Genomic DNA, 144,179 nt, shown 5'->3' with positions numbered 1-144,179 from the left:
GTAAATGCAGAGAAAGAAGATACACTATAGGGTTCCTGGGTGTTTGTTTGTTTTTAACACAAAGTAAATAGAGTGAACAATCTGAAGAATTACACTGAGCTGTGTAGGGAGGCACCGCACATTTGTAACAATACTGATAACAATGCTGGGGAAAGCACCAAAGGCATTTTATCACAATGTTAACAGACATATAGTTAACTATGTAACAGGAATTATACAACCTTTAAAAAGAACAGATATTCTCAGGTTTTTAAATAATAATCCTAGGAAGTAGGTTCATTTTTCTTCTATTTAAAGATGAGAAATTTTACATTTGGAGTAGACAAATAATTTGATTATTTGTGAGAGTACACAGTTACAAACTGACACAGCCAGACTTTTTTTTTAACATCATACTTTCCCCACTAATAGCTAAAGTTGATTGCTATGTTCCTACAAGAGGTATTTGCTTGGATAAAACCATTAAGGTGGGAGTATTTAACAAGGAAAATTTGTCACTGATCAGATCAATGAGAAATCTCATTTCTCAAGTATTATCAGTATTTTTGCTATTGATAAGAGTTTCCAAGTATATAAGTCTGAGCTATATATGAAATGAACTGAACAGCTCTGAGTAATTTATGAGTCAAAAGTCAATTCATCAGTTTTAATTAGTCTGCCATTATGAAAACAATATAAAATACTCAATAGTCAATAATTCTGGAACAAAAGTAGGGTGTTTACCATTTTTCTGAAGTTGCAGTTCAAGCTGATTAAGAATAACCGAAAGTTCTGATTCAAACTGAAATACCTGCATATAAACTGGCATGTTGGTGACTAAGTAGGAACCTCTGGTTCCCTTTGTTTCTGCCCCCAACTTCTGCAAAGTTTTCTCAAGCTTATTAACAAAATTCAGCTTCAGTTAAGTCATGAGTCAATCTCTTTAAAGGTGCTCCATGTCAATAGTACACTAAAGACACTACATTTAAACAAAACAGACCCCTTTTCAGACCCCTCCAAGCTATAGGGAGCTGTTTCAGAAAACTCTGCAGGATTGCCTTTAAAAAGAAAAGAAAGCTTAACAACACAAAGTGTCTGCTTACAAGAGAAAAGAAAAGAAATGTCAATATCACATACACAATTCGAATATTTCTCTCCACAATGTCCTCATTAGGATTCTCAGTGGACTGGATGATCCTGGAAGTAACTCGGGTACACATGCATTTGTTGTCAGCAAGGATGGTCCTCCCATTGTCACCTTGGGTTGGAAAGGTAAAATATATCATGAAAATGGAAAACAAACTTCTATGCTGTCCTGGGTGTTGTAGTGTAGTCCACAACCCCAGTGCTTGGAAAATTCAGGAGAGAGGACAGGAAATTCAAGGCATGCCTGGGCTACCTAGTAAATTCCAAGACAGTCTGCATTACAAAAAGAGATATTGTCTCCCAAAAAAAGTACATGTGTTTTAAGATAAGTTAATTGCTTCTTTTGTCTGAATAAATAAGACACTGTAGCCCAGGCTGTCCTGAAACTCACTTTGCAGCTGTGGGGGGTTATGAACTCTCCATCCCCTGACACCATGTGGCACCATTATCCCTGGATCAAAAACTTTAACTTTTATTAATTTTTATTGTTCATCAGTCCCAGTCTTTCTATTTGTTTTCTTCCCTAATCTAAAAGAGCAAAGGAAATCTAAATACAATCTGAAAGGAATTTTCTTTTTCTTCATTGTAAAAATTAATGAGAAGCTAGGCTGAAGGAACTCTGATGTCTATCTAATGCTTTAATTTTTTAATGATGTCATCTAGTAAAAATCAGTGATAAACACCAATATGAAAGATAAAACAAACATCTACATTATTCCTCAACCAAATGTTGAAAGCAAATACAAAGCATTTATAAATCCAACTGGAAACATTGAATTATTCCAGAATTCTCATTTCTTCCTGTAAAAAATTGTTCCCCTTAAAGTGTATTGGAATAAGCATCTTTTCTCCCAAGACTGTTATTTTGTAAGATTTAATATTATCCACCAAAACTTTCCTAAACTATGTATATTGTTTTTCATAATAATAATCAGTCCCCAAATTCAACCAAAAAAGTAACAAGAGCTGTATTAATATTTCTTAGAAGAGACAGTGTATATCATGTTATCATGTATATTGATGTAAAATACTGTCTGTAAAGTTGTGCTGCAAAAACAATTTAGAAAATATTGACAGGTGTGAGTTCAATTTAATATGCAATATCATTATAGAGAAAATTAATAAATGCTTAGTTATGTATTACAGTTTTAACTCTGAGAGTCAATATTCATTCTCTGATATGTGACTCAAATAGATATGGTAAATGTTGCAAAGAATAAACAAAGAAAAATTCTAATATTTGGTGTTGAATCAACAACAGATCATTTAAGAGCCGGTAACAGTGTTATTTTAATAGTTCTAGTTAAATAATAATGATGCTCAATATTCTTTTTCCTATGGCTTCAGGTAAACAACCTTTAAAATTCCACCCACTGAGTTTCAACTAAAAAAACTTATGAGGAATTAGTACATACAGGCAAACTATAAAGGTTAAAGGGTCAGGACAGACATCATTCTATTTGGAGACCTAATTATTCCTGAAAGTTAGCTCCCAAAGCAGAAAGAACTGAACTGAGATTCAGTCCTAATGCTAATAATGGTTTCAAATGTTTTAAGATCACTGTTATTGCATTTGCAATTGTTTGAAGAACAATATGTTAGTATGCTATTCATAAATTATTAATAAACTATCAGAAAAAATTGTCAGGGGACAATTTCAGATAATGACATAGCACTTATTAATTCTCTAAAAGGGACAAAATAATTCAAACGGTGCTCTTCTCTTCCTCATGTCTGTGTCCATAACTCTTAAATGCTTCCCTTAATGAAATATAAATGAGCACATCATATCTGATCAAATATACACATTGAGTCAAGAAAATTACTTCATTTGGAAGTATTAAACAGAAAACAGTCACACTCTATAAGGCACGTTTATTTCCTTTCCAAAAACATATGACACAATCATTACTATTCATGTTTTTTTAATCATGCAGCTTAATTTATCTATGAGAAAATGTACAAAAAATTCATTTACCAAGACCTAGACTGTAACATTTTCTCTCTGAAATTAAGCACTTTTCCTAACAAATTATTTTATTTAAAAGTATCTGAGACATTGGAGGTGTGCAATAAAGTATTTGATAAATTTTATTGAGTTCAAACAAGTAGAATTACATAGCACTGTCTTGTGGATATAACTTCAATGGGTTCACTAAAAGGAGTTTATGAAGTTATTTTACCTCAATCCCAAGTGTTTCAGAAAAGGGTATTGTGAAAATTAAGTGGAATACTATAGGTAAAGCTATTAGCATAATAACAAAGCACCATAATACATAGTTCAATAAGGTATAGCTGGCCAGGTATGATGGAACATACCTGCAACCCAAGCGCTGGGGAGTAAGAGGCAGAGGAATTTGGACTTTGAAATCATCCTGGTCTACACAGTGAGAGCCTGTCTCAAAAAAAAAAAAAGGAGCTGGAGAATAGCTATTTTATATATAGCTACATCTATTTTATATAGACATGCTTACAGACATATAAACATGTTTGAAAACATTAGTGTTTATATATACATATGCTTTGCTACTAGTATTTTATATTTTAAATATTATTTTTGAAGTGCATTATTCATGTTGTTAATAAAATATAATGTGATTATGCTCAATTACATTTCTATCTTAAAAAAAGATAAGCTTCTCTACTAAGAATATGCCTCTTGATACAGCTGTCTAAAAGATAAAAAAACAAAATATCAGACGTTCACACATCACGAATAACACTAAACATTTTTAAAGTATTATGATGTAAGAAAGTTGTTGAAACTGATTCCATTTCTCTAGGAAGATAAAATCAAAATATATTCTATATCATAATTACCAAGTTATTATTTCACCTCTCTTATGCTATACACTGAAGTAGCTAAACAGATGAAAAAAAGAACAAATAATACAATGAGCATTGTCTGTGTATGTAACACTGCCTAATAAGATTAGAAGGCAAGGCAGCTGTCCAGCAAGCCAACCAAAGCATAAACTTAACTCTTTATACATAAGACCCAAATACTCTTTATTTCCCCTTTTACCTGACTTTATGGTATAGGTACCACCTACCAGTCACAAGGATGACCTTGACAAAAACAGCCAGGGCTCCCCAGAGAAGCAAGTGGGTATTCTTCATCTTGTCTTCACTTTTGAAACACTGAAGCCAGAAACCCAGAGCCAATGTGTGTGCCTATAAGGAGCGTGCAAATGATGCTGCTTCTGCTTTCTTAAAATAACACCCCAGGCAATGGGCGAGCTGCAAACAATCACAACTGTGGTTCAGGTTTGAGCTGTATGCTATCCTGAAAAGAAACATGGGTCCCGCATTTAGGTGTTTCCTTCTAATCTAAAGCTTTCCTGCAAAGCCAGGATTTGATGAATCATTTGTGTTTTGCATTTATGCTACAGTGACATATAAACGCCAAACCTTGTAAGAATGTGGAGTCAGAACTCTTTGACAATGTTTAAATATGAGTTCCCATTTTCATCATCTGAACTCTCTCATATTAGACTTCAAATATCTGACATTTTTCATGGCTAGAACAGTTAAGTGCAAGGGAAGAGAAGAGGAGGAATGCAGGGACAGAAGCAACAAAATCCTCCCAGGTTCCTAAGTGTACACTGCATCAGTTTCTCTGCTAGTCTTGAATTAACCAATTACCATATTTAAACATCCATGGGTTGACTCTTACCACTTCTAGTTTATTTTATAATTTCAGACAGAGAAGTGGAATTTGAAACTGATAGATCCTAACTAATGTTACATTTTACTCTGATAGAATTGAGGCAGACTTTCTGCTTTCCCTCCTAGTAATTCCTTCTAGAACCATACACATTATCTGTGTTGTCTCAACAAAAAACTGAATCACTGCAGTATTTGCCTCAAGTTTTTTCACTTAATTATTGTTGAAATTAAAAATAAAAACAAAACCTGAGTTTCTACTCCCACCTCCAACATCCTAGAACTTCCTGTCTTGGATATAGAGTGGCTACATTCGTATGTCATTATTTTGGCTCTTATCTATAATTCTTGAAGAGTCTCCTAAAATTAAGCAGGCAGCCTAAACACAGGAAGTGACAGAGATATGAAAAACTAACACATAATCACATCCTTCAAAGAATCTGTAGTGAGGAACTGAGGAGATGACTCAACAGTTAAGGGCACTGGCTGCTCTTCCAGAGGACTCGGGTTCAATTCCCAGCACCCACATGGCTGCTCTCAACTGTCTGTAACTCCAGTTCCAGGGGATCCAGCACCATCTTGTGGGCTTCAAAGGTACCAGACATGCATATAGTACATAGATGTACATACAGGCAAAAACCTATACACACAAAATAAAATAAATTTCAAATAGAAGTTTTAGTAAAAGTCTAGTAAATGCAAAGTGCCAGGCATTGTAACAAATGATGCCCCTATACCATCAAAGTATATTCTGATTAGGACTTAAAAATTACTAGGCTCAAGAACAATTGGTTCTCCTGGTTCTGAGTGTGGTAGGACATGCCTGTAACCAAATGTTCAGAAGGCTGAATAAAAGGATCATGAGTTCAAGGCCAGCCTGCCTACGCAGCAAAACACTGACTCCAAAAACACGGAAAAGGTGAGAAGAGAGGGGGTTATGGGGAGGGAGGGCATGACTGGAATCACAGGAACAATTTTATCTATCAGAAAAGCAAACAGATCTAAAAGGAAATTTGTGGTAATTATCGAAATCCAAACTTATTTCACCTACTTTAAGTTCCTATCCACAACTATAGTTTCTAAATGACTGACTTACTCTATAACAGAGAGAGAGAATGTGAGTAATGATGAATTAATGGGTGAATACAGCTGAGCAATCAATCACCTACAATCCTGGCACTTGAGAAGCAGAAGCAAAAAGAGCTCATGAGTTCAAAGCCAACATTGACTACATAGCAAATCTAAGGTCAGTCTGGGCTACATGAGAGCCTGACTCCCTGTTAGCCCCAAGAGTTAAGTGGGTAGTTTATGTCACTATTTTCTTGATAATACACTCAGGTTTCAACTACCTCCCTCCAGCAACTTGGATATATCCCCAGAGACAAAGCAAAGTTTTCTCAAAATCTTCTTTTGTATAAAAGCAATTAATATATTTGGGTGTTTTGTTTGTTTGTTTGTTTTTTGTCTTGTGTTTGTTTGTTTTTCGAGACAGGGTTTCTCTGCATTGCTTTGGAACCTGTCCTAAAACTAGCTCTGCAGACCAGGCTGGACTAACACTTCACTGTGGGGCTCTGTCTAAGCTTCAACTCCAGCCTCAGCCTCAAAAGTGTTGGGATTACAGGCCTGAGTCAGGGCCAGCTTCAGACTGAAATGTCCCTATGTCCCTTTTCACCCACAAAGGAACAATGAGTAATCAGCAACATTCTCAGTCCCTCCTTTAACCTCTGTCCTCAGTACCATTTTTCTTTGTGAAGGCCTCTTCTCAGGAAAAGGGAATTTGGGCAGCAGCCTGGAATTCTGCCACTTAAACACTTTCTGAGGTGATATTTTAATAGCCTCCTTGGCTGTACATTTAAGACAGAGCAGAAATCTCCTGATTTTCTTTTTAATGGATTATGTTCTACACTTTATGTAATGCTGCTTATTTCTCATTTGTCCTAGAACTACAAGTGGGAAAAAAAACAAACAAATTTTAATAATAAATAGAATTTCCTAACCATCCACAGCAAATAGTAAAAACAAAGTACACATTAAATATTGAACTAACTGTCAGTCTACAAATTTCAAATAACCTAACAATCACTTAGATTTAAAAAATAACTTCTAGGGCTAGAGAAATGGCTCAATAGTTAAGAATACTAACTATTCTTGCAGAGGACTTAAGTTCAGTACACAGCATCCACATGGCACCTAACAACCATCTATAACGTTAGGACCAGGGAATTTGACCCCTTTCCTGGCTCCCTTGGGTACCTAGCATGGTACACATGCATGCATGTATACAAACACCTAGGTACATAAAAAATAATAAACACATTTTTTGGGTTTTTCAAGACAAGGTTTCTCTGTAGCTTTGGAGCCTGTCCTGGAACTTGCTCTGTAGACCAGACTGGTCTCAAACTCACAGAGATCAGCCGGACTCTGCCTCCCAAGTGCTGGGATTAAAGGTGTGCGACACCACTGCCCAGCTAATAAATACATTTTAAAAACTAAATTCTTAGTCTTTCCAAATATGCTAGAAAATGTACAATATAATATGAACCACTTAATAAATCTGATGGTTCCTTTGGTATTTTCATAAAGGATACATGAAGTAAAAAAACAACAATCACCCTTCAATTCTCTTATCTTCTTTCCTTTCTTATTAGCATTCTTACAGACTTTAAAACCTACTGGTTTTAAAAAAGAAAAATTAATGATTTTAAAAGATTAACATGTATACTTGAGACACTGTAGAACACATGCAGTCAGTTACACAGGAACTCCATGGCTATGTTTATAACCAAGAACCCCTAACACCAGAAATCCACAATTAACTGACACTCTCACAAGGACAATACATGAGGAAAAAACTGACATGGGAGATTTCTCTCCCCAAGAGACAGCTCATTGTGATCCCAGAAACATAGCATTTACCGTGTCCCCATAGAAACTCTTTCTCTTTTATAATGTTGACACAAAAGGCAAAGCATAAATAATTGTTGGATCAACTCAGAGAAGTAAACTAAGGGAAGACTCTAGAGGGAAAATCTTCAAAACAGAGAGAGGTGTAGTAAGACAAAGCATTCGTAAGTGAAAACTCTTGATGTCCTTATGAAACACTTGACAAGTATTCATTATCAATGCAACACTAAATAATCTAAAACTTCCCAAATGTCCTGGTTGCCACCATCAGTCATCACCTGGATTTTTTTTTTTTTAAAAGTTGGGCATGACAGCTCACTCCTGAAATCTCAGCACTCATGTAGCTGATTGAGGAGGACTGTCGGGAGTTCAAAGCCAGCCTAGGTTACAAAAATGAGATGCTGTCTGAAAAGGAAATGGGTTTTTCCTATTTCAGAACCGAGCTAAAAGCTTATTCTTACTGACAATCTATCCTCTCCACCAATATCCTTGCTGTGTTGTTTTCAATATTCTAAAAGGCACTGTCTTCCCAGCATTATATTCCAATGGGGAAGACAGACAAGAAAAAAAAAAAAAGTTAAATACTGACACATTGTGATAAATGTTCCAAAAACAATATGCATGTGAATAAAATGAGAGCATGTGGAACAGGACTGGGGTCATCAACATCAGGCAGCAAAAGCTGAGGAGTCACACCGAGGCAGAAACATGAATAAGACAAAGCTTATGATGGCATCACAAAAAAAAAAAAAAAAAAAAAAAAAAAAACATACAAAGTGATTTAAAACACCATAACTTTTTATTTCCAGAATTGTGTTACCTCCCTAGATAGAATAGGCATTCCTGGCTTACATTGAAGGCTGCAGGGTCCATCAACCTAAGCTGGGAATTTGGGAGTTTTTGTTATTTTTGTCATGATGGGTATTGAACTGGAGGGCTACGTGTTGGACAGCAGTCTATTACCAATCTACCTTCCTTGCCCCCAGACTCTGATCTCAACACACTGGGAGATAACCCCATTTTCAAGCTTTTTCAAATTGTTGGCAGAATTCAAACCTTGCGTTTGTTAAGACCTGTTCTCCATTTCCTCCCTCACTACTGGGAGCTTCTAGGAGTGAGTGCATGCCCTGACTTCTTTATCATCAAAATCAGCAAGTGAGGTCTGCAGAGGGTATCAGAGCCCCTGTAACTTAGGGATGGCTGTGAACCACCATGAGGATGCTGGGTCCCCTGAAAGGACAAGTAAGTGCCTTTAACCATTAAGTCATCTCTCCTGTGCAAGGCACAGACATTTTGAAGCAGTCATTATTCTGCCTACTGCCAAAACAAACAAAAATCAACACAAAACAAAAATAAAAACACTGCTACAAGAAAGAAAAGCAACAGCAAGTAAATGCCATTTGATGGGGGAAGGCATGGCCTACATAGGACAAGGAGCAAAGAAAAAACCCCACTTGATGCAGCAGAGGAGGAAAATGTAAATAACACAGTATGCTTCATTATAAGACCAATTGTTATGGGATATTTAATAACACTGTGAAAATCTGAGACTGTGTTAACAAAAATTATCTTTGAATCAATCAAAGATCAGCTTTGAACTAAAATCTGCTCAGGACAACTTCAAAGCTGTTAGCTAAGATAGTCCAGTCTTGTAGACTCCTCCAGACAGAACTTCAGATAAGCTCTGCACTTTCCTATCACACAGAGACTGAACAACAAATGATACAGCTAGCTCTCCCAGAATTTGACCATTATCCCAACTTTTTCAGAGTACCCTGATGATGCTGTCACCCCCCCCCCCAGATACCAAGAACTAATTTTAAGAACATAACATCCACATTCCCAAGAGGTGGGTGAGTGGTTTTTGTCATTCAGTGAACTATGTTTGCCATTGTTTAGGGGGGTTGATTCCAAGTAGTTACTGGTCTTGGTCAGGAATGAAATTAAGCAAAGGAAGTTAGATTTGGGGATCTCTTTCTGAAAAGAAAAAAGGGGGTATCAGGTATGATAGGATATAAGGACTGATTATTGAATCTACTTTCAGACTAAAAAGCAATTACTAGTCTCAAATATTTTACATTGGTATGGATTTTCATATATCAATAAAAATTTAAGGTTATTTCTGTTACAACATACTATAAAGTACTATACCTATTCAACTCATTTAAAATTGTAATATAAAGTTCTAGTCCCTGAGAACTACTATTAATAACTGTTTAGGATAATTAAGATAAACAATCAAACTTGTAGTAAGAGTTAGATGTAGAAAGAAATAAGTAATATTTAGCTTTGTGTATTTTAGTCTTCAAACACTTCATAGAACTACAGAATATGGCATTTAAGATGTTTTAAAAGCATAAGACTTTTCGATGTGGATTCCTTCCAGACTAATGTGGTTTGATCATGCCAGACCACCTGAAACAGAGTATAAGGTGATCCTACATTCAAAACAGCTGGACAAAGCAGCCCTACAGACTACAGCCAGGATTTCTGAATCTTCTTCAAATCCCCCATGACAGTGCCCCTTACCAGCAGGAAGTAGTTTGGGAAGAACGACGCCCAAATTCCCAAATATTGTGTATAAATGTTTGTTTTCATTTAATTGGACTTTGTTATATAAAATAAAATAATAAAATAAAAAAAAGCATAAGACTTTTCATGATAGTGAGATATGTCTGCTCCTGGTAACACCAATCTACATCAAAAAAGGATGATGGACATTGAAGAACCTCCATGTGAAATTTGTTTTCAATGTGGTAAAGACAGTCGCTGGGCAAGAAACTGCCCTTGCCTCAACCTCTAACAGTATTCTGTTCAAACTGAACAAGCAGTATACAAAGGAAGGTGCCTGCTGAACTTTGCCAAGACAAGATAGGCCAATCCTTCAAAATTGCTGCTTCACGGAAAAGTTTGTCAGATATTCTATGCCTGTACACTGAAGATGGATGCCCCAACATTGCAGAGGAACCGAGGGTGACTGTCCAGGCAGCCAGCTGTCTCTGTCACTTCTATAGTTTTGGAAGTTGCTTGCTCTGCACTTCCTGTTTATTTGATATTTTATCCTTTTCTCTGATGGGGGTTGAAGACCAGATAGTTATACTGTTTTCTTTCATACCAAATTCAGAAAAAAAAACTCACAAAAGAGATGTAAAGTTTATAAAGTTAAGAGACATAAAAGCTTCAGTTGTTTATCTATGAAAATGTTTTAAGGTCTAAAAAGATATTTTTTGGTAGAAAGTAGTTCAGGTATAAAACTTTATAGACTCACGAAGATGGGATAGATAATAGAATACTTTCTCCAAGTTTGTCATTTACTAATGAACTGGACATTATGAAAGTAATTCTTATCTGATAACTGTTCTTATTGTATATAGTTTTACTGTTAGAGTTAAAACCATTCCTTTTTATTTAGAAAATATTTGATAATTTTTTCTTACAATATATAGTTTTATTATGTTAGATTAAATGGGAGAGAAGCTATAGGATATTTGGTCACACTGTGAAACTCTGAGACTGTGTTAATAAATTAACTTTGGGTCAGGGAATGGAGCCAGTGACTAGATGACAAGAATTAGCCATAGACTGAAGACCTGGGAAGATGGACAAAGAGAGACATACAGGAAGGAGTCTGAAGGGACTTAGAGATTCATGGGCTTTATTTGGTCTGGGACAGTGTGGAGAGCTGTTCTCTTGCTGGGTCTCTAGCCAGACTGGAAGTTCAGCTGGTTCCTTCTCTACTTCTCTGATCTAGCAGGTTTTATTCAAAAATCTGACTCCTGGTAAATAGAACAACTTAGGTAAAAACAAGTAATGTTATTGATCATTTATTTATTTATTATTGTGTATATAATATGTGTATGAGTGAGGCCATGTGTGCCACAGTACATATGTGGAAGTCAGAAGACAGCTTGGGAGTCAGTTCTGTCCTTCCACTGCAAGTTCTGGGGATCAACTCAGAGGTCAGGCTCAGGCCATAAGTTCTTCTACACACTAAGCTAGTTCACTGGCCAAGAAAAACAGTTTTCCCTATTTAAACTGTACAAGTTTTCCTAGGCACAGGGGCACATGCCTGGAGTCCTAGCACCTTTTCTAGGAACATGCCTGTATTCCCTGCACTCTGGCAGATGGAAGCAGGATGACCCAGAGTTTGAGGTAATATTTCAGCTACATAGTAACTTAGGTCACATGAGATCCTATCTCAAAAAAGAAAGAAACAAAACAAAAAGAAAGAAAAGATGATCCATTTTAAGTTTTTGTTAGCTTGCTTCCTTGTTTCCTAGGCTGCCCTAGTGCATGCTATGGAGAAGAGGCTTGATCTGAACTCCTGGTTTTCCTGCCTCCAGCTCCGATGTCCTGAGATCACAGATATATGTCACACACTCTGCTCTAATATATATTTCAGAATCAGCCATGGTAGCCTTAAAAATAAAATAAAAATGGAACCTGCACCTAACTTCCAGTTCATTTTACCTTACAAAATACCAAACTCCTAGACACTCATTTTGTCCACATCTGTATGAAGAAATCTCTTCTAATTGGTATTATTTATCCCTAAATATTTCAGCTTTTGCATGCATAAATTGCAATATTGGCGTTTAGTCAGTATTTAGGTATTTAGGTATCAGAAAATAAAATCTTAAATCTAAAAAGAACTCAAAACATGAGTTATAAATTTTATTATAAAGTGTTTCTAAAAATTAAAACTAAGACAACCAAAAAAAAAAAACCTAAACCTGTTTTCTCCAGAAGCTTTCCACACAGATTAGGGCAGGTTTGTGGTTAAATGTTTATAAGGGAAGACGCACCTGGGCTGTGGTGTGTTTTAAATAAACTTGCACCTGCAGTGGCTTTTCACAGAACTGCTATTAGGATCTGCCTGTCAGTTAGTTGGCATCACCCTATGCTTACCCTCACTCACGGGCTCTAACCTACAAGTGGCCTACTTCCAAACTTCATCTGAAAAAATAAGTTTAGAGTTCACGGTCATTTTTCTGGAGGGTCCCAAGAGAATCCCTCAAACAACAATGCATGGCTTTAGTCCATCAACCCCAGCAGTCTGGTCTAGCTGTGCTTTAAAGGAAATGAATATATCATCCATTTGGGGAGGAGGCTGCTGTTATAGGCAAATATGGCTTCTTTCCTTTCCTGTAATATACAATTTGCTATTTCTTGTTTTAGAATCCTGTTTTACTCTGTCATTTCCTTATCAGAAACTTAACTGTTTCCACACAATCATTATCAAAAATTCTAAATTATTTTAATTTAATCCTAGCAAGTCACTGCTTAATTCAAGCCACCCCTTGACTCTTAAAATACACTGCAATACACTCCACTTGTGTCCCCATATTACCTTTTATGTAAATTAGCACATTACTTTACTTTACTTACTTTACTTACTTTAAGTCATTTTCTTCATATGTATGCAACTTCTCTCATATACTAAATGAATGCTTCCTTGAAGTAGTGTGGCAGAACATATACACATGCACACACACACGCAAACACACACACAAGCCCCCCCACATACACACATATACATACACACGCACACATACACACACACACACACACACACACGAGCTAGAGAGAGAGAGAGAGAGAGAGAGAGAGAGAGAGAGAGAGAGAGAGAGAGAGAGCAGGCTTATCTAAGAAAAGAACCAGACTCTCTTCTACCACTCTGGTAGTCAAGAGACTAAAGCAGGACAACTGCCCAGAGTCTGAAGATTGTCAGGCTACATAGTAAATCCCAGGCCAGCTTCAGTTACAGGGTGAGACTCCAGAGCAGTGGTTCTCAACCTATGGGTCACATTCTCACAAGAAGTTGCATATCAGATATTTGCAGTACAATTTATGACAATAGCATAATATTTTATGGTTGGGGGTCACCATAATGTTAGGAACTGTATTAATGGGTCTCAGCATTAGGAAGATTGAGAACCACTGCCCTAGAAACAGGGAGAAAGAAAAGGTAAGAAAATACATTTTTCTATGTTCTAATTCTTTTATCAAGTTTTGCATTTTTGTTATTACCATACTAAATACATGTTTTAAGAAAAAGGAAATATATATACAGATTCAAGGCTATGGTTGGCTCAGTCAATAAAAGCATTTACCCTGTAAGAGTGAGGACCTAAATTTGATGTCAGTACCTATCTAAAATTTCAGATGTGCTGGCCAGTGCTTATAATCTCAATCCTAAGGACATGGGAACAGCAGAATCTGTGGGTCTCACTGGTCAATCTGGCCTAGTTGGTGTGCTCTGGCCCAGTGAGAGACCATTATCTCAAAGAAGTGAACCACTCTCCTGAGGATGACACCCAGGGCTGTCCCTCCAGCCTCCCCAAACACATGCATGCATGCTATTGCACCACACATTCACCTATCCTGCCCACATAAACATACATATGCATACAACACATAAAACTACCTAACAGATGCAACTGTAAACATCTGTTGAGAAAAAATCTGTTTTCTACTAATCCAAAGCAATAGATCCATAATCAGATATTGTCTGGACTCAATAAGACTTTGGAAAGCTATTTATGATTTCTTTTTCTGGACTGCGGATGTACTGAAAATAGTAGAGTGCTCACCTAACACACACAAAGCCCCAGGTTTGATCTCTAGCACTAAAAGAACAGCTAAAAGAATCTCTTTTCCTAGGTTTTATTTATAACAGAGGAATGACTGAGGCATACATGTTGTTAAAACTGATGATAATAAAGTGCCCAGAACATGGCTGAGTAACAGTACTCAATTTTTAGCATTTTTTTTATTGACATTACTGAAGGACAGCCTTTTTTCTTCACATCAATATAAATGCTAAATACGTCCATGTTTGAGTGTCCTGTCCCTTAAGAATATGTGAATAAGGTACATTACACAGCAGTGAGGCATTTAGGTGACAGCTGGAATTAAGGATGCTAATCAACTGGCCTTCAGATGACTCATCTTGAGTTGTCCCAGTGGGCCCAAGGTCCAACCACAGGATTCTTATTGCTGAGAAGCCACAGGAGAGAGAATAAGAGGCACAAGGATCCTGAATCACGGACTGAAATTAAAGGAAGGAGCCAGGCAAGATAATGTGGCAGCAATGTCTAGAGCAAAGAAAGGAATGGAAACAGACTCTCCCCTAGAGGCTCCAGAAAGAACATAGCCCTCCCGACACCTTTCATCCAAAGAGACCTTATCAGGCCTCTAACCTACTGAAAGTAACAGGAATTAATGACTGATCTTGAGCTTTAGGGTCCCAATGGTCTGCAGTTCTTTCTCAAGCACAAACCTTGACCCACATGTGGCCACATGACTTTGGAAAAGTGAAGGCTCTAAGGCCTGGGTGGAATGTCTTCTGAGGCAACACAAGACCCAAGGGCAGGTAAGTGGCTGAAGTAGGAACTCAGATAAAGAAATCAAAGACACTGTTCAGCTCTGCTTGCAACACTATCTCTTGTAGTTAGCTAAACAATACACAAACAGCAGTGGGGAAGATAAAAGTTATTTGTTCATGAAGTGAACCCAGAGTCCTGTGTCTCTGTCTACAATTGTTTCTTCCCAGGTCCTTGCTTTGTCCACACCGGTTCTGGCTGAAGCACTGAGCCACAAAGTTTGTGGTAATTTTTGTCCTATTTTACATTCTTTTTTTGTTTTGTTTTATAAATTTCATTTAATGGGAGGCTGTCGAGCACTGTCACCTCGCCTGCAAGAACAATGCTCAACAACAGGATTCTTCTGTAGTGTAGCTTTATTGTGCGACTGTTACCGCGAGATGAGGAAGGACCCCGAGGAGGAAAAAGGGCTCTGCTTATATATGCTCAGAGAAGTTGTGACCGTTACTGATTGGTGACAAACACTCCATGACGTGTGTTACGCATGCGCATTGCTGGCTCATAGACAGGAAACCGGCGCCATCTTCGGGAGTGGCACTGGTGGCTCTCTAGGAGGCAGAGACAGGCAGATCTCTGTGAGTTTCGAGGCCATCCTGGTCTACAGAGTGAGTGCCAGGACAAGCTCGAAAGCAATACAGAGAAACCCTGTTTTGAAAAACAAAAAATAAATAAATAAATAAATAAATAAATAAAATTTATTTAAATTGGAAACAATCTTATTTTACATATCAATCCCAGTTCCCTCTCTCTCCCATCCTCCCCATGTCCCCCATTGACATCCCCATCCCATCCCTCATCCACTCCCCAGAGAGGATGAGGCCTTCCTTGAGGGGATCATCAAAGTCTATCAAGTCATTTGGGGCAGGGCGTAGGCCCTCTCATGTATATCTAGACTAAAAGATTATCCCTTCATGAGAAATGGGCTTCTCTGTGCACTAATACTGGGCTGGACTGCCCAGGCCTCCTAGCTGACATGCTTGTGGTATTTTATCATAGCACCAATAAGAGATCAATTCTTCCACCTTTGGGGGCCATAATTTCCTTGTATAATTGGAGCAACTATATATTTTCATTTAAAATAATTTCTCTCTATGGCAAACTAAAGCAAAGTTGCTAGCAGGAAGGCCAAAGCTGCTTTCTTGGTTTTTAAAGCAAATGTTTTTTGGTCAGTCTTTAATTCATTAAATATACATTGGCATTTGCTCCAAATGGCTGGCCTGGCTGCCAGGGAAGTATGACCTTCAAGAAAGGCAATTAAAGCCCAGTGGTTAATTATGGTATTGTCAAGCTGGGGAAGCCACACAGCCTTGTAAGGTGGGGGATAGCCCAGATTATAGAAGGCCTCCCAGAAGAAATGATACTCAGGCTGTAAGGGAAAATTAATAACTAAAAGATACAGGATTCCTGGCAAGAAGAGAAAACCAGAATAAACAAGTGCTTCTGCCATAAATATAGATAACTCCCTGACTGGAGAGTATATTCTCCCTGCCCCCATTATCTTAAGGACAAGGCCACTGAGCCTGCCAGTCCTAGAGAAAGAAAACCCCCTAACCTTGCAGGTGTGCTAAAAACTTTGTACTCAATGCAATCTCTGTAACCTTGGAAACCTTATGGGCTGAGACTAGCAGTCTCAAACCTCCCTTTCCCTTTAAAAATGCTTCACAATTGTAAGCAGGCACCTTACTCTTCTGATAGAGTGAGGTCCCAGCTGGTTCGGTTCTTAGCAATAAAAACCTTTTGCTTTTGCAGTCAGGAGTCACTTCCTTGGTGGTTGAGGATACCCAGTAGGCACAACAAGGCCAAGGTTGGAAAAGAAGTAGAAACCAGACATGTGAGGGATGAATACAGTTGAGTTAAAGAATGGTAATGTCACTGACAAATTGGGAGGTCAAACCTTGACCATTCAAGGAGATAAATTTCACATCAATAGGAGTGACTCTACACTTCACCTTCTTCAATACATATATCCTTGAACATGTAAGATGATTCATAGAAGACTACAAGATTCTACATGGGTATAAATTTGGGTTTTATATGGATATTTATAATATATACTTGGTTACCTAGTTCAATTTATTATCAACATGAAGTACATTTCCAGATACAATATCAGACTAATGTTACAGATTTACTCATATCTGAAAGTAAACACTTAGATAATACATTCATTGTTATTTTAAATGTCTAAAGGGACACTAAGTACACTAGTTATCAATTATAGTAAGAATTCTCTAATATAGCAATCAGGATAGACAAAAGTATTGAAAGAAAATCAGTAAATGGAAAACCTTTTTATTTTTAAAAATAAATTGTTTCTTTCTTTATTCTGTGTGAGTATGTGAGAGGAAAGCCTCCAGGAGTCTGTTCTCGCCTTCCACCATGTGAACCCTGAGGCTTGAACCCAGGTTGACAGCCAGTATCTGCCTGCCAAGCCACCCCAATGGCCTCAAATAGACAATCGTGTCAGGGTGAGGAAACAACTTAGCATAGAGCACTTGCATAGCACATACATGACCGTAGATTCAATCCCAAGCACCACAAAAAACTAACAACAATGAAATAAAAATTTATCTTATCACAGGACAAAAAAAAAAAAAAAAGATAAAACTTCCCAAAATTAACCAGTGAGAGACAACAGACCAATCCCTGAATAATATCCTCAAATGTGGGCAACACAGTGATGCTCACATTTGTTCACGTTTGTCATTGTACTGGGCATAGCTGGTTTTTACAGTACAAACTGCCCTGGGAGTTTGTCACAAATGATAAAATGTAGACTATGAAACAAATTACAATAGATCAGAAATCCAAGGGAAAAATAAGAGGCAAATAAAGGATGGCCCTTTGTGTTAAGCTAAGGATAAGGCGGCTGGTGGGGTATTTGTTTGCTTGCTTGTTTTATTTGCTTGTAAAGAATGAGAAGAGAGATCTGGAGATAGAGCATAATGCTTGCCTGGCATGGATGCAATCCTGGGTTCAGTCCCAGCAACACATAAGACTGAGAATGGTGGCCCAAGCTCTTCTTGGTTATCTTCAGTTGTCTAAAGAATGTGAGGCCCTGTTAGGCTACATATGACCCTATCTCAAAAACAAGCAAACAAACAAACAAAATCAAAACAACTTCTCATTTTGTCATTCAGGCAACCAAACCAAATACTTTTTAAAATATAAGCTTATAAACTTTCAATACTTGTCACACATTGCCATAGAAATTTCATATATCTCACCTCCAACTCACTTCTAGGTTTTTGTAACTTAAAATAGATACACACCCTATTTGCAAAAGGTTTCTATCATTATTAGTCTCAGAATAAGTGGTTTCTAACAGAAAGCAATGGAAACTATACTTCATCTCTTCCATTTTCTTTCTTACACCTAAAAATAATCCTTCTTTCTTTTTTGTACCAAAAATAGTGAACTGTGTAACACTGGTTTTTCTCGGTAAGTTGGCAGCTATTAACCCACCCATACATTTCCTATTATCCTCATGTCAAATTATTATTATTACTATTACTACCTCACTGAAAAGGAAAAAAAAACACACTTTTGACAACTTCAATCACCTGAAACTAGTCTATAATTCTAGGATGTAAGTAAATATTCATTTAACTATTGTCTTAAGTTCATAAAAATCACATCTAATATTTCATCATTCAAATATTAATTACCACAGAAATTTAAAGACCTATATTGCTGGGCACTGGGCATGGCAGTAATACTTTTAATCTCTACACCTAGTAGGTGGAGGCAGAGAGATCACAAATTCAAGGTCAGTCTAAGGCTACATAATGAGATAACCTCGAAAAAAAATATGTTTCAAGCACCTGTAGTCTTAGCACTCAGAAGGTAGGGTCACAAGAGCCAGTAGTACAAAGCTAGTCCAGGATACACAGCAAATCCAAGACCAGTCGGGGCTGATGTATCTCTAAATACATCAGTAAATAAGCAAAGAAAAAAGAGGTGATTGAGAAATGACTCATTGTTTTAGAGTGATTGTTGCTCTTCCAACAGACCAAGGTGCAAAGCTTATCACACACAGGATAACTCCAAACATCTATAATTCCAGTTCCAGACTATCCAACACCTAGTCTGGCCTTCACAGGGCACCAGGCAAACATACAGAGTAAGTTAATGCATCTAAAAGAAGAAAAAAAAAGATATGAGAGAACAGAACCTGGGACATACAATCACTTGTAATGTTATATATCATTAATTATTATTACCTCACTAGTCCAGTAAGAAAGAGTCTGGGAGTGGACAATACTTTCAAACCCAGAACACATTCCTTGAAAGAAGTACCCTAGCATTATCTAGACTCTAGAATGTTCCCTATGCTCTTCAAGAAACACTCTAAATTTCTTATAAAACAAGAGTTATTTGCTAACTCCTGAACCAAATGTCACATGATACAAAAAACATTCAAGGCAATGACAAATTGCAGTTGCCACAAATACAAAAGTGAAAAGTCACATGCCAGAATAGTAGGATGGCTCCATGGGAAAGGCCATGATACATACATACATGCATGCATACATACATACGACACACACACACACACACACACACACACACACACACACACACAAATAACATTTTTTTTTCATTCAACAAAAAAGCCAAGTGTTTTTCAATATTAGGCCATTTTGAACTGTTTTTCTTTTTAGTGGACATAGGCTTATGTTTCCTAACATCACCTAAATAAATCTACATTTTCAGGAATACCAAAAATTTTTGAGATAGGGTCTCACCCTATAGGCCAGGGTGGCCTAGAACTTAAAATAGTGTGAAACAGGATGTCCTTAAAAATCAAAATCCTTGTCGGGTATTCGTGGTACATGCCTTTAATCCCAGAACTCAGGAGGCAGAGGCAGGTGGATCTCTGTGAGTTTGAGGCCAGCCTGGTCTACAGAGCTAGTTCCAGGACAGGCTCCAAAGCCACAGAAAAACCCTGTCTCAGAACCCCCCCCCCAACAAAAAATTCCTTCTGCCTCAGCCTCTCATGGTTACTAAAATCATAGTACATCTGGCAGAAACACAATTTCCTTATAAAAATATTTCCTCAATTAAGTGGTAAGTAATCCTAATATTAGACTTGGAAAATTTTTGTATACTGGAATTACTAGAAGAAATGGCTTATATTATTAAAAGGGTCTTAGGTAATTAGAACATTTATACTGAAACTATTCTAGCCAGGGAGTGGTGTTACACACCTTGAATCCCAGCACTCAGGAGACAGAGGCTGGCTGATCTCTGAATTTGAGGCCAGCCTGGTTTACAGAGCAAGTTCCAGAGCAGCCAAGACTATACAGAGAAACCCTTTCTTGAAAAAACAAAACAAGACAGAAAAGGAAAAACATTGAAACTATTCCACATGGATAGGAAATTTAATGTTTAGAATAAGTTAAATGATATTAGAGTAATCTAGTCATTCCCATTTAAATTATTTGAATTAGTTTTTAACTTATCTATAATATGTTCATTTTAATCAAAGTATGACTAAGTTTTCACATACTTGGAAATAAAGTAAAATGAACATACAAAATAATGTCATGAAATTTTAATACAGCATAATTCAATACAGTATAGTCATAGTTTAGATGCAACAGTGTTCAAAATATTTTCAAAACAAGGAAAAAAAACTTGAAATGATCTCTCAGGCCTTCAATCTCATGATGTTGACTGTCTTGCAAGTCGTGTTTTCTACCTGATGTCACTCCTTGACTGGTCAGTTTGTCTTTGGATCTACAATAGTATAAACTATGTGCCACAGATCATTAGTCGGTAACATTTGCCACCATAAACATAAGCAGTTAATATTGCTATCTACAAAAGCTTACATTCAAGGGCACTACTTTTTTTTCCCCTCACTTTTCCTTAATAATTTATGCTCACTTTGCAAAAAAAGGAAGGGATGGAGGGAAGGAGGGAAGGAGGGAGGGAGGGAGGGAGGGAGAATCCTAGCACTCAGGAGGCAGAAACAAGAGGATCTCTCTAACTTTGAGGCCAGTCTGGTCTACAAATCAAGTTTCAGGACAGCCAGAGCTACACTGGGAAGGAAAGAAAGAAAGGAAAGGGGGGAAGGGAGGGAGGGAGAGAGGGAGAGAAAGAAAAGGAGGAAAAGAAAACTTAAAATTTAAATATGAAGTTTATGCTTATTTTCAGAGCATGGGTTTCCAACCACATCCTATTGGTCAAATTCTATTTTTTAAAATTGTATAAAGGCTTTTAAAGATTCCAGACACCCTTGGACACTTAAAGTATTGTACTTTAAGATATCACTTGTCTGAAAATTATTAATGTTTTATAAGAAAATATTTTTACTACAAAATTTAAAACCATTATTTTATGATACTGTAAGACTTGCATGATGCTCAAATGGATAGCATTCAATGTGGACATCAGCTAGCTCACAAGAGATCAACTGTAATATATGCATGTATCTTCTTAAAAGGGGGCTGATAACAACTCAGTGTGAAGTCCTGGTGTGGGAGTTTATGGCCCCGATTTCTTGAGCAGACTCTCTAGCAGAATTGCTACAAGTCTGTTTCCATATGTGTAAAACTGAAATTGAATGCTGAATCCATTCCAATTCAATTTAGGAATGTTGTATGCATATACATCATTCACTAAGCTTTATATAGCACCTGAGTTATGTACTAAAATACACTTTTTATACATATTTATTAAACAAACATTGAACATTCCTCTATATCAAATGTAGGGGGGAGAGGACTTTTTAAAAGTAAATTAAGCTTTGGCTTTTAATACAGCCCAAATCCCTTATGTTTGGGCCTGAGTACTAAATTCTTTTTGAGAGCTTTGTATTTGTTGTTTTGTTTTGGGGGGTATATTTTCTTGGTTTTTGGAGACAGGGTTTTTCTGTATTGCTTTGGAGCCTGTCCTGGAACTAGCTCTGTAGACCAGACTGGACTCGAACTCAGAGAGATCCGACTGCCTCTGCCTCCCAAGTGCTGGGATTAAAGGCATGCGCATTTTAAAACAGGTCCTAGCAGAAAAATTCAGCGATTTGTATACCATTGACCAAAGAATGACGGTCATCGTCTCCATCTGGGAAGGCTGTCTAACCCAGAGTGTAACACCCTGCCTCAGGGAGATAGATACCAGTGGAGCCTGAGCAGCCTGCTAAGTAAATCAATGCTAGTGATGACTGAGTGAAGTGACAGTAACAGGAGGATCAGTCTGGCATCCTAAAATCTTAATACGATCATGGGTGGGTTTGGTTTGGATAGGGTTGCGTTTGTTGTTACTCTTTTGTTAAGACAAAGCCCCACGTGGTGTGCAAAATCACCTAGGACTGGTATATCTTTTTAAAGTGATGGTTCTCAACCCTCCCTAATAGTCAGATCTCCTCAACATTAGTCCCTTAAGTTGTGGTGAGCCCCAACCATAAATTTCATTGCTACTTCATAACTGTAACTTTGCTACTGTTAAGACTCGTAGTGTAAATACCTGGGTTTTCCAACAGCCTTAGGCGAGCCCTGTGAAAGGGTCCTTTCAGCCCCCAAATAGGTCGGGATCCACGAGTTGAGAACCGCTGTTTTATAGCTTGGCGAAGAAACCGACATGTAAAAAGGTATTTGCAGGTGGCTTAGTCAGAAATGGCATTCCTGACACGAGTTCAATCCCCAAGACCCACATGGTGGAAGGATACTAACACCCCTCTCGTGCTCTAGTTTTCATGACAGATGTAAAACCCGCCTTGGTTTCCAGCACTGAGCCGGCGGACACAGAACTTCTCCCTTTAGACACGTGCTGTTTGGAGCACGCCTGCGCCCCCCTAGACCCCAAGACTCCCCAGCCTCGGGGAAATTATCCATTTTGGCCACTACCCTTGTCTCAGAGCCTAACACGCTGCCCAGCACGTTTGGTTAGCCTAGGTCAACAACGCTGAAGGACACACGCCGAACAGTCATTAAACCCCGAAACCCCATGCTATCCGTAAGGGGCCTGTCCTTTAACCGAGAGCTTCGGCGTTGTCTTTCCCAGGACGTCTAGAAAAGCAGGAGGAACCCCGCCGTCTTTTCCCCTGACCCGCACTCCTCCCCAGCCCTGCCTCCCGCCGCAGCCCTCGGGCCCGCGGTGCAGTCTCCCAGGGTTGGTCCCCGGGAACCCGCGCGGGAGCCCGGACACCGCGTGCAAGGCAGCAACTAACCGCACGGTTAAACAACAACAACAAGAGCAAAGACCCAACAGTGTAGCCCCGGGGAGGCTGAGGCTGGCCTGGGAACCGCGGCGAGGCCCCGCTTCAAACTCAAAAGCCACCTGCCTAACTTCCACATTGCCAAGCGGCGAGGTCAAACCGTGAGCTGGAACACTCTGGAGCGCAGCCCGCTGGGCGCCGGGCCGACAAGCGGTGACGTGGAGGCCCAGCGCCCTCTGCCGGCCCAGGGCGGCCTCGCGGCGCTCACAGGATTCCCGCTCCACGCCGGGGCTCGCGCGAGAGAGAGGCGGCGAGCGAGCGGAAGTCGTCGCCCGAGGCTCGGCAGAACGCAGTGACCTCACCCTGTGGCGTTTCTAGCCGGAAACATTTTAAGTCGCCGGAACCGACTGGCTTTAAGAAGGCACGGTGAGGAGAACTTCCGTGAGGGGGGGGAGAGCGGAAGTTCAGGCTCGCGCGCTGTGCGGAGAGCATTCTGGGAGCGGAAGGGAGCGAGTCTGCCGGCTGCGAGTCCCGTGTTCAAACGACTCGTGCGGCGCGGAGCGTGCGGGTGTTTGTAGTCCCTGGCTGCGGGAATCGCCGTCTCCGCGCGGAGGTCAGAAGTGGCGGGGATCGCGGCGCCGCTGGGACACAGATACACGAGACGGCGTGAGAGCCATGGTGAAGAGATCCCGGCGGCGTGGAGAGGCCCAGTGGGCAGCTGTGCGGGCCAGGGCCGGCCGCACCGCCACGGACGAAAATGAGGACGATGTAGGGTCGCCGCCCTCTCCGGGGGACTCCAGCTACTACCAAGATCAGGTAGATGAGTTCCATGAAGCGCGATCCCGGGCAGCCTTGGCTAAGGGCTGGAACGACATCGACAGTGGGGAGGAGGATGCTGATGAGGAGGAAGAGGTGCTAGCCCTGGATATTGATGATGAGAACGAGGATGATGGAGGGAGCTCGGAGGACGAGGAGGATGGCGAGGACGGAGATGGTGACGACGATGGTGGGAGCTCTGTGCAGAGCGACACTGAGGCCTCTGTGGATCCTAGCTTGTCCTGGGGTCAGAGGAAAAAGCTTTATTATGACACAGACTATGGTTCCAAATCCCGAGGCCGTCAGAGTCAGCAAGAAGTAGAAGAGGAGGAAAGAGAGGAAGAGGAGGAGGCACAGGTAATTCAGCGCCGCCTGGCCCAAGCCCTGCAGGAGGATGACTTTGGAGTCGCTTGGGTGGAGGCCTTTGCAAAACCAGTGCCCCAGGTAAATGAAGCTGAGACTCGGGTCGTGAAGGATTTGGCTAAAGTCTCCGTAAAAGAGAAGCTGAAAATGTTGAGAAAAGAATCACCCGAGCTCTTAGAGCTGATAGAAGACCTCAAAGCCAAGCTGACGGAAGTGAAAGATGAGTTGGAGCCCTTGTTACAGTTGGCGGAGAAAGGAGTCATTCCCCCTGGAAAAGGGAGCCAGTACCTGAGGAATAAGTATAACCTCTACTTGAACTATTGTGCCAACATCAGTTTTTATTTGATCTTAAAAGCCAGGCGAGTCCCTGCACATGGACATCCTGTCATAGAAAGGCTTGTCACCTACAGAAATCTGATCAACAAGCTGTCAGTTGTGGATCAGAAACTGTCCTCCGAAATTCGTCACCTACTCACAACCAAGGATAGTGCTTTAAAGAGAGAACTGAATCCAAAAGTAAGATTAACCAAAACCAAGCCAAAGCCTGTTTCACAGACTTCTGCTGCCGACGCCGATCTGTCTGATGAACCTGATTTTGATGAAGCTGCACTAAGATACTATAAGGAAATGGAAGACCGGCAGAAGTTGAAAAGAAAGAAAGAAGAAAATAGTGCCGAGGAACAGGCTCTCGAGGAGCAAAATGCGAAGAGAGCTATCACCTACCAGATTGCTAAAAATAGGGGACTTACGCCTAGGAGAAAGAAGATTGATAGGAACCCCAGAGTAAAGCATAGGGAAAAGTTCAGAAGAGCCAAAATTCGACGGCGAGGCCAGGTTCGTGAAGTTCGTAGAGAAGAACAGCGGTATAGTGGTGAACTGTCTGGCATTCGGGCTGGAGTTAAAAAGAGCATTAAGCTTAAATGAAGTTGCTCTTTGGCCTAGTTTTGACAATTATTTTAGATCAATAAAAGTATTTTGAACTAAATTGAGTGTTAATAAGTAATGCCTAGTTTAAAATTTGTTGTCAACAGGGAAATGGGGGTGCGGGTGTTTCTTTGGGTTTGTTGGCTGGTCTTATGTACTGGGTTCCACGATTTGAAACTGGAGCCTATGCATAACTAACCAGGCACTCTTAACCAGTGAGCTGCTCCAACCCTGGACTATTGTTTTGTTTGCCCATGAAAGCCCTACTAAGAATTGTGGGAATTATGATTGGAAGGGGAAAAAATACTGTGTTAAAATATATTCCAATATTTTAGCAAATGTTAGCCTAGAAAATAATCCCCAGCTAGTTATGAAATGTTAATGAAGTTTAAAGCACTTTCGTGTAAGTTTTCATAGGGAAAGAATGCACCTTTGACAGTCAGTTTTTGTAAGATAGCCTGTAAAAAGGACCAGACAGATTTCAATTACAATTGCAAATCTTGGGGTAGGATATTTATGTTGGTTTTGTTGGTAAAAATGGATCCCAACTATGGTTAAATTTGACAAAAAGGAAAAGATGCCTTAATTGTACCAGATATAGTTTTTGATAGTCCTTTTTGTGGTAAGGTAAAAATTCCATCTCCCCTCTGCTGATTCTTTTGTGGTTACTATTTGGGGTTATTCTCAGTTTGCTGAAATTTTCTTAAGATTATATTTATGGTATTATCCTTACAGTAACGAAGGTATGGTTGTCTTAATATCACAGATGAAGAAGCTGCAGTTTTTGATTGAAGAGGTTGTTATTCAGTGGGCTAGAGCGCTTGTTCTGCAAGTATTCAGACCTGAGTTTGAATCACCAGCAACAACAACAAACAACTGGCCCCGTAGTCCGTTTTGGGAAATGGAGACCTGTAGATCCGTATAACTGACTAGGCAGCCAACTTAGCCAAAAACAAACTTCCAGCTCAGTAAGGGACCTATCAAGGAAATAAGGCAGAAAAGGATAGAGGAAACACCTAGGTATCCTGCTCTGGCCTGTGCATGACTGGGGCTAAAATTATGTGAGATTAATTTGCTAAGGACACCTGCTTAGTATCTGAACAAACCAACTTTAATATTATCTTAACCTCTGACAGCTATTTCTCAGTGCCAAATTATTTTTCCTTAGAAGTAAAAGGTGGCTTGGAAATAAGACTATTTCCTGAGCATTTTACTAGTGCTTATTTCCATATTCAACAGCTAGGTAGCAAATATTATCTACATAAGTGCATGCCATTTTAGGTGTGCAGCATGTAGGAGACAACTTAGGAGAGTTGGTGCTCTTCCATCATGAGGGTTCTAAGAATTGAGCCAAGACTTGGGGACAAGTGCCACTACCCATTGACCGATTTCACTGGCCCTTCTGTCCACATTTTGAAGATGAGGAAATTTGAGGTGAAGAGAATTAACTTTTCCGAAATCACAAAGCTCTTTATCACAGGCAGGATTTTAACCCAGTCTTGCTGGCTTCAGAGCTTAACTCCATCCTTCCATTTCAGATAAAATAGAAAAGCAAAAATTTTGACGTTTTCTGGGTGACTTGAGTTAGCTGACTTGAGTTTCATTTTCTTCATCTCTTAGATAAACCTGTTTAAGAACAGACTAATTAAGCCACTTGAATTCCAAATCACATTATACTTAGTAGCTATGACTTTAGAGAAAGTACTTCATGTCTCTTGGTTTTGTTTTGTGTGTGTGTGTGTGTGTGTGTGTGTGTGTGTGTATGTGTGTGTAAAACCTGGGGCCTAAAGATACAGTTCATTTAGTGTAATGCTTGCCTAGACTGCAGGGAGGCCTGGGGTTCAATCCTGCACACAGAACCCCAGCACTAGGGATTGAAGTGTCAGAATCAGTTGTTCAAGGCCAGTCTTTTCTCAAAACACCATGGCTAAGAGTATTGCCTACTTTGAAGGGCTATTATGAGAATTAAGTGAATACAAGAAAATATTTAGAACCTTTGTTAACACAGTGTCACCTAATGAATGTAGCAAGTCAATATCCTACATGGAACCCTGTCAAGAAATAGTTCAAGAATAGCTAGGCTGTATGTCTCAAAATGAATTAATTTAGGTGATAGTCAAACACAGTTATGAGTTTGGCCTCAGGTTAGATGAGTTAATAGCCCCCACTTTTAACAGTGAGCCTGTGTCTGGTCTATTTCACCTTTTGCTCACATTGAACAGTAGCTTATTAAAGTAGCCAGATGGCAGCTCATGCATAACATAGTACTGTTTTAAGGGTTTTTAGTCCAAGGGTTGGTGCTTAAGACAGGGTCTTTTGAAGCCCAAGCTGGCCTTGAACTTGTTATGCAGATGACAGTGTAACAACACTCCTGACCAATAAAGTGTCTTAAACTAAAATGCCAGGAGTCCATTAGTAAATTAATGTGTTTTCAGCCAGCTCCTGTGAGCCCCAGGTGTCTCTGGGTCACATGGGCTATGAGATGCTGCAGTACTTTTCTCCCAGCTTGTAACATCAGGCACAGGGACTAACTTAACTACAAGAGTGAGTTAAGAAACTACAAAAATGGATAGTGTCTAGAGGATGTGTTCCAAACAATGGAGTGTTCCCCCTCTAAAATCATAGTATAGAACTAATCACATTTTATAAGTGAATTACATGAAGCCTTAGTGGAGATGGGGTGGATCGGGGAGGAGAGGCTGAGATGGAGCTCAGAGGTAGAATGTTTACACTTAGAAATGCAATCAAGACCTGCATGAGAACACCATAAAACCCGCAGGGATGGACATGGTGGCACTTGGGAAGCTGGAGCAGAAAGATTGCCAAGAGTTCAAGTTCAACACCAGAATTGCCCATGAAGCCAGACCCTGTGTTAAAAGGAAAATTTTAGAGTGTAGTCGTACACAACTTTAATCCCAGCACCCTAGAGGCAGAAGCAGTCAAGTGTAGCTTGGTCTACATAGGGAGTTTCGGGACGGCTAGGGCTACACACAGGAACCCCCAAAAAAAAAGAAAAAGGAAAGAAAACATTAGAAATACTATGGAGCTGGGCAATAGTGGTGCACACCCTTAATCCCAGCACTTGGGAGACAGCGGCAGGCAGAGCTCTGTGAGTTCAAGGCCAGGCTAGACTACAGATCAAGTTCCAAGACAGCCAAGACTACACAGAAGCACTGTTTCAAAAACCAAAAGTAAATAAATATAAGAAATACTATGAAAACACTCCTTTTTTCCTTCGGAATTGTTTCATTTATCCTGGTTTAATAAATACCTAAGATCATTTTGAGACAATTACTCAAACTATTAATAAATGTATTAATATTAGTACTTAGAATTTTCTATATTATCACTTGTAGATAGTTTTATTTCTATTGTGCTGAGTATGCCTTAAAAATGGGAATAAAAGCCAAATTATTCTTTAAACCCTAAGAATTTGATATAATTTTAGAAGGAAAGGAGTCTTAAGAACTACTTATATCTTTTGTGCATTACAAAATGGAAAAATTAATAAAGATGTCAACTTTGGGAGCAATTGTAACTATAATAAAAGTAACCACTTATGAAAGATTTTGTTGGGCCTCAAAAACCTTTCTAGAGGGATGAGCGAAGAGATATAAGCAAAGGTGTGTGTCTGTTAGAGTAAAAAGCTGGCAGAAATTTGGGAGTGATAGGGATAGCAACTTGAGGAATGCCAAGTATGTTGGGCCAAGAGCAAGAATGTGAAGCAAGGTAGGAGGTAAAACTGGAAAGGTAAGGAGCATTGAATCACACATCCACATCTTTACTAGCTGCTTAAGGAGCTTAGGCTATATTTCTCATAGGGAGAAGGCAACCAGTCTCTGGAAAGGTAAGCCAGCCCATGGAACAGGAACTGTAATGTATTGAAGCCGAAGGCAAGGAAACCAGCTATGTGAGTCCTTCAAAACACTGGTAGCATGTCAAGATTTTACTAAAGTACAGAACCAATGAAACCAGAGGGAAATTCAGAGAAGACTGGAGAGAAAGAGAATTAAAACAAGACAGTTACCAACCAACCATACTGCCTCAGCAATGTTAAAATGGGGGTTGGCGTGGAAGGGCTGCCATGAATTCCAGCCTAGCCTAGATTCAAAGAGTAAAATGCTACCACCACCACCCCAAAAGATAATAAACACTACACTCAAAATATGGAAATCTTATATAGGGTAGAGCCCTGAATTCTACAGAATTCTGTTCTTCAATGAAGACAATTTTACTGCTAATAAGATCTTCATAAAGGAAAGATATGGGCCAGGTGGTGGTGATAGTGCATTTTAGCAGAAGCAGAAGGATCTCTTGAGTTCAAGGCCAGCCTTTCCTACAGAATGAGTACCATGACAGCCAGGGCTACACAGAGAAACTGTCTCCAAAAACAGGAAGGAGCATCAAACCTAAAGTAACTATTCGACATGTTTTATCTTTGTTATAAAATTAATATTGACTGGTCATGGGCACATCTACAATTCCAGCATTTAGAGGATAGGGAAGGAAGGTTGCCAGAAGTTTGAGGCCAGCCAGAGCTAAATAGTGAGTTCCAGACCATCCAGGGTTACATAATGAGGCCATTTCTACAAAAGTTTTTAAAAACATTAAAATGTAACAAACCTTTTAAGAACTTTCAGTCTGGTGGTGGTGGCACATATGGCGCATGTCTTTAATCCCAGCACTCCGGAGGCAGAGGCAGGAGGATCTCTGAGTTCAAGTCCAGCCTGGTCTACAGAGCTAATTCTAGGACAGGCTCCAAAACCACAGAGAAACCCTGTCTCGAAAAGCAAACAAACAAAAAGAATTTTAGACTGGCAAATACAGAAAAATAGAAACATACACCCATGTTTCAACCACCCAAAGAACACTACCATTATTATTTTAAGAAAATGTACAATAAACGACAGAAGGCACAAATCTAATATTTTTTGTTAATGTTTTAGAATAGGTTAATGAAAGCCATCAAAATTTTGGAATCCAGAAGTAAAGAACTAGATGTAGTTGTTGTTTTCAAATAGGGCCTCATGTAGTCTCGGCCATTTACAAACTGTCTAAGAAGCCCAGCCAGGAAGCCTTAAGCTAACCTTCCTGTGTCTACCTCCTGAACATCCCAGTAAGAACTGGGTTCTCCACAACTTTCAAATCTGAGGCATATTAACTGACACAATTTTCCACAGGTTTAACATGAAGTCATACTGTTATATTGTTTTCAAGTGAGACATTTTTAAATTACTGCATCATGTCAAACAGATGATTCAAAATATGAGTATTTTAGAATCTCAAGTGCACACATTAATCCCTCAGGAAGCAGAGGCAGGTGGAGCTCTGTGAGTTCAAGACCAACCTGGTCTACATAGCAAGTTCCAAGCCATCCAGGACTACATAATAGAAGGGCCTTGTCCCAAAAAATATATGACAATAATTATATACAACACTATGCAGTTCAGAGATGTAAAATCATAATTTAGACAGTTAGCCCAAAAATGTTACTAACTTGAGGACTTGAATTTGCTGTTTAAAATAAATCTCCTCTTTGATTTTTAAAGCAAAAATGGAATAATTTATGTATTATACTAAAAAGGAATCATCAACTCTTCTCAAGTGCTGGCTTTTCTGGCTCACAGGAGTAAGGAACTTGTACTAAAAATACAAGATCATCCATGGCATTAATCTCCAAAAGGCTTTATCCACTATATTATAAATATCTGTCCTTGAGATCATCAGACTATTTGACACTCAAACACAGATGACTTAAACTGCAGAGAAAATCAAATCAAAAGGCACCTACTGCTTTATTTCACAAGAAAACAGAGCTGAAGTCTTAATTACAGTGACTGTCCTTGTCTCCATTTTTTTAAAAGTGAAGGGAGATGTTCTGTACACTTTCCAGAAGGAGCGTGTTCAAGCTTGTTTTTATAATCTTGGCCTCTGTAATTGTATGTAGCAGCTGAATCAGCCCATTATGTAGATCACTAATGCTAATGCATAGCTGTGATTATATTATTGATCAAAACCCTAAAAGCATATGAAAACTGGGAACTTGGAGTACCCATCCACCTTGGTTTTTATAGACAAAAAAGTTCATAAAGTAGCCTTGTCTATACATTTTAATGGACTCATATTTCGCCTGATTTCTTTTATTCATTATGCTGTCATTTCATTAGTGATAGCAAAACATAAACAGAGTAGCTATTAAAAGCAGAGAAACAAAAAAATAAATAAGCAGAGAATCGCGGCATGTCACTGTAGCTATGACATAATGGCTTAACAAGGAGAAAGCTGGCTTTTAGGTTAGACAGCATTTTTTTTTCTTTCTGGAGGGGGTTAGGGAAAAGAAGGGGCTGTCACCTGCCATTTCCTCACTTAGAAGATGTATTTCATCCTTGAATTTGGTGAGTTTTATGGCTGATTACTGGTCTTAACAATGACTTTTGAAATGTTTGCTCTTCCTCTGCCTCACAGCTTAAATCCCAGGTACATGTTATCATATCTGGACACATGCTCTACTGAAACACTGCCAGGCCCCTTTGAGATGGGATCTAACATGAATATGATACAGTAGTTTCTACATAAAAAAAAAAAGAGGTCCAATTAAAGCACAGACCTGGGTTTTTCCCCTTTAATAGAATTTTACAAAGTCCTAGGAGGCAAAATATCTCTTTTAGCAAGATTTCCACCCTCATCTAAAGGTTCAACTGAGCTGGATTGTATTATTGCATATATTGCATTATAATCCCAACATTCAGAAGGGTCTGGATCAAGGGCATTACACATTTGTGACCAGCCCTATGCTCATTTTCACCTCCACTCAAGGCTTCTTTTTAATAATAATAATAAATAATGATAAAAGCACTTAACAAAGGGCTAGAGAGATGTATGATCAGTTAAAGGTGTTTGCTGTGCCTGGCAGTGGTGGCACATGCCATTAATCCCTTGGGAGGCAGAGGCAAGGGAATCTCTGAGTTCAAGGCCAGCCTAGTCTACAGACAGAGCCAGTGCCAAGCCTGCCAGGGTTATACAGAGACACAAAGGAAGAAACCCTGTCTCAGAAAAGAAATGATGCTTGCTGGTCTTGCCTAGGACCAGAGATCCCAGCACTCATGTTGGAAGCTCACAATGGCCTGTGACTCCAGCTCCAGGGATTCTGTCCTCCTAAGGACACTGATCTACACAAACACAGACACAGGTATGAACATAAATTAAGTAAATAAATAATATACCTTAAAAAAAATCCCAGGATGATAAAAGATGCAATGGAAAATTCGAGCTCTCCCAACTTAACTTGCTTTTATTTGATTTTTTTTTTTTTTTAATTACATGCTGCTGCCAGTGGTGGTCTTTAATCCCAGCACTGGGGAAGCAGAGGCAGGTGGATCTCTGTGAGTTAGATGGATCTCTGTGACTTAGAGGCCAGCCTTGTCTAGGAAGTGGGTTCCATGATAGCCAAGACTACCCAGAGAAACACTATCTCAAAAAACCAAAAGTTATATGTTGTTAGTCAGGCTTGACCCACATATGTAAACTGAGCACTAGAGGTAGGCAGATCTCTGTGAGTTCAAGGTCAGCAGCCAGGGCTGCACTGTCTTAAAAAAAAACAAAACAAAACAAACAACCCCCCCCAAAAAAAACTAGAATGTAAAGGTAACAAGTTTTTTGTCAAAATGATGACACACAGCTAATTAATTATATTAGACCATGTTTGTAAAGGATTTATTTACATTTATTTAACCTTTGCAACATCTCTATGAATAATTTTACAGAAGATGACAAATAACTTAGGCAGAAAGATTATGATCAACGGGCCAAGTAAATACCAGAAACTGAAAGCTACTAGTTAATTTTCCAAGGGTGTTTAGGGTTAGCTTCTTGTAAACATTTCCTTTTTTAATGTTTCTTAAAAAAAACAAAAACAAAAACAAAAAAGCAAAAAAAAAAATCCCAAGTTTGGCATTAGAAGTCTCATATTAATTTCTACTGTTAACTCAAAAGTGACTTACAGAAATAACAAAAAGATTTTCTTTTTGAAAGAACTTCCTCTGCGGGGGGGCGGGAGGGGGCGGCGAGTCCCAGTAGGAGGGAGGGAACACTTAAAGTGAACGAAACTTCCAGACAGTGATTTCTAATTGAACTCATATAAATTCTATGCCGGCATTTTGAGACACAAAGCTAATCAGCAAGCAATTCACGATTAATACGAGTGATAGTACATCATGCCTGTAAACCCCATCCTTTGGAAGTTGAGGCAGGCACTTCAAAGCGAACATAGCCTGGGCTTCAAGTGTGCCCATCCATCCCCTCGATTCAAACAATTTTCCTTTTCTATTTATTTATTGAGGGGGATTTACTTTGGGCACTTACTGATTCAAACATTTGAAATTAAGAAACAGTAGCCAATTTACTATCAAAACAAACACAACGAAAGGGAAAACTCCCACCTTGTTATAGAGGAGTATCCTATAAATTCTGAATTAGCTAGCTGGCTTAATCCACCCATGCATTTGGAGTTCTGGAAAACCGGGGGACAAAATCAAAGCAATCCCACGGTTTCTAAATCACCCTCAGGAAATGGAAAGCCGGTGGGTGGGAAGATTGCCTCCTAGTTTACGGTACATAAAGTTCCTGAATCAAACCTATGTATGAACCAACGGCTGAAGTTCTAGCCTGTGAACAGCAAACTATAGTTTAATACCTGGACCAGGAGGTGTCATTAAAAAAGCGCGTTGGCCTTTGCGGGCCAGACCTCCGTGCCTCTCACTGCCCATCAAGCGCCGCTCGCTGCGAACGCCACATCCGACCTGCAGGGTTGCGCCTCTAAGCGGAAGACCAGGGTCGCACACCCTCGGCCCTGGGGACCGGGAGGGACAGATCGGTGCGCGGGAGAGGAGCCGGAGGGGCGGGGCGGGGCGGAGCGGGGCAGGGCGGCGGCGGACGCTGCCCCCTAGGGGCTCCGAGTCGCGTCTGGGGGCGGCGGGAGGGGCGGAGGCCGGAGGCGGAGCTGGGCAGCCGCGCCGTCGGACGGGGCGGTCCTCAGCTGGCCGGGCCCCGGCGGGCGGGCCGAACGCTGAGCCCGAGCGGTGGCGGAGAACGGCGGCGGCGGCGCGGGCACGACGGGGTGCCGGATCCTCGCGGTGAGCCTCGGGCTCGGGCTCGGGCCTGGCGACAGCGGCGACACCGCGGAGCCCCGAGCGAGATGGCCGAGTCCCCGCCGCCCGGCGCGGCTGCCCAAAGTTGCGGCGAGGACCCGGAGAGGGGCGGGGAGCGGAGACCCCAGGAGCCGGAGGAGCCGCGCGGTGCTGCCGCCCGCGGCACGGACCGGGAGGACGAGGAGGGGCCCGAGGAGCCGGACTCGCCGGTGGCCGCCCCCTTCTTCCTGCTGTACCCGGGCGATGGAGGCGCGGGCTTCGCAGCGCGTCCGCCGCCGCAGCGCGCCTGGAGGACCCCGCCGTCGCCCGGCTCCCCGCTGCCCTTCCTGCTGCTGAGCTACCCGAGCGGCGGCAGCGGCGGCAAGCACCGTGAGTATCGGGGATCGGGACGGGGACCGGCTCGCCAGAGCCCCGCCTCTCGCCAGGCTCAGAAGCCGCGCGGGCCGGGGGTGGGGTCTGCTCGCGGGGGCGGGGGCGGCGACCGTGCCCCTCGGTGGCCGTGCTCCTCCGTGGGATCCGCTTCTCGGTCCGCCCAGGCCGCGGCCCCGCCGGCTCGCTCGCCTGCTCCCCCTTGGCCTCCACGTGCTGGGGATCGAGGCGTCCCCTGGCGCCGGCCGGCGGCGCCGCGCACTGGCGCCCTTCCCGGAGGAACCGCGGAGCTGGCGTCCGGGACCGGCTGACGCGCCCCCACCGGTTCCCAGCCGCGGTGGCCAAGTAGGTGTGGCTGCCGCGCCGCCGCCCTGCGGCTTCAGCTCGGCGGACGAGGGAAATTTCTAGGAGCCAACCTCAAACCCATAAGCGAGAGTCATCACCCCGACCCCCAGCAAGTGAGAAAAGAAATGGTCTCGGGGTGCACGCGAGGAAGGGGAGGGAAAGTGTGGCTTGGGAAGGGCACCTCCCAGTGTTGTGTCTTTTGTCAGGAAGATGCTTCCACGCCTTATAGCAATGGCCACACTCTAGCCCCCTAAATGCGGTGAACCTCCCAATCGATGCTGTTTCAGGCAATAAATGTTTGTTGCTGCTGGCCATGAGCCGGTCCATAAGAATCCATGTGAGGACTGGAGTGTCGAGATGGTTTATAAGGAGAGAAGACCTTTCGAGAAGAAAATATCGTTGACAACTCAAAGGACACTGTAAATGCCAAATACCTTGCTCTAGGTAGGAGTTCTGAAAAGGGAGGGAAAGTTGCCTAGGGTAAGCGAGGTTCCCCTCCCTCGGGTCTTTTTAAAGCTCTCCAGTGCAGATCTTGATTTGACAGTTCTCTGCAGCCAAGAGACTGACTTGGCTTTTTCTCCCTCCCTATCCGACCCTGTGGAAAAGATAAGCATTTGTTGAATGTCTCCTATGTACAAGTACCACAATCGTCATGGCCTATCAAATCTCTGTGAGCTTGGAGTGCCCCCTTTTCATATGAGGAAGCTGAAGATCAGACTAAATGACATTATGTGTCCTCAGTAAACCTAAGAGGAGTGAGCATGACCCAGATTCCTTTTCTTCTATGATGGTGCTCTTTAATCAAATATCAGAGGTCCAGAGCTGGGATGGTGTATGTTAGACTAACAGGGATTCCGCTAGAACAAGTGTTAACCTATTTGCTTGCCTAAAACGTGACTCTAGACTGACTCGAGTCTTAGAAAAACAGCATTTTGTTTGAGGTGTGCATTCTGATCTTCAGCTAGGAAGAGTTCAGATAGGAGTTGAGTCCTTTTGTATGGCAGATGAGGTAAAGATAAGAACATTCTCCATGCTGAGTACTCTGCATTTTCAAAGGAATAGGCTTGCTTTGTACAGCTGTTATGTTCCTTGTGTGTACTCGGCTTGTTATAATCGCATCACTGTAGAATGAAGGCGCTGTTGTCAGCATTTCTGTGCAACAACTGTACTTGGTTTGACATGGATTTTTTTTTTTTTAACCTGTTGGCTAGTGACAATTGTAGGGATTATTCAAATTCCAGTTGATTTGTTTGACTTTTTTCTGCTTAGTAAAGATTGAGTTTTTTGTTAGTTTGTTTTTGTTTTAGGGTTTCTCTGTGTAGCAGCCCTGGCTAGTTTCCTAGAACTAGCTCTGTAGACCAGGCTGGCCTTGAACTCCCAGAGATCCACCTACCTCTACCTCCCAAGTGCTGGAATTAAAGGAATGCACCACCATCGCCACATGGCAAGATTGACTTTAATTATTATTAGAAGATAGGAGCTAAGTATGATCGTGATGGGAATTTAAGTTCCTGTGGTTGAATATTGCACACACCAGGCAAGTACTCTGCCACTAAGGTCATGAGTGATGTTTCAGAGTGACCATACAGTAATAGCAGGTATTGGAGTGATTTATTAGCACATAAACACCATAGAATTAACTTTTTTCTGAAATAGTTCAAGGTATAAAAGCTCAGAATAACGATCCTCCTATGCTTCAAAAACTAGTTATTGACAATGCATTCTAGCAAAAACATCCCAGACAGTTTCACTGTGTAGCTCTAGCTGCCCTGGAACTCTTTATGTAGACCAGGCTAGCCTCAAGCTCATAGAGATCCACCTGCTTTTGCTTCCCAAGTGCTGGGATTGAAAGTGCATCACTGTGCCCTGCTGTATACTCTTGAAAAGACTTGTCTTTAATTACATCTATGTGTGTATAAGTGATTGCCAATGCCCACAGGCATTGGATCTCACTGGAGAGCCAAACTCAAGCCTTCTGGAACTTGAGTACACTCTTAACACTCAACCATCTCTCTAGCCTAGTGCTGAATACTTTATCCAAATTTCAAATTAAAGTACTTCTTTTGAGTTTTGTTTTTACATCCATTGGTACTTTAGGACCCATGCAAATGTCAAAAGAATAAAAGGCCGTCATTCTTACTACCAGGTCAGCACATGAACCCAAACTCAACACCGAGTAACTATACAGTAGCTGAGTTCTATTTAGAACCCTTTCTACTTCCCAACCCCTGACTTTTGAGAGATACAGTTTTGATAGACAGTCCTGACTAGCCTTGAACTTGAAGTTATCTTCTGGCCTTAGCCTTTGAGATGCTAGGATTTATAAGTGTGTGCCACCACACCCTCAAAACCCAATTTTAACTTTCTGATTCATGTACCAAATGTATGTAAAGTATGTTAGCCTTAATCCTGTGTTAAAATGCTATCTTTTTATTTTAGAAATTGTGGCTGTGTCTTAAGCCTATTTTCTTGAGGCAGACTCTCATTCAGCCAGGGGTGACCTCAGCTTTGTTGAGTGACCAGGAATGGTGTTGACCTCCTGATCCGCAGTGGGAGTACAGGTGTTTCCTATCACCTGTGTTATGCTCTCATTCTTAAACTTTTATACTCTTTACCATATTTTTGAAAATTAACTGTGTAATAATTACAAATAGCACATAGATCTGTTGCCTTTGCTTAGATGTTTTATGGCTCAAGTGTTAAACATGCAGAGTACCTTTCTGTTTTATGGCTCCAGTACCACCACCCCCCCATCATGTTGAATGTCAAATGATAGCACACTTTTGAACTAGATGAACTTCTGAGACTTTTTTATAATTCATGTGCGTCTATGTTCTTATTTTATGGTTTCTTTCCCCTGTTGGTATGTGCGACGTGTGGTTTCTGATCAGCTGTTTTGCAATTAACTTTTCATGCCTGCTTTTTTCTGTTCAGCATTACAAGTCTTGTGAGTAGACAGCACAAAGTTGTAAACTTACTTAAACCATGACATGGAGGGGGCACAATGAGTTTTAATTATCAGCCTCACACGATCTAAAATTACCTGGGAAAGGCATCTCAGTGGAGGATTATGTAGATGAGGTTGGTGTGTGGGCATGGATTTGAGGTATTATCTTTATTACATTAGAGAAGCATAAAAGACCTTCTCATTGTGGGGATCACCATTCCCCGGGCAGGGGATCTTGGACTGTTTAAGTATCTCGAGGGTACTGAACAGAAATAACTCTTGTCTGTAGATGTGACTAACTGCTTCAAATTCCTGCTTTGATTTTCCCACAGTAATAGACCCGCCACCTGGAATCCTAAGCCAAATAAGCTTTTTCTCCCTGGAAGTTGCTTTCATTGTGGTATATTACCAAAGCAAGACAATGTGTTTTTGCTGCCTGGGGGACCAGTCACCAGCAGCCTTTGTAGTTGTGTGTGAGTGGGCATACTTGTAGAGATCAGAGGACAATTTCAGGGTATTGGTTCTTTCCTTCCATTGTGGGTTACAAGGACTAAACTCAGATCATCAGGCTTGCATAGTAAATGTTTTTGCCTTCTGGGACATCTTGCTGTTCTAGTTGTTGTTGTTTTAAACTTGGTCACACAGTTCTTCAGCAAAAACTTTGTAGATGGCAAGGTTGTGTAGCCATGTCAGAAGGCTGACACCCCCCCCCTACACACACACACACACACACACACACACACACAACCTCTATTTTGTAGCAATTCTTTTTTTTTTTTTTTTTTTTTTTTTTTCCTCAAATTCAGAGATCTACCTGCCTCTTCCTGTGCTGGGATTAAAGGTGTGTGCAGTCACCCTACCAGTAATTGTTCCCTTCATCCACCTCCCAGAGCTATAGCCAATATTTATGTTTAAAATTATTCCAAAAAGAGCCCATATCTCTTGTCATTTTTCTTCCCATCACAGCAGCATACAAAATATGTCTGGGCTGGGTGGTGGTGGTGGCACACACCTTTAATCCTAGCACTCGGTAGGCAGGGGCCAGCCTGGTCTACAGAGCAAGTTCCAGTACAGTCTCCAAAGCTACAGAGAAACCAAAAAAAAAAAAAAAAAAAAAGACTATGTCTCAGTCACTTTAAGAAGCCACTTTTATCCTGTATTTGTTGTATGCCTGTTTTGAGGTTGAGAAAGAGCTGGAAGAGAAATAAAAGGGGGGGGAGGGTCTCAAAAAAGATGGTGTCACTATGACCATCCATTTCAAAGGATGTCCAACAGTGAGGGCCGTGGTTGACTATGATGGCTCTGATGATGAGGCATGGAGTTGAACTTGGTTCTTATGTGTACACTTGTAGATCTATAATGTGTGCAAGGAACTTATAAATTTACAAATATGCTTGTGTGTGGGGGTATCCTACCTGCGTGTATGACTGTACCATGTGCGTGTGTGGTGTCTAAAGAGTCCAGAAAAGAACATCTGGTACTGGAGTTACAGATGGTTGTGAGCAGTCGTGTGGGTGCTGAGAATCAAGCCTAACCCTAACCCTAACCCTTGCAAGAGCATCCAGTGCTCTGAACTGGTGAGCCATCTCCCCAGCCCCGTTTCTTGTTTTGTCATCACTTTTTTCTTTTTTCTTTTTTTTAGCTGCTCAGAGTCATTTAAAAATATGCCTGATTAGGAGTTGAGTACGTATTAGCTATAATTCCAATCTGCAGTATACTTTTCTACATTTTGAAAAGATAAACACTTTGTTTGGTAAATACAGAATCATCTACCTAAAGTAAGGGTTTTAGAGGAACAGTCCAGTCATCAGTGCATGCCCCTTTCTGCTCATTTTCTTTTGAAACAGAATGATTTGTGACTTGTTTGGTTTTGTTGAATTTTTTAGACAGGGTCTCTTGTAGCCCAGCTGGCTTGAACTTGACCCATTCCTGCCTACACCTCTTAAGTGCTGAGGTTGGCTACAGGCATGTGACTCTTTAAAGAATGGCCTCTTCAGGGTTCACTGTAGATTAGTGTCCTGGTTGCAGTGAATCGTTAGTCCATTAGTTTTCAACTGTGTTAACAAAGCAAGAACATTTTCTGGTCCATTAAATGCCATTTGGTCACATGGCAGATAAATGCACCCATACCAAAGAGGGAGTTGAGTCTACTAGAGAACCAGAGTTTATACCTTAGGAGAGTCAGAATGCCAGCACCCCTTTCCATACACAACTGAAATGGCTTGGGGTAGAGGTGCAGGTAGCTAAATCAAGCCCGTTTCCTTCCTTGCCACTAGACTGCTGCTTGCCCTCTGGGTGCTGCTTGTGATTCACAGTAAGTTGTGGCTGTCAGTACTCCCAGACAGCCCCTCCCCCTCTTTTCTACATCCCTCCTCTTCCCCTGCTCTTTCTTATTGCATGTCAGTATGCAATTGTCAAATGAGACTTGTAATTGACAGCAACAGTTTCAGAATATTTCATTTTGTCCTTAAGTCATGGCTTTCTTTTATTGCTTCTCTGTGTGTAACTACAAGTTTGGTTTATGCTTTTTTTTAAATTTATTTTTATTATGTGTATAAAAGTTTTTGTTGTTTGTTTTGTTTTTCAAGACAGGGTTTATTGGCTGTCCTGGAACTCACACTGTGGACCAGGCTGGCCTCAAACTCAGAGACCCGCCTACCCCTGCTGGGATTAAAGGCATGAGCCAGTACAACCAGTTTTAAAGTATCATTTTAGTGAATTTTCCAGTTTGTTACAAGTAATATTCTGTTCCCCAAACATTATTACTATTGAAACTTCTCCCAGTAATGCTCAGTAGCTCACATGCAGTGTTTAAAATTTGTTTTGGGAGTTGGTATACCATAAGCATTCAAGACTTGGTTTGAGTTGTAATGGCCTGGGTTAGAATTCAGGAGTAGAGCGCAAGCTCTACCCCTGAACAAAAGGAAGTATCTGAAAGGAAGTATTTTCAGAATTACAAAGCACTGGCACTTAGAGGCTATTAATATGGTTGTGACCTGTTCATATTTCCTCTGTGTTTGTAAGACAGGAGCTTTCAGTGTTCCATGGCTAGCCTCAAACTCTTAATTCCTTTACCCCATTCTTCTCAGTGCGGGGGTTACAGGTGTGCACCACTATACCCCGTTTTCTACAGCTGTTTTTGTAAATAATTGTGGAAAGATCCATCAGCCTTCTAAAACTCCCCAGGGCTCCTGGCCAGGATGGCATTCCTCTTGGTAAAGTCTATTTGGCAACTCCCTGGCTCTGATCTTGTTTGGCACCAAGTGGACTGGATACTCAACCTGTGTTGGAAGGATTGGGGATGGGGCAGAGGAGGGATAGTTTGAGAGAATAGCATGTGGTCCTGTCAAGTGCACAAGAAGAGAGGAGATTGGCCAGACGAGAGGCTTGCAAAGCAAAAGTAGTGTTGAGTGCAATTCTTGTAACTTTAGAATCTCCACAGATGTTTCTCTACTTCTGCTGTCTCTTTTACAACGTTAATACTTGACAGGATTCTGACCCATTACACTTCCTTCCTCACAACTTGAAAATTATTGAAGTAGACCCTTTCATCACATCTCCATTTAGCTTTCTTCCGAGTCGCTGTCATGAACATCTGTCCTTACAAATTCACATGAAGAGAATTGTTTAGTGTTTCGAGCACTCTCAAAAACAGAAGCACTCACTATAATGACAGTGGCTGACGTTGCTTATTGCTTGCTCATGCCAAGTGCCATGCTAGCACTTTATATTTGAGTTGCTTTATTCAATTCTGAAACAGCTAACATTGTTTCCCATTTGTTAGTTAAGAAATGGACAAAGGCAGAGGCAGGTGGATCTCTGGATTCTGGGCCAACCTGGACTATGTAGGGAATTCCAGGCTAGCCAGGGCTGCATAGTGAGACCCTGTCTCAAGAAAGAGAGGGAAAAGGGCAGATGAACAACAGATGAGTTAGTTGGTCAAGTTGCTCAGTTCTTTTGTGGTAGACATAGTACTCCTTGGGGACTTTCTGCTCCTAGAGGTGCCATACTCTACCAAGAACATCTTCCCTTCATCTGGAATCACGGCCTACATTAGGCCTGTCTTTTCAGGCAATAGCTCTTTAGAGTTTGTTCTTTTCTCACTAAAACCATATCTGCTATGAATGAATGAGCTTCTTGGACATCTGTGTTGTTTCTTGTATAAGTCCTTGTTATTTCTTCAGTATTTCCAGTAGTTAACACACTGTGCTTGCCCTGTACGTGTTAAATGCTGGAATCTTATATACACTGGAAAAGGTACTTTGGGAAGCTGTGGTAAGAGAATCATAACAGGAGGCCAGCCTGGGCTACATAACAAGTCCCATCAAAAAGGAAGGGAGGGAGGGAAAGCCTCGTAGAATCTTGTTTTGTAGAGCATACATTTAATTTGACTTTTGTAGAACTGGAAGAATCTCCAGATTGAAGTTTTTTTTTTTTTTTTTTTTTTTTTTAAAGTGGGAAAATACCATTTCATGTGCAGAGAGTGTTTTAACATTACATTGCTATACCAGTAAGCATCTACTGAGACTGGTATTTAGTAGGCACTATTTTGAGCAACATCTATAAATAATATGCAAAACAGGTGAATTTCTCCTTGTGGGGATGTACTCTTTGCAAAGCTGGTAATTTGGTTTATTTTACAGCTGAGCAAATTGAGGGGAGGATAAATTTCCCAAAGACATTTAGTAGTAGCTGTCCTTAGCTCTGCATGTATAAGCCAATGCTTGCTGCCACTGAGCGTGAAGTCAGCTCTACATCCCAAGGTGGGAGTTATTTCTGGTTTTATGCTGGTTAATTTTATTAAGTAAAGATGAGACGTTGCAGTCCTCTGCTGGTATTTGCTTCTGACAAAATAATAACTCAGCTTCCTGGGCATAATCATTTTATAATTGCTTATTGTCATCTTTGGTTAATATCTACAGATGGATAATGAGTCTACCAAGTACATAAACCTCAGATTGAAGAAATGTGACAATTCAGTGTAAACCTGGTAGATTTTTGGCCATGAAAAGAAAGATGTTGGGAGGAAGGAGTGGACCATGTAAAATAACCATGATCTTGGCCCTTCTACCAGTGTTAACATGATGATAACTAGTTACAGTTTTCCTGTTTCTGAATGAGGTATACTGCTGTAATAACCACGTCATGCCAACAGTCAATAGTGGAATAAGAAAATATTTTTGAGTTGTGAAACCATAAACCCAGAAAGAAGTATTAGGAAACAGAATTTAAGCATCTGCAAATTGATTTAGTTACACAAATTGACAATTTTTGTTGTTGTTGTTTTGGTTTTGGTTTCTGAGACAGTTTCTCTGTGTAGTTTTGGAGCTCCTGGAACTCACAGAGATCAGCCTCTCTCTGCCTCCCGATTACTAGAATTAAAGGGGTGAGCCACCATCAGCCAACTTAAATTGACAAATTTTAAACCATTATGTACAGATTAGGAACTAAAGAAAAATAGGAGACAGCAAACTTAAGGAGGACTGAGTTCAAGACCACCTTGAAATACTTGAGACCCTGTCTCTAAAACATGGAGAGATGGGAGCCTGGGGATACAGTTCAAGTGGTGAAGCGTTTGTCACTCAAGATTGAAGAACCAATTTTGATCCGAAGAATACATGTAAAACATCTGGGTGTGGTAACACATTCTGTAAACACTGTAGAAAGAGACAGATGGATCCCTAGGGCTTCTGTCTAGCCAGCCTAGCCTGTTTGGTGAGCTTCAGAACAAATGAGAGACCCGGACTCAAACAACATGAATGGCACCTTAGGAACAACACCTGAGGATCACCTTGGGCCTGCATATACACACACAGTGATGTTGTTGGAGATGAATCAGTAAAGTACGTACCTTACAAGTACAGGGACCTATCAATCCTCAGGACCTATGTACAATAGCTGGGCCTGCAGGAAGACTGAGACAGGGGAATCATGGAACTGCTGGCCACAGCATAGCTTAACTGTTATGCTGCAGGCCAATGAGAGACCCTGTCCAAATGAATGGGCATACCACACACATACTGAGAGTGTTCACACATTCACACATACTCAGCTGTACACACGTACACACCGTAAAAATGCAATGTTGAGCGAAAGGCATAGAAACTGTATTATGAAACTATTAGAAACAAACTAAATACATTGCTTAGTCATTCATATATCCTGTTGTGATCCTGTTTTTAAAGTAAAGCAGTAATTTCTTTCTTTAAAAATAAATAAATAAAGCCTCATATAGCTCAGACTGGCCTCTAGTTCACTCTGTAAATTTTGGTCTTCCTACTTGGGACAACATGTATGTGCCACCACAGCTGGCTCTAAGATAATATTACACGATATTCTGAATAGGGTGGAAAGCAAGAACTGGAGATATGGCTCAGCTGATAAGAGCACTGTTGCTCTTGCACAGGTCCTGGGTTTGGTCCCCAGCACCCACATGACAGCTTATAACCATCTGTAACTCCAGTTCCTGGCATCTGATGCTTTTGCCTGGCCTCCTCAGAAACCAGAAACTAATGTGGTGCACATAACTTAATGAATGCAAGCAAAACACTTGGACTCATCAAACAAAGATAACTATTTGAAAAGCAAAGGTTGAGAACTGCTACTATTGCAGTTATTTTTGAAAAGCAAAGGCAGTTTTTCTACTTGAGCAATGGTTTCATAGATCCTAGTTAAATCTTTGCAGAATTAAAATTGTACAGTGGTGTGGTTCTTTAAAAGTCTGCAATGGTTCGCTTTAGATTCTAGAAAGGCAGTGGTGACACAAGTCTGTAATCCCAGTACTGGGGAGGCAGAGGCAGAGGCAGATGAATCTCTGTGAGTTCAAAGCCAGCCTGGTCTACAGATCGAGTTCCAGGACAGGCTCCAAAACAATATAGAGAAACCCTGTCTTGGAAAACAAAACAAAACAAACAAACAAACAAACAAAAAAACAGATGATGATTCTCCATTTATGTTTTTCCTGGATTTGGATGTATCATACATGCTCATCAAAAACCTTCTTTTTCTCTTTTCTTTTTTTATTTTGCTTTTTCTGTGTAGCCCTTGCTGTCATTTTGTAAACCAAGCTGGCTTCAAACTCACAGAGATCTACTTGCCTCTGCCTCCCAAGTGTTGAGACTAAAGGTGAACTTCTGGCAGTATCACATGCTCTTAACTAGCTGTCCACTTGAGTAAAGAGTACACAGCGAGATAGCTTCCAGCTCTCTCCTCAGAGTGATAGCAGAGGGAACCAAGTGATGCATCCACCATAGGGTGTGGGGGTGGGGAGGGAAGATTTGGGTTAGCCCTTGCCACCACATAACAGGAAAAATGTGCCCAGGGTCCTCTCTTTCTCAAAAGCATTCCCTTTATGAAGTGTTTCTGAGTTAAGTGTGTAAGTCTAGAGGAAGGGGTAGCCAGGCAGAAGAAATGCTTTGTAAGACTTTAGGGTATAAAATGAAAAGGCTGAGTTTTTTCAAAGTCCTTTCAGTTAAGAGACTGGAAGCTCCTGTTTAGGATCTTTTGAAGGGCCCCTGCCTGAAGTTGCAGAAATGTTTGGGGTGGGGGATCACCTAGACAGATCAGTGTGAAGTAACAGCAGATGAACCACCTGGTCATGGTGTGATCCTGGGCCAGTTCCTTGTGTGTATAAGGAGATAGAAGCGTGTGCTTAGCAATGTGCTTAGGGCAGTTCCCAGTAGCATTTGGTAAGCACCTAACAGAAAACAGAAATTCAATGAAGGAAGTTATTACATCGAGTAATGTTTCCACATACTGCACAACAAGGGCCTTGAACCTAACAAGTCAGTCTTTGTCTTGTCATAGCCACATCTGAGTATGAGAAATGTAACTTCCAACTGAGATGTGCATCTTGTTTGCTTTAAGTCATTCAGTGTGGAAAATCCAAGCCTTATAAATAGGTAGAACAGAGTCCATAGTGTTGTGGGATCCACCCCTTTCGCCCTCCTCATGGCCACCTTACAAATATATGCAGTTATTGACAAATAACAAGAAAAGTAGTTCAATGTAGCTCATAATTAGTGTATACATGAGAAAGGGGTAATATTTATTTATTTATCTATGTATTTGTTTTTTGATGCTGAGGACTACATTTAGTACCTTGTGAATGCTAGGGTTATCACTCTACCATTGCTAAACCATTCAAAAGTGAGGATTATATGTCTTACCGATGGCTTGACATGTTCTTCCCATGTGAAGCTAATGTATTTATGTATTAGTAGAGACCCATATATAAAATAGCACTTTGAAATATTTAGGAGTATTTTTGTTTACTTCCGTAAGTTGTGCTGTTTTATAATAATTTCTTTGCTTATGAACAATAAGCAATTGTGATGACTCAGTGGCCTTTATCTGATGGGCAGGTGTAACTCACGATGAAGGCAAGGGTGCTCTTACCAGTTCTTGTTTTCTAAATCACTCCAGCCCTGCCACAGTCTGGACAGATAAGACAAACTCACGGGCACTGGGTTTTTCTCTCCTAGCCAAAAGCTGTAGTAGCATTGGGCTCCCTCTCTGTGTCCTCTAGCTAAGTGGGATGGGATTGGGTGGGGCCAGGAATATTAGCTTGCTCAATAGCCTAAGCACCCCTGCTGTGCAGGTGCGTTCTCCATTTCCTAATCCCTTTGGTGATTAGTAAAGGCTGCCTGGTTGGTGAAAAGATAACATGTCATATAGTTTGTTACCGGTCCTAACTGGTTGTCCCTTAGCCACGATTTCTCTTTTGAGGTCCACTTTCTGCAGCTGAACGGTAGTCTGAAAACACTCAGATGAAAATTCTAAAACTAAGCAATTCTTTACTTTTAAATTTTACACCATTCTAAGTAGTATTATGAGATTTTACCTTTTTTCTGCTCCTGAGCTCAAAACATGGGTTTCTTTGTCTAGTGTATCTACATTGTAGGTGCTACCTTCCCGTTAACAAGTCAGCTGCCCTGTGTTAAGTTCTCATTATTTTGTCATCTAATATTATGTCATAATGCCTCCATAATCCACCTCAGCGGGCACTTGGACCATCTCCTGTCATTGCAAGAAGACCTGTGAGTTCAGAGAAATAAGGTGTGTATGTATGTTCATACACACTAGTGTGTGGAGGCCACAGGAAGATGTTCCACAGGAGCGTTCCACTTTGGTTTTTGAAACATTCTCTCATTGGCCTGGAGTTCAACAGTTATGCTAGACCAACTGCCCAGCAAGCCCCAAGAATTCACCTGTCTCAGTCTCCCTGGAGCTGTGCCACCAGGCCCAGTTTCTTTACATACCACCCCCGCTGTGTGTGGGGGAAGGATTGAGTTCAGGTCCTTGTCCTCAAAAGACAAGCTCTTTCTTGACTGACTCATCTCCACAGCACAGGAAGATGCTTTGAGGGTCTGGAAATGTAGTTCAGTTCCTAGAATGCTTTCCTCTCATTGCACAAAGGTCTGGACTTATCTCCAGAACGATATAAACCAGGTGTAGCCTCAAAACCTGTAATTTTAGCACTTGGGAGGTGTGGGCAAGAGGGTCCACTAAGGTCATCCTCCCCTGTATAGCGAGATCAAGGCCAAATCCCTGTCTCAAAGAAAAGAGGGCAAAAAGTTATTTTTCAACAGACTACAGTTCATTTAACCTTTGTTATGTATGATATTTAATGATTCTATTCTATAATTAGTTATAGATCTCTTCGTTTCTCTGTATAGCCCCTGCTGTCCTGGAATTCTCTCTGTGAATGAGATTGGCCTTGAACTTGGGATGCACCTGTCTCTGCCTCCTCTGAGTGCTATGATTAAAGAAAGGCATGTGTGACCAGCAGTTATTGATCTCTTACTTTACCTAATTTATAAATTAAGCTTTCATATGTATGTACAGTATAAGAAAACAGCTATCATTGGTTTCAGACATCTGCTGAAAACATGAAATGTATTCCTTGCAGATAGTGGGAGAGACTACATTGGGCCCTAGACAAACACAGAGCATCCGAATTTATTTATGTATTTGTTGTTCTATGTTTTCAACTATATCACTAACCTCTGCCCTCCTTGTTACCCATCACTTTTTTGAGGTAGAGTCTCATGTAGCCTAGGATGGGCTGATGTTGTCAAACTTGCTACAAAGCTGAAGATGCCTTAAATTTATTATATGAGTGCTAGAATTACAGGCATGCGCCACTCACCATGCCTGGCTGGATTAGGTTGCTTTGTGAGACAGGGCCTCTCTCTCCTTAGCCCTGTCTATCTGGGTTTCTTTCTTTTCTTTTAAATAATTTATTTGTGTACATTTATAATGTTCATTGGTATTTTGTCTGCATGTATGCCTATGTGAGGGTGTCAGATCTTGGAGTTAAGTTGTGAGCTACCATGTAGGCACTGGAATTGAACCCAGGTCCTCTTGAAGAGCAGCCAGTGCTCTTAACTGCTGAGCTGTCTTATCTCTCCAGCCCTGTCTTAGATTTCTTGAAGTTGTGTAATTTCTCCTTCAAATTGAAACTCTTAAATGGGAGAGGGGGTGTTCTTTCGATTACTAAAATGTTTTAAAAATAGTGTTCTTCTTGCCACTTAGGTAGCTCAGAAACCTACTTCCTGGCTTTGTGTGCTTAGGGTATAAACATTAACACAAACTGGATTGTACAATGCACATATGTGCACACATGTTGGCTGATTTGTGAACTTAATGATGTGTCCAGTACATTCCAGGACAGGAAGATTTGAGACAGGGTTTCTCTGTATTGCTTTGGGGCCTATCCTGGAACTCACTCTGTAGACCAAGCTGTCCTCGAACTCACAGAGATCCACCTGCCTCTGCCTCCCCAGTGCTGGGATTAAAGGCCTGCGCCACCAACGCCCGGCAGGAAATTTTATTTTAATATAACATGGTTTTTATTTCTCTTTAGAAATACACTTCATGTTTATAAGCAGAAACTTGGTTAATATAGCAGTATCAAAAGGAAAAGGACTTGCCATTGATCAGGAAGGCTTTTACTTGTTAGCTTTAAGATTTTTGTTTCTGGCCAGGCAGGTGTGGTGAAGCACACCTTTAGTCTCAGTTCTAGGGTTGGGGGGTCAGGAGGATCTCTGTGAGTTTTAGACCAGCCTGGACTACCAGATAGAGTTCTGTGAGTCAGTAAGTGGCGCATGCTTTTAACCCCAGCACTCAGGAGACAGAGGCAGGCATATCTCTGTGAGTTCAAGGCCAGACTGGTGTACTGAGTTCCAGGACAGCCAGGGCTATACAGAGAAATCCTGCGCTGAAGGGGTGGGGGAAGTCACCTTTTTATGTAGTAAGGAATTTCAGTAACTGAACTGCAAGGGTAGAAATGGATTGTATGCATAGCAAAGTATTCTAATTTTTATCACAGAGCATTATTATCTAATGTTGTACCATTTTTCTGCCTTCTGTCCAAGAGTGTAGAGAATTGATGAGGATCTGTGCATTGTGTTAGGTCTGATCATAGTTTGACTAGCACAGTCTGGAAGTGGGCTGTGCAGGCTGAGAGAAGCAGCCTAATTGCTCTTCCTGCATCAGCAGCATCTATACAGCATCCTGGGAATTGCTCGCTCGCCCGGTGCTCGGAGCAGCTGATCACATGAGCCTGAATTTTCAGTTCAGTTCATTAGTCAGCCATTTTGGTCAACACCCTGCTTACTGCGCACAGCCAATCCTGTTAGAACTCCGCATCCCGGCTCGTCTGAGCAGGTCCTGTAGTGATTTCTGATGCTCAAAATATTTTAAGATAAATTGAAAATATAGGCTGATTTTTTTTATTTTTATTTTGTGTTTTTTTTTTCTGCACAAAGAAGGAGGATTTTTTTTTTTCCGCTTATTCATGCAAAGACCGGTTTTTTTTTGAAAGCCAGCCTTATAAGACAGCATTGGGTGTGTGGGATTTAAGCCTATAGATAGCCTTGCTGGAATAAAGGGAAAGGAAGATAAAAGGAGAGAACTCTGGGAGAAGACAGACACCATCTAATTTTGCTGATAGGAATTGCCAGTAAGAAAAGATAGTGTAGAGTTTATTGTTTATTTTGAGCAGTTTGTTCCACAAGGTATTTTTCTTCTCTTTCCTCTTTTTTTTTTTTTTTTTTTTTTTTTTTTTTTAAGCTTTGTTTAAGAGCTTGAGATTTTTGGGGAGTACAGAGTTCTTATTTGTGTGTGTGTCTGTGTGTGCGTGTCTGTGTGTGTGTGTTGTGGTCCCAGCTGAGTCATCATGTCTGCCCTGACGCCTCCGACTGATATGCCAACCCCCACCACTGACAAGATCACACAGGCTGCCATGGAGACCATCTACCTTTGCAAATTCCGAGTGTCTATGGATGGAGAATGGCTCTGCCTTCGAGAGCTGGATGACATCTCCCTGACACCTGACCCAGAGCCTACCCATGAAGGTATGGTCAGCCCCCAGCTGCTAGCCCCTGGCCTCAGCGGCACCCCCTTTGTCACAGGGGCTGGGAGGGGTCAGAGGAGATGAGAAGCCCCTCTTGGCTTTTATTATTGTCTAGGGTTCAGCTTCCCTGCACCCCCGCCCCTCTGGTGAAAGGATTTTTTCCCTACCCCCTGAGGTCTCCTTTCTCTACAAGCTTGTGTTCTGTTACAGTTCTTTGTCTGAAAGCCCTTCAAAGGGAACACTTGAGGTCATTCAAACATCAGTGGCAAACAGACAAGGAAAGAGCTATCAATTGTGTTGGTTTGACTTTAAATTCGAAATTAGTGATTCCTAAGAGTAAATTAAGAAAACACAATTGCAATCACAGGATGTAACAAATCCCGTGGAAAAGCTAGAGGAGTGGTCCCGCCAACTAGATAAAACAGCAATAGCACCCAGAAGATACCTGGAAAAGTTACTCTTTTTAAATAGTATTAGGTGGGAAAGCAAATTTAAATTCAGTTGTTAAGGAATATGGACTCATAACAAAAGTGTACCTTGAAGAGGCTAAGCATTATTAGTGTAGTCATTCCTGTGCGAGCAATCTATGAGCCATTGTGTTTGTACATTTATAAGTATATAGATGTGCATACTTATGTTTACAGTTGCAACTAATCTTTGTGGTCTTTCTTTTGACTTTTTCTAAGAACAAGTTGTAAGGTGTTTTTAGTTTATACTCCTCAATTCCCCTGATGCCAAGTTGTAAATATAAAGGCGTCTTGGCTATGTTTTTTTCTCCTTCAGAAAACAAAGATTAAAAACATTACCATGCAACAAGAAATCCTTTATGAACGCCAGCCTGGTACTTAGGCATATCTGCAGGACAGGTGAATTGCCCATAGCAGGTTGGAGTTAGGAAAAGTGATTCCAACCCATGACCCTGTGTTGCAGTTATGTCATGACTCAGATTGACTCAACTATGTCCGATAAGGATTTCTTCTTCCCAGTCAGTTAGCTTGGAAAATGTTTTAGAGTTAAGCTCACAAAACAAAAGCAGTCCTTTTGTGCATTTCTTCCTAACAATGTTTTAGAAGTTTTAAAACTGCTTGGCATCTGTTACATTGATTCTGTCAGTTGAGCAGCTTCCTTCAGCTATGTTTCAGAATGCACACAAGGGTTGGAGGCCATCAGCTGAAATTGTATACAATGCCAGTACTGTTTAAACAACCTCCACATGTTAGTAGTCTGTAGGGACGAAAATTGCAGTTTGAAAAGAGCTACCAAGAAGTCCTTTAGCTAGTGCTGTTGACATATTTTGTTTGAAAGAGAATCCCCATTCCTTTTGAAAGTTATGCTATGAAATATTACCTAAATTATAAAATATAGCTTCTCAGTTTCCTAAGGATACTGTTAGGTATATGTTTGCCTCCTGTGTGAGAGTTCCATGGTGACTGCAAGCTTGCCATTTGATTCGTTTAAACATTGGTAATAGTACTGCTGCTTGAGTTCTTCATTGAGAAATGTATTGCTGCTACAGAAGCATTAGTAGTAAGGGAAAATAGTGTGAGAGGTGCAGACTCTTAGTGGCACACCCTTTGATCTCGGAGGTCGGGCCCTTAGTCACTTATAAAGAATGTGGAACTTAGTATGACCCTAACAAAATATTGGGGCATTTTGCCTTCAATTAGGTAAAAGAAACTTTTAAAAGTATGAGGCCAAGGAAACATAAGAGTTTATAATATTCTAGAAAACCAGGAGGTACTCCATGGGAGCTTTGTTTTCTTGTGCTACTTACTGTGTCTAAATAGCCATTCGGACCCAAGAAATGTCTGTTTTACTTCTAAATCCTTGACAACTATTAGATTTAAGATTTAACTGTGTGATCAGTGATTATATGAGTAACTGACAAACTGGAACCCCTAATGCCTAGACTGCCTCCTGGGTAGTTTATACAGAAAAGGTCTGACCACTCGAATCCTAAAGACCCTTCTACTTCACAAAAGAAAATGGGCAAAATTGTTCTTCCTTGAGATGATGTGGACTCCAAGTCTTATTTTCTGAAACAGTTCCTATCCTTCACTGTGAGGCCACCATGTCGAAAGGCCCCTCTGCCCACTGCAGTGCTTAGAGAAGCACTTTGGCTACTATGTCTGTGCTTGTTGGCATTGGAAGTAATCCCTTGTTCTTATGTGTCCTCTCCTAAAAACCAAAAGCTAATCTCCTGGTCAGAGTGAGGGATTGGGTCTGCTGGAAAGGAGAGGGAAGGGCCAGGAAGCTTCAGGATAAGGCTTGAGCTAGACCCTGAGACATAACTAGACAGACAATCACCACATGGTGTGGGCAGGGCTTCTCAGTATGTTCTGAGCCGTCCCTGCCAAGGAAGAGCAGTTGGTCAGGAGCCTGCAGTGCTGTGCGTGGCACCACAGGGTGTGAGGTTGGGAAGATAACACTCTGGCAGGGGGCACCTGGACTTGACTCTGCTGCTGGGCCTTTATAGCTAGGGACAACAGCATCCAAGGTCCTTAATACAGAGTGAGTGCTCTTGCAGCAACATTGTGGGTGGGTTGGGAAGATAAATGCCCTCCAGGGACCTTTGCCATGACTATTGAACTGGTCCAGGTGAGAGATAACAATTCCAGTCTAAAGTAGTGAAAAGTGAACACAGAGGGGAGGAGGGAATAGCCACCTGAGAAGTGGAAGTTATTTGATGACTAAGTAGCTGGTGGGGCTGGAGATGAGAATGTCACAATGCCTGGGGTGGCTGCCAGGCTTTTATCTTCAAGTCGGTGAGTCCCTTTCACCAGTAAAGAATGCAAGAGTAAAACAAGGTTTGCTCTCTGTGCTAATAGAGCATGGCTAACAAAGGAAGCATTATCATCGTATCATCAGTTTAACCTTCCAGCCAACCCTACAGAAACATAGCTCTAGTTGACTCTTGGCTAGTTATTATCCTGTCATATGAACAACATACAGCGCCCTTTAAGAGCTGAACTCGGCAATTTCGGATATGATTTGTGCTTTCTTTGTCAGCACTAGAAGAGCAGTCTCATTTGTGTAAAATTGAGTTTCTTTTGCTGTTATGTTGTTTTGTTTTTGAGACATGCACATACATAGAAGTTTAGAGGTTGGGTAGGATAGCACACATCTGAAATGTCAGCTACTTGGGAGTCTGAGGCAAGATGATAAAACCTAGATTAATCCTTACTGCATTCCAGTTCCCTAGCTCAAAAGTAGATAAATGGTAGGAAAGTAAACTTGTTAGCAGGAAATGTCCAGGTCTCTATTAACCCTCTCAGAGATAGGGAACCAGCATTGAGAAGAGATGCATAGGCGATCAGGTAACTGTATTAAACAAACATGCAAAAGCATTTTTTAACTCTTAAGTTTGAACACTCTTCTCAAATACAGATAGCAAAAAACAAGCAAATAAAACCATGAAGGGATTGTTTATTCGTTTATTTATTTACTTATTTATTTTGAGCAGGACCTCACTGTGGAGCCCTGGTTGGCTTGGGAGGAATTCCATGTTTTAGGGCATTTGAGAAATGACACTCTCTCCTTTGACTTAGGGTTGCTGTACAGAACTGTGTGTGATAACAGAACATGTAGAGGTTGACACTGCAGAACCAGGGATCCCTCCAGCAGGTGCGTTGGCCCTGTGGGACAGATGTGCAGCATCTGTACTAGGAAGAGGAGAGGGGCTTGTAGGAAATACCAGTGAGCATAGGAGTGTGTTTCAGACCAGGAACATGTGTTTTTGTCCGTTAGTTTGTTATTAGTATTATTCATCCCTCAAGGCAAAGTTTAGTCCTTGGGGATGAATATTGCCTTGCTCTCCAAGACCTCATAATCACAGCGAAAGCTACAATGAACTGGAGTTATAGGTGGTGTGAGCCATCATACTGGTGCTAGAAACCAAACCTTGGTCCTCTGCAATAACAGTTGGTGCTTATAACCACTAGCCTTCCCTTTAGCTCTACTGATCTTATGGGAAAAGATTACTAAAATACCTTTCCTCTGTTTGTTTCTGTTGTTTAAAATCTATTTAAAATTCATGTTCACTTTACCCTAGTGGAATATGGTTTAATATAAAGTTGTCACTGCTTGTGAATAATCACATTCAGTACTGATGGAAATACAGGAAGAAGATGTGGGCTCTGCCAGAATGTTTTGGAACAGCCTTTTTATTTGCTATTATTTGGATTACTTGTTATTATTGTGTATGTGTGCACGCGCACGCACACACACACATGTTCATGATGGAGGGTATGGTGTTCATGCCATAGCACACATGTGGAAGTCAGTAGACAACTGTGGAGTCAAGTTTTCTCCTTCCACCTTTTGTGGGTTTTGGTATTCACCCGGAGTGTCAGATCTCCAGGCTTACTAAGCAGATGCCTTTACCTACTGAGCCTTCTGCCAGTCCAGGAAAAGCCCTTTTGGAAATTACTTTATCAATGTAAATTGAAAGCCTTGAGAAAATAGTTTCAATAACTGTAGCAAACACTTACCTCAAGAAAATAACAATACAGGCAAAGAATATTTTTAAAATTTATTTATGTATTTATGTGTATATATGTGATCCCAAGTGACATCCTGTACTATGTGTGTGCAGGAACCCACCGAGGGCAAAAGAGAGTGTCAGATCTCTGGAACTTGAGTCACAGGCAGCTGTGATAGGCAGTAAGTGCATGTAACTGATTGGTTAGCCATCTTTCCAGCCTCCAGGCAAAAATTTTTCATCATATGTATGATACAATATTCTGCTTGTGTTAGCAGAACCTCAGAAGGCACATATTATAGCCTAAGAGAAAAACAATGTCAATGTGTGTCCCATCTACATAACAAGCACTAAATACTGTCATGGAATAATATTTAGTAGGATAATGCTCAGAATATAATTTCTACCTTCACGCTTGTTAATAATACATCACAATTATCCTATTATAGCATAGTATATATTCTAGTGTATTATTGTAATTCTCCTGTTACTATGCGTAGTTTATAAATTAAACTTTGTTGTGATTGTGTATGCATACAAAAGTGCAGATTATTTAGAAAGGAAAACATAATACTCAGAGAGTGTTGGCTGCAGATTTGAGCATCCACTGGGGCATGGGAATGAAGAAGGACCACTGGTCGTAAAGCATTCTCCCTCCCAAATGTCAGAATGCATATGATTTCGAAAACTTTAAGGAACATTCTGGAGAGTAGACCCTATTCTAGGCCTTAACACAAATTATGTTCATTTCCTGCATATACTCTTAACAAACCATAACAGAGGTGATGCCCTAAAGCAACAGAACTTTGTTCTGTCACAGTTATGGATGCCAGGTGTCAGAAACCTTTGTTTTAAGCTAAGACTAAAGTTGCTTTTTCCAAGAGGCTTGGGAGAACCTGTTCCTTGCTACGTCCAATACCTGGTGGCTAGCAGTATCCCTTGGCTTATGGGTTCATCACTTGAATCTCTCCCTTCATGTTCACAATGTTTCTTTTCCCTCTTTATGCCTTCTGTTACAAGGACAGATATGATTGCATTTTCCAAGCTAATCACATTTAATTTAATTTAATTTAAGTCCTTCATTTAATTACATCTATAGAAGCTACTTCCAAATAAAACAGCATTAATAAGTTCTAGGAGCTGGGACATGAATATCTTTTGGGGTCCTTTTGTTTTAACTTATCACAAAGTTATCAGTGAACATTAAATCTTAAAATAATACAAAGTATGTTCTATTTTTGATAAAATGCTTAAATTCATAATCACCAGATAAATGTGAAAATCACACATTTGGAACCTAAAATCCAGGCTTGTAAGTATTCATAAATCAAGTCACAGAGGTGCATCCAGCACAGTGTTCCTTTATTCCCTAGTTTTTTTTTTTTTTTTTTTTTTTTTTGAGGTGGCATCTCATGTAGCTCAGGCCAGCCTCAAAGTTGCTGTGTAGCAGGCAGAAGTCTTTGCTCTCTTGGTCCCCTGCCCGCATCTCTTCATCCCAAATGCTAGGAAAGAGCTCTCTGTATGGGATGTACTGCTTTCTTGTGTGTTCAGAACATAAACCCTGGGAGCGGGGAGATGACTGTGGATGAGGTGCTTGTGTACTTGTGTTGTGAGCCAGAGGACCTGAGTTCATGCTTGCAGAGCTCATGTTCAGTCTGGACACAGTGGTGCAATAGTAGGCATCTAACCCCAGTGTTGGCAGAGTAAGGACAGGAAGATGGATACCTGAGCTCACTGGCAGTCATTCTAGAGAAACGGAACTCTGGTGCTCAATAAGAGTCAGTGTCTCAAAAAAAAAAAAAAAAAAAAAAAAAAAAGAGGGTAGAAAGCAATAGAGGACATCGCCCTGCATCTTACACACCTACACACACACAACACACAATACACACACATACGCACATGCACGCACAGGCAGGCATGCGCACGCACACACCCGTTTTGCAATCAGCCGTTGGCGAGACTTTTGGCACATTTGTTGCCAGTGGCAGTTAGTCTTAGATTTATATTGTCAGGTTTTCAGAGTTGTGATTATGTGTGCACAAGGCAGTCTTTGTGAACTCCATGCAAGGCCAGGGGCAAAGTACTCTGGACAAGGTTCGTGTTTTCCTGTTGCTCTGTCGGGAGAGCGGATTGTCAGGCCACCCTCCTAGGTAAGCTTTACCTTCCTAACCTCTGGATTCTGTAAATTGCTAAATCTGGGTGAGAAATATCAGTAGATTTGACTTGTCACTGTCTGGGGTTGCTGTAGGAGGGCTGGAGGCCTCTGTAACAGAGCTCCTGTGGGGGAAGAGTAGTGTTGGCCCTCTCTTCCTGGCTTCCTGTTCTTTCCAGCGGGTTCTCCTGCACTGCTGTCTGCCTCTGAAGCTCTTTGCAGAGCCTTACAGTTTTACTCTCCAGTAGACATCTGTGTTAATCTTTAATTTAGGCCTTTAAAAAAAAAAAAACTGTTTGGGTTGTTTGTTTTTGTTTAGTTGGTTGTTTTGTTTTGTGACAGTGTCTGGCGATGTGCCCCCAGGCTGGTCTTGTCCTCCTGCCTCCACCCACCAAGTACCAGGGATTATAAGTGTGTTCGTGTACCATGATGCCTACTTCTCCTGTGCCATATATTTGTGTGTGGAGTGTGTGTAATGTGTCTGGGCATGCACAGAAGACAGGACTGAACATCAGTTTCTTTAGAGAGGGAATTAGAGACATTGGGAGGCACCAGTCTTGTTACATGGATGTTGGGATTTGAGCTCTGTTCTTCCTTGCTCTTAACCATGGAGCCATCTCACTCACCCCCATCCCCCACCCTTTGTGCCCTTTGTAATGCATGGAAGAGCTCACATGAACTCTTTGCATTATCAGCTTCAGCGTCACAAATAAATTCGTTCTAATCTCTGACATAGAAATCAGTTTCAGATTTTCTAGCAGTGACAGTGTGAAAATGAAATTTAGTTTTATCTGAATTGCCAGAGCCCAGAGCCTGGGTGTCAAGCTCTGCCTGGGAAAGGAACACATGCTGTATGTGTCCGCTGTGCTCTCCGCCTTGCAGCCTTGCAGTTTCATTTCATTTCTTCTTTTTTGACAGGGTGGAGTTGTTTTGTGTTTTTGAGGTACTGAGTAATCAAACCAAGGGTACCCAGCACACATCAGCAGGCTCTCGACCACTGAGCTGCATCTCTAGCAGAGAGCTTTTCTCTTGTGGTTTCTTTAGCCCCTGCCAGTTGCTGTGACTATTGGGAAGTATTGGGGAATCTCTTTGTTGCTGAGAGGTAACGTTGAGTTTGGCATTGTTCTGTCTCAGTAGCTTTTAGGGGAGTAATCCTTTATATTTTCTGCATGAGCGCTCGTGTGTGTGTGTGTGTGTGTGTGTGTGTGTGTGTGTGTGTGTGTGTGAAGTGTATGTTTATGCACAGTATGTGTAGAAGTGTGTGTATGTTTGTGTGAATGTGTGTGTGCAAAGTATGTTTCTACATAGTATGAGGAGGCGTGTATGTATGTAGAGTATATGTTTGTATATAGTATGTGTAGGGGTGTGTTTGTGTGTGTGTGAAGTGCATGTTTTTACACAGTATGTGTGTGTATAGAGTGTATATATGTACAAGTATGTGTAGGTTTGTGTGTGTGTGTGTAGAGTGTATGTTTGTACACAGTATGTGTAAGGTGTGTAGAATGTATGTTTGTACACAGTATTATAGGGGTGTATGTTTGCAGTGTGTCTGTGTGTATAAGTGTATGTTTTTACACAGTATGTACACAGTATATATAGGTATGTGTGGACACACAAAGAGGACAGAGGTTGAGCTCAGGTGTCTTCTACTCTTTTTTCCACTTTACTGTCTGAGAGACAAGTGCTCTCACTGAATCAGACACTCACTGATTGGCTGGACTAGCTGACAGCAGGCTCCACCCCATAACTGGGGTTACAGATATGGGTAACCATGGGTCTTGGGGAGCTACACTGAGATCCTCACACTTGCACATCAGGAAATTTGCTCAGTGAACCATCTCCTCACCCTCCAGTTTTTGTTGATTACTGTTATAGAGAACAGCTAGAAACTGTTCCTAAGCAATTGTTTACTTTTCACCATACTTAAATACCACAAAAAAAAAAAAAAAAAAAAAAAACAAGTTTCTGTGTCAGTATGTTCAAAGTAATGGCATTTTTAAGAATGAAATGCTTAGTGTTGTTATATATATATATATATATATATATATATATATAGATATATGTACATTTTCATTGAAACTACTTTATTTTGCTAAAGTCACAATATGAAAAAAATGGTAATACATTTTACTTAGAGTTCTATCTAGACACTCTTTTTGAACATGCATGCCCAGTGTTCAAGTACACATACGCAGTGCTATACATCTATGGACATAGCCTGCATCACCTGTATGTTTTCCCTGCAGTATCTTAGACCTGTAATTGCAGCTGCTCAGAAGGCTGAAGCAGGAGGGTCAAAGGCTCAGGGCCTATGTAAGCTACAGAGTTTGAGACTAGCCTTGGCAATTTAATGAGCTCCTGCCTAGCATGTGCAGGGGCCCCAGGCTTCGTCCCCAGGATGGTTAATGATAAATGACAACCTGTAGTGAGATAGTTCTGTGGCACTGACCACGCCCATTGGGGGTGGAGCCATGGGCGGAGTGACCTGTGGAAGGAGGTCGGAGGGAGAGCCCGAGATCGGGTTGAATTTCCTGGTGTTCATCTGTCTAGGTTGTAAGTTATTTCTCCCTGAATAAACATCTATTCGGCCTATTTGTTTATCCTAATCCTTTTTTAACCGCGTTAACAACCACTCCTTTAGTGTCTTTAGTATATGTGACATAGTTCCTTTGGTCATTGCTACATTGCAGTCAGTTGAGTTCCCAGTTTCCTAACACAGTTTGGGTGTCTGTTAGTATACCTTGAATATTTTGCCAGTTTTCATTTTAGAATTAAAATATCTGAGACAGCCAGTAATGCTTGAATCTTTAAATATATATTATCAGGGTGCTTTAAACATTAAAACTTTATTTTGAACTAAACATGGTGGTATATTCCTTGTAATCCCAACACTGGGGAGTCTGAGGCAGGAGGATGACAAGTTATAGGCAAGAAAGGAAGGAAGGAAGGAAGGGAGGGAGGGAGGGAGGAAGGGAGGGAGGGAGGGAGGGAGGGAAGAAGGAAGGAAGGAAGGAAGGAAGGAAGGAAGGAAGGAATCAAAGAGGAAAAAAGAAATCTAAGTAGCCCAGGATCAAATTCACTGTGTATGAGGCATGTCTTTGCATCATACATACATACACAATAATAAATAATAACTGATTTTTAAACAATCTAGGTGTTGGGAAGAGTAGTGGTCATGTGTTTGATTTCAGTCATGCAGCACTGCATAATTCCATGAGAACATTGGGTTTCCTTCTGGGTCAGTCTTAGAGATGAGAAAGCTGTTTGAGCAAAGCTGTTTCAGAAGCTTCCTGGCCATGCTTTAACACTTCAATAATATCTGGTATAGTTATGAATCTGTAGCAGTTTGATTGATTTTTTTTTTTTTTTAAAGTCGGGAACTAGATCTCCCTGCCTCTGCCTCCCGAGTGCTGGGATTAAAGGAGTGTGCCACCACACCTGGCCTATAGCAAATTCTTGAGCCAAACCTGTCTATGGTGTTAACTAGCATGTCATTTTAAATTGCTTTCTGTTGCTGTAAAAAAAAAAAAAAAAGTGGTGGCACACAGCTTTAATCCCAGCACTCCAGGGAGGCTGAGGCAATTGGATTTCTGAGTACAAGGCCATCCTGATCTACAGAGTAAGCTCCAGTACAGCCAGGGATATACAGAGAAACCCTGTCCTAAAAGAAAACGAAAAGGAGAGAGAGAAACACCAGTCAGAACCAACTTTGGGTATGAAAAAGGTCTATTTCATCATACATAATGGAAGGATGTCCAGACAATGTGTACTGCTCAAGCCAGAACCTAGAGAAAGTTGCTGGAGGTTCCCTCTTTCCAGGTTACTCTAGCTCAATGGTTCTTAACCTATAGGTCATGACACCTTTGTAGGTTGAATGACTTTTCATAGGCACCACATGTCAGGTGTCCTGCACAGCAGACATTTATATTATGACTCATAACAGCAGGAAAATTACAGTTAGGTAGTAGCAAAAACAGTAATTTTTGTGATTGCGATCAGCACAACCTGAGGAACTGTGTACAGGGTCCCAGCACTAGGAAGATTGAGAACCTGCTTTAGTTTGTGGCAAGTTGGCATGACAAGCCAACAGGCATTGAGATTGCTATTCTTCTAGTTTGTAAATCTTCATTTTCTTGCTACATGTTGTTAATATAGTTGCCTGGGATGGCCTACAGAGTGTGGTCCTGTGGGGGATGGGGAGGGGGTGGAATCAGTAGCTGTGCTCTACATAGGACACACAGAAGGAGACATCAGAGAGACCCCTGGTGGACACTACACGTTCCTACCTAGAAATGTACTCTCCATATCTCTGCCCAAGTTGTGGAGAGGATCTTTGTTTTTGTCTTACTAAGGAGGGATTTTTTTTTTTTTTTTAATTAGGTGACAAGTAAAGGTTTTGTGAATAAAAGGTAAAATGGCATCTCCATAGTGAATGGCAAGATACCATCGTGAATCTGTAGAACCGTAACTGAATGGGTGGTTGAAAGCACATTTGCATGAACAGACCTTCTGTGTGCGATTGCAACACATAACATAGTTCAAGGATTATAACTAGAACAACATCTTCTACCATTTCTACACATAAGATGAGTACCAGCTATGACTGTGAAGTCATAGGAGCATACTTTTTCCTGTGTGGATGCTTTCTGAGGGATATTTCCATATACAAAGCCACAGTTTTAAAGTCTCTGGGAACTGGAGAGGTGGCTCAGGGGTGAAGAGTACTTGCTGCTCTTCCAGAGGACCTGAGTTTGGTTCCCACATCTGGCCACTTGAGTTATGACCACTTGTAACTCCGGCTCTAGGAACTCTGGAACCCTCTTCAGGCTTCTGTGCACACTATTACATGTACAATATATACACACACAGAGAGAAGCACACAGATTCACATTTTTAAAAAGTCTTTAGGAGAAGAAAGAAAGGAAACAAACTCCTAGAAGCCTGAAATATTTTTCATGAGTGTTCTTGAACTCATTGGTAAAAAGCACATGCTTTGCATTTGCTTGAGGCTGTTTAGACTTCATTATTTAATCCAAATATCCATTCATGTCCTTCAGAAACATTAATACTTGTGGTTGTGGGGTGCTGCCCACACCTTCCCAGTACTGCACTATGAAGGTCACCTGAATTTAATGATGTTTAGGTGGTTTATTCCATCTGAAGAGAAATCAGAATATACTTAGGTGGTTTATATGTCCTCAGAATAGCATCTTTTTGTGTTTGTTCTGAGGGCATGAGTTAGAAATTATGCTTAGGTTTTATTAGTTTAAGGAAAGTCAATCATTTTCATCATGAGATTTGTCCTGAGTCTAAAAAAAAATTCCCTACACTTCCAGCTTTACTGAAGTGATAAAGATAAATGCTGAATGGTGTGACTGTGGCATAAATTTAGATTTCAGAGGCTAATGTGGTTTTCAATAGAAGAAAATGTGTTGCTTGTTTGTGAAGTAAGCGTGCTTGTTTCTATTGGAAACCTTGAAGTAACTAATCTTAGCTTTGAAATATTGAGTAATAACAATAATACCTCTGCCTCCTTAGTTGTAGTCCCAGCCCGGTTCACTGCTAATCTCTGTGTTAAATGACAGAATCCCAGGCCTCCTCCCTCTCAGTTACTTTACCCCTTGGGAAATCTTATTTTTAATAGCACCTTCTTTTCTTGGCTTGCATGACATTTTTTTCTTTCTTTTCCTTTCTTTTGCCGTTTGCAAAGACTCTTGGGAGGATTTGACAGATTTGGTGGAGCAAGTGCGTGATGATACAGAAGGTGCGTGCCACACCAGCATCCCTCAGCTTTTTCTTTTATTTCCTTTCTTTCTTTCTTTTTTTAATTTTCTAACCACCTCTTAATTGTCTTCCATAAGGAGTGTCAGAGTTGGGTTTTATGTACCATGGCAATGACCGAGACGTCCCTGTCTTTGCTTGCAAGTAGTACAGCGTTCTGTATTTACAGTGCTCCATAGGATATTTGTCAAAACATGTAAAAGGGACATTATTTAAAATAAATAAATAAGAGGGATAATTTTACAAGATGACATTAAACTTTTCTTTGACTTATTTTTAAATTTGAGTTTATATTTGTGAATTTCACAGCTGTCAAAATTAACAGCAATTCTGAAAAGTATTAAAAGTCCAGCCCACTTTTCAGAATATTGAATTTCTGGTATCTTTGTTTCAGTGATCTGCATCAGGATGATACAAATACATCATTGCCTCTTGAATCTCTTTAGTTTTTTCCTAGTGTCAGCTTTATTGAGATGTAATTCTCACACCAGGTAGAGACCACCATTTTAAGTATACAAAGTGATTGTTTGTGCATTCACTATGTTGTGTGCTTCCAACACCACCATCCATCCAGGTCCATAATGTTTGTTTCATCTTTCTAAATAGGAACCCATGCACCCTTTATCAGCCATTCCCTGTTTCATCTGCCTCCCCTGTCCATGCCAATCCCCAGTCTTCTTTGCATCTTTGTAGATTGCCTGTTCTGGACATTCCATGTACGCACTGTCATGAAACACGTCTGTTCATGGCTTCTCTCACTTTGCATGTTTTCAAGGTTCATCAATGTCATGGCCAGAGAACATTCTCTTATATGGGTACATATTTTGTCTCACCATTATGTTGGTAGATATTTGACATGTTTGGGGCTAACTGTAAGAAATGTTTGCGTGAAAACACACAAGGGGTTCATAAATGTTTCATACTGAGAAAATATCGAAGTAGAATTCTAGATAAAATGGTAATTCAACAATTTTTAATTTATTTTTTTACTTATGTGTATGGGTGTTTTACCTAGATAAATGTCCAGAAGAGGGAGGGCATTGTGAGATAGTTAGTTGTGAGCCACCATATGAGTGCTAGGACTCTAACCCAGGTCCTCCAGAAGAGCAGTCAGGGCTCTTAACCAATGAGCCATGTCTCCAGCCCAGACCCTAACCCTTTTGAGAAATGTCAGACAGTTTAAAGTACCTGCACCATTTTATTTGCTGCCAGCAGCACACAAGGTTGTAGTTTCTTTAGACCCTTAATTAGTACTGGCTAGTCTCATTTTTTTTCTTTTTTTAAACGTATTATTAGTTTATGTGTATGATATGTATATATATATGGTGCATGCGTATGAGTGTGTGTGTATGTGCGTGCGTGCGTGTGTGTGTGTGTGTGTGTGTGTGTGTGTGTGTGTGTGTGAGCGTGTGCGCGCGCACACACACACATTGCTCAAGGAAGCCAGAAGAGGTCATCAGAGCCCCTGCAACTGGAGTTACAGATGGTTGTAAGCTGTTGCTATATGGGTACTAATATCTAAACTGCCTCTCCAACCTTCTTTCTTCCATCTTCTTTGTTTTATTTGTTTGTTTGTTAAAGATGTATTTATTATGTATACAGTGTTCTGCATGCATGTACACCTGCACACCAGAAAAAGAGCATCAGATCTCCTTACAGATGGTTGTGAGCCACCATGTGGTTGCTGAGAATTGAACTCAGGACCTCTGGAAAAGCAGGAAGTGCTCTTAACCTCTAATCTCCCCAACCCTTTGTGTTCTATTTTTAAGACAGGGTTTTACTGTATATTTTGGTTGGCCTGGAGCTAAATAAACCAGGCTGGCATTGAATTTCAAAAGATCTGACTGGCTGTCTCCTGAGTGCTGGAATAAAGGTGTGCATCTTTTACTTTCTTGATTGTGTTCTTTGAAGTACAAATGGTTTTTTTTTAATTATGTTGAAATATAACTCTTCTCACATATCTAAGAAAACATTGCTATCCCAAGTTTACAAAAATTTGGATCTGTTTCCTATGATGAGTTTTATAGTTATAGCTCTTGAATTTTGGTCTCTGGTCCTTTGTAGTTAAATTTTTAAGGGTGTGTATGTGTGTGTGTGTGTATCTCTCTCTCTCTCTCTCTCTCTCTCTCTCTCTGTGTGTGTGTGTGTGTGTGTGTGTGTGAGACTGACTGTATCTATTTATGTGTGTCTGTGTGTATGTGGTGTGTACACACGTGAGTGCACATGCCAGCAGAGCCCAGAGGTATCATATTCCCTGGAGCTAGAGTCGCAGGTGGCTATGGGGTGTTTCTGTTCTGGGAATCAAACTTGGGTCCTCTGCAAGAGTGCTGTGCACTCTTAACCACTGAGACATTTCTCCTGCTCATTTCTTTTTCAGGATTATTTTGATTCCTCTGGATCCTTTGCATTCCTATAGGTAGTATTTTAAGATAAACTTGCCAATTTCTGTAAATGACACAGCTAGGATTTTGGTTGGGATTGCTTTGAATCTGTATTAAGTGGAGGAATATTGCCATCTTAGCATAGTTAAGTCTTGAAATTCATTGACATTGCATTTCTGTTTATTTTGATGCTTTACATTTTCATTTCCACATTTTGTTTTCAGTGCACAAAATTTTCACATCTCTTGTCAAATTTTTGTAAGTATTTTCTTTTTGGTACTATATAAGTGGCTTCACCAAACATTCAGTTTGCTGTTAAGCAGGATGAGAGATTAACATTAGCTAATAAGAGATAACAATATAGTTTAGTAAGGTTGATTGGACATGACCTCAGATGCAGCATATCTTTTCCTTTCTTATAAAGCTGAGAATGTTCATTTTTCTCACAGAACGAAAACACAGTACAACAAAATGTCTCTTTGGCATATATAATTTCCAGCGTCATTACTCTTAAATTTTCAGACCATTATTAAATAATGGCCATTAGTAAATAATAGACACACTGTGATGCTATAAAAGGCAGTTTCTGAGTGACTGACAGGCATATAGGTTATATGAGAGCTGCCCTGACAAAGGGGTGATTCATTTTCCATTGTGGGAAAGAAAGGAATACATTTCCATTACACTGCATAGAAAAGCATGCAATTTAAAACTTATTAGTTATTTATTTCTGCAACTTTCCATTTAATTTTTTCAGATCACTGTGACTTGCAGAAAGCAATACATCAGAGAAGAGACTGCTGTACAATTAAGTCTTGTATTGAGCTTGTGTCCTGCAGCCTTGCCAAGTGCACTTATGAGCTAATACTTTGTTTGTGTGTGTGTTTTTTAAATCTGTAATATCATATTCTCTGAAAATATGATTTTACTGTTTCCTTCTAATCTAGATGTCTTTTGTTTCTGTTCTTCCTAATTTGACTAAACTCTCTTCCACGGTGCTTAGAAATGGTGAGAGTGATCGTGTCTGTCCTGTTGCTGACCTCTAGTTACATCTTCTACCCGTAGATATTGTATTAGACAGTTTTCCTAATTACATTCTACCAGGTTAAAGAAACTCCCTTCCTAGCTGGCCAGTGGTGGCACAATGGGGAGGCAGAAGAGGCAGGTGGATCTCTGTGAGTCTACAAAACAAGTTCCCAGACAGCCAGAGCTGTTACACAGAGAAACTCTGTATTGAAAAACCAAAAATAAAAGGAAGAAGAAGAAATTCCTTTCTTTTCTCAGTTTGTTACATATAAATGTTTTGTTTTATTTTTGATATGTCAGCCATTTTGTCTGCATTGATTGAAATCACAGTATCTACTCCCTTGGTATATTGCATTGCTTGACTTACGTATGTGGAACAGACTTTGCATTCTGGCATCAGTCCTACTTGATTATGTTAATGATCTGTGTGTGTTGCCAGTTTTGTTGAGGCCTTTTGAATCTGCATTTGTAAGGAATATTACAGTGCAGGTCCCTCTTTTTCTGTCCCAAGGAAATATTGGTATGGTAGAAAAAGTTGGGATTTCTATCTTCTGTTTGGAATAGTTTGCAAAAGATTGATACTAATTCTAAATGGTTGATTAACTTTAACAGTGAGGTCATTTGTTTCTGGTCGTCTCTCTGTGGGATTTAGTTTTTCTTTATTACTAATTCAGTATCTTTGCTTGTTATATCTTGTGTTTTCTGTTTCTTATTAGTTTTATTTGGTTTGTATTTTTCTAGGAAATCACCTACATACGTTTTTCTTTTACAGTTTTGCTTGTTGATAGGCAGTAGTGGTGCACACCTCTAATCCCAGCACTTGGGAGGAAGAAGCAGGTGGATCTCTGTGAGTTAAAGGCCAGCCTGATCTACAGAGCAAGTTCTAGAACAGCCAAGGACACAGAGAAACCCTTTCTCAAAAACCAATTCAAAAATTCTTTTCACTTGTTTCTGTAAGGACAGTGAGCCCAGTGTCTCATCTTTCCTTTCTTTGGTTCAGTCCTTCTACTCTTGCTTGTGTTGGTCCACAGATAAATGTTCCCTAATGCTTTCTTCTTACTGTTGTTGTAGGGTAAGAAGGCATTATTTGGAATTGCAGTATAAGAAGGGATAAACTCATCAGGACAGGGAAGCTGTGGTTGCTAGTATGAGGCGGTTGTCATACTGCATCTGGAGTAATGATGCCTATTGTTTTTGAGTCAGGGCATTGTCAGGTAGGCCAGGCTGAGTTCAGGTCATGGTCCTCTTGCTTTATCTCCTGGGTACTGGGATTATAGACATGGGTCAGTATTCCTAACTTTAGTATTGTTTAATATTGTTGATTCACCTTGGAGTTTCATTGATTTTTTTTTTTTTCCTTAAGTTTGGTGTTTTGTTAATGTGTTTTTCCCCCACTATTTAGTTTTTCTTCATTTAATTTCATTCATTCTGCTTTTGGTGATATATATATATATATATATATATACACACACACACACACACACACACACACACACACACACTATATGATTATGTTATTTTCCATTGTGGAGTCATGTAGTTTTGACATACTAGAGACAAGAGTCTTGTGAGTCAGTGTCTGAATAAACAGACACTTTAATGTATAAGCAGATTCCTCAGTTTCACTTCCTGGTGAAAATACGGAACATGATTCTCAGCCCCACTGGGCCTGAGCACTAAACCCCAACAGCTTTTCTGAGATCTGATGCTGATACACCAGGACCACAGAGTTCATGATACTTGGTGTCAGAGTAACTTTGGGGGTTTTCTGAATGGGAGGCATGGCTGTTTCTCTACATTCCATGGGATCTTTCTGGGCTACTGTGTAAAGCGCAGTGTCCCAGCGTGACATGAGGATGACCAATATGAGCGTGTGCTGTTTTCACAGGGTAAACGAGTCACAGAACTAGTCCAGCTCTCTCACTGTTACTTCACTGCAGGGGACCTTAGTCTCAAAGTGACAAGATTCCTTGCATAAGGTCAGATGTTAATTTACAAAAGCACATAGTTGATACCAAAGACTAAGAGTGGTTATAAACTTTCTAAAAGAGCCAGATTGCAGCAAAGCCCATTTTGGGTTGTACCCTTAACAAGAAAAGATAGCAATAACAGTGAATGAATTCATGGTTAGCTGTTCTTGACCAGCCACGTTAACGGGTGTACCTCAGAAGAGGTACTCACTTCTGCTGAGTAGAAATACATGTGATATCTGACATGGCATTATGGAGAGTGCAGACAGGACTACACATAATCAGATTAGCAATTAGACCAGCACAGAGTTCTCAAACAAGTGTCTTCACAATCGTTAGGTGCTACTTTTTTTTTTTTTTTTTTTTTTTTTTTTTTGAGCATTTCTTTCACTATCAGGAATAACTCACAAGCCAAGCAGTGGGAGGCAGAGCTCTGTGTGAGTTCAAGGCCAGCCTGGTCTACATAGTTAGTTCTAGGACAGCCAGAGCTACATAGTGAGACCCTGTTTAGGAGTGGGGGTGATGGGTAATGCTTTTATTTTTTTCTAAGTACTGGGAATTAAACCTAGGTTCTCACAGATGCTAGACAAGGATTGTAGCACCAAGCTACATCCCCAGCCCTTTTTTAATTTTTAAAGTTGTTTTTATTTTGACACAAGGTCTTGACAAGTTACCCAGGTGGCCTTGGACCTACTCAGTAGCCCAGGCAGACCTTGAATTTATGACCCTTTTTAGCCTCCTGAGAATCAGGCATTACAGGCCAGCATGCCAGCTCACCAAGATAAAGCTTCCAATCTCCCAAATTATAGGGAAATCTTGAGTAGTAACTACTGTCAAAAACAATTTCAGCTTTACTAGGAATTAGGTTTATATTAACGTACTACATAGTAATATAACATTAAGTATCTCTTATATTTCCTATAAGCATCCATAACCATTTCAAGGTTTTGTTGTATAGACATGTTACTACTCTCTAAGGGTCACATGAGTTCCTGGCCAGGTGTTTTGTCCTCCTGGGTTGAAGTCACAAGTCTAGTCTTCTGAGAGCTCATAGACACCTGCCCTTGAGTGGAACAGAGTAGGAGTGGCTAACTCCCAAATTGGTTTGAAGCACAGCAGTTGTGATCCAATCTGTCCCCTGCCATCTATTGAAATGGTGCAATCTGGAGTCCAGTAGCTTCTCTAAAATACTATCCCCACACCACCCAGTGATTACAATAGGTTAGACACATTGGACGACACATCCTGCTCCTAAGAAAATTAGTATTTTATGTTGCATTTTTCCACTGTGAGAGGCTGATTTTTTTGTATAATTCACTGTTCCTGTTTGACCCTCCCCACACCAGGACTGAAGTTCTAACCCAGGACCTCATATAGATATTAATTATGACATTTTCATGAATATACACCATTTTGATCATCTATAAACACACCTAACACTGACATTCTTACTTCCCCTTCTTCTCTGAGCTAACCTAAGCTGTGCAGAGGGTAATATAGATGTCTCATTGCTAAATCCAACAGCACTTCCTTTCAGCACTCTGACCACTCATGAGTCTCTGCAGTTAAGTACTGGCTATTACAAAGAGAAGCTTCTCTGACTGGAGCGTGCTCCACCTATCTGTGACATGAATATATGTATAAGGCAACACACATTGTGTCTGCTCAGCAGAACAGCAGCAGCCTCCCCCTAAGCCTATGACCTCTCCAGCTGTGGCCTGTGACTAGGTTTACAATCCCAGATGTGAATTCCTACCTATGGAATGGGCTGAAAATACAATTAGCAAGTGGTTTGTTGCCCTTGTAATAAATTACACTGTTGCATAAGACAGCACACCTTGCCTGGTGGTTGGTACTGTTGTATTTCTCCGTGTTCTACAACCATGACGTATAGCATCTTTGGTAATGGAATCTTATTGTCTAGTTCTGGTGGACATTCAAGGACAATGGCAATTGTTGGTATTGGTGAGGGGTGGGTGGCTTGAAAATTTTAAACATGTATACAATGAAGTATGATTATTCCCCTTTTTCTCTTTCCCTATATACCCTCCAAAACATTGCACCCTCAACTTTTTAGGTTTTTTGAATCAGTGTTTCTTTGTGAGCCCTGGCAGTCCTGGAACTTTCTCTGTAAACCAGGCTGGCCTATGAACTCAGAGATCCACCTGCCTCTGCCTCCCGAATGCTGGGATTACAAATGTTCAACACCATGCCCCACTCAAATTTTTTTTTTCCAGACAGGGTCTCACTGTGCAGTCTTGACTGGTCTACTATTTGCTATGTAGACGAGAGTGGCCTTAGACTCAGAGATTGCCTGCCTGTGCCTCCAGAGTACTAAGATTAAAGGTGTGTGCCACACCACACCTAGCCTGTTTTTGTCATTCTTTTATTATCTTTATAACCTTCAAAGAACAGTTAATGCTGCCCATAAATGTAGGGCATACTTGTGGGATCATCCACTGGAAAGGGGATTCCTACCAGTGGCCACATCTTCAGAAAAGAATGACTTCCCTTCATCCCCAGAGCAATTATCAACTGCCAGTAGCACGTCAGTAAGGGGTGGGAAGATAACCTACCCCATCTATACCATAATTTCTTCTGACTTGATCTTGTTGAGGTCTTGTGCAGATAGTGAGGTGCTGTGAGTTTACTTCGCTCCTCTGTGCTCTGCTGCTCAGTGTTTCCACTTCCTCTTCCCAGACGGTCCCGAGCCTTGGGGGTGGTGTGTGGTAGTGTTCATTTGCTTTTTTACTAGTTTATCAAGTATTAGAGTTTCTTACAGTTTTTTATACATCATTGGTTTTGGTTTAACCTCTCCCACTCCTTCCTGCCGTTAGCTCCCTGCACTCTCCCCACTTAGACCTTTCCACTTCCAATATTTATTTATTCCCGTCCCACTCATATCACAAACATTCTACTGCCCTCCCCATCTGAAGTAATCTCCCCTTTTTGATATTATAATCCCCCTTCTAGTTTCCAGATACGTTCTCACTCCCACATAAATGCACATACATAGAATTTTTTTTTTTTTTTCCGAGGCAGAGTTTCTCAGTATTGCTTTGGAACCTGTCCTGGAACTTGCTTTGTAGACCAGGCTGTCCTCAAACTCACAGAAATCCGCCTCCTGAGAGCTGGGATTGCAGGCATGCACCACCAATGCCTGGCTAAGGTCTACATTTAAAAGAGAACGTGTGTTTGTCTTTCTGAGCCTGAGCTCTTCCCTTAATACAGTATTTTGTAGTTCCATCCCTTTCCCTGCACATTTAATAACCTTAGTTTTCTTTATGTCTGCATAAAATTACATTGTGTCCATGTACTGCATTTTTATTATCCTTCGGGAGCTGGTGGACATCTAGACTGGTTCTATTTCCTTGCCCTTGTGACTAGAGCAGCAGTGAACATAGACCTGCAGGTGTCTGCCCTTGACAGATTGATCTATAATGAACAAAGAGCTACATCTGGGTCTCGAGAGATGATGGCTGAGTCGTAAACAGCACTGACTGCTCTTCCAGAGGACCCAGGTTCAATTCCCAGAACATGGCAGCTCACAAATCATCTGTAACTCCAGTGCTAGGGAATGCCATGTCCTCTTGTGGGCTCTCTGGGCACCAGGACACATGTGATGCACAAACATATATGCATGCAGAACAGCCCTGTACATAAAGGAGAGAGAGCTGTGTGAAGGTACTGTTACCCTGTAGCCAGTTTGGTTTTCCCTGTAGCCAGTCTGGACCCATCACCATGTCAGCCACAAATAACACACTCAGAGATGCTGTATTTGATATAATGGTGTTGGCCAGTTAATAGTTTCTTATCGGCTAGCTCTGTCTTAAATATTAACCCATTTTTGTTAATCTAAGTATTTCCACGTGGTCTCATTTTACTGGTGAGTGGGACCGGCCTCTGCTCTCTCCTGTCTCTACATGCTGACTCCTCCCTACTACTTCCTCTCTACTCCTAGTCTCCTAGTTCCACCTATCTTGCTTTCCTATTGGCCAACAGTGCTTTATTCATTAACCAATAAGAGAAACATATTTACAGAATGACATCTCCCATTAAGGTACCTTTAAATATGTCAGTGTGCAAGAACTAAGTAATGGTAATGTAGACCAATTTGACCAATTTCACGTGAAGGGTTTCACGAGATGTGACCTAAGCGGGGTGCAAAGTGTTCATCCTTTATCTTGGCTACTTGGGAAGCTGAGGCATAAAGACTGAATTCAAGACTGGCTTGGACTATAGAATGAGACACTTCCTCCAAAAGTTAGTCAGTTGAGTAATTATCAATAATACCTACAGGAACACTACAACAAACCAGGGTTTTTTATAGTTAGGGCTGCAAGTCTATTAATCTCAAAAGGTAATGTAAATTAATTTAGGACTTGCTCATCTTTGCTTTATTGTCTTAAATATGAAAGCAGATGTAAATGGAAATATTGTGTGACAAGATAGCCTGTTTTGTTTATTAGCAGGACTTTGTTTAGCAGCTCTTAGTTTATTATAAGAACTTGATATGCTGATGCTTAGCAACACAGTGTATTCCTATGTAATTTCAATGTATATACATGCACATAATTTTCATGGCAAATCTAAGTCCTTGATGGCTTCCTTGATGGATTGTGGAACCCCAGACTGCCCCACCATTGTGTCCCTTGCTCTGTCACCTAAACAGAAGAGGAAGCACTTCTGCTCTCGGAGGACCTGGATTCTGTCCCCAGGGTTTTCATGGTGGCTCACAAGAACTACAGTTCCAGGTGATCTGTCATGCTCTCCTGGCCTCCACAGGCACTGCACGAATGTGGTGTGCTCATTATGCAAGCAAAGCACTTATTTGCGTAATCATGAATAGATCTTAAAGAGAAGGGAAAATACTTCAGCAGTAATGAGATGGTGGGTACACAAGATAATAATCAAGTTAGGACTGGAGGACCAACAGCATCTCTTCCCATCAGTTTGTCTGTAAGTAGATGGTGGCGTGGGAAGAACATACGCATTGTGGTTGGAGTTGAGCAAAGCCATGGACTCTGGTTCTGTCATTGATCACTCTATGGACCAGCTGCATAGCTCGTTACAAGAAGCAATTAAGGCCACAATGTGGTGATACATGGATATAGCCTAGCACTATGGAGGGTCAGGGTCAGGAGGCTAAGGATTGTCATTGGTTCTAGTGAAACCTGTCGTGTGTGTGTGTGTGTGTGTGTGTGTGTGTGTGTGTGTGTGTGTGTGTGTGTGTGTGTGTGTCTCGGGGGATCATAATTCTAAGACGCAAACAGTAGTACCTGAATCTTTGTGCTCTGTAAATACAATAAGGCCCTGATGTAAGGAGTAAGGTTTTTCCTCCGCTACTTCCCTCAAATAATTTATCTCTGGGTCTGACAGCCAAACACTGTAGGCTGAGTGTTGAAAATGTGGGAGTTAATTTCTTGTACGACATTGTACCAATAGTTCATAATAGTTAATGAACTAAGATTTAATGAACTAACTTAATAACTACTGTCTTACTGTCTTGGAGTTAATATTGCTGTTGATGAAACATCATTGTCAAAAAGCAGATTGAGGAGGAACACGTTGATTGACAGGAGCTGTGCAGAGGCCATGGAGGAGTATTGGTTGCTGGCTTGCTTCCCATAGGTTTCTCAGCCTGCTTTCCTACAGCTTCTAAGACCTCCAGCCCAGGAGTGACACTACCCACAATGGGCTGGGCACCTCCCAATCAACCACTAAGAAAATGCCCTACTGGATTACCTACAGCCTGATCTTTTGTTGGCATTTTCTCAATAGAGGTTCCCTGAGTTGACTCCAGCTTGTGTCAGGTAGACATAGAAACTAGCAAGTAAGCCAGGCATGGTGGCACATGCCTTTAATTCTGGGAGTACTTGGTGTCAATGCCAAGAAAGTAACTAGTAACTTGGAGCAGCTTGTGCAGGCACCCTTTACACACCTTGGTCCTCTTTAAGCACTCCATATTGTGTGTTGTCAGAGTAATGAGAAGGGCCGTTGAGCCACATCAGTTAGAAAAGTAGTAAGTATGCAGTGCCCAGACGTAGGTACCAGAGGAGGACCTAAGACGTAAGGGTCAGTAAAATAATTCAGTTTTGCTTTTAAAATGATTCAGCAAGGAAAGGTACATCTTTTCCTACAGCATGTACATGGCCAGGAAGAATACAACCAAAAATAATAGTTTGGTGCCAGTTCCTTGGCTCACAACAAATCACCAGCAGTCTTACCCACCATTGCTTTTATGCCATCAGTGTAGACATTGGTGTGGTGAAATGACACTGTTTCATGTAGTACTCTCCCACTAAGTAAGTTCATGCCCTTCCCGCAGATCCTAATTATCTCATGGCTAACGAACGAATGAACCTGATGAACATGGCAAAGCTGAGCATCAAGGGCCTCATCGAATCGGCCCTGAACCTGGGGCGGACCCTGGACTCTGACTACGCACCCCTCCAGCAGTTCTTTGTGGTGATGGAGCACTGTCTGAAACACGGCTTAAAAGGTGGGTCCTGGCCTCAAGGTGCAAATTTGCAACCAGCCCTTAGCAGTGCCTAGCTGGAAAGAGAGAAGCCAGAAATAACAATCGTGGATGAATAGTATTAACGGGCTTGGCATGGTGGCTCACACAGTTACTTCCCAGCACTTATGAGGAAAAGGTAAGCAGATTTCTGTGGGTTCAGGTCTAGACCGTCTATAGAGCAAGTTTTGTGCTAGCCAGATCTACATAGTAAGAGACCCTGTCTTTAAAAAAAAAAAAAAAAAAAAAAGTGGAATATAACCTATATAGGAGCAGAATTGTAATTGATTAAAGGACTGGTGGTGCATAAAAGTACACTGTCTTTTGATGTTAGAGTTGAAAGGGCCTTTGTAAATAAGCAAATCAAGATGGCTGCTCCATCTGATTGACAGGGAAATAGACTGCCCGGTCACAAGTTGGGGCAGAGCACTCAGGAGGCAGAGGCAGGCGGATCTCTGTGGATTTGAGATCAGCCTGGTCTACAAGAGCTAGTTCCAGGACAGGCTCCAAAGCCACAGAGAAACTCTGTCTCAAAAAACAACAACAACAACAACAAAAACCAAGTTGGGGCAGAAGGGGTGCTGTAGTCAGGTTTCCTGATCTTCTCACTTAACCAGTTTTGGGGTAGCCCTGGCCTGTCTCCTTAGTTTCCTTCTGTTCTCCTTTTTCAGGGTCTAGTTTTCCATTGGGCTATGTTTTTCACCAATACTATGTGGTTTTAAGTACTAAACCATTAAATATTATTAAAGCTAGATCACACATTCTTTTTCAAGTTAATTTTATTTTTATGTATACAAGTATTCTGTCTGCATGTGCGCCTGTGCACCATGCTTATGGCTGGTACCCACAGAAGCCAGAAGTTGGCATCCAATCCCCTGGGACTGTAGTTACAGACAGTTGTGAAGTGCTGTGTGGGTGCTGGGAGTTGTATACAGGTCTCCTACAAGAATAGCCAATACTTTAATTGCTGAGCCATCTCTCCAGCCCTAATAACAAATTCTTCTTTAAAAAAAAAGAAGAAGAAGAAGAACTGAGTCTTGGAAGTACAGAATTTTATTTTATTTTTTTTAATCTATTATGAAATCATGATTTCTACATGTGTTTCTGTGTATGTGGTATGTATATATCTGGGTGCACATACGTATGCGCACTTGTGTGTGTGAAGGCCAGAGATTGATGGTATCTTTTTTCTAGTCTCCATTTTATTTACCAGCAAAGGGTCTTTGGCAGTCTGGAGCTCACAGACTCGGCCAGTGAAGCTAGTCAGTCTGCCCAAGGATTCCCTGTCTCAGTGCTCTGCGTGCTAGGATTACAGGCCAGCCACCATGCCCACCTGGCTCTTACACGGGCTTCAGAGATCCAGCTCTGGTCCCACTTGTGTGTCAGACACTATCCACTGAGCCATCTCTACGACCTGCATGAATAATTTTTAAACTAATATCCTAGGATTGGATACCTAGACAGAATGATGAGAGAAGGAAGGAGGGAGTGTGGATACATGTGCAAGCACATATGCACAAGCACCTTCGTGAGTATGTAGTATATTTATGTTGTAAAGATTATTAAAATACTGTTTTGTTTTGTTTCCCTAGCCAAGAAAACTTTCCTTGGACAAAACAAATCCTTCTGGGGGCCACTAGAGCTGGTGGAAAAGCTCGTTCCAGAAGCTGCAGAGATAACAGCAAGTGTTAAAGATCTCCCAGGACTTAAGTAAGTCTTGGGCTGAGTTTTCTTTCTCTCCTGGAAGAAGGGGGCTAACAATAATGTGCACATTTTTAGGACAATCCACATTTGTAATATTGTTACCACTAGAAGCTGTTAAGGTTGCCTTCATGTTAAAATACCAGATAATCACTGTGTTATTACAAAACACAGTTGTAAATCAAAAATCTTAAGAAATTTGACTAAGGAGATGTTATGACTGACTTGATTTCAGAAAACAACTGTATGCCATGGGTTTTAGAGCCAAGATTAAGTGAACTTCAGGGCCTGCCTTCTAACTTGGGAAAAAAAAAATACAGATTCATCTTCCACAGGAAACTGGTCTAATGTTAGTTGAATGAAAGCACACATTGCCTGTGTCCCTCTGAGTATCCAGCTTCTTACAGAACCCACTCTAAACCTAGGCTTCATCAAATAAACTGATGATACAATTCCAGGTGGCTGAAGAGTGTTCTGGTCTTCAGCACATTTACGTACTAATGCAATGCAAGATCATTTGTTCCAAACACCCAAGACTCACGATCCCATTTGAAATTACATGTGCAAGAACAGGTGTGTTGCTGCTGTAAGACCATTGGCAGGAGCACGTCTGTCCCACACTAGACCCATCCTGCTGTCTTTCCTTGTCTTCTTAGTCACTTGGCTTCTGTGCTCTTGTAGGACACCAGTTGGCAGAGGAAGAGCCTGGCTTCGTTTGGCATTGATGCAGAAGAAGCTTTCCGAGTATATGAAAGCCTTGATCAACAAGAAAGAACTTCTCAGGTATGAACATGAGTCACACTTCCTTCTTGGCATGTTCTGCCAATATCATACAAAGTCCATTCATAGAAACTTGCTGACTGTATAGGACAGAAATGCTCGATATGTAACACTTTTCATTAGTTTTCTTTACCACACCTCACACACTCACTATAGTCCCAAAGGGATGTTTTGTATATTGTGTGTTCTCTGTGACTGTGGCTATATGTGGTCCTTTGTTGGGCAGTTCAGAACTCTTCACCACCAAAAAACAAGGGAAGCTTATGACTCTGTTGTTTGTGGGGCTGCAGTCGGAACCAGCCAAGCGGACCCAAGTCTGTACCTGAGTGAGGGTGGGTGAATGAGGGAAAGGCTAGCTAGAGATGATAAAGAAAAGACAGAGACACAGAATAAAAATCAGGAGGACAGATCAGTCAGTACTGAAATGTCACGAGTTTATTTTTCATCACTCTTATATACCTTAACCAAAAAGGGGAACACGGTATCATGTATATGAAACAAACAGACTTTTCTTCTCACTTATTCTGTGAGTTCAGTAACCATACCTCAGATTCAACTTCTCGTTCCCTAGCCTTGAGGGTCAGGAATAGTCATACCTCAGATTCAACTTCTCATTTCCCTAGCCTTGAGGGTCAGGAGTAGCCACACGTCAGATCAGGGCTGTTATTTAGAATAAGACAACCAAACACCCTACTTTAGCCACACCTTTGACCTTTAGGTCTTATGACTTGCTGAGGACACTTTTGAACTCTCTGTCCTTGTGCCAGGATTGAGTGCAGCCATCTTTATGGGCACCAACAATGCCCTTCCCACATAATGACCCTGTAGCCTGTGCATGGACCCAATAGGACAAAAAGTTGACATTCATTTCATATGTACCATTAAAAAAATTCACATAGATCATGAGTTGCCTTGGTTACATAGCAAATCACCATCCACAAAACAGATACAGCCATAATGTTAAAAATAAAAGGCATCCTACAGAGTGAAGGAGATGTTTGTAATAATTGTTAAATAAATATATACATGTTTAATGCCTTTAACGCTAACACTTGGGAGGCAGAGGCAGGAGGATCTCTGTGAGTTCAAGGCCAGCCTGGTCTAGAACATAAGCTCTAGAACAGCCAGGACAACATAGAAAGACTGTCTCAATAATAATAATAATAATAGTAATAACAATAATTCTACTAAGTAAAAAAATACAAACATATAAAGACAGAAAATTTAAACTTCAAAAAGGAAAAGTTAGCTGGACCGTGGTGGTATAGCCCTTTAATCCCAGCACTTGAGAGGCAAAGGCAGGTGGATATCAGAGTTCCAGGACAGTCAGTGCTACACTGAGAAACCCTGTCTCAAAAAAACAAAAACAAAAAAAGCAAAAGATGTGTGACCTCACCAGCCATCATAAGATAAAGAATTTTTTTTTTTTTTTTTTTTTTTGGAGACAGGGTTTCTCGGTGGCTTTGGAACCTGTCTTGTAACTCACTCTGTAGACCAGGCTGGCCTCAAACTCACAGAGATCCGCCTGCCTCTGCTTCCTGAGTGCTGGAATTAAAGGTATGCACCACCAACACCCAGCCAGAAAAAGAATTCTTATCTCCTGTGCCCTGCATGTGCAGGTGCTCATGCACACACATACGCACACATACACACACATACACACACACACACACACACACACACACACACACATGCATACACATACACATGCACACACACAGGCGTATCTTGGTCTTTCAAAGTTTTCAATTTGCTTTAAGGCTCATTCTTGTGCTGTATATTCTGGTATTTCTGAAAGTGTGTCATTGCTCTACCTACATAGGCCGCTCTCATTCCACTCAACTCCTCATCATTTTCCTGTCTCCTTGGTTTTGCCTTTACCAAAATATCAGCTAGTTAGATTCATAAATATATACCCATTTCTCTTAGTAATATACACTTAAAGTGTTCCATGATTTTTCATGGCTTAGGAAATCACTTTTAGTGCTAAATATTATTTCATTTCTCATATGTATTTTTATTCATCTTAGTTGCTTCTAAGTTTTAAATAACACTGCTGTCAGCACTCCTGTGCAGGTTTTTGTGTGAATGTAGGCTTCCATCGTCTTTGAGTGAATGCTAAGAAATATAGTTGTTAGATCATACAGTGAGTTTTTGGATAATAGAAGTGTGTTTAATCATCTGTGGGTTTTGAAGACTCTCTGCCAATTCATAATTTTCTAGATACTTGAGGTGTTTGCTTTGCTTCCTTTGTTTCTGGGTTCTGTGGTGGCGAAAAGTCTAGGCAGCCTGTTCCAGCGAGGAGCTGGCTAAAGAAAGGGAGTTTGCTAAATAATTACATAATACAGCAGGATACTATAGAACCAATGTAGGGCTGGAGAGATGGCTCAGAGGTTAGGCGCACTGGTTGTTCTTCCAGAGGTTCTGAGTTCAGTTCCCAGCAACTACATGGTAGCTCACAGCCACCTATAATGAGATCTGGTTCCCTCTTCTGGCCTGCAGTGCAGGCATACATGCATGTAGAACACCCTCTGCATAATAAATAAATAATTAATAAATAAAAAACAATGTTAACAAAATTATAGGAAATTAATTTTGAAATGGCTATTTTTAAGTCACAAACTATTTTCAATTTAATTATAATGGTATAATTGCTCTTTTGTTAATTATGACATAATTGTATATGTGATATGATATACATATTACAAATGTATATGTATTTCATAAGTTATCAAACTTCTTAAGTCATTAGTAGATGGAATTAAAAAGCTTCATATGTGTTTCTTTTACTTTCTTTTTTTGTAATAAGAATTAATTTTACCTAAGTCCTAAAGGAAATTATTCTTTAAAACTTAGAGATCACTTTTAGGCTATTTATAGTACATGTTATTTGGTTGGCAACTGTATTGCTGGGATGGGGCTTGCTGGCAGATGGCTTGTATAACATTCAGAAAGATCGGGGACCAATCACTAGCAGAGCCTCATTTTCTAGCCGTATGTGTGTTTGTGTGTATGTGATATTTTGCATTTTATAGTATTTTTTCACTCATGAAAGAAGTACTTAAAGTATAATTGAAGAAAATAATCTTTTAAAGTAAAGAATGTTTCAGCTGGGCAATTAGTGGCACATGCCTTTAATCCCAATGCTCGGGAGACAGAGGAAGGAGGGTCTCTGTGAGTTTGAGGCCAGCCTTGTCTACAGAGTGAGTGTCAGGACAGGTGCCAAAGCAATACAGAGAAACCCTGTCTCAAAAAACCAAAAAGAAAAGGATGTTTTAAAGAGGTGCATGGACCCCTGCAGCATTGTCTCATGGTGCACCATGACCACAGACCAGTCAATGGAGTCTGTATATTTGCCTCAAGCACAGTAGCTCCCAGTGGCTTCTGGCCCAGCTCTCTAGTATCTCCAGGGTTTACTCTCATGCCTGTTACCAGTCTACTTCTAAAAGCATTCCCAGAGATGCCATGTTCATCTATAGGATGGCAGGTTTTCTCCTTGCCTCCTGTCTCATTGGAGTGCTGAGGTCTCGCTGTGACAGTGCTCTGTGGGTTTCTGTTGCAGTGAGTTCTATGAAGCCAATGCCCTCATGATGGAAGAAGAAGGAGCTATTATTGCTGGTCTTCTGGTGGGCCTGAATGTCATCGATGCCAACTTCTGCATGAAAGGAGAAGACCTGGACTCTCAGGTATGGGAAACTCTCTTATAACCAATGGTGCCTCTGCATCCTGTCTCCTCAGGTCCTGGACTGATTAGGTCACACCAACCAAGTTGGAAGACATTTTGAGCATCAGAAACAGGATTTCCTGTCATAGTGAGAAACCACTCTGCACTCAGAGAGATTAAGAAAAGGAAAGCTCTGTTGTGTGTGATTCGTTCTAGTTAAGCACAAAGGAACCAGCCTGGAATAGAAAAATTTCCCAGTTTGTATGTATGGGTCCCAGGCTTATGCAAGTTACACATATTGTCATCCTTGCATATCCTTCGGGTCTCAGCCCAGGTTACACCATGAACAGGTTCAACAGAGCTCAGAACCTGGAAGTCTGACCACTTGGGCAGATGGGAGATTCACACTGCACAGATAATGCCTGATCTCCTAAGTATACCAGTATTGTTCTTTCCCAACAGTGGGTACCCAGGTTCGTCTTACCCATGCGTCAGAATTATAGTTTTCTATCTAGAGCACAGAAGGGTTCATGGCAGACCAGGATTTAATGACAGTTGTGACTCTCTGACGGCCCTGGAGGCCCTTAGAGGCCTTAGGTTCTATGTTGTGGGATGGTCCTAGTGGATGGCAGTAAGTCAGCATTGTCTCCATTGTGGAAATGCAGCCTCACTGGAGGTCAGTCTTGGTGAACAGGCATCAGCAGACACTCTCTCAGCAACCCCAAACTTCAGTTATGGTACAAAATTTTTTTCTCTCAGTTTCTAACAAGCCTGGTCAGTACATACATTACTGTCTTCCAGTTATATTGGAGGCAGCATCCACTTAGATGAATTCACTTTCAATAACTTAGTGGTTCCCCAGCAAGTTCTTTAGTAAATCCTTCATAGCGGCAGTTGTCCTGCCCTTCATTTCAGTGTGAGTATAAAAAAATTAGATGTTTGTCTTTTTCTTTTTTTTAAATTTATTTTATATAACAAAGTCCATTTAAATGAAAACAAACATTTATAGACAATATTTGGGAATTTGGGCTTTCTTTCCAAACTACTTCCTGCTGGTAAGGGGCGCTGTCATGGGGGATTCAAAGAAGATTCAGAAATCCTGGCTGTAGTCTGTAAGGCTGCTTTGGCCAGCTGTTTTGAATGTAGGATCACCTGGTACTCTGTTTCAAGTGATCTGGCTTGATCAAACCACATTAGTCTGGAAGGAATCCACATCTTTTCATTTTCTGTGGAAACAAAAATAGAAATCCTTTTCCCCAGTAACTTGTCCTTCAACTTAAATTTTGGAGTCAAAGCATTTTTTTTTAAATTTAATTTATTATTTTACATGTCGATCCCAGATCCCCCTCCCTCCCTCCCTCCTTCCTCCCTTTTACCCTCTCTGCCCTCTCACATGCACTCTAACCACCCTCCCCCCCTTCCCTCCACCCCAATTCCATATGTAAGGGAATGCCATCCAGTTAGGGTCATGTAGATCTGACAGGTCCTGTGAAGTAGGGACTAGGGCTTCTCTCCTGTCTCTAGATTAAGGCAGTTATCCCTCCATGGGGGATGTGTTCGCAAGGTCCTTTTGTGCACCAGGGATACATCCTGGCTCCACTGTCTGAGGTTCCTTAGACTGCTCAGTCCTTCTGGCTGAGACCCATATTCAGAGGGGTCTGAGTCAATCTCATGCTGGCTTCCCAGCTATCAGTCTAGTGGCCGTTAGCTCCTCCTTGTTCAGGTAAGCTGTTCTGCCGCCTGGTCTTGTCCTCTCCATTTGCATCTGAGTTCTGAATGAGGTAACCCAGTCACAAAAAGAGGAACACAGTATGTACTCACTCATATATGGATTTTAGACCTAGATCAAAGGATCACCAGCCTATAATTCACAACACCAGAGGAACTAGGATACAAGGTGTATTCTAAGAGATTCATATAAAAAGTCCCTCACAGAACTGGGAAGGGACAAGTCCCCCAGAGCTCAGGGGAAGTGGGGGGGGGGCATCGAATGGAGAGAGAAGTAGGAGAAAACGAGGGGGAGGAAAGGAAAACATGTGCGACCGGGAAGATTGAGTCTGGTTAGGAATAGAAGACAGGAAAGAGAGAGAGAGACAGAGACAGAGAGAGCATAAAAGAGGGAGCCAATATTGGTTTGAAGATAAAATTAAACACAAAGAAAGGTCTAGAGAACTACAAGACTGCTGCCAACTAACAATTTGAGCTTCTGTGGAAAGGCTACCATAAATGCCCTTCCCGGAGAGTGAGATCAACAACTAACTTATCCATGGAGCCCTCAACTAATGCCTGTTGAAAATAGGAGCGAACACCCATACATAAACACTGAGATGTTTGTCTTTTTCAAACTCTTGCCCTGGCTGTGCTCCCTTTGCTGTAAGGGTATATATTACAGCCAGGGTAACAAAGGAATTCAGTGAACCATCTGAAGCCCAGCCATTTAGTTCCAAAGTCTGTCTTATTTCCTAGCTGAATATATCTTGTAGTGGTTTTCCAGTGCTTTCCTTTGCTTGATATGTACAGATTAAAAAAGAGTAATTAATGGGGTTACTGTGTGCAATAAAGTAATTTGTAAATACAGTTCACTTTGATCAGGGCTGTGCTTGAGTTAATTGCCCAATAATAAAGATGTTTTCACTGAGATTATTTCTCATAATGTGATGAGTTTGTTCCATTTTACTCAGGGAAAACAGGAAAGGTTATGTTGTGTGATTTGGACTTTTAAAAGAAATGAGATGTGTTATAAAGTGGAAGATTTGAGAAATGAAGAAGCCCTCAGTTAAAAGTTGAAAGAGACACCAGAGTGTTAGCAGTGGTCATTTGGAGCAGTGTATGTGGGTATTTTAAATGGCTTTTGTTTTTCTGATCCTGTGAAACATAAACAAGGGAATAGGTGTTGTTTTTGAATTATAACTACAATGTTTTTATTATTTTTTGACATCATACTGTAATGACATCACTTCTTTCTTCCCTTTCCTCCTTCTAGATCCTCTAATAACTCCTTCCTCCTCGGTCTCTTGAAGTTTAATCCCCCCTTTTTAATTGTTATTACATGCATATATATGTATGTATATATGTGTATACATTTATATATCCCTAAATATCATGTTTTCAGGGCCGACCATTTGGTATTGGATAAGCAGTTGGTGTGCTGTTCCCTGGAGGAGACTTATCCCTCCTGCTGTCGGCATTCCTTAGTGACTGTAGTTCTTTGTGTGGGCGTGGGGACTGCCCATCTGTCCCTGTCCACTTTGACATGTCTTTTGTGCTGTCCTTGTTCACCTCAGGTTTAGGAAATAATGTTGGTGGGACTCTGACTATACATTTTTAAACTATAAGACTAAGTAGAGACCACAGTGGGGAACGTGACATGCTGACAAAGATGGGGGAAGGTCAGAAGGCCACATGTGACATGAGAGTGCAAAGTAAGCCACAGGGGTGAAAGGGCACAAGGGACAAGGGACAAGTATAATGAAACCCACTTCTTTGCAAGGTCGAAGAAATTAAGTTAAGAAAATGACTTAAAATCACTTTTATAAATAACCTTTTAAAAGTTTTTTCCTAGAATAAAATAAAAAGTCAGCAGAATACCTGAGAAAGAGAAAGAAAATTTAAACCTTATTCTTCATGCTCAGGTTTCTGTTGACTGCTGTGAATTGTCTTCTCTTTTCTTTTGTTGTGTGTGTGTGTGTGTGTGTGTGTGTGTGTGTGTGTGTGTGTGTGTGTGTGTGTGCGCGCGCGCGCGCGCATGCGTGTGCGTGCACACAAGTATGTTGCTGGACATGGAAGTGAGAGTTTGTCACTGGTGGGGCCCACTGTGCTATGGAGCCACACCCTCGGCCCCTGTGACTTACTTTGGCTCTTCTAATTTCTTACTTTACCATTGTGTTCATAGTAAAATGTTAAACGTTCATCATTTAACATTTATGTTACTTTTGAATGCCTAAAAAGTAGCATTGTTTTATGTCTTGGGAATAGTATCAATTTTCTATTAACATCTGAAAATTCTCTCTGTAGGTTGGAGTTATAGATTTTTCAATGTATCTCAAAGATGGAAACAGCAGTAAAGGTAGTGAAGGGTATGTATGAAGAAAGCGTGTTTCTATTTTCTCGGATGTAGCTTATTTTGCAACAATATTGTGTTAGCAGATTTAATAGAAGAATTTTGATTATATAGTTTTAATAAAGTCTTGATAAAAAATATCTGATTACAGGGCCTATGATTAAAAAGATTTTTAGGTGAATAATTTTCCTGCTAGGTATTTCAGGGGCAGACATAATGAAGATATATAAGGTCAATACAATTCTTTATATTGTTTTGTTTTTGTTTCTTCTGATAGTCTCATACTATAGGCCAGATTGGCCTAGGGCTCCCTATATAGATTAGGCTGGCCTTGAACTCAAGGCTTCCCTGCTGCCTCTGCTTCTCAGCATAGTATTCAAACGTGTGAAATCACCATGCCCAGACAGTTCCCCACAGCCTGAAGTAGGGCTTGAAAATTTAGACAAGCTTCAAGCTTGGCATTGCTGCGCCCTTCCTTTGGAGACTGAGTCTGGATAACCAGAAACTCAAAAAAAAAAAAAAAAAAAAAAAAAAAAAAAGAGAGAGAGAGAGAAAAGAGAAAGAAGGAAAGAAAGGATAAAGAAACAAGCTAGGTATGATGACACATGCCTTTAACCCCAACACTTAAGAGGCAGAAACAGGCAGCTCTCTGCTCTCTGTGCATTCCATGACAACCAGAGCTTCATAGAGAGACCCTGTATTTAAAAAAAAAAAAAAAAAAAAAAAAAAAAAAGGCTGTGGCTGGTGAGATGGTTCAGTAGATAAGAGCATTGACTGCTCTTCCAGAGGACCCAGGATCCATCCCAAGCCCCTATATAGTGGCTGACAGCCATCTGCAACTCTAGTTCCAGGGGACCCAAGAGTACTACACTCACATAGTGCAGACATACACAAAGGCAAAAGATGCATTTATACAAAATAACTTTTAAAATATCTTGACCCTTATGAAAGCCTTATTAATGTAGGCTGTTTTTAAACCACTGACTCTTTTTGTTGATATGTCAAAATAATGATGTATCAGGTGTGACTTGTGGTTCAGTGTGTTTGTGCCCAGCAGTCTCATCGTTAGGAAAAGCTGGGATGAAAGATGTATCTTGGTATTTCTGTCACTCATCTTACTTCTGTTTCCATTATTTTTCCCTCCAGAGATGGTCAGATTACTGCAATTCTAGACCAGAAGAACTATGTAGAAGAACTCAACAGACATCTGAAGTAAAGGATGAATTTGATTCTTTTATTGGGGGTTTATTGAGAGAAAAAGGAATCATAAAAAAGGATCAGTGAAGACCATTCAGTCAGTGTTCAGTAAATGCACAGAAAATTCCATTTGCCAATCACAGAGCTAAGTACTGGATAAGTTAGGTAACTTTTAGTGGAAGGCAGTAACAAGTTATCATGAGATTGTAACTCTAGAGGTTAAGTCAGTATATTCAATTAAGAATTATAAAATGTGATACATATGCTTGATACTGGCCTTGGATACAGCCACCTACTGTAGTACTGATCTTTGGTAAACCATCTCTCTTGTCCCATGCATTTCTCACTTACACACTAAATTGGTATATTAACTTCCCTCTCTTTGCTTTCATTACCACTATTTTATCAAGCACTCATCAGATATTTCAAACTCCAGAATCACTTTACTATTCTTATGTTAAAATTGGCTTAATAATTTTAGAAGAATAATCAGCATTAACATAGCCATTAGTTACTATCTTTTTTGTAGCTTATAGAGCCTTTGTAAGATCTGTTATAAAAGCCACTCCTCCACTCCACACTCTATTTTTTTTTTTTAAATGTGGAAAGTTTATTGGGGGAAGGTAGGTGAGGAAGAGACAGAGAGAGGGAGGGAGCAAACGAGCAAGCGAGCTACCTCCTCAGAGAAATGGCAGGAAGAGATCCACTCTTTCTTGAGACAGTCTGAGCTGGCCTGGAAATTGCTATGTAGACCAGGCTGGCAGCTGGCTTTGAACTCATGGAGATCACCTGCCCCTGGCCTCAAGTGCTGGGATTAAAGGTGTGTGCCAGCAAGCCTAGCATAAAAGCCATTCTTAATTCACTTATAATGTAGATATAAGTTTCTATAGGCACAGAGGTAAACTCCCTTTACAGGTCTCTGCTCTCATTGTGGAATAATTTTAAAGTGGACTGGGAATGGAGACATCCCATGCTCTAACTGTCCTTCCAGAGGATCCAGGTTCAATTCCCAGCACCCACATGAGGACTCAAAACTATCTGTAACCCGAGTACTTCTACAGGAATAGTACTTTCTACACATGGTATACAACATACATACAGCAAAACACCCATACACGTTAGGTAAAAATTAAAAAGGACTCAAAAGGGAACTCAGGGACAATTTATTGGAATTCAAGAGAAAGCCACAGGCAGGCAAGCTGAGCTGAAGAAGGGGGAAGTTACATCTGTAACAGTATACAAGTAAAGGCCACGTTGCACACTCTAGGAAGAATGAAAAAGATCTAGGTCCTAACACAGTTCCTTGTCATTTTATTGAAGGGTGCAATCTTGCCCTTCTTCCAGAGAATTCAAGCATGGGTACTAAAGTAATGTTCTGCCCTGTAGGGCCAAACAAGGAAGAAATGTTTACTCTGGTTGTTTTATTTAGCCTCATGGTCTACTAAGTGTTGCTCTGGGTAGCCTAGCTGTGAGTGTGTGTCTCAGATGGAAGGGCAATAGCTAACAGCATTTACTGCCAGTTATGTTCTTCTGTCCTTAGGTCGGAGCCAGGGAGGAACAGCCAAGAGCTGATGTTTCTGTCTATTTACCTTGGACTTCTCATTTTGGGCTAGTTTAAAGCCAGAGCACATACCATTGGTTTATCTTTAACCTTGCAGTTTGTTTCAACTTTTAGATCTGTGTGAACTGCCTGGAAGTCCAGTCACAGTGGTTTATTCTTAATCTAGCTGGGAAGGCTAGCACTTGAGAATGAGTTATGAGCAGCTTGGGAATTTTCCACAGTACTGCTTGGTGTGTATGTGTGTATGTGTGATTTAGTTTTGGTTCTCTACCGTGATATTGTGACTGTTATTTGTCTCAGAGAAACCTGGCATAGTGATATTTATATTTCAGATGGTACTTAAGGAAATAATAGTAACAAAGACCCTTTCATTTCCTTCCTTCACGCCTAGAATCCTCTATCAGTGTCTGTCTAAATTTTGAGTCGTCTTGGTTCTAGCTAAGAAATTCAGAACCAATGTATATTTTCTCTGGGGATTAAGAAGTAAGCATGAACAATCTACAGCCACACCAGCCAAGCACAGATGTGCTTATATTTGATGCCCAAATATAAACTCAATTCTTCCTTACCCTTTCTGTGCCTCGTTTTCTCTATCTGTAGTTAGAGACACCTAACAAAAGCTATTGAAAGAAGTAAATGACTGAGAACAGGGACACAATTACAAGAGTAGTTGGTGTATGTCATATAGAGACATAATGCCATGTACACATGGTATTTCAGTGTACCATGTTTCATTTACTCATCTCACTCAAATACTGAACACTACCTTCGTGCTGAGGACACAGCAGTTAAGGGCTCTTTGTATGCTGCTTCAGAGCAACAAGTCTGTCAGAAACTGCACTAAAGAACGTATTGGGATATAGGTATTATTCAAACATGTTGTATGCATGTGTGAAAAATCAAAAACCCATTCTGCATAATTAAAGTTAGACTTGTAAAGAGTTAATATAGATAGATAAGTATAATGGGGCTTAGGAAGGCAAGTGCAGTTTTTATCCTGTTTTTCAAAAAAAAAAAAAAATTATTTTTCTTTTTCTTGTCTTTATAGTGCTACTGTAAACAACCTTCAGGCAAAAGTAGATGCATTAGAAAAATCCAACACTAAACTGACAGAAGAGGTAAGTGTTTTGGACATTATTTGACCTTTAAATGTAATTATAAATCAGTGAAACCAGTCATTCCTACTACTTTGGACATGAAGGATTTGACTTTTCAGATAAGAACTGCTGTAGGAAATAACTTCTTGTCCTGGCTACTTAGACACTCATTTCCCAGTGGTAGACTACAGTGTGACTCAGAATTCAGTCAACTTTTTGGCCACTATTGATGTGGTCCAGCCAGACAAAGACAACCCCCCATCTCTTTTAGACAGATTTCTCTGGAACATTGATGTGTGTTCCAAGCTGGGAGCTCCTTGACCACCCCCCCATCCTATCTGCTCTTGAGCATGCTGACACAAGCAGTGGCGCTGGAGGGAATGCCACTGGTCTCTGACACTTCTTACTGTCATGTGCTCCTGACTAAGTTGGTCACTTGATCTCTGAAAAAGTCCCATTTCCCCACTGCCAAATGGGGGTGCTTATACTTCCTCTTGCAACTCCACAGCGACTCTGGAGATTAGGCAAGACTATAAACTGGAAAGCTCTTAGAAGAGCCCTTAGAATAAGAAGAAATTAACCATGTGGTTGACATCCGATTCCTAGACTAAATCTGTAGCTCAGCCTTTGTTTAATGGGAGTAGATGTTTATTTGCATCAAGATCTTAAGTAAGCAAGCCAGAATGCAAGCTCATTTTCTCTTTCTGCTCACCGTGTTATGTAGTGAGATAAACTTGGTTTAAAGGAATTCAGTGCACTAATAACTGCTAATTAGTTTTTCTTAAGAGAATAGTTTGTGTCTTTTTTGAAACACACTCTCACCTGCCTTAGCCTCCTAAGTGGAATTACCTATACAGGTCTTTTGGAGAGTACACAGCATGACTCCCATGACAGAAAGTTAATTCTTTATTCAACCTTTGTTTAGACAGTGTTTCACTATCTTCTCTCTTCGCTTGTTGTTGCAATGGAACCTACTCTGTGAGCATTTTAGAAGCATTCGTACTGAGTGTGTTTAGAAGGCAAATCCTGGGCCTCACTGGCCAACCATTGTAAGCCAAAACCTGAGCATCAGGTTCAGTAAGAGACTTTGTCTCAAACAGTAAGGGAGAGAACACTAAAGGAGACTCCCAGCACGAATCTGTGACCTGCACGTTAACACACACACTCAGACATGTGTACCCATGCACACACATCAAAATAAAAGAAGCCACATCAGGTGATTTTTATTTTTCTCTTACCTACTTGAAAGATAATTCCTCGTTAGAACATTTATTTTTCTGAGACTGGATCTCCCTTTGTAGTTGAAGCTAAAGAGAATTTACTAGCCCCAGCACCAAAATGGTAGGTTTACAGCATGCACCGCATATCTGACTGTTGAGGACAATTTTAGTGGATGATAGATGGCTTTCTGTAGCTATAGATTCCTAAGAATATTCAAAACTGAAAATTATACCTGAGCAGATAATAAGTTATTCTCTCGAATAAAAGGTTTTTGTTTTTAATTTTGGTCAACAGCTTGCTGTCGCCAACAACAGAATCATTACCTTACAAGAAGAAATGGAACGAGTAAAAGAAGAAAGCTCCTATCTACTGGAATCCAGTCGGAAGGTAAGTCCTAAGTGGGTTCTAAGACCTTCATGGAGAGGACATTGTGCACTGTGCAAGCCACAGGGTGGCTACTGGTCTAGGGCACTGGAACATATCAAACATACTCTTTCCCTGGAGTCTGTGTACAGCTCTTAGAGGCCCGAGCCTCTGCTATGCCACAGCTCATCATTGCTTACATTTGTTTAGAGACTTTTATTTGCTAATAATTTGTACTGTGTTTAGTGATTACGGTCTTGATAATGGAGCTGGAGAGATGGCTCAGCAGTTAAGAAAGTTATTGCTCTTCCAGAGGATCTGGATTTAATTCTCAGCTCCCACATGGCAGCTCACAGCTGTCTGTAACTCCAGTTCTAGATGACCCAATCCCTCTTCTGCCCTCTGGGATCACCAGGCAGGGACATACATGTAGGCAAAACATTAATATCATAAAGTAATTTATTTCATGTGATAACAAATACACCATTACTTTTACACTGTGCTACTCTTTTAAAGTAAGGGCCTTATCTGTTGCCACTGGGAAAGGTTAGTATGCGCATGAGTTTTCTACATAACAGTACTTTCTAGGACCAAGATTTTGTTTGTTGGAGGGGTGTAACATGTTTGTTTGTTTGAGACAAGGCTGTCCTGGAACTCACTCTGTAGACCAGGCTGGCCTCAAACTCAGAGATCTGCCTGCCTTTGCCTCCCCAGTGGTGGGCTTGCAAGTGTTCAGCCTCCTTAGAGAGTGCAATGTGATTCTCTCCACCCTGATGGTGGCATGGTACCATAATTGTCCTAAATTATGTCAGTATTGCTTAAGGAGGATATTCTAATTAGTAGATCTTTCAACTGTGAGTATAGGGTTGCTTGTTTGTTTGTTCTGTGACTTCACTGACATCTTTCCTTGCCACTGCTAGTGTTTCTAGAGGTCTGATGGGATAAAAAAGCTGTTTCTTGTGTATATCAGTATTTGACTTTCATGCATGGACATCATTAAAACAACTATAAATGCTGAGTAGAATCTCTCTAATGGCCTACTTCCTTTTAGCCATGATCTTTGGACAGCTATTTGTGAAATCTCTGGGAAAAGAGTATAGTATCACCCAAAATTCTGAACCAACTCATTTTGCGATGAATCAGGGTATCGGGGTTTTGTGGGTTTTTTTGTTTTTGTTTTTGATCCATGGTCCCATGTACCGCAAGCTGACCTAGAACTTGGCATATAACTAAGGATGTCTTTGAACTCCTTCATAATCCTCCTGCTTCCACCTCCCAAGTGCCAGGGTTAAAGATCTGAGCCATCATTCCCATTTTATGAGGTGCTAGAGACTTCATGAAGGCCAAGCAATCATTCTACCACCTGCACTATACAGGTGGTTTTGGTTTTTTGTTTTGTCTTTCTCATGGGGGGGTGGTTTTGTTTTGTTTTTTAGACTGTTTTAGTCTGTATTCCAGGCTGGCTTCAGACTCTTAGCAGTCTTCTCGCCAGGCCTCCAAGTACTCAGACTACAAGAACTGGCAACTATACACAGCTGTGATACTATTTTCCAAGACTGATTTGAGGAGTCTCCATCACCAGTTGTGGTAACTCACTTTAGGGTTTTAAGTGAAGAGACAGTAAACTTCAAACTCAACATAACCTTTTAAAATACACTCAACTTGAAATTCTTTATTGTAACTGCTAATTTGGTGTAGAGTCTTTCATTAAGTCCTTAAATCTGCACTGTTATTTACCTTCTCAAGGGTCCTAAGCAAGACAGAACTGCAGAAGGGCAAGCACTGAGTGAAGCAAGAAAGCATCTAAAGGAGGAGACACAGTTACGATTGGTAAACTTCCTTAAGTTCTAGTAGCTAGAATACATGGAAAGGTTGGGCTCTGGAGACGTTTCAGGTGACCCAGCAAGGTCCCAACACTCAGTAATGCACCCCTATAAAACTCTTTCTCACCTCTGCCCACTCTAAATATGTGAAGCTGAAAGTTTTAAAGTGAGGGGTGGTTAAAGTTGTACTGATAAGTTACTTCAAGTTAAGACTACATGGCAGAGGGGGCTGGAGAGATAGATAAGCGGTTAAGAGCACTGGCTGCTTGCTCTTCCAGAGGTCCTGAGTTCAATTCCCAGCAACCACATAGTGGCTCACAACCACCTATACTGGGATATGATGTCCTCTTTTGGCAAAACGTTGTACATTGCAGACAAAGTACTCATCCATAAAATAAATAAATCTTAAAAAAAAAAAAAAAAAAAAGTACCATAGCAGAAATTCAGGTTTTCTGAAAATACAGCCTTCTTTCTCAGTATGCTTTAAAGAACTATGCATGTTTGTATTAAAATATTTTTCATAAGAAGTATTTTAGAAATAATGTCAGCATGTGCTAGCATGATGCATTTTTATCATAACTACTTAAAGAGGGAACACATGATACAAACCTGAACGTTGTCATATGCTTGCATCATATTAAAAAACATGCAGCTCAGTAAAACGGCCCATGGTGTGCCCTGGGCACATCCTGAATTCCGAGGAACTCCAGTCGCTATCTCTGCTCTGCTAGATTATGCTGCTGTGTCTATGATAGAAACCAAAAAATTTCATATTAGGTGAGAACACCTCACTTAGCCTCTAGCCTCATTGACCATTCCCAGTAGCTTAAGTGTTACTTCAGGGTGTCTCAGCGATACCAAGAACATCTCAACAAATAATCTTAATCCTACTCCCTCCCAAGTGCTGGGATTAAATGTGTGTGCCTCCTCTGCCTGACTCCTAATAGTTGCTATTAATGTCTCTTATTAATTATTGTTAGTTATTAATATCTCCTAAAATAAATATCTTCTGCCAAAACACTGAGCACTCAGGGTTCGTCTACCTGTTCTTGTCAAATGTTATGGCATTTACTCAGTTGAGGAAAGAGTCTAAGCAGTTGATTTGCTTTGCCGCAGGATGTTGAGAAAGAACTGGAGCTCCAGATCAGCATGAGGCAGGAGATGGAACTGGCTATGAAGATGCTGGAGAAGGATGTCTGTGAGAAGCAGGGCGCCCTGGTGTCTCTGCGGCAGCAACTGGATGACCTCAGGGCTCTCAAGCATGAGCTTGCCTTTAAGCTGCAGGTAGGGGAAGACCAGGGGCGAGTCCTGGGGCTGCCCTGCAGCCCTCTTACAGGGGAGTCACATCTCCTTGACCAGCTACCCATAAATTAATAGAATACTCAGACTGTCATGAAATTCTCTGCTGCTGTTCTTAAAAACCAGTGTCAACTTTCATATGGTGAAGGGAGATTCATCCATTCATTTTCTCTCTTTCTCTCTCCCTCTCTCTTTCTCCCTCCCTCCCTCTTTCTTGCTCACTCACTCTCCCTCTCCTTCCTCTTTCCCTCCCTCCCTTCTGTGCTGGCTAGTTTTATGTCAACTTGACACAAGCTCGTGTCATTCCAGAAGAGGGAACCTCAATTGAGAAAATGCCCTCACCAGATTGACCTATGGGCAACCTGTGGTACATTTTCTTGACTGATGATTGATGTGGGAGGGCCCAGATCACTGTGGGTGATGCCACCCTAGGCTGAAAGAAAGCAGGCTGAGGAAGACTGGAGGAACAAGCCAGTAAGCAGCACCCTCCATTGCCTCTGCTTCGGTTCCTACCTCCAGGTTCCTGTCCTGACTTCTCTTGATGATGGGCTGAGATCTGCGAGGTGAAATAAACCCTTTTTTCTTCCCCAACTTGCTTTTGGCCATGGTGGTTATCACAGGAATAGAAACCTTAACTCAGCATCAAAATATGAGTTTCTCTTCTTTTGAAGGTTTACTTTACTTTTATGCCTGTATGTCTGTGTACATTAGTTTAGATGTTCACAAAGGCTGTCCCCCTAGACCTGGAACTACAGGGGTTTATGAGCTGCTAACCTGTGTGCTGCTCTTCACTGAGCCATATCACCGCTCAAAATAAGAGTTTCTTTTTTCTTTTTCTTTTTTTAAATACTTAATTCTTTCTATTTTCTGTATGTGGTTGCTCTGCCTACATGTATATCTGTGCATACACCACATGGGTGCCTGCCTGGTGCTAACAGAGGTCAGAAGGTGCCAAATCTCACTGGAACTGGAGTTACAGGTGGTTGTTAGGTACCATATGGGTGCTGGGAATTGAACCCAGGTCCTGTATAAGAGTAGCAAGTAGTCTTAACTCTCTAGCCGAAAATAGGAGTTTCTTAATGATATTTTTGTGCATATATTTATCATTAAACTTCATTTGTATTTATCCTCACATCCCTTGCTTGTCTCACTCCCTCTACTTACTGTTCCTTTCCCTTATATATTAGACAGACAGTGTGTATTAATATAGGTTCCACATGAGAGGATGTGATGTTTGTCTTTTTCTTCCTTCGCATTGTCCTCTTTCTCCTTGTTCCCACCTTCCCCATAGATTCCTCCTTTCCCCGCCTCGTTCTCTTTCTACCTTTACATTGTGTTTTCCTTCATGTAATATTTAAATATATTTTAACTTATTTAATATAAACATTCATGAGTGTGTGGGCAATACAAATTAGACTTGGTGTGTTTTTGTGGGGGAGGCAGTAAGGTGAAAGGACTTGGGAAGAATGAGAAGTGAGTGTGATCAGGGTGCATTGTGTGAAATTCCCAAGTAATCTATAAAATATTATGTTGGAAAAAAGTTACAAAGATAAAAAATAATATAGATATTTGTATCCTATAATTTCAAGTCTGCAGTTGAGCGTGTCAGCTGAACTGTGAATTGCATTAGACCTTTAATGGGTGGATAAATCAATGAGCCTCCTGATTCTGTGATAAGCTTCACATAATAGTACTTATTTTAACAAAAATGCTTCTTGGCTTTCTTTTCCTACTTAGAAATTAGTTAACCGATATGCAAATTAAAGCAGTTCCATTCACTTCCTGTTTGCCATTGTGATGGAAACAGACATGTACTGTATATTTTTATAATTTTTTTCTACCAGAGCTCAGACCTAGGAGTCAAACAAAAAAGTGAATTAAACAGTCGCTTAGAAGAGAAGACTAATCAGATGGCCGCCACCATTAAACAATTGGAGCAAAGGTAAAAGTGCTGTTTCTGTAACGACTCTTTCTGTATGGGAAATGCTGGGAATAGAAACATAGCAAATGGAAAATACAGGAAATATATGCAACCTGAATCAGATATGTTGGCAAAAGTTTATCTGTGTGTGTTCCATGATGTTCCTGAAACATTGTTAACAGTGGTGTATAAATTGACAGGCTAACACGGAATGAATCTCACATCCACGCACCACTAGACAGAGGTACAGGTACCTAGCAACAGCTGAGAAAGGGAGAGACAGTCATCCCCAGAGATGAACCTCCTAACTGGGTATCCCAAGTGGTCAGTTCTGAAATCATGTGCGTACAAGCAGCACAGAATGGATTCAGCAGGCTTGGTGTGTGTGTGTGTGTGTGTGTGTACACACGCACGTGCACGTGTGTGCATGCATGTAATAAGAAAAAGAGACCATGAGTTTGAGAGGGGAGTAGGAAGGACACAGGAGAGGCTGATGGAAGAAGGCAACAGATTATATAATTATATTTTAATTAAATGTTTTAAGTATATAATGAGTTCCAGGCTAGACAGGGTTGAAGCATGAGACCCTATCTAAATAGCTAGTGTTTGTAATTGTATAGTTTTGTTTGTCATTAAAGCCTAGTATGAAAATATACTAGGTGAGGCAGATGTCCTTCATGGCTTTCTCTCTCATCTTGAACTCCTTTCTCTGTTCTGTCTCACCTCCTCTCTGTCTTTCTCCTGAATAGTTGTATGGCTTTCACTAATATCTACAGTATGTCCCTCTGATCTCCTCCTGTCTCAAGGCGGGTTTTCATCTTCTCTTCTTCCTGTGATGTCCTCTCTCCTTTGGTCTGGAATCACCCCCTTCCCCGTAACCCTGTAGCAATAGACTTCACACCGAATGCATTGTAGCACCCAAGACCACCTGCCATTTCTACCTCTTGCACCCGCTCATCACCCTTCTTACACTGCAGCAAAACTAAACCGTGTTGCCCATGCTTTCCACTTTTCCATCCCTCATTGTTCTTGATAGTTGTACCAGTTATGAATGTTCCCTTCCTACTTCCCTCTTCAAATCCATTTTTACATGAAGACTCAAATGCCACCATCTGACAGTGGCTTCCTCTGAGACCTCTCTCCAGCCAAAAATGGCACTTTCTGTCCACTGCTCCCCATACTGCCTGATGTCTCACGGTCCACCTCACCTTGTAGTCTATACCAGTGTCTTGTCTTCTGAGTGTGAGCTCCTTGCAGTTAGTTAACTAAGTGTTTGAGTTCTGTCACAGTTCTTGAATGTACATGGCATAAGTTGAATGAATGAGTGAGAGAGAGAGAGAGATGGGTGACTTCTGTCAGATGATTCTTCACCAAGGAGAGTGTCCTGAACAGAAGAGCATGTTAATGTTAATTCTAAAGCTAATTGCAAACTTATAAATGGTATTTAAACCTTAGCCATGATTGATACTGTTATGATTGATAGTAAGACATAAATCTATTTCTATAGCAGATTATTTAAGTACTTGTTCAGAAACAAGGACATGTGTATGATTTAATAAACTGATGTTCATAAGTTGTACTTTGTAATGTTTGAAACTATTCCTCAGTGATTTTGACTTGGCATTTAAGGCCAATAGAATTAAAATAATGACTCATCTGACTTACTTTCTTACTATCTTTGTTTCCTATTATCCATTTTCTCATCACCCTTCCAACTCATTTTTTATTTTTATTTTATTAAGTGAAAAAGATTTGGTGAAACAGGCAAAGACCTTAAATAGTGCAGCAAATAAACTGATCCCAAAACATCATTAGACATTTTACAGTTGGTCACCTCACAAGTCTGATGCTCCAAAATAACTAAGAGGATGAAGTCAGAAATTCCTACATTTAAGCTCTGATTCTATATAAAATGTCCCAAAAGTTGACCTTGAATTTGTTGGACTTAAAAAAATAGTTGGATATATAGGTTGGGTTTTGTTGTTGTTGTTGCTGCTGCTGTTATTTTCTCCCCCAGAGTTAGAAATTTTGCTATGGGTTCCTCATTAAACGCCAAATAAACTTTGAGAAATATTTCTGAGTTGAACAATAAATCAAAAGACCATTTTCAGGAAACCTGGGGAATGGAAGCATTGTCCATGTGTCTTTGATAGTAGTCAGACTCTGTAGGTGGCCGATGGCCACAGTCTATTCTCTGCAATGTAATGCGAACAGGTGTCACCTGGGCGACCTTGGACCTAAAGTAGCTCTGTCTCTTAGACTATGACCCCTCTTTTCTTGCCTGTGTAGGTATAATCCCCAGCCCAAGGAAAGTACTTAGTATTTCATTACAGTTCTATTCTCAGTAACCAAGATTGCTTGCAATTCATTTTTCCCTTAGTGATTTTAGACAAAAAAAAAGAAAAAGAAAAAAGAAAGAAAGAAAAGAAAAAAAGAAAGAAAAACAGCATCCTTGCATTTCTTTAAAGTACTTAGAAACAAAGTAGTAATTAGGTAGCTTTTAACATCACAGTGTGGAAGCTGAAAAACCCCTCTCAACATGTGTCACCTTCTACCTCTGCCCTTCTCTGTCATTCTACTTACTGCTTAGGTAGCTCAGAGAGAACACTTTCATACAAATACGGTTTTCAAATCTATCCTGCTTTTCCTACTGGGATAGAGAGGCCTCAGTGCGGTCACCACTTCTGGCCTGCCATCCTCACCCGGAACACTTGCCCAAGAGCTCCTATCACTTTTTCTGTGATGGGAATTTGCTAAGGGTTCTGGAAAAAATAATCTAGTTACTTAAAAAAAAAAAAAATTCAAATGAGAAATAAGTAATGTGCTGGCATTTATTGCTTAGTAGGTCAAGATAAAGATCCTCAATAGATAGCCACAGCAATACTAGCAGGGTTTCTTTTTCTAAGTGACTACAGCTCTAACCCTTTCTTGGCTCTACATTGTAAATAATCCTATAAATATTTTGATTTAAAAAAAACAAACCTATTTTTGATTTGGAGAGGCAGGCTTTTATATACGTGAGCCTTTACTCCATCTAGTGGTTTTGGCACAATGCCTGGGGTTTTGTTCCATGTCTTCTGTCTCTCTGGCATGCTACATAGCATTGCCCCTGCTAAAGAGAGGCAAAGATAATTCCTTTGCTTCAAATTTTTTACCTTCTTGGCAAACCAGAATTATGAGTACAACAAAGTTCATGTGCTTTTATAGGTCCTCAAGGGCCTGTGTTAGAGCCAACTTAAAAGAGGATCCTTGAACTCATCTAATTCTATAATCTTGCACCTGTATAAATAAAGCTCCTACTGCATTCTGCTGGCCATCCATCTTTAATGGTGGTGAGGCGCCTTTTACATGAGCATCAAAAAGAATAGTCAAACAATACAAGTTACACTACATGCAGCATGCCTCTAAATTCTCCTATAGAAAGCCTCAAAGATCTCACCTTGTAAAGATTCTTTATAGGTGCAATGTTATAAGACATTTAGAAGAAAGCATCCTTAAAAATATTCCAGGGAATGTGGTCAGGAGTTCACGAACCCCATTGCTGAGTTCTTTGTCTGCTGGGTCACATACCACCTGGTAGGAATGGAAAGGACAGACACAGCCAGACTTTCAGAGAGGCTTTCCCTGTGGACTGTGTGAAGCCTGGATGAGGGTTGCTAGAGGATGCCCGCCAGCTTCCTGTGGTTCAGGGAAGGGTCAGGAAATCGTGATAACCCCACATGAGAAGGCAGCACGTTCAGCTGTATGTGGAAGGCAGAAGGATAAAGTATCTACCTGTTAGGAAAGAAAGACAGTGGCTTCAACATAAATGCTTGTGTACTTGAGGGTGGTTCTGGATATGGATTTCCAAAAGTGATGTCTTGTTGTTGATCATCTAATGGCTGTAAACTGTAGTACTGGAATAAAAAAAAAAAAAAAAAAAAAAAAATAGAAAATCAGCTTTCCCTCTGCCTGGTTCACCTTCATCTTATTTTTCTTTAGAATTTGTTTCTTCTCCATCTTTTTCCCCATCATAATTTCTTCCTGTGTCCTGCATTTTTTTCTCCCTCTCTCTCTCTCTCTCACCATACTTTCTCCCTTGGGCTGTTTTATTTTGTGTTTGTGAATTTGGTCTTCCTCCCCACCATGGCTTTTGTTTTTTATCACAAGTTCATATGGCTCACATCCAGATTGCGCCAGGCTGAGCAGGGCCGCCAGTCTGCTGAGTTGGACAACCGGCTCTTCAAACAGGACTTTGGAGACAAGATCAACAGTCTGCAGCTAGAAGTGGAGGCGCTCACCAGGCAACGGTGAACAGGGGCAACTTGACCAGCAAGGGTGGTGGTGGATACTGCGGAAGGCTAAAGAGCAAGCATGGAGTCAGTTCTTGAGTGGCCTCGGCTTGATCTTTCCAGTGTCTTTACAAATTGTACTGTTGAGACCGTGGGTGAACAGTTCCAAACTCCATTCAACATCCTTGAAATCAAATAGTGTGGGACTAGCTGCTGGTCATGGTAGCACAGGCCCGAAATCTCAGCCCAGGCCAGAGCCCAAAGCCAGCTTGGGCTGCACATAGTGACATCCTGTCTTCAAAAAATAAAATAAAAAGAGATTTAGAGATGAAGTTCCCAAATATATAGTAACTGATACCTAATCCTATTTGAGTGATAACAGTTATCATCTCATGATTTCCTCCAGTGTGTTGTATATGTTTTAGAACCCTTCACACACTGGTGTTCCTACTGTCTGAATATCAGTTCTTTCAATAGGTGATATTATTTCCCCTACTTTAAGATGGGTGACAGCTTAGAGGGTTTCAGTGTGTCCCAAGTTCACACTGTTAAGCTATTAAGTGGCTAGCTACACTATCCCTTTATTTAAAAACCTGTTTTGAATGTTCTTTGGTGCTGAAGCCACTGACTGCAAATAAAAAAGTGAGGTGGCGGCTGTAAAGCACGAAGCTACTGAGGATGCTGAGTGGCTTGGGGATGGGGTGTATGGGAACCAAATAGAGACCAGCCAAATAATATGAAATCAAAATATGGTGCCTCTCCTTTTGTGGTGTATCTTCCTAAAAACTTGGACATGCCCTCATTCATCCATATAGCTGCAACTCTTCATTGAGCATTGGTGTAAAATAACTGACCTACTGGAACTGGGCACTCTGAATTGCCAGGGAAAGAGTAAACATGTTTTACATGTCATTGCATTACTCATTTTACTGTGCCCTAATATTTTAGAGCCTGGTTGTCCCTGTATTTCTGGTAACTTTATCAGGCATTAAAACGTAATTGCTAAAGGCCAGGCGTTGGTGGCGCAGCCTTTAATCCCAGCACTCGGGAGGCAGAGGCAGGTGGATCTCTGTGAGTTTGAGGCCAGCCTGGTCTACAGAGCTGGTTCCAGGACAGGCTCCAAAGCTACACAGAAAAACACTGTCTTGGGGGTGGGGCGTAATTGGCTTGGTGTTTAAGAGCACTGGCTGCTCTTTCAGAGAACTGGTTCAATTCCCAGCACCCACATGGTAGCTCACAATTGTTAATAACTCCAGTTCCAGTGGAATCTGAGAACTTCACACCAGAGCACATAAAATAAAGTTTTTTGTTTTTAAACAAAAGCCATTAAAAAAACAAAAGTGTAATGGCTGAACTTTTTAAGGTCTGGAATTCCTTAGAATTCATGAATATATATGAATACAGATTTCACAAGTCTCATCCTTTTCTTCTCTCATCTGACCAGGACTCAGCTTGAGTTGGAATTGAAGCAAGAAAAGGAGAGAAGGTCACAAAACAGGGGCACCATAGGGAAAGGGACCCAGAAGCTGGAACCCCGCATGGTAGGTAACGCATGTTCTTCATTCACTTGCTTATTCCACCTGTGTTACAAGCAGTTTCCCTCCAGCCTGGTCCTAAAGCTGTGTCAGCCCCAAATAACACTGTATTAGACATATCCAGACACTGCATTAGATGTAAAGCTGTTGGCCTATTACTGGTGTTTCTTATTGACTAGCTCTGTCTTAACATTTCTATCAGTCTGTTTCCACATGGTCTTGGCTTACTGGAGAGAGGGTCCAGACTTCTTCCTCTCAAGTTCCTACATCTTGAATCTCCTACATCTCCCAGAATCCTCCTTGTCTCCTACTCCCGCCTATCTTGTCTTCCTATTGGCCATCAGTGCTTTATTCATTAACCAATAAGAGAAACATTTACAGAATGACATTTCCCATCACACCTGCATGTTATGGTCCAGCAGGTCTTTCACAGCCCACATGCTTAGTTCCTGTGGTCTACAGTATGCAGACAGAAAAGCAAGTATCTCAGAATGTAGCAAACTGTGGTCCTGAGCTGGCCTCAAAGATGACCTTGGACTTGCTCCACTAGAAAAGAAAAAAACTTTTCCTTTGAATTGTTTATCGTAATAAGCATGTGTTTCTCGGAGTCCTAACTAATACTGTGTAATATGGTGTAACAGTCCCTCCTAACCCCAAGTTCCCCTTCAACAGGACTTCCCCAGCTGTGGGCTTGCTTCTTGGGGCCTTTTACTTCCCGTGGATTTCAGTGTGAATATATGCAAGGAACTTCGTAGGAGAAGGAACTAGAATTACAGAAGGGAATGTCCTATACAGAGTGAAAGGAGGGAGGGAGGGAGACAAAGGAAAAAGGAAGGAAGGAAGAAAGGAAGGAAGGAAGGGAAAGATAAGGAAAGGAAAGGAAAATGGAAGAAAGCTACTCTTTGTACCCAAACTGAGACATTACAAAAGAAACCCAAGATACCATCACCATTTAGCGGTCTGAATAATGCTTTTTTCTTTTGTCAGGATGGGAAGCACAGAACTCAAGAGGAAAACATTAAACTACAGAAGCCGCTGGAAGAAAGCCACAGGTGTCTGTAATGCACACTAATGCTCTAAAGTCATTTTGGGGTGGAGGGAAGGGGGCTCCTGATAGAAGGGCACTGACATCAACACAGGCCAGACACAGGCTTGTAAAGTAGAAAGACAGTTAAGGGAAAGCTAGTACATAATAAAGCGGATAACATATTCGCCAGATGACGATTATAAAGAGGATTACCTGGTCGGTCTGTCCTCTGATTCTTCCTCAAATTACCATTTAAAAAGATTATTTCGCAACCCAGTGTAATTCCTCACACTTGTAGTCCCATCCTTAGATAAGTATACAGGATAGGATTCAGTGCCAACATGGGTTACACTGTTAAACCCTGTCCAAAAGGGGGAAAAAAATCATCTTTATTGAATCAGGACCTCAAGAAAATGGAGCACTGGTAATTCTTAGGTTTGTAAATGAACGTTAGCATGACTTGTTTCCACTCACCTGCCAAGTTTGACATCCTCATTCCCTTCTCATCCCCGTATGTTAATGTTTTGTTTGTTTGTTTGTTTGTTTGTTTGAGACAGGGTTTCTCTGTGTACCCCTGGCCAGGAACTCACTTAGTAGACCAGGCTGACCTCAACTCATAGAGATTCACCTGCCTCTGCTTCCTGAGTGCTGGGCTTAAAGGTGTGCACCACCACTCCCAGCTCCTGTCTGTTTTTTTAAATTAATTTATCTCTGTGACATTCTGGCAACTTCTAGGATTTATCTCAGCCAGAACTGCAACCACTGAACACAGGAAATTTAACAGGGGACATGTAGAGGCTTGGTCACCATAGGTGTTGGTTGTTCATCTACCCTCTGCCTCTCAACTGAAGGTTACAGCAACCATGTGGCTGTGTTGCATTTTACTGGATAATGAGTGGGCTCTTTGGTAGGCTTCTAAAGAAAGAGTTCAACCTGTGTGATATGGATTTTTATATGCAGTCTCATGACAGTCTGATTCATTTATTTCCTTGATTAGTTTCCTAAAATTTCCAACTTAAAAGAGTTTTTTGGGGAAGGTAGACAAATACATGGTAGAGTCCCATAATGTCAGATACAATAATAGAACTTCAAAAAATGGTTAATGAACCATTGGAATTTTACATAAAATAAATGTTATTTTCTAGGTACTAAAAAGGAAAGATAAAATAAAACTCCGTATATATATTTGTAAATCAGAACTGTGATGTATAGCAGGGATCATATGGAGCATAGTAAAAGATTTAACCAAACTGTCCAGATTGTGGAGGTCAAGATTAACAATTACTTTGTCCTGGCAGTGTAAAGGAAGGGCAGCATTGCTTGCCTAACGAGTATTATCCTGAGCATTTCTTGAGGTGCTATAATGGAAATTCAGTAAGTTGATGATGTTTGTTACCCTTTTTATTTCTTCTATAGGCTGCTGACTCACTCTGCAAATGAACTGGTAAGAATCCTGTTTTAAATGTCTTACACACAATGAACAGTCACTGAGTCATGACTACCCAGTAAACAACTTAATATGGGAGGAAGATAAATAGACATAGTCCTCAGTGTAGCATCTTCTTAATAATCTTTTTAAATTTTATTTATTATTTATGATTGGTTCTTTAGAGACAGGGTTTCTCTGTGTAATTGGCTATCCTGGAACTAGCTCTGTAGACCAGACTGGCCTCTGCCTCCCTATTGCTGGGATTAAAGGCGTACGCCATCACTGCTCAGCTATATACTTAATAACCTAATATGCACCCCACATGTTGGAAAACAGATGTGTCTGGTGTGTTGGAAAACAAAAATGCAAACCGAAACCAGTTTGTAAGTGGGAGTCATCATGTGACTGAGGGGTCTGTGGCATAGCTCAGAGCGCTTGGCTCAGCAGCAATTTCATTTCCTACTTGGTATCACCTCTATTGAGCCATCTCCTAAGCACCCTCCCTGCACCTCTCATTTTCCCTTAGGTAAAATGGAGAGGAAAAAGATGTTTTAGTCACTTTACAAAATGTCTTCCTTCACCTGTATGTGTGTGTGTTCGCGACATGCATCCTGGTGCCCGTGGAAGCTAGAAGAGGGTGTCAGATCCCCTAGAACTGGAGTTAAAAGACAGTTGTAAGCTGCCATGTGGATGCTGGGAATCGAACCTAGGTATTCTGGAAGCACATTCAGTGATCTTTAACAGCTCAGCGTTCTCTCTAGCACCTTTCTGATCACTTTTGAACATTTTTAAAAATTGTTTTATTGGTTCTCTTATGTTACATCCCAACCATACTTTCCCCTCCCTCCAAGCCTCCACCCCATCCATTTCTCCTGTTTCCCTTCAGAAAAAAGCAGGCCTCCCGGGGATATCTCAGCCAAACTTGGAATATCAATTTGCTGTGAAACAAGGCACCTCCCCTCATAAGGCAACCCAGTAGAAAGGTCCCAAAAGCCAGCAAAAGAGTCAGACAGCCCTTGTTTCCACTGTTAGGAATCCCACAAGAAGACCAAGCTACACAACTGTAACATATGCAGAGGGCCTAGGTTAGTCCCATGCAGGCTCCCTGGTTGGTGGTTCAGCATCTGTGAGCCCCTGAGCCCAGATTGGTTGATTTTGTGGGTTTTCTTGTAGTGTCCTTGACCCCTCTTCCTTTTTAGCAGGATTCCCTAAGGCCTGCTTAGTGTTTGGCTGTGGATCTCTGCATCTGCTGGATGAAGCCTCTCTGATGACATTTATGCTAGGCTCCTGTCTACAAGTATAGCAGAATATCATTAGGAATTGTTTTGTTGACTTTGTTTGGTTCTATTCTGGGTCTCTGGGCTGTCCATCCTCTGGGTTCAGGCGTCCAGGCAGTGTCAGGGGTGGCCTCCCTCTCGTGGCAAGGATCTCATCAGGCTGGACCAGTCATTGGTTGACCATTCCCACAGTTTCTGTGCCACTTTTATCCCAGCACATCTGGCAGGCAGGACAAATTGGTCCAGGGTTTTGTGGCTGGGTTGGAATCCCAGTCCCTCCACTGGAAGTCTTGCCTGGTTACAGGAGATGGCGGTTTAAGCAATTATAAAACAGTACAGCAACATGAGAAAGACTGTACTACCATGTGCCTCACCTCATCACCTTACAAGATTTTCATGCTCAGTAGAGTAATGAACAAGGGTGAAGCCATGAATTGTATGAATGCTTCAGTTTTCTCATCATAAATAAAATTCAGTTACGGTGATAGAATATGTAACTTGTTTCTTCACCTTCAATCTGGTTTTAGTAGCTAAACACATTACAGAGTTCCTTGTGCTCGGGGGTTAACTGTTTTACTGTGTCTTAGGGTCAGCCCGAACTCTCTGAAAAGCCACAAGTGTGTCAGCTATGCCAGAGAGATGACAGCCTGACAAAGGTGAGTGGGTCCTCATGGGGATGGTGTGCAGCTCTGGCTCCTTACCAGGAGTAAGCAGGGCTTTGCTGTGTAGAACATGGTGGGTCTCTCATGGTGCAGCAGTGGGCTAGAAAGCCACAGGGTGAAGAACTTGCTCTTTAAAAGAAATACAATAAGTACATACATAATTTGAAACAAATAAGGAAGTACTAATTCATGAAGTACAGTCTATGTTAAGCACGAAGTTTTGTTACTTTTTATTTATTATAACTGGATGAGCGAGGAAAAGAGTGGGGAGGGAGGGATGTTATTCATATGCCATGGTGCACATGTGACACTCAGAGGATAACTTTGATGGGTCTTTTCCTTCTGCAACCATAGGGCCTCGGTTTTTCCTTTTATTGAGCCAGGGTCTCCTGTGTGGTCCAGATACCCTGGGGCTGGATGTATTGTGTAGACCATCACCAAACTTGTACTCTTTCTGCCTATGCAGCTTCCCTCCAGTGCTGAAGTTGCAGTGTACACCATATGCCTGCCCTAAGTCTGTGTTTCGTTGTTTTCTGTTGATGGGATCCAGCCCCTGGTGTACACTAGGCGAGTGCCAACACCAGAGCTTCTGCACTCAAATCCTGGTCTTGGCTCTTGTTCCTTCCAGGCTGCTCAGAAGGGCAGACACGCTCTCCCCATTGGGTCCTTTCCCATGGGCTTTTGCTAGTTTGCCATCATAGAGCAGGTAATGTCAAAATCTAGATTAGAAAGAACCAACAGCCTCAATGGTTGGGCCTAGAACTAGCTAACCACAGGATCCCTCAACATTAATATGATACCTGGAGAAGCTCAAGAGGTATTATGTTACAAATGAGTGCTTGAAGAATTTTAAGAAATGTGTTCAAATTCTAGATTACATCATGCTGAATAACAAAATTACAATATGATCTAACCTTAGATCAGCAAAACAGTATAGCAAATGAACTGCCTTTATACAGTTGGAAATTCATAAATATTCCAACACAGAACAAATTGCTAACTTAATTCCACCTTTCCATTTCCTAGCTCTGCTAACAAACTCTCAGTAAAAATGCAAACTTATGCCAGCTATCCTAGCACTTAAGAGACCAAGGCAGGAGAGTTAGTTCAAGACCCTGTCTTAAGAACAAAATGGCATCCCCATCCCATGTACTCTTGAGTTGATGAAGTATCTCTTGGGAGGAATTACTTTGAAGCTCTTTTATGAAGAGCTGCCTGTGACCCTGTTGTGTTGTCCTGGTGGCACTGCTGTGGCAGCACACTGCTTGGCTGCCGAAGGATGTTTACAGAGACTAGCTTCCCTAGAAACAAGATGCAGGTAGCCGGGTAGCAATTGCACTTGTGGGGCATCAGAGGGAAGCAAACATTGAGCTTATCAGTGCTCTGGGAACTTTGACGTGGTATGAGTTGGGGTATGTAAACCCCAACTTCTCCAAACCATTGCTAGTTTACTACCTTATTTAGAGTTTCAGTGTGCTTAAATATTTGCCAGAATGTAGAATAAATCTGCCCAAGAGTTACTGTAGGGATCAAAAGTACAGTGTGTACTCCAGAGACCAAATACTCTGTTATCCTTTCTCTTGATTTTGTGACACCCATGCTGCTTCATTTAGATTTAATAGCTGACCTCATGCCCCTTCTGAACATGCCTGGTCAGTACCATTTGGCACACACCAGCCATGCTTGCTGTGCATTAGGTAATTCTGTATTTGACTCTTTCTGTCCTTAGCTTGTTCTTGTAACACCCTACCCCACCCCAATCTTGCAGAGCAAGTGTACAAACTGCAGAGGAACCTTCTGTGAAGCCTGCACTACAAATGAACTGCCTCTTCCTTCAAGCATCAAGCCTGAACGAGTGTGTAACCCTTGTCACAAGCAACTGATGAAGCAGTACTCCACCAGCCCATCCTAAAACTGGAAGCCAAGACCCAGGCCAGAGTGTTAATGCTGAGCCTCTCCCTTCACCTGTTAGATACAAGATCCCCTGGGAGCCCGTCAGCAGAAGCAACCATAGCTGGTAGGACAGATAGAAGTTAAGCCAGGTCTGTGGGGGAGGCAGTGATTGGGCCTTTGCTCATCTCCTCTAATGAGTGTACAAATAAAAGCTGCTGAGCCTTTCTCTTCCACACCTAAACAAGCCCACTCTGGAGGGTTTCAATGCACATCTCTGGGCTTTCGTATTTGCATGAAGTAATAAAGCTGGGCTGCAGCTGCATACCTAGCACTGCCTAGCAAGGGTGAGGCCCCAACCGCAGCATCACTGCCACAAAGGATGGAAAGAAACAATACATTTCCATTCTGAAGGGGTAACATGGATGTTAACAGAGATGAAAGTAACAAGTGTTGCCCAGGTGCTGCTGGACACACAGTACTTGACTCTTGCCTCCCACTACCTACCTCTTCAATCTACTGAACTGTGAACCCAATCTCAGGGAAAGAAATTAAGAATAATATAAATCCTGAATGTATTGGTAACAATATTGTAATGCATTAATTTCAGGACCAGAATTTTTGTGGGGGTGGTCTTCTATAAGGGTTTTCTTTGTATGACAAGGATATCTGTTTTTTCCACCTAATGGCTCCAGAAGTCTCTGCTCTTTTTAGAGTCCTGACCACAGCAAGCCGTCTCTTACCCAATCCCTCCTACTTACAAGTATAAGATAAGTAAAACTTAGCCAGGTACACATACCATCAACTCTTAAGTTTGTTAATGGCTGAAGACAGCAGCTCAACATGTATTAAACTGTTTATTTGATAAGGCCTTATTCTGCTACAGGGGTGGGGGGTTGGCACACGCCTTTAGTCCCAACACTTGGGAGGCAGAGGCAGACGGATCTGTGTGTGCTTGAGGCCAGCCTGGTCTACAGAGCAAGTTCCAGGACAGGATCCAAAGATACAGAAAAACCCTGTCTCAAAAAGAAGTCCTGATTCTGAACTACAGACCAGAAACGACAATATTCAAATGTCTCTTCATAATAAACCCTCTGTAGAAAAGTGGGGGGCACACTGAGCAAGCAATGGACATAAAGAAATGGTTTAATTACTATGATGATGTTGCATGTCTGTAATGTTTGATCCCATTAAGACTCAGGAAAACACGATTCTCTGCACACTTGGAATTCTGGTAATGATGAATGGTGACAGGTTCGTTCTGTCTCCTGGAAAAGGTTAAAGCCTGGGAAAGTCATTATTTCAGAAGTCTGACCTGCTGGTGAAGCTGAAATATTGAGAGTATTTATTAGAGGGAAATAAAATTAGTAATTCTAACCTATTGTGTTGGTTGCCTTTTCTCTTTAAAAGAAAATTTTTAATGTTTTTGTGTGAATGAGTATTCTGCCTCAGCGTATGTGTGTCTAAGAGGGCATCAGTTCCCCTTGAATCAGAATTAAAGGCAGCTGGGAGCTACCCTGTGGGTGCTGAGAACTGAACCCCGGGCCTGAAAGAGCAGCCAGTGCTCTTAACCACCTCCCAACTTTTTTTCTGCAAAATAATTTAGGGGGGGGGTGATTTTGAGACAGGGTTTCTCTGTGTGGTTCTGGCTGTCCTAGAACTTGCTTTATAGACCAGAGATCTGTCTGCCTCTGCCTCCGAGTACTAGGATTAAAGGTGTGTAAGGAACTGTGAGGGCAGAAGTTCTAATGAGCACTAAGTTAGGAGGCAGCTGCATAGCATGGAGTATAAGAAAGTAGACAATAGGAACCGCAATCCCCAAACACTGTGGCTGTTAATTTGTACCACCATCCCAAAAGCAAGGGATCAAGTCATGGATGCTCAAATATAATCATTCCTAAGGAATCCTCCTTTAAAATTTCTCCCTAACATTAACAACAGCATCAACCAAAGCAAAGTAAGGCAAGAACTCCACAATAAAAACTACAGAACATTCCATGTGAAATGAAATGACACTGTTCACAGATCAGGAATCTAGCTAGCACTTAAAGCCCCAGGCAAAGGGAATCACAAATTCAGGTCCTGGCTTACATGGGAAGATACCCAAAAAAAAAAAAAAAAAAAAAAAAAAAACATAAAATCCAATCTTCTGCAGAAATGGAGGGAGGAGCTTCTCTAAATTTTTAGTTAACTCTATAAAATATGAATTCAGGGATCATATAATTGATTTCAACACTTAAAACTAGAGTAACCAAGTCAAAATGATACTGGCATAAAGCATAGGCAGCCTAGAAATAAACTTGTAAGTATAAAGTCAGATTATCTCTTGACAGGTGCCAAGATCACTCACCACAACAAAGTATTGGGAAAACTGGATAGCCATGTGCACAGAAATGAAGTTGGACTCTTATGTCACACAGAAGCTGAAGATAGCCTAAGACAGTTCATTAACATACAAATAAAGCTGGGGAGTAGTTGAGAACAGCTTTAATCCCAGCACTCTAGAAGCAGAGGCAAGTAGATCACTGTGAGCTCAAGGCCAGTTATGCAGATAAACCCTGTTTTGAAAAAAAAAAATTATATAGGTCCACGCACACACCCAAATCAGAAACCAGGTACCCAACAAGCAATTTCTATACATAAAGACACAAATCCTGACATGATATCTTGAAATGTAAAACCAATTTAAAATGAGAACCAGTAAACAGTTGTAAGCATTGCTAAGGATATTGGAGCCTTTGGATTAATAAGAAAAAGGTGAAGAAATAAGTTGGGCTTCCAGTAGGTAAGTGGAATAAAGCCGTAGAGCCATATCACTTGGGGTGTTGCTTCCTGGCATGAATGCATCTATCAAATTTTCAGTCACAATTAAATTTTGCTCACTAAAAATAATCACCACACGCCACTTCATGCTTTAAAAAAAAAAAAAAATTGTAGATGTATCGCTGGTGCACAAAAAGACTTTGGGAGCACATTCCCCATGGAGGGATACTCCCTTAACCTAGAGGCAGGAAGGAGGGCCTAGTCCCTACTCCAAATGACTTCACAGATTTTGTTGACTCCTCCTGGAAGGCACCACCCTCCCTGTACAGTGGGTGGAGGGAGATGTGGGGCGGGATGGGAGGGTGTCAAGTGGGGGGGGGCATGAGAGGAGTAGAAGGGAGAGGGAACTGGGATCCATATGTAAAATAAGAAAAAAAAAATAAAAAGAAAAAAATTTAAACTAATTTATATTTCAAGATAATATCCTGCTAGAATGTGTGTCTTTTATTCTGTGTAGAAATGTCACCCTTGTAAATGAGAGCAGGTGGAACAGTGCCATCATGAAGATACCATGTGTTCTCTTTCTTGAGGGATGAACAGACTGCAGCCAACCCATTAGGACTTATTACCACCCACCTCAGTCGCTAGTGCTTGATGTTTGTGTTCACATTCTGCCACTTCTCATCAGACTATGCATTAGGATCACAAGCTTTTTATATATTTTTGAAATTTGCATGTAGGCTTCAGATTATGGTTGCTGTCCCCACCTACCTGGTTTGCTGGGAATGGCCCAATACCTTTTAGGCAAAATCTCTTATAACCTCTTAAAGGCTATCTTTAGTGATTCTCTGACCTTGACTCCAACCATATTAGTTTACCTTGTCACACACTTCATGCTCCACCAAGTGTCTTTGTAGTCACTTCATTTAGACATCCAGACAGATCCTGATATAAAACCCAGAAACTATAAAGGGGACAATAGAAGGATTAAACCATTGGCCCCATGTGCTGGCACATACCTGAAATTATAATCCTCAGAGGCAGAACAACAAATCCAAGGCCAGCTCAGTAAGATCCTGTCTTCAAAACTAACCAGAAACATTCACCACAAAAATACATTCTGCTGACTATCAGAGAATAGAGCATAGATATTATTAGTAAAGACCAAACTTGAGGAAACTCACCAGTAAACATCAAAAATAATCCAGTACTCAGAAAATTCAAATAGAATGTACAGATGATTAACTTGTCTTCAACAAAGAAAAATCAGCAGTTGAGTGTCCTAAAATGTCCTAACTGTGGCAGGGTTGGGGTAGCAGATGTGCAACAACTTACTGGGGAAGATAAACTGTGAAATGTACCTGGCTCGTGAACTCACCAAAGGCTATACTAACATGTTCCTCCTGCCTGTAATTCAAGAAAACCAGTTAAAACTTAAGTGCTGAGCTCAGGAATCAGTTGTCTGCAACACACTGGCCTTGGAAAAGGATTGATGGATGGCGAATGTCTTAACCTCAGCACTGAGGAGGGGGCACAGGCAGATCTCTGTAAGTTTGAGGCTAGCCAGGTCTACGGAACAAGTTCCAGGACAGGGCTATTATACAAAGAATCCCCCTTTCTAAAACAATGGCAGCAAAAGGATTGATGGACAGGCATGACAAAATGTAGCAAGGTGTTACTTGTAGCATTTGAGTAATGAGTACTAAGCATACTGGAAATTCAAATGTTAAGTATGCTTTAAACTTTCATTGGGGGGGGGGGAGTTGCAGAGCAAAACAGGCAGAGTGCCCACTACAGTAACGACTGTTTGGTCTTGACTCAAAGCTTCCTTTGACATTTCAGAAAATGGAATTTTTTAGGAATTAACTTTTTAAAAAAGTTTTCTTTAAATGAAATGCTCACTGATTCATGTAAATGGATTGTTATCTAGGGTTTCAATTTGGGGTGGGGGGAATCACATGAAGTGGAATGGACCTACAGTCCCAGCTTGTCAGGAGTCTGACACTGGAGAATTACTCTAGCTCAGGAATTTGGAAGGAGCCTGGACAATAGATTCTTAATTGGTTTCTACCAAGACAGTCTCAGTGTACAGATCAGGCTGGCCACACACTCATGATCCTGCCTCAGCCTTCTGAGAGCTGCAATTAGAGACATGTGCCACCAACCCTGACAGCCCTATCTCTTAAATAAAAAAATAAAAAAAAAAATTGAAAAAATTAATGGATAGGAGCTGTATATAAAACAATGTTAACCATAAACTGGTAACTTGTGGCCATATAGAGTGACAATCCATAGTGAAGAGGCTCCTAAGACTTTAACTGGAGGAAAGCTATCAGGTAACAGCTTGTTTCGAACTTTAGACTTGCTGTGATTGAAGCCTGTAGGCAAGGCTGTGGGGAAAGGGTTCTTGCAGGTCTGCTATGTTCCACTGGAACTTGAGATTGTAGTTTACACATACACACACACACACACACACACCTACACCTTTAGGTCAGTTAGGGGGGGGCAGAGAACTGTGTATACTTTATCTTTTAAATTTATAATTTAAAAACATCATGTGTCTAGTATTAGCTTATAAATAGAAAAATCAGTGCACCTAAGAAGCTGGTAATGGGGAAGCCTGACAACTAAGTGGCTAGTATAAGAATGGAAAGTCGACTGCCCAATGTATACCCTTTACTGCTATTTTCTTAAAAAAACAAGCAAACAAAAACACTATTCTTCTCATATCAAAACTTTAGATTGAATCTTCATGTCTCCTAATACTCAGTAAAAATAAATTCTAAAATTGGGTAAAAGTCCTAGGCAGAGACATATGGTCTTCAGATGTCTGTACATATATAAAAAGATATGTAATAGCATTATTGAACTGGAATTCAAACAAAAACACTACACCCTATTAGAAAAATTAAAACCCAAAACAATGCACTGAACACCAAAGGCACCGAGTTGCAAGATGCTTGTTCACCAGGGTGGACTACAAGAGTGGAGCCAGGTTTCTTTAAGAGCCTTCCGCATACAGCCCAGCCAACAGTACTTTGCCCAAGCTGAAAACATGTCCACACAAACCTGCACGTTAGAGTTTACAGACACTATTCCTCACCTAGAAGCTTAAGAAAATACTTTTCATCTAGTAAAAATCGGGCAGAAGTACTTACACATTAGGAAAGTCCTATTTGTCAAAACGTCTGAACTTGAACCTGCCTATACTTCACACTACTGACACCAATTGAATATGAACCCCTTCCCATTCTCAGAATGTCTGAAATGTTGTGTCTCAAAGTATATGGTGGCTACTGTAAGTCGTCTCCAGGTGAAACCTACTGAGGACTGCTGAGAGCAGGGTCATGGCATGTCACCTTTGTTAAGCCAAAGAGACCAGATACCTGCTAACCTACTCCTACTGTTTCATGCTTTTTTTTTTTTTTTTTTTTTTTTTTTAAATGGAAGTTTGGGGAACAAGGTTTCACTATGTAGCTCACTCAGGCTTAAACTCTACCTTGTGATCTCCGGCCTCAGCTCTCTGAGTACTTGGATTATAAACATGACCACCATGCCTAACTCCACTACTCTTTAAGACAGCTTTACACAAATTTAAGAAATTCCAAACTAATGAGGGGAAGCCACCATGGATGCTGTGCAAAGCAAATCAAATCTTAAAAATTAGAAACTGGTATGCCTTGACTTGGTAGAAATAAAACTACAAAGTAAATAAACCTTCACTCAATTATGTGATTCTTTCCAAGTAACTACACTTAACTCTATCACCCATCACTGACTCAGTGGCCAAAGTTGTGAGAAATCCTCAAATGAGAATGTGAGCTCCTAACTTCCCAGTGTTAACTTGCTCTATATAGAGTTCAGCCTCCAGAGTAAGATATATCCCACCAAGCTCTCTCTACACATAGCACTTAATGTTTCTGCTTTCACTCTCTTTCCTGAAATGGACAAATGAAACTTATTAGCTGAAAATGAATTGCAAGTGAATCAATTCTTCAACAACCCCAATCCCAAGGGATTCTACCAACTTTCTCACAGCAAATTAGAGACCAGCCATGAAAGATCACACCTTAACAGTTCTCATGGTCTGGTCAACTACTTACAAATACAACTCTATCTGAGCTGTATACTGTTCAATTGGTTAAGCCATTGTAGTTGGATTTTTCTTTGGGCCCAGCTCACAAATAACAACAGAGACTTATATGTAAGTTCAGCCTTAGCTTTGGCTTGTCCCACTAGGGCCTATAACTTAAATTAACCCATTTATTTGAATCTACATTGAGTAGCTGGTTACCACATCTCTCTGTACTACTACTCATGATGCTTCCTCAATATCTGCCTAACAACTCTGCCCTTCTTCCTCCTAGAGTCCTCTCTGTCCCTAGAAGTCCTGCCTAACATCTTTGGAGCTATTGGCCATCAGCTTTTTATTACAGCAATCACAGGGTACAAATATATCACAAGCCATGGTATGATTTGTTTGATTTTTGAGACAGGGTCTGTCTCACTATGTAGCCCTGGTTGGCCTCAAACTTACAGAAATGTGCTTGCTTCTGCTCTAGTGTGCATAGCTTGGTTTTTGAGACAAGGTCTGACTATGTAGCCCTAATTGGCCAGGAATTCAACATTTATACTCTGGCCTCAAACAAAAATGTGCCTACCTCTGCCTCTGCCTCCACTGTGCTGGGATTAAAAGCTTATATGTTACACTGTTACCACCAAGACCCTAAGCCACTTTGGGGTTTTTTTTTTGTTTGTTTGTTTGTTTGTTTTAAACACACCTGAAAAATATCTATTCTTATATTATTATATTAATGCACCAGGATTTGATATAATGAAAAACTAAATGTAGTAGACTTATACATTCCAGTAACAAACACTTACGTCATCTCTCACCTGAAACAAACCTCCCTTACTGTCTACAGGAAAGTGATCTGACCCTTAGCGGTAGTCACAAATGGGTTATGTACTAAGTGATACACATTTCTTCCCGGTTATCACTCGGAAAATTCAGTCTCAAGAATGAGCGGTGGTGGTGCATGCCTTTAATCCCAGCATTCAGGAGGCAGGAACAGGTGGATCTTTGTGAATGGGCCAGTCTGGTCTACAAAGTAAGTTACAACACAGTCAGAGCTACACAAAGAAATGTAGTCTTGAAAAACAAAACAAGAATGAATGAAAATGGTGGCAGCTATCACCACGAAAACAGGAACAAGGTAAAGAAAATGTACAGGACTTTATTCTTCTACACAGATATACATAAAGTTAATTTTATTAATGACTATTTTTGAAGCCAGCCATTTTGACCAATATTTAAATAACAAGCTATTTAGTATTAAAGCAGAAGGTACTGTCACAATGTGACAGAAATACAGCTCTATCCATAAATCCTTCACACAATTATATATTAAATGCTAGTTTTATTTAAGCAAAGCACCCCTACTTGTTCTAAAACATGGGTGGCTACCCCACTGGAAAAGCAAATGAGGAGACTCAGGTTGGTTTTTTCCTATCTAGAGCTGGTTTAATTCAAGTGAAGCTATTAATGTCCTCACCAGTCTGGACTTTGATGTGTCACTTTATGATTTCAAACCTAACAGCCTTAAGATAACATTTGTCTTAAATGAGAGAGAGAAAGAGAGACTCTGAAGTTTTAAGTTAGCCTAGACTTCCCGTAACAAAAATAAGCACCCACGTTAAAAGCCTTTTTAGGTCAAGGTTTAGGGAGGCAAAGTGTTTGTTTCTAAAGACAAAACTGCAAAGTGACCACTTATGCTCAATAACCTGTGGTTTGTGGTTTTTTGGTTTTTTTTTTTTTTTTTTTTTTTTATTTCTAGCCCTAAGCAATTAAATACAGACAAAATTAAACATTACTTGACCAAATCAGACTGGCTTATTAAAGTTCTGAAACCTTCCCTTGCTTTGGTGTTTGGCAAAAAATACACCTTATTTTATTCCATGAGAAGTTTTACGTCAGAGCTCTCAATCATAGGCAGAAAAACAGGCAGAAATAAGGTTCTATAAAGAGCAGCATTGAATGGAACATCACTTACAACTGTAATATATCCTCTATAACAGGAAACTAAGTTACATAAACCAGACTTTCTCAATCAGATTCAGGACTGTTTAAATGGAACTTTAAATTTGTAGCTTATTCATAATCCCAAACTGAATCTTTCTCGATCTAAACACTCTGCCATGAAACTATTGTTGGATGCCTAGATCCTTTCTCCAGCGGTTGCTGCCAGTCATCTGGATCTTTACATCCCATGTTCAAGAGAGATGTGCAAATGAGGCGCTCCCTGCTTCACCCTGAAAATAAACAAAAGTGCTGCATTTTTATTCACAATGAAAGAAACTTATGACATTGCTCAAAATTATAAATTCAACCCCCCAATTTAGTGCCAATTATCTGATTAATCAATATAGGTAAGGAAAATTAGGCATTAGTGTATGTACACAGTCTGGAATAAATCCAGAAGTGAACACAAAATACATTTTGCAGAGAACTAAGCTAATATATGTGTTTTAACAGTTAGAAAATATTAGAGCTTTATGTCCAAAAATATATTGCCTGTGTTTTTAAAACACAGCTCAATTCCTTAAAGAATCCATCATTACATTCAGAAAACAAATATAATGCAATTATTGAAATACATGAAAAATAAGTAAGAAAACAGGCACTTCACATTTATGAGAAGCATCAAGATGTATTTAGCAAACTGGTGCAGGTAAGTTAACCTATAACATCATATACTTAAGATGCAAACTATGTTACAGCCGGGTGCAGTATATAATACAATAAACCCACACGCTCAAGATGCTAAGAGGATTAAAAGTTCAAGGGTAGTGTGGGCTATACTACACAAACCATTTCTCAAAAAGCCAAAACAAACAACCACCATCAACACAGAGAGAGAGGGGGCAAGAGAGAGAGTATGTGTGTGTTGAGAAAAACCAACCAGTTGCCAATGAACTCTGAATCAATGTAAGACCACATTAAGTATAGCAGCACTCACCCCTCATCACAGAAGCATTTTGCAGGAGAAACTATTTATAGGGACCAAAGACTGGCAAAATGCAAATCAATGACTATGGGAAGCCAGCCCTACACCTAAGGCTCGGAGCATCTCATAAGAGGAGGTGGGAAAAGGATAACAGGCAGACACCCAGTGTGCCTGCTGCAGCAGTGTCTTCTAGACATGAGAGTAAACAATGCATGATGAAATCTCAATAATATGATTTCATAGCACCAGTAGACATGTCAGCATGGATGGGGGAAATGTCACAAAGTTCTACTCTAGATAAAAAGCTATAGGCTATCAGTCAGGCAGTGGTGGAACACACCTTTAATCCCAGCACTCAGGAGGCAGAGGCAGGCTGATCTCTGTACGTTCAAGGACAGCCAGGACTGTTATACTGTCATACTGAAAAATCTTGCAGGGGGACGGGGTGGTTATAGGCAATCAATGGCCTAGGGATGTGGCCTCAGATAGGACATTCAATCCCAAGCGTTCAACTCAAAATATACACAGGCAACACTAAGTAGGGTGTGTATGCAAAAAATAATCAACCAAGTAGTTATTCATTTGAGAGGAGGGAGCATGGGAAGAATTGAAAGGGAGAGGAAGGGTAGAAAAGATATAAATATAGCACTGAAGTACGAAATTCAATAAAGAAATTTCTGTGTGTGTGTGTGTGTGTGTGAATACCTACTTCAGTTTTAAAGGGATGAAATGCTAATGTAAAACATATTTTCTGTGTTATGATTACAGCTATTAAAATAGCTATAAAATTAGTTTAGACATATAGCATGTGAAGAATTATTGATGCTTCAAATTTTATTGTATTTATTATATTGACCTTTACTGAAAAGAACGGTGTCTGTCATATTATCAATTAGTAATCTGATTATTAATTGCTGCAAATTTTTCCACAGTTGTAGCTTAATTACCTTATCATCTGGGGATCTGCTGAAGTCTTATTTTCCTTTAGGACATGAATTTAGGAACAGCTCAATATACCTATGTTCTGAATATTAAAGAAAAAAAGTTAGTTTTGCCAAGACTAAAAAAAGACTTAAAGCCCCTTTTATCATACTTTAGAGAGCAACACATATCCTTTACCCTTTCCCTAATTAAATAAAAACAAAACTAAGTGTGGTGGCCACACCTCTGTCACCAGCTACTTGGAGGCTGAAGTGAAGGACCACTTGAGCCCCTTGAGATTGAGATCAGTCTGAATAACATGATGAAACCCCATCTCAAAATGATAATAACTGGGCATGTTGCCCTACATTTATAACCCTGGTACACAGGAACCCTAGGAAAGAGAATCCTGAGTGTGATGCTGCTCTAGGCTACAAAGTGAGACCCTGTCTCAAGCTAAATACATATATGAAATTAAATAAAAAAAAAAAACAAAAAAAAAAAAAACAGGTAGACATCAAGAAAAACTAACTCTAGCTGGGCGGTCCAAACACTTGGGAGGCAGAGACAAGACAGGTTTCTGTGAGTTCTACTGTAAAGAGTGATTCACTAAAGCAAGCTACAAAGAAACTCTGTCTCAAAAAACAAACATAAATATTTTTTAAAAAAAGGAAAAACTAACTCTAGACAGAAATATGCAAAATAATCAAACTAATTTTGATCCTTTGCATTTAATTTAGTAGTACTAAAGGAATGTGATTTGCCAAAGGAAAAATTCTGGGCCAATTCCCAAATAAATGCATAAACAAAGCTGTGTGACAGAAAAACCATGAGTCATACTCACGAACATGGGACCGATCCTTGAGCATAGCTGCAACGGCGTCCTCATGGGTATCAAAGTGCACATCAGCTTCTCCAGTGGCCTTCCCACTAGAGCTGTACTCCATGGTGATTCTCACAGGCTTCAGCGGAGCAAAGAACTACACACAGGCAATCAAAACAAACAACTTTGCTATGCACTGAAAATTGTTGTCACCTTTTCCCTGGTTAGCAATACACAGTGATACACTAAGTCAGGACACTGTGAAAATGGCCAGTGAGATGACTCAGCAAGTAAAGGCACTTACCCACCAAGCCCCATATCCCTGGACCCACATGGTGGAAAGAAAAATTCCACTCCCACTAGGTGACTTCTGACATCCATATATAGACTATGTCTCCTGCCCCCACCCCAAATTCCACACAGTAGTTTTTAAAAGATGTCAACAAGTGGCAGAATTCCAGTCAACCATGAGAACACAATCATTACTCCACAGAAGAAGCTAGGTTCAGGAGGTTAGTTGTATGAAGTGCACTTCCAACTTGTGATGGGAGTATCAGGACACAACCCACTGAACATCAAGGAACATGCCAACATTTGCTGAATCTATGGGCCTAAACTAAAAGTAAATAGATTGAATCAACTTATTCAAGAAACCAAACTTCCTTACTGATTATTAAACCTACACCTTATTTGTCTCTATAAAATCCTGATGTTTTTCACCTTAAATTATAATATACTTATCTGAAGTGATAGGGTCTAACTACACTGGCCGCCGAGCTGGCCCCAAACTCCTGGGATCATGTCCTGTGTCAGCCACACACTGCAGCTACATAAGAGGGAGCAAGCCTCTGCTGAGATGGAGATGCTAGCTAACAAAGGACACTGCACACGAATGGAGAGAGAAATAGGAGAAAACGAGGAGGAGGAAAGAAAAACACGTGCAACCAGGAAGATTGGTCCCGGTTAGGAATAGAAGACAGGAAAGAGAGAGAGAGCATAAAAGAGGGAGCCAATATTGGTTTGAAGATAAAATTGAACACAAAGAAAGGTATAGAGAACTACAAGACTGCTGCCAACTAACAATTTGAGCTTCCATGGAAAGGCTATCATAAATGCCCTTCCTGGAGAGTGAGATCAACAACTAACTTATCCATGGAGCCCTCAACTAATATCTGTTGGAAACAGGAGCAAACACCCATACATAAACACTGAGTCGAAATAGAACCCAGATGCAGATGGAGAAGACAAGACCAGGCGGCAGAAACACATAGAGACAGCTTACCTGAACAAGGAGAAGCTAATGGGCCCCCAGACTGATAGCTGGGAAGCCAGCATGGGACTGACTCAGGCCCCCCTGAATATGGGTCTCATCCAGAAGGACTGAGCAGTCTAAGAGACCTCAGACAATGGAGCCAGGATGAATCCCTGGTGCACAAAAGGACCTTGAGAACACATCCCCCATGGAGGAATAACTGTCTTAATCTAGAGACAGGAGAGAAGCCCTAGTCCCTACTTCACATGACCTGTCAGATCTACATGACCCCAACTGGATGGCATTCCCCTACATACGGAATTGAGGTGGGGGGATGGGAGGGGAGGGTGGTTAGAGTGCATGTGAGAGGGCAGAGAGGGTAAAAGGGAGGGAAGGAGGGAGGGAGGGGGAATTGGGATCAACATGAAAAATAATAAATTAAGTTAAAAAATGCTTTGACTCCCAAAAAAAAGGACACTGCACATATAGTGTTTTTCCCCCCAAACTTCTTCAAATGCCATACAAGTCCAATCTAGATGGCTCAGGCCTGAGTCTTACTGGCACTCACATTTATAATGTCCTGGGCATTGGCTTGGAAAGGCAATCCTCTCATATGGACAAAGTGGAGTGAAGGCGTAGATCCAAAATCAACAGTCTCTGGGAGTTTTTCTGACATCTCCTTAGGCAGTTCTGAGGAGGAAGGACGACAAAAAAAAAAGTCAAGGACACAAGCTTCCAGAGCTATTAGCAAATTATAATTAGATATGACCTTTTTAAGTTGAAATCCTCAATTCATCTTGACCCAGAGCACAAGAGCTTTAAAAGGCAAAAACCTGCAATTTCTGCTACTTTAACAGGCCTCACCTAAACAACCATTAAAAGCACTTAGGAACTCAAACCATTCCCAAATGAAGACTTGACCTCATACGACAATAAGATAAAATGACCACAAATCTCATTAAACTAAAATAAAAGAACTGTCTCAGTTGCAGGTACAGAAAACAAAAAGATAGCAAACATAGTGACAGAATAATCCCCGGGTATTGAATCTATAAGCATTTCCAAATTTCAAAGATACCAAATGTTGCTCTGGAGTTACAGATGAGAGAGAATTAAATCCAGAGGCAGACAAAAAAAAGTTTTTAGTCATCATCCCTGTTCTCTATCCCAGTAATCTCCCACTTTAGCAAAAATGTTACCATTTTACTGTGGTCTGCTACATTTGCACAGTCTGGCTTTTGAAGCAGTCCACAAGATGATCAGGGTAAAAAAAAAAAAGGTATTGCTTGAGTAATAGCTCTGTGGTCAAGAACACTGGTGGCTGTTCTATTAATAGCACCCACATGGTGGCTCACAACCACCTGTAACTCCCTTTGTCCCAGGGATCTGATAGCCTCTTCTGGCATCTGAAGGTACCATATGATATACAGATAGCCAGCCACACACAATAAATAAATAAATAAATAAATAAATAAAATGATAAAAACTAATAGAGGACTAGAAAGATGGCTCTCCAGGGGTTAGCATGTCCTACAGCAGAGGACCCAAGTTCAGTTTTCAGAACCTGTATCAGGCAGCTCACCCTTGCTTGTAACTCCAGCTCTAGGAATGCCCTGTGGGCTCTCTCTCTCCGTGGGCACTACTAGCAAATGTACACAGACACACATACACTAATCTAAAAGTTAAAAATAATTTTAAAAAGTAATAGTAGCTGTCAGTCAAGATTGCCAACCCTGACAACCTAAATTCTATTCCTGGGTCACCTGGTAGAGAGAACCAACTCGCAAAGTTAATTCTCTGACCTCCACACATGCAAGGTCACATGGATTCATATACACATACAAAATACGTGCAATTTCAAAAATATATATATATAATTAAACTTTGGTGTATCTAGAAAAAGTACATTCTATGACACATTCTGTAAGGAGTAAGGTTTTTTCCGCCCGCCGACGAGTCTTGTCCCGCCGCCGTGCCAGCCCCAAATAACACACAGAGACTCTGTATATGATATAATTTTGTTGGCCAGTTACTAGTTTCTTATCGGCTAGCTCTGTGTTAATTATTAACCGATTTCTATGTATTTCCACGTGGTCTTACCAGTGAGAGGCGGCTGGTGGTTCTAGTCTCTCCAGACTCTCCATGTTGACCCCCCTTCCTCCTTCCTATTTTCCTTCTTGTCTCCTAGTCCCTCCTATCTTCCTTTCCTATTGGCCAACAGTGCTTTATTCATTAACCAGTATGAGAAACATATATACATAATGACATCTCCCATCTGTAGTGGGATATTCACTCGCATTTCCTGTCTACTCTAGTATTGTTAATTTCCTTCTCAGGTCTTGATGAGGTTGAAGATTAAACTATCACAACTCTCTTCCTAGTTAGATATATTAGGTACTAGACTTACGTTTTCCAGCTTAGGACAACTCTATTGTAAACTCCATTATGCCCTCACCCTAGGACTAGATATGTAGGTCATTTTGTTCTCGATTTTCCTTTTCTTGGGGCACACTTGTTATTCACTGTTTTGTATATAGTTTTGTATTAAGCCTAAATCTTTTCTTTAGACTAAAAGGGGAATTGTAGTGGGATATTCACTTTGTCTCCTTCTGTGGCACTGACCACACCCATTGGGGGGTGGAGCCATGGGCGGAAGTGACCTGTGGAAGGAGGTCGGAGGGGGCCAGGAAAGGCTCTCTGGCGTGACTCGGACAGGAGAGGATCGGGTTGAATTTCCTGGTGTTCATCTGTCTAGGTTGTAAGTTATTTCTCCCTGAATAAACATCTATTCGGCCTATTTGTTTATCCTGATCCTTATTTACCGCAATACCCATCATCTCCTCTTTTTTTGTCTAAATAAAAAGGAGGGTTTTAACCTTAACATAGCAAAACAATTATCAAATAAGAATCACAGTTAACAATATTTAGTTCATTAACATTTAGCAAGATTACATATATACATAATGACATCTCCCATCAACATTCAATCTTTAACTTTACCCCCCTGTTCTGGATCTCATAATTTCATATAAGCTGACATGAAAACAGTTCAACAAAACCTAAACAAACAAGGCAATCATGAGAGGCAGGCCCTTACCTATCTCTTTATCATTTTCAAAAGCTGTCATAGGCCGAATATCCTCATTTACTTCATGTTCCTCAAATACCACTTCTGGCTCAGTTATATATTTAGCAGTAGGAGAAGATACCATTTTCTTTGCCTTATGAGATCCAACATGTGTTCGAACTTCATTCCTTCTGCTTGGAAATATCTCTATGTATCTGTACGTAACAAAATGAAAAGGCACAAATGGTGTAGAGTAACTTTACAATAAACTTAAGAGAATTAATTAGGTATGTGTGGCTACAGGAATGGCTTAGCAGTTAAGTGCACTTGCTGCTCTTCCCCCAGAGCCCACCTGGGGCAGCTCAACCATCTGTAACCCAGCACAAGGGAATCTGACTTCCTCTCTGGGCATCTTGGGGCACTCGCACACATGTGTACACACACAACATACTACTTTTTTTAAAAGGCCAAAGTAACCAGTTATGTGTTATATTTGCACAGCTTATAAAACATGGACATCCAAAGGTAACAGCAAGAATAAAAAGTCCACCAACACATTAGTTTATGACAAAGTGCTTTCAAAAGAATAGGTCAACATGCCAATTTTAATAAAATTTTTGCCCCAAAATATCAGGCTCATTTACATATGTTTATGTATTATATGGCACTTTTTATTTAGGTAGTTTTTAAGTATGTGTTTATTGAAAGAACTGTTTATTATCACTATTGTTATTATTATTGGGTTTTTTCCAGGACAAGTTTTTTTTTGTTGTTTTTTTTTTTAATGTGTAATAATAGTCCTGGCTATCCTGGAACTCTCTGTAGACCAAGCTGGCCTCAAACTCAAAGAGATCCGAGTACCTCTGCCTCCCAAGTGCTGGAATTAAAGGTATGTGCCACCTCTGCCCAGCTGTTGAGTTTATTAAATACAACCTTTTGAAAGTTTAATTCTCACAGTATTTAAGTGATTTTTGTGCAAACATTCTACAACTGTGAGCTCCCTGCTTCCCCCTTTCAAATGAAAAACTTATACACTAACATCACATCCTACCTACTTAACTATTCTAAACAGTATTTTGCTTCATGAGAAGTATACTAAAATGTGTACATGAAAAATCATCTGGAAGCTGGGCATGGCAGCACATAGATTCTTTAAGAGGATCCTGAAACACACTACCTTTGAAAAGTTTCTTTTGCTTTTGATTTCAAAAGGAGCTAAGTAAAAAGCAATGAAATAGACTAGAGATGGCTCAGCAGTTAAGAGCTTGTTCTGTGCACCCAGATGGTGGCTCACAACCATGCTAATTCCCGTTCCAGGGGATGACGCCCTCTTTCAATATTCCTGGGTACTAGGCATGCATGCAGTGCACTGATAATCATGTGAGCAAAACATAAGTAAACCTAAAATATAATGTTTTAAAGAACATAGCAAAATAGTGATTTAAAAGTATGCATTTTCACTAGCTCTCCAAAAGAGAAGTTAAAACACACATTTCCTACCTCATTATATACATTCTAACTAATTCAATATGAACATGAAACACCCACCATACAAGACAACTGACATCTTCAAAACACTGATCATCTGATCATCATGTCTTTAAAAGGAGAGGGACTGGGTTAGGGAGAAGGCTCAGATGGTTAAGTGCTAATTGCACTTGAACAGAGATCTGAGTTCAGACTCCCAGTACCCACGGAAAAAGCTAGGTATGGTAACATATCTTTACCCTCAGAGCTGGAGGGAAGGAGGGCAGAGGCAGGTGGATCCCAGGGGCCTACTGGCCATCAGTCTACCTAATAAAACTCCAGGTTCACTGAGACCCATCTCAAATAAGTGGAAAGAGCTTGAGGAAGATACAATGTTAACAGCTGGCCTCCAGCATCCACAGGTGCAAGCATGGGCCGGCAAGCACACCTACCACACGCACACACATAAAAAGGAGAGGGACTCCCTTCTGTGGTGGCTCATGCCTTTAATCCCAGAAGGAAGAGCTCTTTCTGTGAGTTCAAGGCCAACCCAGTTTATAGAGTGAGTTCCAGGACAGCCAGAACTACACAGAGAAACCCTGTCTCCAAAAAAAAAAAAAAAAAAAAAAAAAAAAAGACAGGGACTCCTTATTAATGTGGATGTTCTCTAGCTTCATAAAATTAGTGATCTATCAAATGGCCTATATGAACTGCTCAGGTTCTGGTCACAAATCAATTATAAAGATTTTTGTTACAAATGGAAAAAATGTGATTGTGGACAGCTATTAAATAATCAAATAGTGCTTATTGTGTTAAATATTGTGATTATGAAAGAAAACTTCATTAAAGACACATACTAAAACATAAACACCAGAAAGCAGAAACAACGAAGTTTTGCCTGGTAGTGGTGGTGCATGCCTTTAATCCCAGCACTTGGGAGACAGAGGCAGGTGGATCTCTGTGAGCTTAAGACCAGGCTGTTCTACAAAGCTAGTTCTAGGACAACCAAGACTACACAAAGAAGCCCTGTCGAAAAACAAAACCAGGTTCTGGAGAGATGGATCATTGGTTAAGAGCACTGCCTGCTTTTCCAGAAGACCCTGGTTCAATTCCCAGGCACCCACATGGTAGCTCACAGTTGCTCACAGTTGTCTGTAACTCCAGTTCCAGGGGATCCCATACCCTCATACAGATATATGTGCAGTTAAAAAAATCAGTGCACATAAAATAAAAATAAATCATTAAAACAAACAAACAAAAAAAAAATACTATAGCTATAATCGGATTTTAAAGGACTTTTATTTTCACTTAGACCTCCAACTCAACATTTTCAAAAGTTGTTGATTTGAGTGATGCGCATTTAGGGACTCATCATGGTACCCTAGTTTTCCATGTTTGGATAATCTGACAGTCACAGTACAATGCACTTGTAAAAATGACTTGACACCTCCGCTAACAGCTGCTTCACTCACCTGTTACCAATTTCTTCCCTGTGCTTTAAAAGCGCTTGGTTGGCCATTTCTGGTTCTTCAAACTGTACATAGGCTTCCCCTGTTTTTCTTCTTCCTCTATAGTCCATCACAAAAGTAATGTCTACTATGTTCAATCCTAGAATATAAAAGAAATACAAATCAGTGCTGCCAACAAGAGCTTTCTTCATTAGAGTTAACAAGTTTACTCATGCACTAATAAAATCTAGATACTATTTGCCAACTTCAAAGTTGTACAAACTCAAGCACAATCTTTATGTAACCCAAACCCCAGAACCTGTCAGGTAAAGACAGGAAGATACAAAAGCAAGGTCAGCCTTGGCTAGAATGTTACAAATATATACAGGTGAATACTGGTTATATTTTAGGAAACAGTATTTAAACAAGCAAAGTTACTGACAGGCATATTTTGTAGCTAGAAGCTAGACACTTCGTTTTCTTCCTCCTCCTGGTGTTGGGATTATAGGTGTGCACCCCCACACCCTTCTTATGTGGTACTAGGATCTAATATGGGGATTTGTGAACGCTAGGCAAGCATTCTACCAACTGACCTACATCCCTAGCCCAGATGCTTTTAAGTCATGTAAATTATTATTGTCTTGGACAAGTATGACCACTATTTTAAGAAAATAGTTTCTCCATAGTTGAAGAATGTCATGGAACTGCTCTGGAAGTTGACATGACCCAAAGATCTGCCTGAAGGGCAGAAACACCTCAAAGGTACAAAGGGAAGAATCACGATGGGAAGAGAATGTGAGTGGAAACAGGCCACGGTGGCCAAGCACCTGCAAAGAAGTCAACAATATCTTTCTCATTGCAGCTGTAAGGAAGTCCTCTCAAGCGGACCACGCCGTCATTTACCACAGGTGAAGACTTGACATGCAGGCTCTTCATTAAGGCATCCACATCTTCATTATTTATCTCATATACTACGAGAAAAGAAAGCACAAAAATGGATTCAAAACTTATATGACAAAGGAAACCTAACTTTAAAAAAAAACAAATCAAATTATACCTTATTATCCCTTATGCATTTCTGTCAAGAATTTAACAAGGAACATTTATTGAATATTTTACTATTTTCCAGTTATAACCTATTTAGTCCTCACAACCTTAAGATGAAGTTGGGCAATACTTTAGACTTAAAATTGAGACTGAGCCAAGGAGACAGTTTGTTCAGCAGTTCCAAGTGCACTGGAACCCACAACGGAAGGAAAGAATCAACTTCCTGGAGCTGTTCTGTGGTATCCCCATGTGGACCCTACCACACATACATATACACACATATAATCAGAAAAACTATCTATAAAAGAAAGAAAAGAAGACTGGGTGATGGTGGTGCACGACTTTAATCGCAGCACTCAAGAGGCAGAAAGAGGCAGGTGGATCTCTGTGAGTTCAAGGCCAGCCTGGTCTCTGTAGAGTTCCAGGACAGGCTCCAAAGCTACACAGAGAAACCCTGTCCGAAAAACTAAAAACAAAAGCAAAGCAAAACAAAACAAAAAGTTAAAGTCTAAAGATCCCCAAAAGTCGGAACCTGAGCTCACACACCTTCCACATAGCGCTGTCCCATGTACATCCGGTGCTTTTCTAAGGCCTTCTGCACATCCTGCTCCGACTCCATCTCAATTAAGGCATCACCCCTTCGTTTCCCATCTCTATTTAAGAGGAAATGGATTCCATTCTCACTGTTGCGGATTCTGCAGTCTAAGAATACACAATTAATGTCTCAATTTTACATGTCACTACAATGCAATTTTCAACAATACAGGAACTAAAAATGCCTACTAAATTCTTTCAATTTTTTTCATGGACAATATACTTTTATCATAATTTCCCCTCCTCCAAATACTCCACTCCCAGATTCTTTACCTAAACCCATCACTGAAACCATTCAAATGCTAATGAAGATGGTGGCAGAGTCTGAAAATATCCCAAGGAGAAAAGGTAAGTGGCACGCACACACCTTTAATCCCAGCACTTGGCAGGCAGAGGCAGGTAGATCTGAGTCTGAGGCCAGCCTGTTCTACAGAAGAAGTTTCAAGACAGGGCTACACTAGGAGACCGGGAGGGGCAGGGGGGGGCAAACCAATCGCAATCACAGAAGCTCATTATTGCCCACAACTATTAGATGGCAACTCAAGTATATTCCTAATCATCTTCCTTTAAAAACATATCCATAAACTTCCTTTTACAAAAATAACCACTACAATAATCTAACTTCCCCCCTTTTCCTTACACTAAAAGACACCTTTATACGGCCTATTTCTTATCATGCAAACCCAAGGCTTAAGAAATGAGTGGCTTATAGAATGTCTGATTCACAAGACACCATCGACTTTACAGGAGTTGATTTAAAATCAGAGAGGTAATAAAAACTAACCACACACTGGGAAATCTCCCAAACGTATTAATAATACAACTCAGTGCAACTGATCCTCTAAATGTATGGCATGAAGAACTACTCCTCTATAAATGCCCATGAACATAGTCATGCATATAGCAAAACTTGAGTGTTAACTGATTTCACTCTGCAATTTTAACATTACTTACTTCTGTTATAATCAGTCTTTAAATCTATCTGCACTATGGACACCCACAGTGGCAGAAGGTACAAACGGGCAACCAGCCAGAGTAGAGGCCATTCCTCACCCTCAGAGCTGCCTCCAGAGCATCTAGACTTGGATTTTGTAGGACTACCTTCCACTCAGACCAAACTGCTTACTTACAACACATGTAAGATATACCTGAGAAAAAGTTAAGGACATCTTCCACAGTGCAGGACCAAGGTAGTCCCTGAGCTCGAATGAGATACACATCGTCCACCTCCTGTCCTAATTTGGACGGGCTCAACTCGTACTCAGGTAGGGGCGGGAGGTCTTCCAGGTAGGTCGTTTTGGACTCCTTTCAAGAAAAAAGAATTGTAAAGACATCTCTTGTACAACCTACCTAGAAATGCTTACACCTACAAACAGTTGCACATGATGTTATTTCAGATGAAAAGCACTTGAATCCATCCTCTGGTTTTGTTTCTTCATATGGCCCAGGCTGCCCCAACCTCACCATAATCCTCCTACCTCAGCCTCCAGAGTGCTGGCTACAGGCTTACTATACCAATGTGGCTTTGTTCTGGGCTAGTATTTTAAGAAAATGTACAAGTACACGCACTAAAGGCAAGTCTGCCTTCCAAACACTAGCAGTAAGAGTGTGTCCACTAAAATCAGTACAATGGTCCCTTCAATTGACAATACCTAAGGGCCTCATACACACAAAACACATCAGGCCATCATCTCAAAGCACTGACTACCTAGAACAAAGCAAGATAAAGAACAAGATGTGTTGTGTTATAATTAAAATATAAAATATTGGAAAAAAATTTAAAAACAGGAAAAAAAAAGAATAAAGATATGAGATAGCCTTACGAGAAAAGATAGGACGTTCCGATTTGAGAGGCCTGGGGAAAGCAACGTTTGAAAAAATGTCAGTTCCATCTGTCTAAATTGGACGGTAAAAATAAGGGCCAAAGACGAGCTGGCAAAAGGAACTCAGTACACATAGTAGGGGATGCCCTTGCGTTATTGGACCTAATGAAGGAAATTTCACTTGGTAGGCAAAGGAAGCCAATAAAAAGACTTTGGGACGTGGGTAAAAGAGCAATGTCAGAACAAGTGGATACGGGAAAGAACGTAAAAGGCAAAGGAGGCAGTAGGCTGAGACACTGCTCCTTTGCGTGTTTTCCCAGAATTCCATAAACATCTCATGCTTTTTGCAGAAAAGGGCAGCGAAAAGTATTGGGCCAGGATTCAAATCAATTATTTCAGTTACTGGCAGACATCAGCCATGCAGATCAACCTCCCAGATATCATTAATTCAAGCAGAAGCAAAACTGAATTAAGATAAACATGGCCTGTGGCATCAGGGAGTAGGTAGACCAAAAGCATACGGACACTTCCCGGATGCCACGTAGGACAGACACTTCACACACAGAGGACAAAATATTTGCGATATGAATTTTTGAAGTGTCTTTCTTCAAAGACGGTTAAGTATAAGGAAAAAGGGAGTAGGTTCACAAGCGAAGCGCCAGAATCCTCACCCACCGTCACCCCCGCCCATCACACGCTCTCCCAATTTCCCACGGTCTCCGCAGAGCTCCCCGCGTCCGCGGAGACCCACGGCACGAAAGGCCCTTCCGTCACCGCAAGTGGACTTGCAGAGGTGACCTTCAGACGGGTGGCCGGTCGCCTCTTACCGCCGACGCGGGAGAGGGGCGCGCGGGGCCGTTCCCAGGCTAGCCCACGCTCCCGTGCGCAGGACTGCGCGTCGGTGGCCGGCGGAGGAGGCCTGAGCCGCCCGGCCCTACCGCAGCCACCGCACGGCCGGCCCCGAGCCTCGGCGGGCTCCGGCCTCTCAGCTTCAACCTCCAGCGGACAGAAGGCTAGGGGGACGCGGGATGGGGGGCGTCGGCGGGCCCCCCAAAACCTACCATGGGCCCGTCGGGAAACAAGGCCTCAACATTCACCCCAGCCACACTTACACTGCCCAACCGCCCAGACTCGGAGGGAACAAAACAAGGAGAAAAGCCGGGGCCGGGAGAGCGTCCCTTGTCCCCGTGCCCAATAGGAGGACGGAGCGGGAGGGAGGCGGGGGTGCGGCGCGTGCCGCGGATCCCCGGGCGCGCACGCGAGGCGCACGCGGACGGACGCGGGCACACGGAGGGCGCGCGGCCGCCGAGGGTCCCCCCACCCCACCCCGCGCGCTCGGTGACACCTACCTGGCCGTAAGCCCGCGCCGGGCCCGAGGCGGCCGCCAGCGATCGCGGGAGCAGCGGGGTGCGCAGGGCTGAGTAGGACGCGGCGGCGGCCGCGGCGGCGGAGGGCCGGGCAGGGACGGGACCCGCCAGTCTCCCGGCGGCCGCGGGCCCGAGCTGCAGGCCGCGCGTCTGCGAGGCGGCGGCCGCGGCGGCCCCGAGGAGCAGCAGCAGACGGCGGCGGCCCGAGACGCCCGACGGGAAGGTGCCGGCGGCCGAGTAGAAGGGCAGGCAGGCGGCGCCGGTGCGCCGGCAGCTGCTGCAGTTGCAGCCGCAGCCCCGGAGCAACGCCCCTAGCACCCAGCGCGTCCCGGCCATGGGCTCCCGAGGCGACGAAGGGACCGGAGGTGGCCGCTGTGGCGCGAGCCGAGGGGAAGTGGAATCCAGGGCGGGGGAGGGGACACCGCGCACATGCGCTGCGCGCACCGGGAGCTGACACCGACTCCCGGAGGTGGAAGAGAACCACCGACTCCGCCTGGGCTCCGCCCTGTGGGCGGGGCTGCCTGGCCGGTAGGGGTAGGGACTGGGTGACCTGAGAAGTGGCATCAGGTCCAGCCAGGCTCTCCTGCTCAGGGTAGAATGGAGATGTTTCTGGAAGGAATATGCCACCTAACTCTTAAAAAAAAACGTTTTGGAACGATGCTGAGGGGTCGCTGGGATACCCTCAACCTTGAGATAGGTACAGAAGGCCAACTCTGATTTGAACTGAAGCACTGATTTTTTAATTATGTGTGTATAATTTATATGTTATTTATAATAGATACATGTTATGAAACCTTAATAAGACAGAATAGTCACAAGTTGACGTGCAGAGATTTGCAAATAAATAATGAGTGGTTGTGCAGTTTTCTTCCTGTGGCCAGGACCTGTCAAAGGCAAAAAAGATGAAGACAAATGGGAGTTCTTGGGTTTAAAAACGGAGAGGCTGGTAGTATGGGAGAAATCTCTGTGCGTGCGGTGTAGCTTGGTGGCAGGGTAATAACCTAGATTGCCCCAACTTCTGCATAGGCATGAGAATACACACACACACACACACACACACACACACACACAAAGTGTCCCTTCTGTAGACCAGGCTGGCCTTAAACTCACAGAGATCTACCTGCCTCTGTCTCCCAAGTGCTGGGATTAAAGGCATGTGCCATCACAACCAGCTTTTAATCAGGAATAAAACCAAGGACTCAAATAGAAAACTCCTTTTTACTTAGAGGAAGTTGGGAGGAATATAAAGGAAAAAAAGACTCTGGAAGATTATTTGTTTGTCTAACAAATATGCACTAAATTCTCTTTCTGTTCCATGAACAATGAGTGCTATATGTGCCTTATACACTCAGAGATGTCACAGGCTTACAGGTGAACTATAAAGTGATGTTTACATGGTAAATTTTGTAAATTGAAACTAATAACAATTTGGAACATTGTAGCACTCGTGGTCATGATGGCACCTAGGAGGCAGAAGCAGATCTCTGTGGGTTGGAGGCCCACCAGGATTACAGAGCAAATTGTGGGTCAACCAGGGCTGTCACGGAACAATGCTATCTCAAAAACAAAGAAACGTATAGAAGTCCACTATGAGTGGCCCGGGTGTGTGTGTGGGGGGGGAGGTCTGCAGCAAGCACTCTTTAATCCCCTGGCGCAGCTCTCCAGCCTATGTTATTCTTTTTCAGATCAGAACAAAGCAGAGGTGAAGAAATAAAAATAAAAGCCCAAAAAGGTGATTTGTAGGTGAAGAAAGGGTTAAGGCAATCCAGGAAGTATAGGTCAAAAAGTTGAGTTCTGTTTGGATTTAATTTGATGCTATCAGAATGATGTTGGGAAGGGCTTAGTTGATAAGGGCTAAGTAGCCTAGAGAAGCCAAATGGGCTTGATATATGATGAGTTCCAAGGAAGGTGAAAACCCAGGCTCAAAGGTCAGGTACAGAGATCACTGCCATTTTCTCTGTAAGTTAATCATAAAACACTGTTTTCTGGTTTTGTTGTAGCAGCCTCTTAGCCATAGCATTTTACAGGTAAAGCTAGTCTACATTGTTGGAATCACTAGTTATGGGAGAGTAAGGAGAAAAGCAATCAAGCCCTCGAAGCTCTACAGAACACATTACAATGGGATGGGGGAGGGCGATAGAAGGAGATAATTGCTCTGGTTGCTAATAAAGGAAGCGTTCATTTTATTGTCTGTGCCCCTCCATCCTGAGAGGTGAGCCTGCTCTTCCTCTGATGTGTAATGAAGCCGAATTTATCTCAAAGGACCCCCCCATACACAACCCTCTTTGCATTTGAAAGGAGCTGAAAATCTTGAGCTACTCAAGCCCCATAAAGAAGTGGTGCCCATTTGTGTAACCTTGGGTTGAGGCACTAGTCAACATCTGAGATTAAAGGATGTTTATTAGGTTTAATGGATGCAGCAGAGCTTTAAGAATTGAGGCTACCAGTTATTTCCAAGAAGAGACAAAGAAATAACCTTTGTCACCACCATCACTCCCCTCCCAATCCTTTTATCTGAGAGAAACCCTGGTCCTTGAGAGTCACCTACTAGGACTCATCCGTGGTGCAGGGACATGTGTCTTAGTTCAGCTTTGTCAGTTGGCCTATATTTGCTATGAACATATCTATACGAAACAGTTTTTGTCTCTCACGTAGATTCCTTTTGTGATGGAGTAAAATATACTTATTAATGATTGACAGCTCACAAACTAGTACATTTCCAATTGCTGCCACATCTCCTCTGGTTAAAACTGAACCAGCCCTCTGGGAAAGACATCAGTCAATTACCTATTTGAATGAAATTTCCTGTCAAGAAAGAATAATTTCAATAAAAAGTGAAACGGATGTTTTGTGTTTTTTTTTTAATTCCAGTTATTAATTTTGCATGGTTGGGGCTGGAGCATGTAGAGGTCAGAGGACAACTTGCCAGATGTGGGTCTCTTTCTCCACTGGGGCTCAGGAATCAGGTTGTCTGACTTGGCAGCCTGCCCCGTAGTTTTTCTTCTTGAGACTGAGATACCTGTGAGTATCTGTGTTGTGCAGTCACAAAACTGAGATACCTGTGAGTGCTGAGTCAGCACTACTATGAGAAGTGCAGTCTGGGGATACTTAGAAAATGGAATGATTGAGCATGGCATCTTCTAGCCACATTCATGGAGGCAGGGTGGAAGAGGTGTTTGCTGTTCAACTGCTGAGCAGTATGTCTCATATTTCTCCTAGAATGGTAAACACTAGTTTATAAACATCGAGCCCCAGACACAAAATGGGGAGGACCTATGAACTCTTTCTTCCTCAATAGGCACCACTCTCAATGACCATCACTTCTATATAGATAAGACATAAACAGGATAAAAAGAACCGGGGAGACAGTAAGAATGTGTCTGCACCCATACAAGTGTGTATTCATGCTGCCTCTACCCTCTGCTTACGCTAGTGCAAGAGTGTGTCTGCACATATTCAAGTGTGCATGCACACGGATTGCTTCTACCCTCTGCCTACTCCAGTGCAAGAGTGTGTCTGCACACATTCAAGTGTGCATGCACATGGATTGCTTCTACCCTCAGCTTACTCTACGGTCATCCAGTCCTTCAGGTAGATATTGTTCCCACTTTCTTGTGTGTCCCTTTCAGGATGGTCATGCAGTGGTTTTTCACTTGTAGATTTGGTGACTCCTTCTGGGATTCTGACAAGTTTTGTTCCTGCTATAAAAAAACAAAACAAAAAAATCTTTTATTCATGTGCATAGGGGTGTGTGTGTGTGTGTGTGTGTGTGTGTGTGTGTGTGTGTGTGTCAGTGTTCTGAGGTCAGAAGAAGCATCGTATCTCCTGGAACTGGAGTTTCAGTCTGCTGTGAATTGTCTGACATGGGTGCTGGAAACTTGGGTCACTTAACCACTGAGCCACCTCTTCAGTCCAAACACCTATGCATTTGAATACTTTTCCTGTGTGTTTTAACTGTATTTGTAGGTTTCTTTTACAACAAGCACTAGAAGCCAGAGGAAGCACACTTCCAATAATCTATATTGTCATTTAAATAAGTCATACCTTTACTTATAGGATAACATGGAAAATGATTCAACTAGTATACAACTCCACTATGCTCATTTGTAGTCATTTACTCAGCACTAATATATTATTCTATCTGCTTTATTAGGGAGAGTGAAGCTGTTGCCACTAGTGCTTCTGTGGGGACTCCACTCAGGGCAGATACAAGAAAAATGCTCCACCAACCACAGAGCTACACCAGCAGCCCCTCTACTGACTACAATAACCATAATTCAGTCTAGATTTGGGGATGGGATCAACTGGAATTCACAGGCCTAACTTCCAGGTTTGGTTCGTTGTTTGTTTATTGTTTCTATGTAGTTTTAGTTGGTTGGTTTGAGACAGGGTCTAACTATGTAGCCCTAGCTGGCCTGAAACTAGCTCTATTTAGACCAGGGCAGGTCTCCAGTTCTCTGTGTGGATCAGGCTGGCCTTAATGTCACAGAGATCCACCTGCCTCGACCTTCTGAATGCTAGGATTAAAAGTGTGTGTGCCACCACACCTGGTTTGGTAGGTTATTTTTGTTTTGTTTTTATGAACATAAAATAGTTGGGAGACTATGATATCATAAGGACTGTCTCCAGAAATTTCCAAGAAAGTTAATTAATTGTATTCAATACCATGGCCACCATCCATGACACTCCTTATACTCTGTGGGTATTGCCTGAAGTTCTAGGTCTCTCTCCATTAAATGTGCATGCTGAGGGTATTTCAGTAGTGTGCCTACCCATACTATCATCTGGCCCTTTGCTGTCTCCCACACAAGGTTTGTTGTTCTGTCATTCGTTGAAATTCTGTTACAGATGGTGAATCTGATTAATCCTTTTTAATGGCATGGAGTCAGGACTTCTCTATTCTGAGATAATTCCTTCCAGAAATGATAATGCACACATTTTGTGGTAGGAAAAAAAATTGTGAGTATAGTTCTTTCTTTCAAGGTTCTCACAGTATGGAAAACAGATAGGAAGCCAACTGTAGAAGGATGCAATTAGTAATTAGTTGCTGTAATAAAGTGTCCTTAGGATGCCATGGGACTTCAAAGGAAGGGCATTTCACATGCTTATGGAATGGAAGATGACAAGAAGTTGACATCAAAGTTGGATTGTAAAGAAATAAAGATTAACAAAATAAAGGAGAGAGTTGCTATTCAAAGCCCAGGGAACTTTTTTCTTCTCCCCTAAAAAAGAACCCGGAGAATTCTGTGAATTTCAAATGGTTTATAGCAGGGATTTGTGACTGGCTAGAAGAGTTAGGAATATTAAAAGGCCTCATGCATGAGTGTGTGTTTGTTTTCTTTGTAGCATCGGGCATCACACCCAAGGCCTTGGTCACACTGGTTAAGTGCTCTGCCATAGGAGGACATCTTTAACGTTTATATTTGAAAAACTTGAAGAAGATGGATGAATAGAAAGTGGGAAAAAAAGATTTATATTTAGAAATGCAATGGATTGGAGGAAGGTCTGTAAAAAGATACAGAGCAGAGGTAGTTAGGGATTGAAGTAATAACTCAAGGGAAAGCAGGCCCTAGTGCAGGAGACTGATTTCAGTAGATTTTAAAAGTTGTATGGGCTGTCTCTGAAGATCAGACCCTGAAATAGCCATTTCTAGGAACTCTGACAACCTGGGGAAGGCTTCCAAGGAGAGCAGCCAGCAGAGGTGTTAGTGAGGGGAGCTCTAATCCTTCTTGTCATAAACGAGGTGGGGGGAAAATAAAAGGGTCCTTTTGGCTATGTGAGAGGATAATAAAGTGTTTGGGAAGAAAAGAGTATTAACAATTACTGAAAGATTCTAATCCAGCTTAATCCCTTTACAATAGCCCCTGCCTAATAGTGACTCAGTCTGCGTTGAACAATCCCAATAGAAGCAGGCCTGTATTCCCTAGGAAAGACATTCACTGTGCTGAAGGAAGTAGGGAGGCGGGAAGAAGGCAAGGTTATTCAATAAGACTTGCAAGTAGAGCTCCCAGGTGCTGACTAGAGTTTTCCATTCATGCCATTTGCACTCTCATGAAATTCACCTCTGTGCCTCATTTGTATATGGGGGCAGATTTTACAGTGGGTAAAAGGAAGTGATTCCCTAAGGTGTTTGTGAACCAGAGAGCAAAGCTTTTCTTCCTTCAGCCCCTCCCCACAATAACCTAAAATAGGGTCTCACATTCTCCATTAGCATTTCTGAAGAAATGGCACATTAAGTCACGTTAAGGTGTTAATAACCTATCAGATAGCCTTCATCCTGGCACAGGGGCCCTTGGAAGTACAGAACAGCCAGCAAAAGGTCCCTGAAAGAAGAGATGATGCCTGGGTTCCCAATGATTGGCATGGGGGAGGGGTGGGGCAAGGGGCTAGCTAAATGCATTAGGACCTACAGTTTGTGCAAAATACTATTTCCAGGATTCCCTTTTGTATTATTTTGTCTCAGTAAATCCAGGGTGGATTTCTGGGAGATTTTTGATATATAACCAAATTTAAGAGCTGTTAACTTTGCTGTCACATCAGCAAACAACACCAAGACTCCCCTGTCCCACAGACACAGGAAGTCAGTATCTTCAGGCTGTTGCATACAGCCATCTTTGTTCATACAGAGCCATCTCATGCTAATGTCTCTGAGGCAGATGTTCAGGGAAAAAAATGGCACTTCAGATGCCTGATGAAACATGTTGCTGACATTCAAAGGTTCTGAGTAGACCTCAGCAGCTTATGTGTGAGTGGTATGTGTATGTACCTGTTAGTGTGTATATGCAGTGCAGTTGCCCCTTCGTACACATGTGGAGAAGGCAGCTGCCAGGAGTCAATGTGTGTGTGTCCTTGACCAAGTCTGAGGACTAGGAAATGGCTTTTGAGTCTCTTTTGAGATGGTGCAAGGTTCAAAATACTCAAGATGAATGTGGAAGGAAAATTTAAGTGAATAGAAGACCTTTACAGGCCAGAGAAATAGCTCAGTAGATAAGAGCAATGGGTGTTCATGCAGAGGACCTCAGTTAAATTCCCAGCACCCATACAGTAGTTCACAATTGCCTGTAACTCCAACTCCAAGGACCCAGTGTCCTTTCTGGCCTCCAGGGTTACCAGGCACACACATGGTACACAGACATGCATGCAAGCAAAGCACCCATACATACACATAAAGTTATTTATTTATTTATTTATTTATTTGGATGTTTTGTTTGGAGACAGTTTCACTGTGTAGCCTTGACTGACTTAAGAGTTCAATACACAGATCAAACTGGCCCTGAACTCTCAGAGATCTGCCTGACTGAACCTCCTGATCCCTAGGATTAAAGGTGTGGGCCACCATACCCATCAAATTACTTTTTAATTAAATACTAAATGCTTATTAATAATTCAGTGGCTGCATAACATGCTAATTGCTTATTTATAATACTGTAAATTATCTTCTAAACATTAGGTATTACACAACCTGCAAAATGCTAAATGTAAGAGCTCAGATATGAATTCAAGAAAAGGATCATGTCATATTGTTGTCATCTTTCCCCCAATATCCTAACTAGCCAGTGACTTGTGTAGCATCATGTAGTTTCTTCTGGTCAGTGAGACATAGGTCTTCAAAATCAGCTGTTCTGTGCTTTAGCTGTGGCCCTTTCTTACAATGTAAGTATTCATTCTTTCCATACTTCATATTAAAGCATGCTGTGTGTTTATGTTTATAGTCAGGATTACAAAATATTATTCCAGTCCAGTCCTCAATGTTGTCATCACTAAGACAATAACATAATTTATCGTATCATTAGTTGTTTTCTAGGCAGATTGTGTCTTGAATCAGTATAAGCCTTTTGAATTGTTTTATATTTGCTTAGTGTGTGTGTGTGTGTGTGTGTGTGTGTGTGTGTTTTTTTTTTTTCATTAAGAGGACAATTTACAAGAGTTCCTTCCCTCCTTTCACTGTGTTTGCCCTGGAGACAGAACTCAGGTCATCAAGCTTGGATGTAAGTACCTTTGCCTGCTGAGCCTTCTCACTGCTTATTTCCCAGCTTTTATATTGAACTTCTGGTCCATGGGAAACACAGGAATAGAAGAACAAGCTAACTGACTTAATGGGAAGCCACTGGGCAAATTCTGAATGGGTACATTTTGTAGAATGTTTGATCTCTTCCACAGGTCCATGTTAGGAAAGAAGAGTGGAGGCAGGAGGTGACAGTGTTGTTTTAAAGAATGCCCAAATACTGCTCCTTCTCTGTTTCAGTGTGGTCTTTGGCCACTTGTTCTCACCCAGAACAACATGGAGGCAGTGGCAGGGGCAGAGGGGGGGTGGATGTGATGGGGGGGTTCTGTAGTGAGCAGCTGTCTGCACCTGCATCTGCACCGTGTCACGTTTGTCCCACCCTCCAGCAGTTCATCTTATGTCTTGGCTTTGTAATCTCTCTCCTGTCCAGAGTTCTCCTGGGACAATGAGATGTTAGATGGCCATGTGTTTGAAACCCAGAAAAATAGTAGTGGCCATGGCAAAATTCCTTAGTTCTCATGGGCTTCCCTAAAACACATTTCTTTGTTCACTCAGCCTCCCAGAAGATGGCCCCAGAGGACCAAGCACTCAGTCACCCTTGATAAACGTAGTAGCATATACACATTGATTTTTAAGCTCTGCACTTTGCATTGGCACAAATAGGGAAGGTAACCTGGAAGGTGGGACCCCCATGCACTGGAGGTTCTGAGATATAGAAAGATAAATGCATTTGAAAAACTTTCTCTAAACAGAGAGCATAGGGCTGGTGTGCTTAAGAAAAAGGTCTTTCTGCTCCAGCTGGTCCTGCATGGGAGGCTGCTGCACTGGTGGTCCAAAGCTACCAACTAAACACTGGGCCTACAGCAGAACCTAGCACTGTCCACATGGCTCTGGTTTTGAAGGAGTGACAGGGTCATGGAGGCTTTCAATAAGGTTTTTAAGAAAAACCAAAGAAGCCAGGCTTTTGTAGCAGGGTCAAAGAGTCCCTTGAAGGACCCCCTGAAGAGGCTATGTGTACAATTGTAAAGTGACGTGTAACTTACAATGAGGACCCTGGAGTGTTGAAGAGACCACAAATGAGTGCCAAGAAAAGCTCAGATGCTAAATGGAGAGGCTGTAAGTGCTACAGGTGGCAGTATGGCAGGCACAGGGCAGGCACAAGTCCATTAACACTTACAGGGTGACATCATGTACCTCTGATGTAAGATGTGGAGCTTCAAAATTCAGTGTTTGCCTTGCTGGGTTTTGGTCTCACTGTGGTTCAATCTTTTCTTGCTTTTCTTCTGTTCCTCTCTTGAGAATGGGAATGTTTGCTTTGTGCCATTGTATATCGGGAGTATGTAACTTGTTTCCTGTTTTTACATGGTAGCTTAGTTAAGATTTTACCTTAAGTTTTAGAAGCAACTTTGAACTTTGGAATTTTGAACAGTTTGGGTACAGCTAAGACTATGCCCCACCCCTTAAGCTTTGTGTGTGTGTTTAATATTTATTTATTTATTTATTTATTTATTTATTTATTTATACAGTGTTCTGATTGCATGTGTGCTTGCATTCCAGAAGAGGGCACCAAATATCATTACAGATGGTTGTGAGCCACCATGTGCTTGCTGGAAAGTGAACTCAGGACCTCTAGAAGAGCAACCACTGCTCTTAACCTCTGAGCCTTCTCTCCAACCCACTTTATTTTGTTTTTAAGTGTGTACATGTATGTGTCTATACACATGTGAGTACAGGTGCTCAGGGAATCTAGTAGAGGTCATGGGATCCCCTGGACTGGATTGCAAGTGATTGTGAGCTACCCGAGGTAAGTGCTGGCTACCGAACTCAGGTACTCAGCAAGAGTAATTAATACACACTCTTAACAATTTAGCCATCTCTCCAGCCCACAGATTTACTAGAGAGAGAGAGAGATCCACTAATGACTGCCAAGCAGTAACTAACCTAGTTAAATATAATCAAGATAAACTACCTAAAAATATATCTGTTTAGCTTTCCAAAATATCTTAGTAAGTTGATCCAAAGTTAACTAAGAAGTTAGTGAGATGTGATCCAGCACCTAGTATGAAATATAGAATTAGATTTGTTTCTGCTTAATTCCACAAAAGAAATACTACTTTAACTTTTCTTATTTTTTAAAAATGTATTTTTCATTTTATGTTTTACGTGCATTGGTGTTTTGCCTGCATGTCCATGAGGATGTTGGATCTTGGAACTGATGTTACTGCCCTGTGGCTGCTGTGGAGGTCCTGGGTCCTTTGCAAGAGCAGCCAGTGCTCTTAACTGCTGAGCCATCTCTCCAGCCCCTAACTTTTCTTCTTCAGGGAACAGCATAATTGGTGAAGTCTAGAGAGAGAGCTTGCATAAAGTGTTCATTGTCCTTGTGGAGTACATCAATGTTATTACAACTCAGACTCTAGCCTCCATAAAATCTGGACAAACAAAGTAAACTTCAAATAGGACACATTGTCTTTCTGGAAAAAAAAAAATACACAACTCAGCAGCCACATAACAAAGAAGGACAGAGTGGGACCAGGCACTGGAATAGAGTGGCAGATAGTGGGATTCTCTATTCTTTGTGTGACCTAATAGTGATTCTTGTTTTAGTTTCCAAACCCTGACCTCCAGGAGGATGGGAAAGGAATGAGTGACTCAGCAGACATTTTTCAGGGGACAGTGCTCTCTTTGCAGGGATCCTTAGGAAGCCAGTATCTCCATCTCTGGACACTCTCTCTCTCTCTCTCTCTCTCTCTCTCTCTCTCTCTCTCTCTCTCTCTCTCTCTCCTCTCTTTCTCTCTGAGATGATGTATGCATGGGGACAGCCCAAGTTGCAAAACTAATACAGTGTTGTAAACAGGAATTAGGTCCAACAATCCTTTGATATGTGATTGCTTCTGTGCTCCTCTGGGATATGTGATACAATATTAGGAGTAAACGCTGGCCTGGCAGATCTCAGACATCATAGATCTTCATATGTAACAAAAACTTGTAGAGAAAGCAAATAAGGCAAAGAAAATAATTGGATCATGTGAGTTCACTCTTAACATTTTGTGTATATGTTAGTTATTATGCTGTATAAACTTGTCATAACAAGATCTTTTTAAAAATACATCGACTTAAGCTGGGCATGGTGGCGCATGCCTTTGATCTCAGGGGATGGGGGTGTGGGGAGGCAGGTGGATCTCTGTGAGTTGGAGGCTGGCCAAGTCTATGAAGAGAGTTCCAGGGCTGTTACACAGAGAAATCCTATCTCAAAAACTCAAGAAACTAAAAATAAATAAATCAAACAAAATTCCATGACTTAAACAGGAGAGACATTTCACTGACTAGCCCAGATGTGAACAGTTCTGGGCTGGAAAGAAGGTTCTACCATATTTAATGTACGGTTCTGGTCTCTGGGCCCAAGCTAGGTTTGCTTTTGCATCCTATTCAGAGCACAGGAAAAAAACAAGTAAATGAAAGACCAGATTTTGAGGGTCTTACATTTGTTTGTTTGTTTGTTTGTTTGTTTGTTTGTTTTTGAGGCAGAGTCCCATTGTGTGGTTCATGGTAAATGCTAATTTCTTTAAGGAAAATATCTAATGGTGACAGAAATCATTTCTGCTCATATTCCATTGGCCAGAACTTCAGACAAATGGCCACAGAAAGCTGTAATTGTCTGGTTAGGTGCCACAGCAAAAATTACAGTGCTGTTATGAAGAGCTTTGCCTATAATTAGTCTGGGTGTCTGAAATTTACATGTGCATAAAAGTGTTTATCACAGCTGGGGCTGGGGGGGGGTAGGGAGAGGTCAGGTGTGGAGTATTTGAACAGCACACAGAAGGCCCTGGGTTTGAATTCCAGCACACCAAAAAAGGTCATTCATGTTGTCTTGTATATTAATTGCATTTGCAGCCTGCAATTTCCCAGTCTTGTATGAAGGCATGGTGTGGTTCATGGTAATGAGGCAGCAATGTGACCTCCACATGGCAATGGGACAAAAAGATGGTGCTAGAATCAGGAGCCAGGCCAAACATCCAAAAGCCCTCCCCTACTGCCACTACCCAGACTCCCCCTATGAAAGGTCCACAGCCTCCCCAAACAGCTCCATAGCTGAGGGAGATATGCATTCAGGGGACATTCTAATTCTAAACATAACATTCCACCCCCTCACATATAGACTCTTGGCAATCTTGCAATGCAAAATACATTTGGCTCAATTTCAAGAGTCATCATAGGTCTGGAGATGGCTCAGGGTTAAGAAGAGCTTGTACTGCTTGCTCTTCCAGAGGACGCAGGTTTGATTCTGAGAATCCATGTAAAGTGGTTTACAATGACCTGTAACTTCAGCTCCTGGGAATCCTATGCCCTCTTCTAGACAATGAACAGACGCCTGGCTTATATACACATAAGTATATAAGTGAGATGGCTCAGGGCTCATCATGTAAAAGTGCTTGCAGACAACCCTGAAGACCTGGTTTGATTCCCAGAAATCATATGGGGTAAGGAGAGTACTGTTATCCACAAGTTCTAAGCTTTATTTTCATGGTGTACACCCCCTTGCACAATAAAGAAACAAAGATTTTTTTAAAGCAAAACCAACATACTAAGATTTTATGACAAAATATATTCTCTAGAAAGATAACAGAATTCTTTATAGCACATTTATTTGCATATCAATAAAGAATTTGGGTTTTTGTTTTTTACTTTCAGTGTATAGTTTGACAAGAGTATTGTCAGAGATGGAAAATAAGTTCAGTTATTATTGCTTTGCTTATACTTTGTTATATACACCCCCCCTAAAAAAGCATATTGGGTAATCTTATTATTGTTTGAGTGTTTTTTCCACAAAATGGCATCAGATTCCCCCAGAACTGGAGCTACAGATAGTTATGAACCAACATGTGGGTGCTGGGAATCAAACTCAGGTCCTCTGGAAGAGCATCCAGCTGTTAACCACTGAGCCACCTGTCCAGCCCCATATTGGGTAATTTTAAAATACACACTCACGCATGTACACACACA

General features: G+C 41.1%; 4 protein-coding genes across 7 annotated transcripts in view; 2 read left to right on the top strand and 2 right to left on the bottom strand.

The window, feature by feature from the left end:
* Positions 1 to 4,300, bottom strand: part of Jchain (joining chain of multimeric IgA and IgM) — an 8,284-nt gene extending 3,984 nt beyond the window's left edge. The window contains exons 1-2 of the mRNA XM_051198315.1: positions 4,179 to 4,300; positions 1,117 to 1,237 (exon numbers count right to left, since the gene is read on the bottom strand). Coding sequence (XP_051054272.1) covers positions 1,117 to 1,237; positions 4,179 to 4,245 — 188 coding nt within the window. The 5' untranslated portion in view covers positions 4,246 to 4,300. The remainder of the gene's footprint in view (positions 1 to 1,116; positions 1,238 to 4,178) is intronic.
* Positions 4,301 to 23,871: 19,571 nt separating this feature from the next.
* Positions 23,872 to 25,405, top strand: Utp3 (UTP3 small subunit processome component). Its single transcript, XM_051198197.1, has one exon. It carries the CDS (start codon positions 23,917 to 23,919, stop codon positions 25,342 to 25,344), a length of 1,428 nt encoding a protein of 475 aa, XP_051054154.1. The 5' UTR covers positions 23,872 to 23,916; the 3' UTR covers positions 25,345 to 25,405.
* A 9,084-nt stretch (positions 25,406 to 34,489) lies between these two features.
* Rufy3 (RUN and FYVE domain containing 3) lies at positions 34,490 to 107,939 on the top strand. 4 transcript variants are annotated; one of them, XM_051198625.1, is made up of 19 exons: positions 34,490 to 34,859; positions 62,852 to 62,905; positions 74,628 to 74,801; positions 76,409 to 76,526; positions 77,199 to 77,300; positions 80,860 to 80,983; positions 84,976 to 85,037; positions 86,168 to 86,233; positions 88,828 to 88,897; positions 90,392 to 90,484; positions 92,207 to 92,290; positions 93,400 to 93,567; positions 95,427 to 95,524; positions 99,673 to 99,792; positions 101,219 to 101,315; positions 102,297 to 102,361; positions 103,753 to 103,780; positions 105,630 to 105,698; positions 107,473 to 107,939. In XM_051198625.1, exons 1-19 carry the CDS (start codon positions 34,538 to 34,540, stop codon positions 107,614 to 107,616), a joined length of 2,058 nt encoding a protein of 685 aa, XP_051054582.1. In that variant the 5' UTR covers positions 34,490 to 34,537; the 3' UTR covers positions 107,617 to 107,939. The 4 variants fall into 4 exon arrangements, with proteins under 4 accessions (XP_051054582.1, XP_051054583.1, XP_051054585.1 ...); XM_051198626.1 differs by lacking the exon at positions 62,852 to 62,905; XM_051198627.1 differs by lacking the exons at positions 34,490 to 34,859; positions 62,852 to 62,905 and adding an exon at positions 50,273 to 50,510.
* Positions 107,940 to 115,574: 7,635 nt separating this feature from the next.
* Grsf1 (G-rich RNA sequence binding factor 1) lies at positions 115,575 to 131,585 on the bottom strand. Its single transcript, XM_051198083.1, has 10 exons — positions 131,156 to 131,585; positions 129,132 to 129,288; positions 127,936 to 128,091; positions 127,170 to 127,313; positions 126,367 to 126,502; positions 123,458 to 123,642; positions 120,929 to 121,050; positions 119,130 to 119,265; positions 118,312 to 118,388; positions 115,575 to 116,669 (listed from the first exon to the last, which is right to left on the bottom strand). The coding sequence occupies exons 1-9, from the start codon at positions 131,507 to 131,509 to the stop codon at positions 118,339 to 118,341; spliced, it is 1,440 nt and encodes a 479-aa protein (XP_051054040.1). The 5' UTR covers positions 131,510 to 131,585; the 3' UTR covers positions 115,575 to 116,669; positions 118,312 to 118,338.
* Positions 131,586 to 144,179: the final 12,594 nt, after the last annotated feature.

The sequence above is a fragment of the Phodopus roborovskii genome, unplaced genomic scaffold, assembly GCF_943737965.1.
Source record: "Phodopus roborovskii unplaced genomic scaffold, PHOROB, whole genome shotgun sequence".
Classification (NCBI taxonomy): Eukaryota; Metazoa; Chordata; class Mammalia; order Rodentia; family Cricetidae; genus Phodopus; species Phodopus roborovskii.
The sequence above is the reverse complement of the archived record's forward strand: the minus strand, read 5'-3'. Positions and strand labels throughout refer to the sequence as shown.

Bases quoted from the DNA above. Each gene is read 5' to 3' on its own strand.
- Utp3 (XM_051198197.1), top strand. From the start codon at position 23,917: ATGGTGAAGAGATCCCGGCGGCGTGGAGAGGCCCAGTGGGCAGCTGTG.
- Rufy3 (XM_051198625.1), top strand. From the start codon at position 34,538: ATGGCCGAGTCCCCGCCGCCCGGCGCGGCTGCCCAAAGTTGCGGCGAG. The intron at 77,301-80,859 runs GTATGAACATGA...TTTCTGTTGCAG, and splicing joins AACAAGAAAGAACTTCTCAG to TGAGTTCTATGAAGCCAATG. The intron at 86,234-88,827 runs GTAAAGGATGAA...TTGTCTTTATAG, and splicing joins GAACTCAACAGACATCTGAA to TGCTACTGTAAACAACCTTC.
- Grsf1 (XM_051198083.1), bottom strand. From the start codon at position 131,509: ATGGCCGGGACGCGCTGGGTGCTAGGGGCGTTGCTCCGGGGCTGCGGC. The intron at 123,643-126,366 runs GTGAGTGAAGCA...TGTTACGTACAG, and splicing joins AGGGAAGAAATTGGTAACAG to ATACATAGAGATATTTCCAA. The intron at 119,266-120,928 runs GTGAGTGCCAGT...GCCTGTGTGTAG, and splicing joins ATGCCCAGGACATTATAAAT to TTCTTTGCTCCGCTGAAGCC.